At 39.1% G+C, this 144,179-nt stretch overlaps 1 pseudogene; it reads left to right on the top strand.

Annotated features, from left to right (window-relative positions):
- Window positions 1-128,099: 128,099 nt before the first annotated feature.
- LOC138848873 (small ribosomal subunit protein uS2B pseudogene) lies at window positions 128,100-128,596 on the top strand (annotated as a pseudogene).
- The last annotated feature ends 15,583 nt before the right edge of the window (window positions 128,597-144,179 follow it).

Below are 144,179 nucleotides of genomic sequence, written 5' to 3'. Positions count from 1 at the left end.
AAAGCATTTTGAAATCTACTCCATTATTAAATTTTCAGCAAATATTATTGAAATGTTTTAAGCTTTTGTCCCCATGCTATGCATTAAATTTCTGGACTTATTTATCCTAAAGACCTGCAGGGCTCTTCATCACCAACCCCCACCTTCACCACTCTGCTGGCAACACCACTGGGTAATCACTGTTCTTCTTTTTGTTTCTGTAAGTTCAACTTTTTTAGATTTAACATATAAGTGAGATCATGCAGTATGATTTTTTTCTGAGTGTGTCTTGTTTCACTTTGTGCAATGTCTTGTCTAGCTTCACCCATGTTGATGATAATGGCAGTAGCTCCTTCTTTTTAAAGTCAGAATAGCATTCCATTGTGCATATATACAACATGACTTCTTCATCCATTCATCCATTAATAGACACTTAGATTGTTTCTGTATCTTGGTGGTGGAAATAATACTACAGTGAACATGGGAGTGCAGACATCTTCATCAGGTACTGACTTCATTTGCATTAAGTAGAAGAGTTGATGGGTCATGTGGTAGTTCCATTTTTTTTTTTTTTTTTGACAGGCAGAGTGGGCAGTGAGAGAGAGACAGAGAGAAAGGTCTTCCTTTTGCCATTGGTTCACCCTCCAATGGCCGCCGCGACCAGTGCGCTGTGGCCGGCACACCGTGCTGATCCAATGGCAGGAGCCAGATGTTTCTCCTGGTCTCCCATGGGGTGCAGGACCCAAGTATTTGAGCCATCCTCCACTGCACTCCTGGGCCACAGCAGAGAGCTGGCCTGGAAGAGGGGCAACCGGGACAGAATCCGGCGTCCCGACTGGGACTAGAACCCGGTGTGCCGGCGCCGCATGGCGGAGGATTAGCCTATTGAGCCACGGCGCCGGCCGGTAGTTCCATTTTTATTTATTTATTTTTTTTTGAGTAACTTCCATACTGTTCTTGTTAATGAGTATACCAATTTACATTCCTGCTAACAATATACAAAGATAACCTTTTCTCTGGATCCTCACCAATATTTGCTGTTTCTTGATAATTTGGTATGAGCTTTCCTAACAGGGATGATGGTGATAGTTCATTGTCTTTTGATTTGCATTTTTTTGATGATTGAGCACCTTTTCATATACCTGTTGGCCACTTTCTGTCTTTTTTGGGAAAATATCTATTCAAGTACTTTGTCCATTTTCAAATTTTGTTTTTTGATTTTTTTGCTATTAAATTATAAGTTGGAAAAACAGGCTAACTGGTTGCTAAAAAAAATAGGAACTGAACCCTTATCTTCCATCATACACAAATCAGCTCAAAATGGATTAAAGACTAAAATCCAAGATCCAAAATTGTTAAAACTCCTAGAAGAAAACAAAGGGAGAAAGCTACTTGATATTGAACCTTGGCAATAACTTTTTGTATATCACTCCATAACTTAGGCAACAAAAGCAAAAAATGAAAAAGTGGACTATATTAAACTAAAAAATCAACATTTCTGTACAGCAAAGAAAATAATTAACAAAATGAAAAAAATAGCTTACAGATTTGGAGAAAACACTTGCAAGCCAAATATACGAAAGGGGGTTAATAGTGTATGTTTCTAAGGAAACAACTAAAAAGATCTTTTCATTAATTTTGTCTTATGTCAATTCATGAACACTTCATTGCTGGAGATGCTATGTACTATATGGTTCATGCTATGTTATTACTTTTCTAAAGTCCCCATTTTTTTAGCTAAAAGAATCATGGGCCTTTTTGGTAACTAGCATACCATTAATGCCATAAAACATTAAAACTGCTACATGTATATAGGAGAGAGAATTATGCTTTATGAGATGTTGGTATAGATGTGATGAAAGATATACAATTTGGGAAGAGGATGAATATAATTTTACAGGCAGAAATTATTAAGGAATTGTAGGATGAGGATTGCTAAGGTCTGAATATTTGTGTCTCTCCGAAATTCCTATGTTAGAACTTAACCCCCTTGTAAAAGTATTAAAAGTTGTGTCCTTTAAGAGGTGATATGTCACCTACTGGTATTGTGCCCTTAGAAGAAGAGGCCTGAAGGAATCTTTTTGCCTGTTTTGTCATGTGATGATGTGTAGAAAGTGCTATCTATGAGGGAAAGGCCCTTGCCAGCACTGAATCTGCTAATGCCATGAGGTTGAACTTTCCAGTCTCAGGCACTGTGGGGAATAAGTGCAAATAGATTTATTCCTGATGTTTATCCATTACTCACTCTAAGGTATTTTATTATAGCAACTGATCAAGGACAATTTTATAGACAGCATAAGGAGCATGAGTGAAGAAACAAGACTAGAAAACATTCTCGTTTATCCTAGAACTATTAGGAGCAACCTAACTCCAGAGTGTCCTAAAAGGATTGTAAGTGATCTCGCTTATAATGACACACATTGCTGTGGTTCATGTGATGCTGGTGTTTGTAGGCTGTGGGTGTTTGATAGCACCATGTTGCCCAGATTGACATTTACAATGCTGATGCCATGGCTATGATCCTAATGAGCAACTGCAATCAAATCACATCTGTATCTCATGGTCACATGCTATTTGTGACTGTTCGTGGTCATTAGTCTGATGTGTAATAGCCCCTTAGAAGTACTGAATTATGATTATACATATCCATGATTACATACATTTATAATAGAAAGACTACATACATTTTGGGGTCTAATTCAAATCTTTTATTTTAAATCATGTCATTTTGGAACTAAGGTTTCTATATGTAGAAGCATCATGATTTCAGAGCAAATTTGGATTAAGTAGTATTTTCCTGTAACGTAGCCCAGGCTAAGTTACAAAAGGAAACACATACCCACAAATCCAGAATATCATATTGTTTGGTTGGGTTAGAGGGGATTTTTTTGGGGAAACATAGTGGCTATGTGTGTATAAGGGTCGGATGAAATTTGCAATGAACAGTAAGTAAAATACTTAAAAGTTGATCTTCATGAAGGGACAGTCATAGAAGAAGTAAAAGCAAATAGCACATACTGTCTTTCAGTCATCTTTAATGCTAAGATGGAGAGTGAGAGAAGGGAGGGCCAAAGGATGGCTTGTCATGTCTAATGTGGAGCATTCCTTTTGGACACTTTCCTGTTCCTATTCACACATGCCTCTTTCTGACTCTCTGACTTTGGACAAATTTATTACATTTTTAAAATGATTTTTTTCATCTGTAAAATGGAGATAAAATGCCTATGTGATAAGGATATTTGATAACAAAATGTGGTAATGTAGGTAAAGTGCACACCTTAGTGTGTAGTACATATTATATCACATGTTCACAGTAGGCATTTTTTGCACATTCCCTATAAGCAAGGTACTTTGACTTAGGGGTGTTATGTACTCCTCACAACAATCTTGTGAATATTATTTTGATTTTCAATTTATAGATTAAAAACTTTTTGTAGTCCAATGCAGTAGTATTCACAAGGTTAAAAAGATTCAAGAATAATAGCCAAAATTTCAATTTTAGATATCACAACTCCAAGACTCCAACATATAATTTTATTTTGTTCAATAGGTTTCTCCCCCTCTCATCTCTTCTCTTTCCCCTTTCTTTCTCACTAGAACCATACCTCTGTCAATCTCTTTAAAGAATTTTCATTTTAAAGAGAGTCCTTAATGAGGACTCAACAAATCAGATGTAATGGAACACTTTTTTCATTTCAGTAAATGAAAATAAATGTGATGACATCATTATATTTCTGAACACTGTTAATTCCCTTCAAACATATCCCATGCTCTATTTTGGAAAAAGTTGCACTCAAGTAATATGTATTAAATATATAAACAATGAGAAATACTAATAAACATAAGTTGTTTGAACTCCCAATATTCAAAGACAATCACAGGTAATAGTTTAGTATGTATCCTCATACCTGATCATTTGCAATTTTCCCTCCTGTGACAATATCATATTATAATTTGATTTATAATGTGCTTTGACCAATTAATAGTCTTTCTTTTTTCTATTTAGTAAATATAAATTTCCAAAGTACAGTTTATGGATTACAATGCCCCCCCCCATAATTTCCTTCCCACTCGCACCCCTCCCATCTCCTACTCCCTCTCCCATTCTATTCACCTCAAGATTCATTTTCAATTATCTTTATATACAGAAGATCAATTTAGTATGTGTTAAGTAAAGATTTCATCAGTTTGCACTCGCACAGAAACACAAAGTGTAAAATACTGTTTGAGTACCAGTTATAGCATTACTTCACATTGGACAACACATTAAGGACAGATCGCACATGAGAAGTAAGTACACAGTGACTCCTGTTGTTGACTTAACAATTTGACACTCTTGTTTATGGCGTCAGTAATCTCCCTAGGCTCTAGTCATGAGTTGCCAAGGCTATGGAAGCCTTTTAAGTTTGCCGACTTCAATCTTATTCTGACAGGGTCATAGTCAAAGTGGAAGTTCTCTCCTCCCTTCAGAGAAAGGTACCTCCTTCTTTGATGGCCCCGTTCTTTCCACTGGGATCTCACTCGCAGAGATCTTTCATTTAGGTGTGGTGTTTTTTTTTTTTTTTTTTTTTTTTTTTTTTTTTTTTTTTTTGCCAGAGTGTCTTGGCTTTCCATGCCTAAAATACTTTCATGGGCTCTTCAGCCATATCCAAATGCCTTAAGGGCTGATTCTGAGGCCGGAGTGCTATTTAGGACAACTGCCATTCTATGAGTCTGCTGTGTATCCTGCTTCCCATGGCTTCCCATGTTGGATTGTTCTCTCCCTTTTTGATTCTATCAGTTAGTATTAGCAGACACTAGAAGAGAAATAATTAAAATCAGAGAAGAAATCAACAGGATTGAATCCAATTAATAGTCTTTCAAAAACATCTTTCCAAATTGGCAAATGTGCATCTACACTATCATTTCTGCTACAAAGCAGTCCATTATATAAAAGTACCTGATCAAAATAACATTACTAGAAACATTATTTTTTATTTTTCTTTTATAAACTATAGATTCTTACATATACCTCTTTGTTCCCTTGACAGATTACTTCCTTAGGATAATTCTGTAAAAGTGAAACTTTTGGTTTGGTGTTTATGTATGCCTCTGGCTCTTATATTGCCAAATTCTTTCTCCAGGGAAGGGACCAATTTACATTTCCTGTAGTAATGTATGAGCATGTCCCTTTCCACACTCCCACACTAATGATCATCATTCCTTTTAATCTTTGAGAACTCCATTAGACGAAAAGCATGATTTTTATTGCTTTCCTTTACATTCCTGGAACTATCTTATTTTATAAAATATTCACATTTCTAAGACCATTATTTAAACAAAATGTAAGCCCCCTTAGGTCAAAGACAAAGTCTCCAAATACTTAAATATTTATATTCGCCATCCTTTCAAAATAGAACAAATCCCTGAAGAGACATTTGGAACATCACTTTGCAGAAAACTATGACTAACAGTACATAACCTGATTAAGAAAATCCTTGAATTTTATTTTTAAATCTCAAGCTTCATTTTTCTCAGAACTCCTTTGCTAGGGTAACTTGGCAAACACTCCTGTTGGCAGAATCTGTTGGCAGAGGAGAGAAGGTTATAGAACTTAAGCCTAGCATCACCTGACTACCTCGTTCTTCCTTGGACCAAAAGAGGCCAGGCAGCACTGGGAAGATGATGCCTTCAGAGTTTGCTCTTTCCTTGAAGGATTATCCTCAATTTGGAAACTGAGCAAGTCTTTACTCTATATTATTTAAATCACTATGAATTTTCAAATTTCATATCCAAAATTAATTTACACTTGCATCAGTATCAATGCACATATTAAGAGGCATACACTGTTTTAAGAAAAATAGGAAATTTCATTTAACAGATGTAAGGAAATCAAGATAGTCAACTCAAATCCATGATTGTAGCCTGTGATCTCACATTAAGAGAGTTCCTTGACTAAGCCAGATGCATTTTAATGATTTGTCAGGCCAGATTCAAGAGAAATGTAATACTTTCTTGTTCAAAAGAATGCAATGATTGAGTTGTCATTGGGAGCATCACAGAATCCACAGTGAAGTTCTGTGCACTGATGGCAGGGTACTTGATCTAGGCATTCAGTGGTGTTTCACAGTATTTAAAAAGTTGAAACCAAAGTGAAATTCATTCAACAATCTTTGTCATTCAGTGCATATGAAATACATGAAACTTGTGTAACTTAAATGAAATTTTAAAAATCAAATAAAGAAATCATGTACCCATAAAAAATTAAAATACATGCTGTAAAAGAAAAATCTTTGTCACAGGAACCTGGAAATGAAATAGCTTACCTCATTGTAAACCACCTAAAAAAGAATCAGAATGTGAGTGAGATGATACATGTTGGTAGTTTTTTCGTTGTTTCAGTTTAATTTATTTTTTAAAAAAACTTAAAGAGGGAGGCCGGCGCCGTGCCTCAATAGGCTAATCCTCCGCCTGCGGCACTGGCACACTGGGTTCTAGTCCCGGTCAGGGCGCCGGATTCTGTCCCGGTTGCCCCTCTTCCAGGCCAGCTCTCTGCTGTGGCCAGGGAGTGCAGTGGAGGATGGCCCAAGCGCTTGGGCCCTGCACCCCATGGGAGACCAGGATAAGTACCTGGCTCCTGCCATCGGATCAGTGCGGTGCACCGGCCGCAGCGTGCCGGCCGCGGTAGCCATTGGAGGGTGAACCAAAGGCAATGGAAGACCTTTCTCTCTGTCTCTCTCTCTCACTGTCCACTCTGCCTGTCAAAAAAAAAAAAAAAAAGAAAAAAACAAACTTAAAGAGGGGACACTCCATTTATTGGTTCAGTCACACGTGCCTGCAATGGCAAGGGGCCTGGCTGAAGCCAGGAGCCAGGAACTAAATCTAGGCCCCCCATGTGAGTGGAAGGGACCCCATCACTTCATCCATCACTCATTACCTCCCAAGGTCTGCCCTGGAAGGAAGCCGGAATAAGGAGATGGAGCCAGAAATTGAACTTAGTACTCTTATGTAGAATGTGGGTGTCTTAAACATGACTGCTGTTGATTTTTATTCATTATGATTTAAAATTAATTTTTATTTTTTATTATTGTCAAACAGCTCTTCTTTCAGTTGTCCCCTAAGTGAATGTTCAAAATGAACTGGAGGAACTCTACAATATGTACACCATAGAAATCTGAAAGATTATAAAGCACTTAGGATTTATGAAGGAACGTGATACTATAATCAAGCAGGATGTCTTAGATCCACTGCAGAATGTGAGGAGGGAATGGAAGAAGCAATATGAGCTAACACCTGTGTAGCGCTTATTATCTGCTTTATATGTATTAAGTCCTTTAACCCTCCAACTAAGCTCACCAAGTGCATTTTTTTAATTTTACAGAAGAGAATGTGAAGGCACAGAGAGCTTAAACTGCTGACCAAAGCTCATACAGCCGCTAAGTGTCAGAGTTGTGGTTTGAATTTTTCTCTGTATTAGGACAGTTCATCTAGATGTTCAGGTGAAAGCAGCACAGCCAGGAAAGCCCCAAGGGAATCTACAACCTCCCCAGGGAGCTGTATTATTGGTTTCTGAGGAAGTAGAAAGTTTGCAAATGTCATCACAGAATTAAATTCATTCTTAAGAAGTAATGTGACAGCTTGGCATTTAGGGGAGAAACTGCGTGGGTTTCAGAAAACTGGATTCTAATATCTGAGTCTACCACTAATGTGGAATCTGAATTACAACATGCCATTTTCTGGGACTCAGTTTTCCTCTTTTGTTTTACAAAAGAAATAGATGGCTTGCTCTGAAAGAGATTCTACAATTCTTTTATGAGAGAAACATACATTGTGGACTGGTGGGCAAATATTTCTGTCTATAAAGTCTTATAAGGGGAATAGTGGTAGTGTAGTCATCCATTAAATGGATTCAATAGAAAAATACTTGATCGTAGTGAGATACTTTCCACATCTGCCCCATCTCAAAATTTCTCACCTGTAAGGCAGTCTAAAGCAGAAAGCCAAGTTGTGATTACAAGTTCAGGATATGGGGGGCAGAGTGGTGTTGAGCTGCAACAAAAGGGGAGTATTGACACCAGCAACAGACAACATATTCCAAATTGAAATTCAGATCAGATGATCTCACTCTTGAGAGGGTTGCCCAATAATAGCTTTTTTCAACAACAGGAATCTGCATACAGCCCAGGAGTAATTTCAGGCATCAAATTTTGCATATATTGCTGCTCCAATCTGTGATTTGCAAAGCCATTTTTCTATGAAGACTTCCTTTGCTGCCTATGTTGCCTTGTGCTCTGACACTTTATCAAAGCCCAGAGACAGGAGGTTGTTCTTAACCATATATAAAACAGAGCAGCCTCACAAATCATGCTTTGCAATCACACTGTGGAAACACCAAGGTTAAAAGGTAAATCTGCAGCATAACCATATTGATTAATTGATGTAAGAAAGGTCAGGCTAATCTTTATCTTGCTTTAAATACTGTAGTTCTAGATGGCAGGTATGTTGAAATGATTTCTGTGTGAAAAGATAAAAAGAAAATGTAGCCCTAACACAAAGAAAATGGTGAGAAAAATCTCTTTAAATGGTCACTCAGAAAAAGGTTAGAAAAAGGAGCACTAATGCAAAGAAATTGGGGAACTTGTCCAACAACCACTCACTAAGTAAAAGCACTACAATGGAGCTGGAAGGTAGATTTCCTGTTAGTTTTAGTAGGCTTCACTGGTAACACTCCAGGGAAACAACCCCAGGAGAAGTACCATGGCAAAGGCAGTGATTATAGCTGAAAGCCCTCTCCCAGCTCCAAGGAGACCAGAAAATAGAATTCTACACCTCTCTTCCCAACAAGACTAGAATTTGTTGAAGCAGAAGACCCGAGTTTCCTAAGCCTTAAGTCCTGCCCAGGTTAATAACAGAAACACTGCCTCTCACAAGATGGCTTCTGCATCACAAGAGCATAATGGGAAGAAAGAATCATCCCCACCATTCCTGGAGAGGCATTGACCTCCAGGAACAGCTTGCCCAACCCCATTTCTGGCCCAAGAAAGAATGCAGTTTGAGAGCTAAAATTTAGAATTCGAAGAAGACAGATCTAAATTCAGATGAAGCGCTTTGTATTATCCAAGTGTGGGAAAAGCAATCTGGGGACTGTATGGGCAGAATGCTGATCCTAAATTAAAACACTGTTGAAGGAAAACAAAAGACTGAACTAGGGTGGATGGGCAAAGAAATGGGAGTGTTGGAAAGTTTTATTCATTGCACTCATATCTGAAAGAACTGTATAATAAGTTTCCCAACCTGAATAGGCCAGGCTATGATGTTTGCACACACAAACCTCAGAGGCTTACTACAATAAAAGTTTATTTTTGGCTCACACAAAGTTTAATGCAGCTAAATAATAACTCTTTTCTAGTTCTGGCATAGCTCCTCACTGATGAAGAGATTCCTGGAGGGTTGCATTAGATGGTTTAGAGGACAAGTCTTGGAAGAGATCAATTTTCTTGCTTACCACTGGCCTGGGTGCATCACATGGCCTTCAACTGGCTAATTGCTGGGAAATACGCTATAAAAGGTGACTTGTATCGGTTTACCTTAGAGCACTAGGGATTTAGGTTTTCATAAACAAAAATGTCCAAAACTGCACTATTAAATTTTGGAATTTACCATGGGACGTTTGGAAGCTTCATTGATGTTCTGGCACTTGAGATGGGAGATATTCCTCCTTTTCATGTAAATTCTATTCTTAAAAAGAATTTGTGATTTATAAAGATTATGTATGTACATATGTATATATTTTTATTCAAAAGGCACAGATACAGAGATCTAATTCACCTGTTCACTTCCCAAATGCCAAAAAGAAGCAGGCCTGGAGCAGGCTAAGTTAGGAGCCCAGAATTCTCTGTGGGTCCCCCAGGTGCTCCCAGCTACTTGAGCTACCACCATTGCCTCCCAAGGAGTACATTAGCAGGAAGTTGGGATTGGAAATAGAGCCGGGACTGGAATGCAGGCACTGTGATATGGATTTTGAGCATCCCAAGCAGCATCTTAAATGCTGTGTCAAGTGCTTGCCCTAATTTTATGTTTTTATAATTGTATGGGCTTTTTATTTGTAGGGAAACCATGAAAAATAAGATGTTTGTTTTTTTATCGAACAGTTAATTATTCTTTTGCTCACTGACCATGGCTACTACTTACAAATAGGTAGGGAAATTTTTATGTCAATAAAGTAGGAAAAAGGGGTGTGTGTGTGAAAGATAGAATTAGAAATTAAATGTTTTTTATTCACAGATTTATCCATTTTTGTGGCCTAAGGCCAACAGAATTAATAATAAACACATAAAGAAATACATCATAATTTGGTTCTAATTCATATGTAAAATATAAGATCTAAAATTAATAATATAGTCACTGAAATTTTGATAGGTTTTATGAGACATGTTGTGCTTTTCTGTGTTATTTCCTTCAATATATGTTAATAGATGATAATTATATGCTTTTCATTTGGACAGCCCTTGTCCAAAAACGATTTAATATTCACATGTCTAACGGGCTGCCCATGGCTATTGATCACATGGATCAGAGTTCAATTTGAACTGCTGCTGGTTAGATTAGAAATTGTAATCATTGTAAAAGATGAATTGCAAAGTCTCTGCAGATCAGTTCTGTGTTCAGATTGGATGTGCTTTCAGACATGAAATACAAAGGAAGGAGGTTAGAGAAGAACTGAGGTGGTGTCATTGTGTGGGCTTTCTGAGAAAGACACCCAAGGCTCCCCTGTAACCCTTCCACCATTGTCACAGTACTGTGAAATTTACATGAAATGACATTTTATTGCAATGAAGATGGTGAAAAATACCCATAAATTATTTGTGAATCGTAACTTTCAGGACTAAAGAAAAAAGGGGGTTTGTGATTTCTAAATATAAATTTTGTTGTAGTAAATAAAATGCTGTTCTATTAAAATTAAATGATTTTTAATATACAGACTTTGTTTTGGATTAGAGGACATCAAATGATTAATTCCAATCAAATATACCTCTTGTTACCTCAATATTAAAAGGATTTTATCTTTACTTTTAAAAAGCTATATGTTAATCCAAATACAAAATAAATACATTCTTACAGCAGAAAACATGAAAAATTCAAAAAGCTCTAAGAAAACTGATAGTATTCCCCACCATTCAGGAGCCACTTGAAATTTCTCCTTCCATTTCAAATGTTTTACTGAAATATTTTAAATAAATGGAAATGGAGTTGTCTCTTGGTGTCCATGTGGGATTTGTTCCAGGACCTGCTTTAGATACTAAAGTCCACTGTTGCTCAAATCCCTTATGTGCAATATGTGCAATGGCATAGTATTTGCACATGACCTATGCACGTTCTCTCCATATACTGTAAAATCATTTCTAGATCACTCATAATACCTAATACAATTTAAATGTTATACAAATACTTATGCTGAATTGTTTGGGGCAATAATGACAAGACTGAAACTTTGACCATGAGTATTTTCAAATGCAGCTGGTTGAATGTATGGTTGCAGAACTCATAGGATATGTAGGGCCATGTGTACAGGAAATAATGTAACAAAACCCACACACACCCACTACCTAGATTTAAATGTTGACTTTTCAGGGCTGGTATTGTGGCATATCGGGTTGAGCCACTGCCTATGATGCCAGCAACCCATGTGGTTGCCAGTTCATGTCCTAATGCTCCACTTCCAATCCAGCTCCCTACTAATGGCCTGAGAAAAGCAAAAGTAGATGTTCCAAGGGTTTGGGCTCCTGCCACCCATGTAGGAGACTCAGAAGAAGTCCCTGGCTCCTGGCTTCAGCTTGGCTCAGCCCTGGCCATTGTGGCCATATGGGGAGTGAACCAGCAGGTAGAAGATCTCTCTCCATCTCTCTCCGTCTCCTCTCTCTCTGTAACTCTGACTTTCAAATAAATAAGGAAATGACTCTTTAAAAATATGTTAACATTTTGTTGTATTTAATTCTAACCTCCCTTAGGCAGAAATAAATATATTACAGATATAGATGCAGATACTCCACTTCTTTCTTTCCCCTTCTATTTCCAGAACTGGCCATTATTTAGGAATTTTATTCCTTAAAATTTATTATGTATTACCTATAAATAATACTTGCACCAGAGTGAAATCATACTAACTTTTTTAAAAAGAATTTATTTATTTATTTGAAAGGTAGAGTTACAGACAGTGAGAGAGAGACAGAAATGTCTTCCTTCCATTAGTTCACTCCCCAAATGGCTATGCCACTTTGAAGCCAGGAGCCTGGTGCTTCTCCCTGTCTCCCATGCAGGTGCAGGGGCCCAAGCAGTTGGGCCATCCTCCACTGCCATCCCGGGCCACAGCAGAGAGCTGAACTGGAAGAGGAGCAACCAGAACTAGAACTGGCATCCATTTGGGATGCCGGCGCCACAGGCGGAGGATTAACCTGCTGTGCCATGGCGCCGGCCCCTCATACTAACTTCTTATAACAGATTTGAACAGGATCTAGTTTGAAGTACTAGAAAGGATAAGAAATCAGCTTGAATACAGCCTCTGTCAAGGCAACACAAATTCCACTAAAACTGAAGCAAGAACAAATACCAAATATTGGAAAAACCTGGGTGGAGGAATGTTGAAATCATTAATCTCTTATGAAAAGTTTACAGGAACAATGCCCCCAAAGAAATCATCAGTTTACAAATGGATAACTCATTTAAGAAGGAATAAGACCATATTGAATATGAAGTCTGCAGTGGCAAACCATCCATATTTGCGAGGAAAGAGTTAATTTTGTTTGTACCCCAATTAAAGGTGGTTGATGATTAGCTGCAGAAATAATAGACACCTCAACTGGTTCCACTTAAATAATTCTGACTGAAAAATCAAAGCAGAACAAATTTTCAGTCTGATGGAGGCTAAAACTGTTGCACCCAGATCAGTGCCAGGAAAGAGTAGAAATTTTTAGAAATTTTAAACAAATAAGTTGAATATCTTGAAGCAGTTTTTTGAAGAATTGTAACAGAAGCTGAAGCATAGCTTTGTTAGCATTGTTCTGAATACAAAATATAATCATAGCAATGATTACTAAGAGGTAGAAGTGGTCCGGTCACAGCAAAAGCAGACCAGTCAAGAGCAAAGCTCATGACAAGGCATTTTGTTTGTTGATCAAAGAATGATTATATCTGCTTATTAGGAGAATGCTTTGAGTAAATTAACTAGAGTTGAAGGAGAAAAACCATCAAGGAAAACTTCACCAAAGAGTCCTCCATCACAATAATGGTTCTGCCCACCCCTCTCATCAAGCAAGAGCCATTTTGGGAGAATTCCAATGGAAGTCATTAAGCATCTACCCTACTATTCTTATTTGGCTCTTTCTGACTTTTTTTGGTTTCCTAATCTTGAAAAAATAGTGGACACCCATTTTCTTCAGTTAATAAAACAGACTGAGGGGTTCTTTACGGATTTACTGAATGGCTGGTATCATTACTTACAAAAAGGTTTTGAACTTGACAGAGCTTATGTTGAGAAGTAAACTTTATATTTGAATCTTTAAATGTCATTTTTCTACACTCTTTGAATTCTCTTCATGTTAGTCTCAGAAAATATGTGCTATTGCTATCCTCATTTTATAACCAAGACTGAATCACAGAGAAAAATTAATTTGTCCCTGGAGATATCACTTATTCTTTTCTTACTTCATTTTTTCATGCAATGCTATGTTTATACATGTTGACACACATGACTCAGTTCATTAAATGTAACTGCTGTATAGTATTTCATTATATGAATGTCATTTTTTATCTGCTCCTCTGCTGATAGATGGAACTTTGCATATCCTTTACTTGCATATGTTATGTGCAAACCTGTGGGAAGTTTTCTTCTTTTTTTAGGGTCATTAAATAGAAGAACTACTAGGTTATAAATAATGCACATTTTATATGCTTAGTGATTATGGAAAATTCTATTTATTGATCTTTTGGCCATTTCATTGCGTTGCTTGGCTTCCTTATTAATTTTCATTATCTGTGTTTTTTGTGTTAATAATTGTATATTTTCTGAGGCAGCTTAGTGACAGTTTAGTAACTTTTTTTTCCTTCAGCAGTAGTCTTTACATGTTTTGTTTCTTTTTTCTCTTATTGTATTGACAAAGATATCCAGTTTAGTATGTAGGAGGTATGATGATGGAGAACACTTGTTTATTTAATAATTATAATGAGAATGCTTTATGAATTATGGTTACTAAGTGTGCGTTTATACAGCTGTGCAGTGGATACTGCTTATCATACTTAAGAAAGTTGCCTTTATTCCTAGTTTGCTAAGAGGACTGTTGAACTTTATTGCATACTTTTCTGCATATTTAGTGAGAATTTTATGGTTTCTCTGTTTTAGTCTGCTAATGTGGAAAATTACTCTCATACAGTATCTTAAAATTTAATAGTCCATGTATTACCGGAGCAATACTTTTTTAGTCATGATATATTGCTTTCTATGACATTGTTGATACTGGTTTATAATATTCCACTCAGGGTTTTTTACATCTATATTCAAAAGTGAGGTTTTCTATAATTTTTCAATCTGAATTTTCTTATGCATTGTTGGTGTTTAACTTTATGAAATGGGCTGGGGACTTTATTTTTGCTATTTATTTGGAATGATTTGCTTAATATTAGAATTATTTGTTCCTTGAAGGTTTACCAGAACTTACCTATAAAATCACTGGGACCATGTTTAGGGGGGTAGTAATGGAGATTTTAATTACTGATGTTTTAAATTATTTAAGGATATTAAGTTTTTCTGTTCATTATTGACTCAGCAATAGTAAATTGCAGTTTCCTAGTTAAATTCCTAATTTGTTTGAGTTCCCAGATTTATTAAGAGAAAAATTTTCATAGTGGGCCACCATACTGGGAAAATACCAAACACACACACACACACACACAGAGAGAGACAGAGAGAGAGAGAGAGAGAGAGAGACAGAGACAGAGAGAAGCCAAGGGATTGTGGAGTGCCATGCCTGTGAAAGAAAAACCCATCTTGGATGTCCAACCAAGTCAAATTTTCATATGGCTCCAGTCCAAACCTTATCTGGATATAATGCCTGAGAGATACTAAGCCAAGACTACCCTGGGAGCCCATTCAAAGTAAAGAAATATGAGTGATAGTAATTATTTGTTCTTTTATTTATCCAATTTTGGGGGTTGTTTGTTATGCAGTCATAGATACCTAGATAAAGATACTGTGAATCCTTTACCACGCCTACTCCTAACCTTCATCCAAAGAAAACCCCTATCTTTAACAAGATGAATATTCACAAGATAAGCAGAGATAGACATGTCATTAAGAGATTATTGGATACCAGCTTTGAGATACCACTACTCCCTGAAGATCCTAGGGTACCACTGTGGTACCTTGCTCAGAGTTGGACCATATGGACACTGAATGATGAATAGTGTATTGACCCAAGTCTTCCTTGGGGCCCTGAATCAGAAATTATCCCATACACAGTTACTGAGTATTTTTTATCATAGCTCAGTGCATATTGCTTAGAAATGATTAATCAAGTAAAATATATAAGTATATTATATACTGGTACAAAAGTATATTTAAAGATAGGAAGGATGTAATAATATGATCAAAGAGGAAACAGGAGAGTTGCAGGCACCTAGAACGGTAAGACGTTTTTCATTTGAAATAGAGGATTAAGCTAGTGTCTGTCATTAGATTAAAAATAAAAAATAATACTTATATAGTGTTTACTAGGTGCATTGTTATAAGTCATTTACAAATATCAGCTAATTTAATATTCATAATAATCATTTTGTGTAGGTCTTAAAAATCAGGCTCATTTTACAGAAGAGGAAAATGAGTCTGAGACACTTTAAATAAGCCAGGGACACACAGAAAACAAATTGTTATAATGATAGTTATTACAAGAATCCAAAGCAAGACTACAGATCTCTCAGATAAATTCTTGGTTTCTGGTTAGCCCCATGCCATGCCATTCCTAGGCAAGACAGCTTCCTCTGAGCAATCTTGCAATTCAGTCTTACTCTCCTTTTCTGGTAATTTGAAGCCATATTTCAGATAGACTGCACACAGTATGCCTATTCCTTTTTTAGAGATGTTTTTGTATTTTCAGACTATTCCATGTTGTATGATGGTGATTTATTTCAGACTGGAATGAGTAGGGGTATTGATGTCTCTTTTGGGGGAGGAGATTGAGTAAGCAATTCCTTTGGTAAATGGGTCAGAAAATGTTGACATTAAGTGATGTTGAGTTTGTGACCACACCTTCATCACTGCTATTACCAGAGAAGGTGATTTTCCCTTTCCTCTTAGAGTTTTAAATGACTACTGATGTAATCAAGTAAACTCTTTGCTCTTCACCCTTGACATTAAAACAGTAAAGAAAAATATGCTCTGGTGCTAATTCTTGAGTTGATCTTTTAAATGTCTCTCTAATTAAAGGAAGAAGGATATTAACCCTGGGGAAAATGTCATGGACAATGAAAGATTCTTGGCTTTGCAGATCATAGGATGAGTTGGTACCAAATATAGCTTCCCTACATCCCCACAATAGTGTTTAGTGTAATGAGAGCCAAAACAGCCTACCAACTCAATGTGCTTTTTCAACATGTTAACTCAGCCAGCAGAATTAATTTCAAGTTCATTTCTGCATGGATCATTTACAGTGTTAATTTGTGAATTTGGATGATGGTTGCTTTTTCTTTCTTTTTTTTTGCATCACAGTTATTGTTCACAAAATGTGTTAATTAATTTTGTCACTTAATTACTATTATATGAGAGTCCTTCAAAAAGTTCATGGAAAAATGAAACTAAAAGATATATTTGGGAGTGAGTGTTTAAGACAACTGCATCCTGGATTGGAGTGCCGAGGTTCAACACCTGGTTCCAGCTTTCTGACTCCAGTTTCCTGCTAATGTAGGCCTTGGGGGCTCAAGTAATTGGATATGCAACATGGAACACCTGGACTGTGTTCTTGGAAGTCTTTGCATAGCCATTGCACATATTTGTTTAGTGAACTAGAGATCAGAAGCAATCTCTTTTCTTGTGTGTGTGTGTGTGTATGTGTGTGTCCCTCTCTGTGTATATCTCAAATTAATAAACATTTCTTTGCCAAAAAATATATTCATTTTGGTTTAAAAAATGTTGGGAGTAAACGCTGTGGCTCAGTAGGTTAAAGCCACAGCCTGCAGCACCAGCATCCCATATGGTGCCGATTTGAGTCCTAGGTGCTCTATTTCTGATCCAGGTCCTTGCTAATGCACCTGGGAAAGCAGCAGAGTATGACCTAAATGTTTGGGCCTCTACACCCATGTGGGAGACCTCAAAAGAGCCCCTGGCTCCTGGCTTCAGCCTGGCCCACCTGGCTGTTGCGGCCATTTGGAGTGAACCAGTGGATGGAAGAATTCTCTCTGTCTCCACTTCTCTCTGTATGTGTAACTCTGTCTTTTGTTTTCTTTTATGTTGTAGCTCATCATGAACTATCAAGGCAGGAAACACTCAGAAATCCAGGCTCCATTAGAACTGAAGAGGTGAAAGTGCTATTGGGCAACTTGGAGGGTCATTCACAATCAATGGCTTCAACTTCTATTTTTGCTGTACCTGCTATTTCTTTCTTTTTCCCAAAGAAACTATTTATTTAATGAGTGAAAATTTCATAAATTCAAATTAAGGAATATAGTGATTCTTTCCATCATACCTGCCCTCCCACCCCTCCACCCCACTTCCTCCTCCCTCTCCCATTCCCAGTCCCGTTCTCCATTAAGAACAAACAAACAAACAAACAAAAAACAAAACAAAACAAAACAACCTGTTCTTTGACAATCAAGACAAGGGATGTTCAAGTCATTGCTTCTCAAAGTGTCAATTCCACTGCTACAGATTTCCTTTTAGGTGCTCTGTAAGTTATCACAGATTAGGGAGAACATATGGTATTTGCCGCCTTGGGACTGGCTTTTTTCACTAAGTGTGTTTTCCAGATTCATCCATTTTGTTGCAAATGACCAGATTTCATTTTTTTTAACCACTGTGTGGTATTCCATAGAGTATATATCCCATAATTTCTGTATCCAGTCTTTAGTTGACAGGCATGTAGTTTGATTCCATATCTTAGCAATTGCAAATTGAGTTGCAATAAACATGGGGATGCAGATAACTCTTTTATTTGCTATTTTCAATTCCCTTGGGTAAATTCCCAATAGTGAGATGCTGGGTCACATGGTAGATCTATATTCATATTTCTGATGTATCACCAAACTGATTTCCATAATGGTTTTACCAGTCTACATATCCACTAACTGTGGATTAGGGTACGTTTGTCCGCACATCCTCTCCAGTATTTGTAGTTTGTTGATTTCTGTATGAAAGCCATTGTAACTGGGGTGAGGTGAAACCTCTTTGTGGTTTTGATTTGTATTTCCCTGCAAGCTAGTGATTCCGAGCATTTTTTCGTGTTTCTGTTTGCCATTTGGATTTCCTCTTTTGAAAAATATCTGTTTAAGTCCTTTGCCCATCTCTTAACTGGGTTGTTTGTTTTATTGTGGAGTTTCTTGATCTCTTTATATATTCTGGTTATTAATCCTTTATCATTTACATTGTTTGCAAATAATTTCTCCCATTCTGTCTATTGCCTCTTCACTTTCATGAGTGTTGTTTTAGCAGTACAGAAGCTTCTCAATTTGATGTTATCCCAGTTGTTAATTTTAGCTTTGATTTCCTGTGCCTATGGGGTCTTTTCCAAGAACTCTTTTTCTGTGCCAATGTCTTGCAGTGTTTCCCCAATGTTCTCTATTAATTTGATGGTTTCAGGTGGTATATTGAGGTCTTTAATCCATTTTGAATGGATTTTCATGTAAGGCATAATTTAGCGGTCCTGCTTCATACTTCTGCATATGGATATCCAATTTTCCCAGCACCACATTTGTTGGAAAGACTGTCCTTGCTCCAGGGATTGATTTTAGCTCCTTGGTCAAATATAAGTTGGGTGTAGATGCTTGGATTGTTTTATACCTTTTCTGTTCTGTTCCATTGGTCTATCCATCTGTTTTTCAGTACCAGGCTATTTTGATTATTACTGCCTTGAAATCTGGTATTGTGATGTCTCTGTCTTTGTTTTTGTTATATAAGATTGCTTTAGCTATTTGAGATGTCCTCTGTTTCCATATTAATTTCAGCATCTTTTTTTCTAGATCTAAGAAGAATGTCTTTGGTATTTTGATTGGTATCACATTGAATCTTTAAATTGCTTTTGGAAGAATTGACATTTTGATGATATTGATTATTTCATTCTATCAGCATGGAAGATTTTTCCATTTTTTGTGTCTTCCATTTCTTTCTTTAATGTTTTGTAATTCTCATCACAGAGATCTTTGAAATCTTTGGTTAAATTTATACCAATGTATTTGGTGTTTTTATAGCTAATGTGAATGGGATAAATCTTAGAAGTTCTTTTTCAGCTGTGGCATTATCTGTGTATACAAAGCCTGTTGACTTTTTGTGTATTTATTTTATATCCTGCTACTTACCAAGCTCTTCTCTGAGTTCCAATAGACTCATGGTAGAGGCTTTTGGATCCCCTATATATAGAATCATGTCATCTTCAAGTAGGGATTATTTGACTTCCTCATTATCAATTTGAATCCCTTTGATTACTTTTTCTTGTCTAATGGCTCAGGCTAAAGCTATATTGAATAGCAGCGGTGAGAGTGGGCATCCTTGTCTCATTCCAGATCTCAGTGGGAATTCTTCTAACTTTTCCACATTCAATAGGACGCTGGTTGTGGGTTTGTCAAAAATTGCCTTGTGTTGATTGTGCTGAAGAATGTTCCTTCTATACCCAGTTTTCTTAGAGTTTTTATCATGAAAAGGTATTGTATTTTATCAAATGCTTTCTCTGCATCTATTGAGATATTCATATAGGTTTTGTTCTTCAAATTGTTAATGTGAAGTATCACATTGATTGATTTGTGAATGTTGAACAATCTCTTCATAACAGCGATAAATCCCACATGGTCTGGGTGAATGATCTTTCTGATGTGTTGTTGGATTTGATTGGCCAGAATTTTGTTGAGGATTTTTGTATCTATGTTTATCAGGGAAATTGGTCTGTAGTTCTCTTTCTCTGTTGTATCTTTTTCATGTTTAGGAATTTGTGATGCTAGCTTCATAGGAAGAATTTGGAAGGATTCCCTCCTTTCCCATTGTTTTCAATAATTTGAGAAGAATTGGAATTATTTCTTCTTTAAATGTCTGGTAGAATTCAGCAGTGAAGCCATCTGGTCCTGGGCTTTTCTTCGTTGGGAGGATCTTTATTACTTATTCAATTTCAGTCTTGATAATGGTCTCTTTAGGTTTCCTATGTCTTCATGGCTCAATTTAAGTATGTAATATGTGTCCAGGAATCTATTTCTTCTAGGTTTCCCAGTTTGTTGGCATATAGCTCTTTGTAGTAATTCCTGATGAATCTTTTTATTTCTGTTGTGTCTGTTGTTAAATTTCATATTTTATTGATTTGGATCTTCTCTCTTCTTTTTTTGGTTAATTGGGCAATGATATGCCAATTTTATTTATTTTTTCAAAAAAACAACTCTTACAACTTCTTTATGTAGTTACAAATTGCTATAAACTTTCCTCTTAACACTGCTTTTTCTGTGTCTCATAAGTTTTGATATATTGTGTTGTCATGTTCATTAGTTTCCTTAAGTTTTTTGATTTCTCTTTTTTTTCTTCTATGACCAACTCTTCATTCAGGACCATGTTGTTCAGTCTCGATGTGTTTGCATATGTTCTAGAGATTCCTGAGTTGCTGATTTCCAGGTTCATTGCATTGTGGTCTGAAAAGATACATGGTATATTTTTTATTTTTTTTTTTTAATTTGCTGAGATTTACTTTATGGCCTAGCATATGGCTAATCATAGAGCAGGTTCCATGCACAGTCTCAAGAAGAATGTGTATTCTGCAACTGTGGGATGATAAGTTCTGTAGATTCCTTTTAGGTCCATTTGGTATATACTGTGGATTATTTGTATTGTTTACTTGCTGATTTTCTGTATGGTTGATCTGTCCATTGCTGAAAGTTGGGTATTGAAATCTCTTTTACTAATGTATTTTATTGTATGTCTGCCTTTAGATACTTTAACATTTCTTTTAAATTGCCAGGTGCCCTCTAATTAGCTTCATATATGTTTATAATAGTCACATCTTACTCATGAATTGATTCCTTAATCATTAAATAGTGTCTTTCTTTGTCTCTGTTTACAGTTTATGTGCTAAAGTCTACTTTGTCTGATATTAGGATGGCTACACCAGCTCTTTTTTGTTTCTGTTAGCATGGCATCTCTTTTTCCATCCTTCCACTTTCAGTCTACAAACATCTCTGTTAGTGAGATGTATTTCTTTTAGCCAGGAAATAGGTGGGTTTTGTTTTTTGATCCATTCAGCCAGTCTTTGTCTAACTGGAGAGTTGAGGCCATTTGCATTCAAGGTGACTATTGATAAGTAATGATTTTGCCCTGCCACTTTTCCATAAATATTGCTATTCTTTTACTTGCATTTTCCTTTGTACTTTTCCTAGGAGATTTTTCTTTCTTTACCTTTTTCGTAGTGGTGACTGTGTTTCTGTCTTTCTATGTGCAGCATATCCTTGAGCATCTTACAAGGCTGGATGGGTGGTGACAAATTCTTTCAATTTCTGTTTGTTATGGAAGGCCTTTATTTCACCTTCATTCATAAATGAGAGCTTTGCACGGTATAATATTCTGGGTTGACAGGTTTTTTTTTCTCTTAAGACTTGAATCATAACTTGCCTTTCTCTCCTAGCCTGTGGGGCTTTTTTTTTTTTTTTTCACAAGCAGTTAGACAGTGAGAGAGAGAGAGAGAGACAGAGAGAAAGGTCTTCCTTCCATTGGTTCACCCCCCAAATGGCCTCTATGGCCAGCGCACTGCACCAATCTGAAGTCAGGAGCCAGGTGCTTCCTTGTGGTCTCCCATGTGAGTGCAGGGCTGAAGCACTTGGGCCATTCTCCACTGCCTTCCAGGGCCACATCAGAGAGCTAGACTGGAAGAGGAGCAACCGGGACAGAATCCAGCACCCCAACCGGGACTAGAACCTGGGGTGCTGTTGCCGCAGGAGGAGGATTAGCCTAGTGAGCCGCGGCGCTGGCCACCTGTAGGGTTTCTGAAGAGAAGTTCACTGTGAGTCTAATTGGAGATCCTCTGATAATAATCTAGAATTTTCCTCATATGTATTTTAGAATCTTTTCTCTATGTTCTACTATGGAGAGTTTTATTACAATGTGTCGTGGTTAAGATATTTTCTGTTCCTGTCTATTAAGAGTTCAATGTGCTTCCTGTACTTGGATGCCTCTTTCTCCGAATTGGGGAAATTTTCTGTTATTATTTCACTTTAAAAGGCCTCTAATCTTTTCTCTCTTTCCAGGCCTTCAGGAACTTCTAGAACCTGTATCGTAGGTCATTTGATAGTATCCATAGATTCCCAACAGTGTTTTTTAGTTTTCTAATTACTTCTTCGTGTGTTTGGTCTGATTGTATAATTTTCTATGCTTTGTCTTCTATTTCAGATATTCTTTCTTCTGCTTCACTGATTCTGTTGTTAAGGATTTCCACTGCATTTTTTATTTGTTCTATTGAGTTCTTCCTTTCCAAAATTTCATTTTGATTTCTCTTTAAGATCTCAATTTTGTGGCAGAAATTTTCTTTCATGTCATGTATGGATTTCATTAGTTCTTATATTTTGCTTCTGATTACTTCTATGTAATTACTTCACTTTTTTGAATTCCATTTGTGGCATTTCTTCAATCTCATCATCATCACAATTTAGTATTGAGATGTTGTGTTCTTTTGGGGGTGTCATTTTGTTTTCCTTGTTCTTGTTTCTTGGATTGGTGCATTTCTTATTCGCATTTGTAGGGATACTCATCAGTTTCTTCTTTGATTTTTTGCTACAGCAGCTTTTATCTTTGGATTGTTTGATTGGATTAGTGGAGTGTCTGCTTTCAGGGAATAACTAGAGGTGTGTGGTGGATGTGGCCAGGGAGCTCTGTTCAGTGCTCTGGGTTGAAAGGCATGCCTGAGATACACACTGAGGTTTGACATGATAAATCTTTTTTTTTTTTTTAATCAGAGAGGAAGTTTATTCTTGTCTGTGTATAGACTAAGCTGAGCTCTTCTCCTTGAAGGAGACCAGTTCTGGTGCTAGTCTCATAAGTATATTTTCATCTCCTCTGCCACAAGGACCACACAAAGGATATTTGCAGTCCTCAGTATAAGCTCAGTTTTGCCAGCAATATCTCTCACCAGGTATTTTGTATGGAGCTTCCCACAGTGACTCTCCAATGTCCCAGCCACACCCTGAGTCCTCCCACATAGCCTCAGTGTTTTCACAGTCCTGAGCACTCATCCCCCAGTGTGTTCCCTGCACCACACTCAGGAGTCTCCGCTTGACTAGTTGCTGGGTGCCAACATGAGCTGGTGCAGCTGTTACATATGTCCAAAATGGTGCCTGCTCTGTCTGCTTGTTACAGGGCATCTTTGTGGGATGACCTGGGGACAAAAAAAAATGTGCCCTCTTTTGTTTTTTTTTTCTCCTCTAGTTTGGCAGGTACACTATCTTCCCCGCAGAACTCCAAGCCGAATTCCCTCTGGGCTCTTCCTGCACCTTTTTCACCAGTGTCTTGGGCTACTGCAGTCTAGTCTACCCATGCTCTCCAACCTGGTGCCAAATCTCTCGGCTGGTGGGATCCAAAGTTGTGTGTGTCTTTGTCCTCAACGTAGATCCACTGTGTCCTTCCAATTTACATAGAGTTTCCTCTGCTGTTTTCTCCCTTACTCTTCCCTGTGACTGCACTTTTTCTACTCTTTTTAAACTATCTTCTCCTAGACTTGAGCAGCAAGCTCCCTTCCTACTCTGCCTTCTTAATCCAATTCTGTACCTGCTATTAGTGATAAAGACAGTCCTCAAACTTAGGATCAAGTTCTTCAAAATTTTCAATTAGCTGCTGACATATATTCTAATCAACGATGAGGATTTCAAATCTCAAAAATCTAAGGAAAGAGAGATTTTTCTGGGGAATAGCCTGGGAAAAGAATATCATTAGTTATACGAGTAGCAGTAGATTGATTGGCTATATGAGATTGACTTTGTTTATGCTTCTCCCCAAACTCATTCTGTGGAGATGGCTTAGAATCCAGTGCATTTCCAGAATTCAGGTTTTCTGATCACACATTTTTTTGGAGGAGACTCAAACCTTTACCAGTTGGTATTGTGAAGCCCAGGGATGGTAGGAACTGATTTATGAAAAAGAAATGGACTATAGTGGTAGAAATCATGGTTTCCTTGTTTTATTCATGACAAAATTTATACCAAAAAAAGTGCATGTCTACCACAAAGCTGGCTGTTGAACTTCAGAATGATGAGAGAAGGTTCAGGCTGTTAGTGGATATCTGTGCAGAAAAGCAGCCACTGGTTTAATTTGTGCCAGGGTTATTCAGCATTTGTTTCCTTCACTTTTTCATTTCACATTAAATTAACTTGGTTCAGCAGTCAAATGGTCATGGCCACTAAGGGAGACTGACCCATTTCATGTCTCGAGGGGTGATTCCTGCTAAATCTAATACTGTCATGACAAGCCCATTCATCTTACCAGTGGTGCGACTAGTTTAGGAATGTGGCTTGCAATATAATTCTGTCCAATATGGATATGTTTTTTGGAGTTTGGGAGAAAGATTTTTTTATCTTTAAAGTAGACTCCAGAAAAATTTTCAACTACTAACCATGTCTGGTTAAAGTTGGGTGCTGCTAAGTTGCTGGACCTTCCAAACATATCCTGTAGTGAGTGGTAGGAGTTAGCCACAGGATCAGGGTACCATGTCAAAGATAGCTGAGTGGAAATGGACAGAATTGGATCACTTGGGAATCTCAGTGCAAAGAAAAAATAAGTAATGCTATAGTCACTCTATCTCCCAGCTTCTTGTTGCATCATATAATACATTTCCTGATTTTTTTCCAAAATTTTAAAAATAATTTTAATTAAGTTATACACATTTCATGTGTTTCATATATGTAGATTCAGAACATAGTGATACTTTCCACCCTACCATCATCCTTCCTGCTCATGCTCCCACCATTCTTCCTACTCCCTCTCCCATTCCCACTCTTAATTTTCACAAAGAGCTATTCTGAGTTTCCTTAATGATCATAGAGTTAACCCTACACTAAGCAAAAGAGTTCAACAAATAGTATGAAAAAAAAAAAAAAAAACACTGTTCCTTAATGGAAGAGACAAGGACTCTGAACAATCATTGAATCACAAAATGTTCATTTCCTCCAATACATTACATTTGTGGTACTCTATTAGTTACTTTGGATTACGGAAAATATGATATCTGTCTTTTTGGAACTGGCTTGTTTTACTAAGTAAAATTGTTTCCAGTTGTGTCATCTTGTTGCGAAAAGGTAGTATTTCTTTTCTTTTTTTTAACAGCTGAGTAGTACTCCCAAGTGTATATATATGCACATAATTTCTTTATCCACTCTTCAGTTGATGGACACCAGGGTTGATTCTATATCTAAGCTACTGTGAATTGTGCTACAATGAATATGGGGCTACAGATAACTCTTTCAGATGCTGATTTCTTTCTCTTTTTTTTGATAGTTAATATTTCTTTTTTTATTTTTTTTAATGAATATAAATTTACAAAGTACAGCTTATGGATTACAGTGGCTTCCCCCCCATAACGTCCCTCCCACCCGCAGCCCTCCCCTTTCCCACTCCCTCTCCCCTTCCATTCACATGAGGATTCATTTTCGATTCTCTTTATATGCAGAAGATCAGTTTAGCATACATTAAGTAAAGATTTCAACAGTTTGCTCCCACACAGAAACATAAAGTGAAAAATACTGTTTGAGTACTAGTTATAGCATTAAATTACCATGTACAGCACACTAAGGACAGAGATCCTACATGAGGAGTAAGTGCACAGTGACTCCTGTTGTTGACTTTACAAATTGACACTCCTGTTTATGGCATCAGTAATCTCCCTATGCTCCAGTCATGAGTTTCCAAGGCTATGGAAGCCCCTTGAGTTCTCTGACTCTTATCTTGTTTAGACAAGGTCATAGTCAAAGTGGAGGTTCTCTCCTCCCTTCAGAGAAAGGTACCTGCTTCTTTGAAGACCTGTTCTTTGGGAGTGGCTTATTTCACTCAGCATATAAACATTAATGTGCAGACAGCTTGCTTGTTTGCTAATTTAATTTCCTTTGGCTAAATTCCAAGGAGTGGGATGGCTGGGTTGAATGGTAGGGTTATATTCAGGTTTCTGAGGAATCTCCAGACTGACTTCCATAGTGGCTTAACCAGTTTGCATAATCCACCAGTGGGTTAGTGTCCCTTTTTCCCCACATCCTCTCCAGCATCTATTGTTGGTAGATTTCTGAATGTGAGCCATTCTAACTGGGGTGAGGTGAAACCTCATTGTGGTTTTGATTTGCATTTCCCTGATGGCTAGTGATCTTGAACATTTTTTCATGTGCCTGTTGGCCATTTGGATTTCCTCTTTTGAAAAATGTCTATTGAGGTCCTTGGCCCATCTCTTAAGTGGGTTGTTTTTTTTGATGTTGTGGAGTTTCTTTTTCTTGCCTAATAGCTCTGGCTAGAACCTCCAGAACTATATTGAATAGCAGTGGTGAGAGTGGGCATCCCTGTCTGGGATTAAAGAGACTATCATTGCTCCAGGGTTTGATTTCTGCCCCCTTGTGAAAGATAAGTTGGTTGTAGATGCGTGGATTATATTTTTGAGTTTTTTTATGTTCTACTGGTCTACATGTCTGTTTTCATGCCAGTACCAGGCTGTTTTCATTATAAATTTTAAGACATACTTTAAGATATATATATGTAGTATGTCTTAAAATCAGGTGTTGTGATGCCTCCATCTTTGTTTTTGTTGTATAAGGTTGATTTAGCTATTCAGTGTCTCTTATGTTTCCATATGAAATTATCCTTGATTTTCAAGATCTGTGAAGAATGCCATTGTTATTTTGATTGGGATCACATTGAATCTATAAATTGCTTTTGGTAGTATGGACATTTTGATGATGTTGATTCTTTCAATCTATGAACCTGGAAGATTTTTCCATTTTTTAATGCCTTCTTCTATTTCTATCATTAGTTTTTCTTAATTTTCATCATAGAGATCTTTGACATCCTTGTTAAAATTTATTCCAAATATTCATTCTTTTTGGAGCCATTATGAACAACACTGATCTTAAAAGTTCTTTCTCAGGGGCCAGCGGCACTGCACAGTAGGTTAATCCTCCGCCTGCAGCACCAGCAACCCATATGGGCACCAGGTCTAGTCCTGCCTGCTCCTGTTCCAATCCAGATCTCTGCTGTGGCCTGGAAAAGCAGTAGAAGATAGCCCAAGTCCTTGGGTCTGACAAACCTACATGGGAGATCGGGAAGAAGCTCCTGGCTCCTGGCTTTGGGTCAGTGCAGATCTGGCCATTGCAGCCATTTGAGGAGTGAACCAATGGACGGAAGACCTTTCTCTCTGTTTCTCCCTCTCACTATCTGTAACTCTACCTCTCAAATAAATAAATAAAATCTTCAGGTTTCTGAGGAATCTCCAGACTGACTTCCATAGTGGCTTAACCAGTTTGCATAACCCACCAGTGGGTTAGTGTCCCTTTTTCCCCACATCCTTGCCAGCATCTGTTGTTGGTAGATTTCTGCATGTCAGCCATTCTAACCGGGGTGAGGTGGAACCTCATTGTGGTTTTGATTTGCATTTCCCTGATTGCTAATGACCTTGAACATTTTTTCATGTGCCTGTTGGCCATTTGGATTTCCTCTTTTGAAAAATGTCTATTGAGGTCCTTGGCCCATCTCTTAATTGGGTTGTTGGTTTTGTTTTTGTGGAGTTTCTTGATCTCTTTGTAGATTCTGGTTATTAACCCTTTATCTGTTGCATAGTTTGCAAATATTTTTTCCCATTCTGTCGGTTGTCTCTTCACTCTCCTGACTGTTTCTTTTGCAGTCCAGAAACTTCTCAATTTGATGCAATCCCAATAGTTGATTTTGGCTTTGACTGCCTGTGCCTCCCGGGTCTTTTCCAGAAACTCTTTGCCTGTGCCAATATCTTGAAGGGTTTCTCCAATGTTCTCTAGTAACTTGATGGTGTCAGGTCGTAGATTTAGGTCTTTAATCCATGTTGAGTGGATTTTTGTGTAAGGTGTAAGGTAGGGGTCTTGCTTCATGATTCTGCACGTGGAAATCCAATTTTCCCAGCACCATTTATTGAATAGACTGTCCTTGCTCCAGGAATTAGTTTTAGATCCTTGATCAAATATAAGTTGGCTGTAGATGTTTGGATTGATTTCTGGTGTTTCAATTCTGTTCCATTGGTCTGTCCATCTGTTTCTGTACCAGTACCATGCTGTTTTAATTACAACTGCCCTGTAGTATGTCCTGAAATCTGGTATTGTGGAAGTCAGTCTGGAGATTCCTCAGAAACCTGAAGATAACCCTACCGTTCGACCCAGCCATCCCACTCCTTGGAATTTACCCAAAGGAATTTAAATTGGCAAACAAAAAAGAGGTCTGCACCCTAATGTTTATTGCAGCTCAATTCACAATAGCTAAGACCTGGAACCAACCTAAATGCCCATCAACGATAGACTGGATAAAGAAATTATGGGATATGTACTCTTTAGAATACTATACTGCAGTAAGAAACAACAAAATCCAGTCATTTGCAACAAAATGGAGGAATCTGGAACACATCATGCTGAGTGAAATAAGCCAGTCCCAAAGGGACAAATACCATATGTTCGCCCTGATCGGTGACGACTGACTGAACACCAAGAGGGAAACCTGTTGGAGTGAGGTGGACACTATGGGAAACGGTGGCTTGATCAGCATAGCCCTGACTGTTAATGAACAACTTAATACATTACCCCTCTTAGTAGTTTTTTAATCTGTTCTACTTAATATGACTGGTTTAGATCTGTAATTGATGCACAGTTATTCTTAAGTGTTGAAAATTAACTGAAATGTGATCCCTGTTGAACATGGTGGTGGGAATGGGAGAGGGAAGAGATGTATAATATGGGACATGCTCAGGCTGACTTGCCCCAAGTGGTGGAGTTGGAAGCATACCAGGGGATTCCAATTCAATCCCATCAAGGTGGCATGTACCAATGCCATCTCACTGTTCCAGGTGATCAGTTTCAGTTCACAGTTGGTCATGGTGAAGGGACTGGGAGTCAAAGGGAGCACATAGACAAGTCTAGTACCTGCTAATGCTAACTGATGGAGTAAATAAAGGGGAGAGTGATCCAACATGGGAAGTGAGATACTCAGCAGACTCATAGAATGGCAGATGTCCTAAATAGCACTCTGGCCTCAGAATCAGCCCTAAAAGCATTCGGAGCTGGCTGAAAAGCTCATGAGAGTATTTCAGGCATGGAAAGCCAAGACACTCTGGCAAAAGATCTCTGTGAGTGAGATCCCAGTGGAAAGAACAGGTCTTCAAAGAAGGAGGTACCTTTCTCTGAAGGGAGGAGAGAACCTCCACTTTGACCATGACCTTGTCTATAAGATAAGAGTTGGAGAACTCAGAGGGCTTCCATGGCCTTGGAAACTCATGACGAGCATAGGGAGATTACTGATGCCATAGACAGGAGTGTCAATTGGTAAAGTCAACAACAGGAGTCACTGTGCACTTACTCCTCATGTAGGATCTCTATCCTTAGTGTGCTGTACATTGAGATTTAATGCTATGACGAGTACTCAAACAATATATTTCACTTTGTGTTTCTATGGGGGTGCAAACTGTTGAAATCCTTACTTAATGCATACTAAACTGATCCTCTGTAAAAAAAAAAAAAAAAGAAAGAAAGAAAGAAATTATCAACTCCCAACTTGACTCTCACTGGGATTAAACATGACAATAGGTCTGCTCTGATTTCATCATCATTTAAAAAAATCATCTATTATTTTTCACTTTGTGTTTCTGTGTGGGAGCAAACTGTTGAAATCCATACTTAATGTATACTGAGCTGATCTTCTGTATATTAAGATAATCGAAAATGAATCTTGATGTGAATGGAAGGGGAGAGGGAGTGGGAGAGGGGAGGGTTGTGGGTGGGAGGGACGGTATGGGGGGGAAGCCATTGTAATCCATAAGTCGTACTTTGGAAATTTATATGCATTAAATAAAAGTTTAAAATAAATAAATAAATAAATAAAATCTTTAAAAAAAAGTTCTATTTTTTCAATAGAAAGCTCGTCATCTCACTTGTCTTTTGTATTTTTTATTTCAATTTTGTTTATTTCTTATTTAATGTTAATTATTTCTCACATCCTACTATTTGGGATTTGGTTTGTTGTTATTTTTCTATGTCCTTGAGATGCATTGATAGCTCATTCAGTTGGTACCTTTCCAATTTCTTCATGTAGGCATGAATTGCTGTAAACTTTCCTCTTAACACTGCTTTTGCTCTGTCCCATATGTTGTGATATGATATATTGTCATCTTCATTCATTTTTAGAAATTCTCTTTTTATTTATTCTATGACCCTCTTTTCATCCAGGAGCATGCTACTCAGTCTCCATGGGTTTACATATGATCTAGAGATTTTTGGGTTGTTGATATCCAGCTTCATTTTATTGTAGTTAGAGAAGATGTATGATTTCAGTTTTTTTGAATTTGCTGAGATTTGTGTTGCGGCCTAGAATACAGTCTATCCTAGGGAAAGTTTCATGCACTGATGAGAAGAATGTGTATTCCGCAACTGTAGGGTGAAAAGTTCTGATATCATTTATGTCTATTATTTCAATTAGCTTCTTTGTTAATTTTCTGTCTAGTTGATCTGTCCATTGATGAAAGTGGATGTTGAAGTCCCCTGTTACAATTGTATTGCAGTCTTTGTCTCCCCTTTAGATCCATTAGCATTTCTTTTAAATAGCCAGGTACCCTGTAATTGGGTGCGTAAATGTTTATTCTAGTCTTATCTTCCTACTGAATTGATTCCTGAATCATTAAATAGTGACCAAGGACCCCTGTGAGTGTAGAGCTCTAATTTTTCATTTGGATTTAAACAACCAGGAGAAAGGGCATATTCATGAGTTCATGTTGACCAGTCTTTTCTCATCATCAGCACTCAAATTTGTATAGGGAGCCAAATCACCACCTACAGCTTAATTATAAGGAGACAGATTCTCCTGGGCCTCTGGCTTTGGTTGTAAGCAACTTGGCTGAGAAGGTAGATGCTTAAAAGTTAGATGCTGATTCTTCAGGCAAAGTCATCATTGAATCCATAAGATATTTTGCTGTAATCACACATTTTCCACCTCCTACTTACTGATAGATTATATAAATTCTGTGAAAGTAGGAACAATATTGATTTCGTTCATTCCTCCTTCCCAAGTCCTTGGTTCATACAAAGGTGCAATAGTTATCTATTGAATGCATGCACAAATAAGTGAATATCTTTAAGCCAGTGGTGAATGGGTTAATTACCTGTAACAAAATAGATCAGTGATTACATATGGAGGTTCCTGATTAGACCCTAGGAACAGAGCACTTAATTTATCTCAGATGAAACTGTATCATTTTGGAATAAATGATGAAGAGAACCTAAGTAAAACTTAGTTTAAGAATCAGAAAATGACGGAGTTTCCCAAGATGGCAGATTTGGGAATGAAAAACTGTGCTAGCCTAGGGATAAATAGTTTTAAAAAAGTGTAGGAAGTGCATTCTCAGGCGAATTGAAGAAAAAATCACACGGGAAGTCTTATAAGAGGACGAAGAATGCCATGAACCTATGTGGAGGGTGTAGACATGCTGCACAAACACAGACACGACTCTTGACTGCAACAGCCAAGGGCTGGAGCCGGCAGCAGCTTGGAGACAGAGGTGAGACCAGACTGCAGCAACCTGTGGTGATACAGCCAGAGGGAAAACGTCATGTGAGTGGGAACTGGAGCCATGGGGGCTAGCAGTTGCTAGTGGTTGCCTGCAGAACCAGTGGAAATAGAGGGGGCATGTTTATCTCACCCCAGCTTCCTCACAACAGTGCCTGCTGCCTGGCTGAGAAAGGACAGACACCATCTGGGTTTGAGTAGGAGCTGAAGAACCCCTGTGCGTGTGTACAGCAACTGGCTGACAAAGGACCCTTTCTTCTTGGCAGTACTGGCGGCAGTGGAAGGAAGAGAGCAACATTTAGCCAGTGGCTCTTCTGTATACATGTAATCCACAGATTCCAGAGAAGGAAAAAATCCACAGTCCCCACTGAGTTTGAGCCTGACTAGGAGGTGGCTGGGCATTCACATAGGACTTTATTTTTTTTTATTTGGATTGCTTCATTGGTGGTAAAAAAAGTAAATACTAAGATTCATATAAATTAAATTTATATAAATACATAAATGCCATTGTCATGAAATGGAATTCCTGTCTGTCAAGCACAATAATATTTACTTCTAGTTAGTCCCAGTTAATATTTGATGGTGTCTCCCATTACCCATCCATTTTTTACTGAAATTTTCCCACTTAGGGTTTTGTCTCTTACATTCTGCATATATTTATTGAATCTTTGTTATGCCTCATGTGTGCAAAGAGTAAACTAGGGGACAGACATTAGAACCACCCACATTTCTGGCTCTTGGCTCCCTTCCTTCATCTTCAAGACTGGCAAAGGTGTATTGAATCATTCTCTTGATTCAAATCTGTCTTCCTGCATCTGACTCATCTCTGTAATCCAGCCCAGAAAACCTCTGTTTTTGAGAACTGATAGGTTTAGAATAGATTCACCTAGATGAAGCATATCTCAAGGTCTATACCCTTAACCATACCCAAAAGCCGCTTTGCTGCAGAAGGGAGCACCTCTACAGATTAGGGCATGGACATCTTTGGGGAAAGTGGCAAAGGCATCACTCCACCTCCTGGACCTACCTTTTCACATTAAGCAAAGCACATTAAGATCAGGCCTTTTTAATCTAGGGGTTCTTAATCTCTGTTTCATTTTCTATCCCCAGCATCCCCAACAGTTTGACAGCCAGGTCTTTGTTTCTAAGCAACAATCTTTATAGCTGATTCCTCTTTTTATGTGTGAACATCTCTTGCTCTATTTCAATTTTTCCTCTCCCCTTTTTTTCAAATCAGCGATTTTAGTACTTACCTAATCTCATACCTGTTGTATTTGGCTTTTCGCTTTTGTTCTTGCTTTCTATCAATTGGATTTGTTGCCATTCAAATTTTTTGTGTTTTTTCAATGTACTCATGCTAAATCATGAATTTGTTGATGGAATAATTATTTTAAAGCTATATAGAAATTGATTAAAAGCAAGACATAAAGTGCAATAACTTTAGATATTGCTTTCCAGCAATATACATTATTATTTATTTCAAGTCTCATTAGATTTTTTTTAGGTTTTCAATTACAAAGGTAATAGATACTCATTTTAACAATTAATGTAATGGCAAATGTATAATCATATATGTAATAACTACCCCTAAAACACAGATAATCTCATACCCAGTTAATGAAAGTTAACAGTTTGTATATCCTGTGTATCTTTGCAGCCCTTTTTATATGCCCATATGACTATATACAAATGCATACATTTTCATTAATTGTAGTAGTTGAATTGTATTCATCCATAATTCATATGTTGAAATCATTAACCAGTAGTATTTTAGAATGTGACTTTGTTTGTAAATAGAGTTTTATAAATATAATTAAAGTCATTTGGATAGGCCCTAAATCAATGTCTGATACTCTTTTAAAAAATTCTTTATTTGACAAGCAGAGTGACAGAGAGAGATAAGAAGAGAGAGAGAAAGAGAGAGAGTTTTCCCATTTGCTGATTCACTCCCCCAAAGGCCACAACAGCTGGGGCTGTTCCTGATCCGTGCAAGGAACCTAGAAATCCATCTGTATTTCCCATGTGATAGCTGGACCCAAGTATTGGGCTGTGTTTTCTGTTGTCATGGGTGCATTAGTAGGAAACAAAATCAGAAGTGGAGCAGCTGTGGCTTGAACTGGTGCTCTGAGTTACAAGCAATGGGATCCCTGAACCACAATTCCAGCCCTGATTGATGTTTTTATAAAAGGGGAAATCTGTATGCAAAGACACACCACATAGGGAGAATGTTATGTAAAGGTGAAAGCAGATATTAAGGTGATGCATTTGTCAACAAAGGAATGCCAAAGCTTGACAACAAACAATTGGAGGATAGGTAAAAGGCCTGGGACAGACTCGCCCTTGTATTCTTCAGGAGGAACCAACCATGGCAGCACCATGATCTTGGACTTCCAGTCTGCAGAGCTGTGAGAACCTAACTTTGTGTTGTTAAGCCTTTCAGCATGTGGTACTTTATTGTGGCAGCTCTAGTGAGCTAATGGCTTACAAATCGGGGATTGTATATTACAGATCGTCTTACAATGTGCTTTGTTCACATTACCCAACATAAACAACTGTTTAAGTGGTGTATCTTAAATATGAGTGTTGTCAAGGGAATGGAGATGGAGTAAGTGGAGCTGGGGCTCTGTCCTCAGTCAAGATTGGGTATAGGAAGCTGTGAAACTGAGTGTTTCTAGCTAAGACAAATGCACTGACATGAGTCCCTCCCTGCAGTCTACAGGGACTCAAGTTCTTTATAGCCTTACTCATGCAATCTCCTTATTCAGCCTCACACACGTGGTTTGACTCAAGGAGGAAAACATTTTCCCTCATACTCCGTATGCATATATGGGAGTAGTTTAAAAAGTTCATGGAAAAATGGAATGGAAAAAAGTTTATTTTGGTACAAAAATGTATGAAATCTAAGCATACAAGGAATCTTCAAAATATCCCTGCAAAATGCAAATCATGAAGGAACTATGCATGAATTTCAAATTTTTGCCCCAAAATAAACCTTTTTAATTCTATTTTCCACTAACATTTTAAAGATATCTTCTATGTTTAACATAGTCTGAATAGATATACCCTTTTTAGGTTTTGAGGAAAATCAAAATCAAGCAAAAATAACTTTGACACTCTAGGCATCCACTGACTTTCAGCTACTTCACATAAGACTGGCTCACCGTTGTGACAAGGCAGGTGTCTCTTTAGCTGAGGGATTTGTGAACTGGGGAAACGTAAATATGAAAAAAAGTGGCCAAGGAATTTACCCCCATGAAATGTCCAAGATGGATATGAATGTGCAGGGATTGTGTGAGTATGGTTGATACTCCCAGTGGACATGGCAATGCCTGATTACAGTTTGTACTAATCCTAATTTCCATGGTGTCTAAATAATGATTCAATTTCAAATGAGTTCTAGTCAACAGCAAATAGAACACTGCTCCCTGGGCATTTTTACATGCCCTCCAGTCCCAGCCTTCCAAAAGTTTAAAACGTTTGTATAGTAAGTTGCATGCCAGGAATTTTCCACATATTCATGCCATTCTAAATGTGATTTATCCATGAAATGAGGCAGCGAAGGAAAAACCAGGCAGATACTGCTTCCTTTTAAGGTCACTAGTCCAAAGCAGAGTATGTTATGTGTGGTGATTGAAATAGGAAGGTTTACCTAGGAAGAAAACACTGTGATTATTTTGCTGGTCCATCAGGTAATATTTTGTTTCACTCAAAAATGAGAGGAATTTTGTGTTTGTACCATCAGCAAAATATGAACCTAAGATAGTCTGACACTGAGCTGTATTTCTTTTCATTATTTTGACATTTATGCCAACTCTATTTACTTTTTGGCTTTAAATTTATCTTTCAGATTTTTAACTTTATCTTTGTGATGTTTTCAGTTCCCAAGTATAACTTTTAGTAACAATCATCACTTACGTAACAAAATGATCCCGTTGCTAGTCAATATTTTGTTTAAGATATAAATATGGCTTCTAAATAGTGGCATAAAACTCTTGTGATAATACACATTTGGCTACTTGAGCAGAATAAAACAAAATTAGGTTATTATACTTAATTAAATCAAGTTGTAGGCCAAAAGCAGAAGCATGTTTTTCCTCCCTTTTTATTTCCTCAGGATGTTGTGTGTGGAAAATAGTTCTTTAAATAGAACCTCATGACTTCTGAATGCTGAATTGGTTTTCCATGGAGGAAAGAGATGAGGATGATTATTCCATAAGCAGAATAGGACCAAGGTGCTAACAGAACATGGGGTGTGTTGAGGCCTTAGCCAAATGAAATCTTTTGCAACCTGATGGCTTGCAAGTGTCTGTTCTTATTTTAAGTTTCTTTCTTCTATCTTTGACCTATAATGATTGGAAAACAGAAAATAGGTTACAATTCATGTCATGTTATATTCATAATTATTTTGTCTCCCAAAGTTATACAAATGTAAATGTTTATTTCTTGCTTCACTTAGTGCATGGACACCTTGCTCATTTATTTCATTTTTGCCTCATTTATTTCATGGAAAGCACTAAAGAAACGGAGATGGCATTGTTTCCAGGAACCAATTTAACCATTTTGCTTGGTGCTTAGAATCCAGGAGTGACACCTAAGCCATAAATTCAACTTTGGGATAACGGAATATTTGCTATTATGGGGAAAACCCTGAAAGAAAAGAAAATTCCTTCCATGGCTACATTTAGATATGAAAGTAGGTGTATCAGTGAAATGGTTTCAAAGAAATTACCAAGCATTGGAATTCTATTTGCCTTAGAAGACAAGAATCCAATGCTATAAAACTCATTGTGAGAAAATTATAGATTGCCACATAATTCAAAGTTCCATTTTTACCAGAATATTTTGTTTTCTTCCTGTGATCTATAAAAATGGAATGAGGTTGGAAAAGGTGCAAGTACCGGAGAGGGAGATACTTAGATTTCATCACTTTAATGATTATAAACACCCTCTGCTTTTCTATGAGTATTTTACATTTAAATAATTTTAAAGGATTTATTTTTTATTTACTTGAAAGGCAGAATTACAGAGAGAGGAGAAGAAACAGAGAGAGAAAGAGAGAGAGAGAAACAGGATTTTTCATCCTCTGTTTCATTCCCTAAATGGCCAGGGCTGGTTCAGGCCAAAGCCAGGAACCCAGAGCTTTCTGTAGGTCACCTATGTGGTGCAGAGGTCCAAGCACTTGGGCCACCTTCCATTGCTTTCCCAGGAATATTAGCAAGAAGCTGGATTGGAAGTGGGATAAACAATGCTCAAACTATAGTCCATATTGGGTGCCTTTATCACAGCTGGAGGCTTAACCTTCTATACCATAATGCTGACCCAACATGAATACTTTTAAAAATCTGAAATTTGTTTACTTATTATTGAGATAACATTTTTAATTTACATTATAGTCACAAGCTTAATGATCCACTAAATAAAGAATTCAACAAATAAAAGGAAAAAGGCCATAGTTCAGCAGGAATATAGACAAGGGCTATAAACAGTAATCAAAATGAAACAAAAAGTCAATTTCACTCATATACAATAAATTTTAAAATAATCACAGGTGGTTAAAATGATAGTAATAGTAACCATTCTTAACAATTTGAGATAAATATAAACCAAAGTTTGACAAAACTATATTCACACAATACTTTAAAATAAGGGATTTCTTTTTGTTTTTTGTTTGTTTGTTTTAAATTTTTCTCACACCTACATGTAAGAGAGGACATCCAGTATTTGTCTTTCTGTGTTCTGCATGTTTCACTCAAGCATGATATCCTATAGTTGATGATACAAATGATAGAATTTCATTCTTTTTTATAGCTGAATAATATTCCATCGTGTGTGTGTGTGTGTGTGTGTGTGTGTGTGCTTGTGTCCAATGGTGGACACATTGGCTGATTCCATATTTTGGCTAATGTGAATACTTATTTTGAAAATATTGGGAGTGGGACTGGCTTGAGTCCCATTGGCTCTGCTTCATATCCAGCTCCCTGCTAATACATCTGGGAAAGCAATAGAAGATGACTCAAGTGCTTAGGCCCCTGCCATCTATGTGGGAGACCCAGATGGAGTTCCTGGCTTAAGCCCTGAGCTCAGCTCTGGGTGTTATAACCATTTGGGTAGTGAACCAGTGGATGTAAGATCTCTCTCGCTCTGTCAATATATATCTGACTCTCCCTTTCTCTCTGTCACTATGCCTTTTGAATAAATAAAAATAAATCTTTAAAACAAGAGAATATTAAGAGTGGTGGGTAGAGCAAGATGGTAGCAGAACAAGATGCCCTGGTGGATATCTCTTCACAGGGATGCCAATTGAATGTCTACTCTTGCATCAACCACCTTCGCAAGAGCCAAGGAAGGTAGACAGGAGACCCCAGTGCCTAATGAGAAAAAAAATGAATCAAAGAGAGGGGGAAAGCAAGAGCTGCTGCATCATCTCTCCCCCAGTTCCAAATAGTGCAGTGTGGAGAGATGCCTGCCACTTTGGAGAGGAAGAAGGAGTAATGTCCAGGCTATAAATTTGAACGTCAGAACCAAGTCAGCTACAGTGAAACCTAGAGGGAGACAGGATCTTATGGCCTTTGACTCAGGCCAGTACTTTCAGACTAAGCCTTTGTCATTTAATCAGGTGCCCAAATGACTGCTGTCACTATCTCTCTTTCAACCTCAGGCAGACAGCAGAAAAGAACTCCAGGCAATGGTTGAGTGGAGTAGAAATATGAACTTAGAAGTTTGCTTGGAAGCTCAGTATGAGACCTGCTGCAATGAGACCTAGCAACAAATAAAACCACTATCTCCAGGCCAGTGCTCAAACATGTGGCTTCTAAATCTTCTCCATCACCAGCTAGGAGCATGCACCCTGATGGCATGGACTTACTGTCTGTATTACCACCAGCATCATGCAGCTCTGGTGAAAGCCCTTAGACTAAGCAGAACCTTATGACTGTGAAACCATGTGTAACCTAGCTTATTGTCAACCTTGATGCCCAAGACTGCATTCACCACCTCTGCCTCAACTCAGGTAAGACTTCAGCTGCAAGGGTGTTGGACAGGAAAATGAACTCAGGACTTTGGGTTGATCCTTTATACCAGTTGCACTGCAGGAAGTCCAGCACCAGTTAGAGATCAGAATCCTCTATCCTTAGGCTAGTACTAGCATACAGAACCTCTAGGCCTTCTCTGACATTAGGTGGAGACTTGCACCCTGGAAAAACAGACAGAATTTCAGCCTTCATTATCTTCAGCCACTTGTTGGCTTGGTGTGCATCCACAAGACAGTACAGGGCAATGGAGCTACATAACCCAGGAACAACATAGCTTAGCATCAGCTTGGGAAGCCATAGGATTGCCTTCAAGAAGGAACATACAGAGAGGAGCAAGACTCCAGCCAGTGAGTTGTGGGGCAACAAAGTGAGCACAGGATTGTGTCTTGGATCTAACTATTACTATGAAGATACTAATGGTCCCTGTTCCCAGATCAATGCTTGCTGAAAGAGCCCTGGGATCTGCTCCAGTCTCAAGAAGTAAAGATCGTGGCCTCAATCAGTTGAAATCATACTCTAGCCAGCATCACATATAATTGGTCATTGTGGCTTCAGGCTCCATGTCTAACTCAGCAGCAGGCAGTCAGTAATGTGCTCCTTGACCATACCCTGTCATGTGCTGATTTTGGCAGACTATGGGTTCTGGATGTAGTCTAGCATCACAGCATAGGTGGTCAGACTGTTCACACTATCCCTGCCTTGTCCTCAGGGAACATAAAATAGAGAGAGTGTTATTGTATGCTTGGGGTAGGTGGATATAAAGACGTTGCATAGAAACCTGGGACTGGCAGCTTGGGAACTCTTGCACCCCTATTGATATTGGAATGGTGCTACTGTGACCTCAGTCATACCCCTGCCAATACAGGTAACTAAATGACCATACCAGGTTTCCAGGCTGGCACTCCCACAACCCAAAACACAGTTGATTGAGGCCAGGTGCCTACAAAACCCTTGGTATTGTTCCATGGTTTGCTACCAAGACCTACACACCCCTCAGGTACTGAGAGGGGTGTTTCACACCTTCACTGCTGCTTACATCAGTTGCTATGGTAGAAGAAGTAGGAAGATTATACTATAGCATCCAACTGGAAACAAAGCTAAAATAGCATACTAAACTGATATCTGAAGACATATCTGCAGGAAAAAAAAAACTTTCATCACAAAAGCTACTCTTTAAAAAGTGATGGAAATGACTATTCTTCCAGATGTGCAAATATCATTGTAGGGATGCAGGAAGTGTGAAAAAGCTAGGCAATATGATGCCCCCAATGGAACAAAATGATGCTTTAGCAACAGGCTCCACAGAAAAAGAAATTGATGAGACACCTGATAAAGAATTTGAAAGGAAGATTATAGGGATTCTCAAAGACATACATCAGAATACACACAGACAATTGAACAGAATCAAAAAGCAATGCATTATATGAGTGAGAAATTCAGCAAAGAGATAAAGATCCTGAGAATGAACCATACAGAAATCTTGGAAATGAAGAACGCAGTCAGTGAAAACATATAGACAAACAAACTAACAAATAGTTGAAAGCCTTGTTAGCAGAAAAGATCAATCAGCGGAATATCTGAACTTGATGGAAAGTATTTTGAAAAAGCCCAATTAGTATTCCCCCAAATAGTTGAAAAGATACAGAATGGTTCAAAACATCTCTGGGAACTTTGATACTACAATGGATGAACAAGTACTCAAGTTGTGGGGATTCTTAAGGGCAAAGAGAGGAATAGAGGCCTAGAAACCTATTCAGTCACATAATCGAAAGATATGGGCATACAAATACTCATCTGGGAGCCTAAATAGATATCACCAGAAGAGCTCCTCAATAATATACACTATATTCAGACTCTCAAAAGTAAAATATAAGGGTGGCACAGCAGGTTAAGCCACCACCTGGGATGTCTTCATCCCACATCAGAATGCTGGTTCAAGTTCTGACTCTGCTTCCAAATGAGTTTCTTCTAGTGTGCCTGGGAAGGCCATGGAAGACTGTATAAATATTTGAATTCCTCTCACCTACATGGTAGACACAGATGGTCTTCCTGGTGCTTGATCTGGACCTAACCAAGTGGCAACTGGAAAGTGAACCATCAGAGAGAAGTTCTCTCTTTCTCTGTCTCTTTCTCTCTCTCATTCATTCTTTCAAATAAATAAAAGAAAATCTTTTTTTCTTGTTTTTGACAGGCGGAGTGGACAGTGAGAGAGAGAGACAGAGAGAAAGGTCTTCCTTTTCTGTTGGTTCATCCCCCAGTGGCCACTGCGGCCAGCACGCTGCGGCCAGTGCACTGCGGATCCGAAGCCAGGAGCCAGGTGCTTCTCCTGGTCTCCCACACGGGTGCAGGGCCAAAGAACTTGGGCCATCCTCTACTGCTTTCCCGGGCCATGGCAGAGAACTGGCCTGGAAGAGGGGCAACCGGGAGAGAATCGGCGCCTCAACCGGGACTAGAACCTGGGCTGCCAGCGCCGCAGGCAAGGATTAGCCTATTGAGCGGCTGTGCTGGCCAAGAAAATCTTTTTTTTTTAAGCTTTTATTTAATGAATATAAATTTCCAAAGTACAGCTTATGGATTACAATGGCTTCCCCTCCATAACGTCCCTCCCACCCGCAACCCTCCCCTTTCCCACTCCCTCTCCCCTTCCATTCACATCATGATTCATTTTTGATTCTCTTTATATACAAAAGATCAGTTTAGCATATTAAGTAAACATTTCAACAGTTTGCTCCCACACAGAAACATAAAGTGAAAAATACTGTTTGAGTACTAGTTATAGCATTAAATCTCTGTCTGTTTCTCATAGTGTTCATTTCACTTTAACAGGTTTCCTTTTTGGTGCTCAGTTTGTTGTCACCTATCAGGGAGAACAAGTGGTATTTTTCCCTTTGGGATTGGCTTATTTTTTTTTTTCATTTTCGATTCTCTTTATATACAGAAGATCAGTTTAGCATACATTAAGTTAAGATTTCAACAGTTTGCTCCCACACAGAAACATAAAGTGAAAAATAATAGATGATTTTTTAAATGATGATGAAATCAGATCAGACCTATTGTCATGTTTAATCCCAGTGAGAGTCAAGTTGGGAATTGATAATTTCTTCTTTTTTTTCTTTTTTTTTTTTTTTTACAGAAGATCAGTTTAGCATACATTAAGTAAAGATTTCAACAGTTTGCACCCCCATAGAAACACAAAGTGAAATATACTGTTTGAGTACTCGTTATAGCATTAAGTCTCAATGTACAGCACATTAAGGACAGAGATCCTACATGAGGAGTAAGTGCACAGTGACTCCTGTTGTTGACTTTACCAATTGACACTCCTGTCTATGGCATCAGTAATCTCCCTATGCTCCAGTCATGAGTTTCCAAGGATGTGGAAGCCTTTTGAGTTCACCGACTCTTATCTTGTTTAGACAAGGTCATAGTCAAAGTGGAGGTTCTCTCCTCCCTTCAGAGAAAGGTACCTCCTTCTTTGAAGACCTGTTCTTTGGGATTGGCTTATTTCACTCAGCATAAAGTTTTCCAAATTCCTAACAGGGATCACTTTTCAGTTAAAATTTAAACACCTAAGAATAATTGTGTGTTAATTACAGAGTTCAACCAATAGCACTAGAACAAAAAAAAAATACTATAATGGATAAATATTACATTGTACATCAACCGTCAGGACAAGAGCTGATCAAGTCACTTTTTCTCACAGTGTCCATTTCACTTCAACAAGTAAAGATTTTCTTTGGTGCTCAGCAACAACTAACTGAGCACCAAAGAAAATCTTTTTTAAAAGTACAACACAGGGACTGGCATTGTGGTGTTCAAGTTAACTCCCTCCTATAATGCCAGAATCTTATATGGGTGCCAGTTTGAGTCCTGATGCTTCACTTCCAATCCAATTCCTTGCTAATGTGCCTGGAAAAGCAGCAGAAGATGGCCCAAGGAATTAGGCTCCTCCTTTGCTTTGGCCTGGCCCAGTCCTTGCCATTATTGCAACTTGGGGCGGGTTAACCAGCAGAGGGAAGATCGACTCTCTCTTTCTCTCTCTCTCTCACTCTCTCTTTAATCCTTCCTTTTATATAAGTAAACAAATAAATAAATCAATCGTTTTAAAAATTGCAACACAAAAGAGTGAATTCTGAAATTGACAAGAGAAAAGCCTTAACATGTAAGGGAACCCCCATTAGATTAATAGCATATTTTTCAACAGAAACCTTACAGGCCAAGAGGGAATAGATTTATGTATTCTAAGGTCTGAAATAATCTAACTCTAACCAAGAGTGCTTTACCCAGAAAACCTAACTTTCAGAAGTGAAGGGGGAACACTTTCTAAGACAAGCAAAAAGGGATTTCATTCCACCAGACCAGCCTTACAAAAGATGCTTTAAGGCATCTTAGATGCAGAAGTAATCAAAGGATAGCAATCATCATTAAAACTTGTGAAGCTTTAAAAAAAAAAAAAAAACACAGGAGACTCAAAATCAGGAGACGCTTTTTGTTCTCCAATGATAGCCCAAGTCATTATTTATCAACAATAACTTCGAATACAAATGAATTAAATTCCCTGATTAAAAGATACCAACTGGATGAATGTATTAAAAAGAAGACCCAATGATATGCTGCCTACAAGAAACTCACAGCCAAAAAGACACATACAGGTTAAAAATGGAGGTTGGAAAGAGTTATTCCATGCAAACAGATGGCACATGGAAGCAGGGGTATCTATATTTATATAATAAAATATATACTTCAAGACAAAAACTGTAAAAAGAGGCAAAGGAGGTCACTAGCTAATGATGAAAATTCAATTGAACAAGAAAAAATGACAGGGGCTGGCATGGGAAATGAGTAAAACCATGACTTACAATGCTGGCATCTAATATTGGTGTTGGTTTCTACACTTTGAATTCAGCTCCCTGCTAATGGCCTAGGAAAAACAACCAAAGATGGACCATGTATTTGCACTTCTGCCACCCATGTGAGACACCTGGATGAAGCTCCTAGCTCCTGGCTTCAACTTGGCCCAGCCTCAGACATTACAACTCTTTTTGGAGAGAATCAGAAGATGAAAGATCTCTCTCTTTCTCTCTATCTCTCCCTCTCTCTCTCTCTGTCACTCTTTCAACTACGTAAATAAATATTTTTAGAAATAGAATAAATAATAATTATAATTATAAATACATTTGCACCAAGTGTTTGTATAGCCATTTTTATAAAAAAGAGAATTAACAGAACTAAATGGAGAGATAAGCTCAAATACATTAATAGGGAAGGGGTTGCAACATCCTGCTTTCATTTATGGATTGATCACATGAAAAACAACAACAAAAATCAACAAATAACTGAGTGTTAACCTAAACTTATGCAACATTGACTTAACAGACATTTTTATTTATTTATTTATTTATTTTTTGGACAGGCAGAGTGGACAGTGAGAGAGAGAGAGACAGAGAGAAAGGTCTTCCTTTTTGCTGTTGGTTCACCCTCCAATGGCCACCACGGCCGGTGCGCTACAGCCGGTGCATCACGCACTGATCCGAAGCCAGGAGCCAGGTGCTTCTCCTGGTCTCCTATGTGGGTGCAGGGCCCAAGGACTTGGGCCATCCTCCACTGCACTCCCGGGCCACAGCAGAGAGCTGGCCTGGAAGAGGGGCAACTGGGAGAGAATCCGGCGCCCTGACCGGGACTAGAACTCGGTGTGCCGGCGCCGCAAGGCGGAGGATTAGCCTAGTGAGCCGCGGTGCCGGCCTGCATTGACTTAACAGACATTTACAGTGCACTTATTTCAATAATTCCAGAATACACATTCCTTCATTAGCACATTGAACATTCTGTAGGGAGAACCAATATTAGGACACAAAATAAACGTCAAATTCAATGGAATAAAACCAGAATTCAGCAACAAAAGAGACTCTTGAAATTGTAAAAATAAATAGAGACAGAAAAACATGCTCCTGAGTGAACAATAGATAACTGAAGAAATCAAAAGAAATTAAGAAAAATTAAACAGAGTAAAGCAGACATACAACATACCAAAACTTATGGGGTACAATAAAGTCAATACTTAGAAACAAAAACAGGATCTTATAGCAACAACTGTCTACATTAAAAAAATGGAAGGGTATTAAATAAATAACCTAACAGAGTATCTCAATGACTCAGAAAAACAAGAACAACCAACTCAGAGTTAGTTAAGGAAATAAATAAGATCAGAAGAGAAATAAATGTTATAAATACTAAAAAATGCAAATCAATAAATAACTAGTTTTTGAAAAGTTAAACAGTTGGCTAGCCTAAGGCAAAAAGACTCAGGTAATTAAAATAAAAATAAAAAATGAGATGTTGCAACTGACACTACAGAAATAAAAAGGATCATTATGTACTATTATGTACAACTATGTTTCCATAAATTGAAAACACATAAGTAATTGATAAATTTCTGGTTAAGTATAGCTTACCAAAATAGAACCAAGAAGTCGTAGAAAACCTGACCAAATGTCCCACAACCAAGAGAAGCCCAGGACCAGATAGCTTCACACTTATTTTTATGAATCTTTCAGGAAAGACCTAACATCAAAAAAAAATTAAAAGTGCAAAAAAATTAAAAGTGATGGAATCCTTCCAAATTTATTCTGCAAGGCCAGCATTACCTTAATTACAAAACCAGACAAGAACACAATAAAAAAAGAATGTATATGCAAAAATTCTCAACAAGATACTACCAAATTGAATTCAACAATTCATGAAAGAGATCATTCATCTTGATCAAATGGAATTTGTGCAAGGAATTCAGGGATGGTTTAAATATGTAAATCAACAGATGTCATATATCATTTCAACAAAATGAAGGACAAAAATCAGATGATCTTCTCAATAGATGCAGAAAAAGCATTTGATAAAACCTAGCACCCATCTTTGAAAAAAATCATTGAACAAATTAGGTATAAAAGAAATGGACCTCAACATAGCAAGGCTGCATTTGACAAACCCACAGTCAATATCATATTATTTAGGGAAAAGCTAAAAGCATTTTTTATAAGATCTGTGACTTGACAAAAATGTCCCATTATGGAGAACAGTAAGGAGGTTCCTTCACAAACAGCTATCTCACTTCTGGGTGTATTTCCAAATGAAATGTAATTAGTATATGGAAGAAATACCTACACTCCAAATATTGGAATAAATTTACCCAAGTGTGAAACAATGAAAACCACAAAGGATTAATGAAAGAAAATGAAGAAGACACAAAAATGGAAAGACTTCCCATGTTCATGGATTGGAAGAATAAATATTATCAAAACATCTATGATCCCCAAAGATACTTAGAGCTTCAATGCATCCTGCAGAAAAATGTCAGTGAGAGTCTTCACAGAGGTGGACGCACTATTCACAGTAGCCAAGATAAGGAATCAACCTAGATGTTTATTCATGGATGAATAGATATTGAAAATGCAGTATATATACATGATGGAATATTAGTCTGACATTTGTAGCAAAATGGATGGAATTGGAAATCATTTTGTTAAGTGCAATCAACAGACACAGAAAGGCAAATATAACCTCTTCTGTCTCATATTTGGAAGATTAAAAAAAGATACACTGTCTGAACTTCGAATAGTGAATACTGGATGTCAGAAAGGGTGAAGGGAGGAGGACAGACCGATGTTTGGTAACAGGTACTAAACGGTCAGAAGTAACAAGTTTTAGTGCTGCTTTGCACAGTGGGCCAAGTATATTTCATAACAATGCATTATATACGATAAAAGTACTGGAAAGGCTGGCCCCATGGCATAGAAGATTAAACCTCCATCTGGAGTGCTTACATCTCCTAAGGGCACCAGTTTGAATTTTGGCTGCACCACTTCTAATCCAGTTCTCTGTGCCTGGGAAAGCAGCAGAAGATGGCCCAAGTGCCTGGGTCCCTGCACCCACGTGGGAGACCTGGAAAAAGCTCCTGGCTCCTGGCTTTGGCCTTGCCCAGCCACGGGTATTGGGGCCATTTGGGGAGTGAACCAAAAGATGGAAGATATTCTCTCTCTCTCTCTCTCTCTCTATCTCTATCTCTATCTCTCTCACCACTCTTCCTCTGTGTATTTCTGCCTTTCATTTAAATAAACAAATCATTAAAAAAAAAGAACTGGAAAAAAAGAAGCTGGTATGATCCAAAGAGAATGAAAAATTACTCAGATGCACTTTGCATTAGTTCTGTGTAGTACAATGGCATAGAAAAGATATTGACTCAGCTTGTCTTCAAGTCAGCCTTTGTTATGTTTATAATTTGTAGTCATTGAATTATTTTGACTTTTCTTTATCCTCCAGGTTAAATTCTTTTCAGAGTATCTAGTGGATGAGTGTCATTCTCAAAGGATTAAATGTGGAAAGTGAGGGATATCTTTATTCAGAGTTGTGTTCTCTAAATTCTATCGTGGATAGCCTTTACTAGTACTTTTAAATAAATTAATTTTATTACATTACTTCCTGTAATTTGAGCTTCTTCTCTTACAAAACTACCTTGGAAGGTGAATAACTCAAACCTCAGTGACAGCCCAATACAGGTTCTGTCAGAACAAAGACTACATGGGAATGGGCTATTCACCCTGTTTCCCCAGGATAAGCTCAAAGGAATGTCACCAGGCTCAGTCTGTCCCAACATAACCTGTCATGACTGCTTGATGTAAGGTCTTCTCAAAATATGCCTCAGCATGAGAAGGGTTCCAAAGGCATTTTTTCTACAGCCTGTGAATCTGCTACATGATTTCACTATCATTACACGATGGCCATATTAGGATACTTAAATACACAAGTCTGGAATTTGATTGCTAGTTCAAGTATTTGTTGCCTTTTATTTTAGGAGGCATGCAGATATGAGAATGCCTTCTTATGCATCTTATGTAACTATATAATAGGGGAAAGAATGCCTTTTCTCATAGACTCTTCCTAAAAGTATCTTGAATGAAGAGCTTGGGATGGGGCTGGGGCAGCTGTAATATTGAGCTCAAAACTGATCATATCTCTCTCTTGGGTCCCAGCAGCCCAGGGGCAAAATTGGAATCCATGGGGATTACTTCACAATCTTCTCTCCAGGATAAAATTAGAATCTAAATTTATAATAATCCTATAAGAAGAAATATAATCTCAAGAGCTTTTGATCCTTCAGTGTATATAATTGGAACTACCATGAAATGAAAAAAACTGGAATATTAAGAATTCAGTGACCTCCCAACCTTGCTGATATTCATGGCTAACACTGAGTTCAAGCAAAATAAGCAAATCTTAGAAAAAGGAATGCTTCTGGACAAATGACCTCAGGATGGGACAGAGCCCCTCTTTCCCAGAAAAGAAGACAGGAATGATTTGAAAGGATAGCTTAACAATTAGCATTTCATCATGAGCTTTGTCTCCTTGACATATGGGAAATATCATTTATTAAAAGACACCCATGTGTTAGGAATGAGATAGCCTAACTATGGAACATGAAACATGATAAGACATTGTCTGGTATTAATTGGAACATTTTTGAATATCTCATCTCCAGAGAGATAATTTCTTTCTGTGAACTTCTAGAGTTGCAGCTCAATTTTATTACATTTATGAGTACACACACACACATGCATACATGAACACTATATTTAAGTGATGGAATAGGAAAATTCAGTACATCAGATATTTCAAAGACATTTCCAATGAAAAATTTAAATTCATAAAACAAGTCTAGTACCTGCTAACACTAACCGATAGAATAAATAAAGGGGAGAGTGATCCAACATGGGAAGTGAGATACTCAGCAGACTCATAGAATGGCAGATGTCCTAAATAGCACTCTGGCCTCAGAATCAGCCCTAAAGGCATTCGGATCTGACTGAAAAGCCCATGAGAGTATTTCAGGCATGGAAAGCCAAGACACTCTGGCAAAAGATCTCTGTGAGTGAGATCCCAGTGGAAAGAACAGGTCATCAAAGAAGGAGGTACCTTTCTCTGAAGGGAGGAGAGAACCTCCACTTTGACTATGACCTTGTCTAAACAAGATAAGAGTCGGAGAACTCAGAGGGCTTCCATAGCCTTGGAAACTCATGACTGGAGCATAGGGAGATTACTGATGCCATAGACAGGAGTGTCAATTGGTAAAGTCAACAACAGGAGTCACTGTGCACTTACTCCTCATGTAGGATCTCTGTCCTTAATGTGCTGTGCATTGAGATTTATTGCTATAATGAGTACTCAAACAATATATTTCACTTTGTGTTTCTATGGGGGTGCAAACTGTTGAAATCTTTACTTAATGTATACTAAACTGATCCTCTGTAAAAAAAAAAAAAAAAAAAAAGAAATTATCAACTCCCAACTTGACTCTCACTGGGATTAAACATGACAATAGGTCTGATCTGATTTCATCATCATTTAAAAAAAATCTATTATTTTTCACTTTATGTTTCTGTGTGGGAGCAAACTGTTGAAATCTTTACTTAATGTATGCTAAACTGATCTTATGTATATTAAGATAATCGAAAATGAATCTTGATGTGAATGGAAGGGGAGAGGGAGTGGGAAAGGGGAGGGTTGTGGGTGGGAGGGACGGTATGGGGGGGAAGCCATTGTAATCCATAAATCGTACTTTGGAAATTTATATTCATTATATAAAAGTTAAAAAAATTTAAATTCAAATTTCTTAGGTGCTTCTAAGGTATTTGGGGGAAAAACAATCACATAAATAGTTCTGTAGTATAATAATATGAAGATTGTGAAGATTGGCAACTTGTAACTATTTCTGTCAGAAATTAAATGATAAAACTTTTTCATTGGAATTTTTGTTACCATTAGTAGTTTTCCATTTTCAACTTATGAAGAACAACTCCTTCTGAAATCTAACATAAAATTCAGAATAAATTCCTTCTGAGAGCGAAAACACTAGCTTTTATTTGGTATCAGTACAGTTGCAGCTCTTCTTCAAACATAGAATTATAAAACTTATGTTTGAGCCTCTGAAGTTGTGGATTTTGCCCAAAATGGCCACCATCATCATCATTGTTGTCATCAACAACATCAATACATACAAAAGAAAAAATGGAGCAAGCAAATGGTGCATTATTTTTTTATTTTCTTAACTTTATCACAATTGACTTTTTTTTGGCTTCTTGGTTTCTCTTTTTTGAACATGTCTATTACATAGTTTTAAACTTGATTATAAAATTTTGTTAGATGATTTCGCAATTTTGTTTGCTATTACTATTCTTTTTTGTGAGAGATTTATTTTATTTATTTGCAAGACAGAGTTGCAGAGGGGAGCAGAGAAAGAGATTTCCCATCAATGGTTCACTCTCCAAATGGCCACAATGGTCAGGAGTTTGACTGGCCAAAGCCAGGAGCCAGGAACTCCTTCTTGGTCTCCCACACGAATACAGGGGATCCTGCACCTGGACCATCTTCCACTACTTTCCTTGGTTCATTAACAGGGAGCTGGATCAGAAGCAGAGCAACCAGGACTTGAACCAGTGCTCCAATATGGGAACCAGCATTGCAGTTGTGGCTTAACCCACTGAACCACAATACTGGCCCATTCCATCACGATTTTAACTAGACTAGTTTGTGCTCTCTATAAGTTTTTTAGAAAAATAATTCTAATATATTCTATGATATGTTTGTATATTATGTAATATGTACATGACTTTTTTGGGCTTAAAACCATAGTGTAAATTTCTTTTTTAAAAATTTTATTTAAGGTATATAAATTTCATGTATACAAATTTAGGAGCATAGTTATAATGTCCCACCCTACCATCCCACACGCCTGCATTCCCACACATCCTCATTCTTCTTCTCCTATTCCCTCTCTTAATTTTTTTGATAATCTACTTTCAGTTTACTTTATACTCATCAGGTTAACCCTACACTAAGTATAGAGTTTAACAAATAATAATAAGAAAAAAAAAAAAAAACACTGTCCCTCAACAGTAGATGGCTGCAAACAATCATCAAAACTCAAAATGTCAATTTTACCCTATACTTTACTTTTTTGGTACTATATTAGTTACCATAGATCAGGGAGAATGTATGGAATTTGTCTTTTTGGGACTGGATTATTTTGCTAAGTAAAGTGGTTTCCAGTTGCATGCATGCATTTTGTTTGAAAAGACAATATTTCGTTATTTTTATGGCTGAATAATATTTCATAGTGTAAATATATCATAATTTATCTAGTCATTAGTTGATGGACATCTGGGTTGATTCTTTATGTTGGTTATTGTGAATTGAGCTGCAACAAACATGGGGTTACAGATAACTCTTTTATATGCTGATTTGATTTCTCTTGGGTAAATTCCCTGGAGTGGAATTGCTGGGTCATATATTAGGCCTATTTTCAGCTTTTTGTGGTATCTCCATAATGTCTTCCACATGGCTGCACTAGTTCACATTATAAATTGCCTGATTGGGTTGAGGAATGTTCCTTCTATACCCAATTTGCTTATGGTTTTCATCATGGAATGGTGTTGCATTTTATCAAATGCTTTCTCTGCATCTATTGAGATAATCATATGGTTTTATTCTTCAATTTGTTAACATGATGTATCACATTCATTGATTTTTGAATGTTGAATCATCCCTGCATACTGGGGATAAATACCACTTAACTATAGTTGAGTGATGTTTCCGATGTGTTGTCTGCTTTGATTGGCTAATATTTTGTCGAGGATTTTTATCATCTATGGTCATCAGGGGATATTGGCCTATAGTTTTCTTTTTCTGTTGCATATTTTTCTGTTTTAGGAATTAAAGTGATGCTGGCCTCATAGAAGGAATCTGGTAGGATTCCCTCTCTTTCAATTTTTTGAATAGCTTGAGAAGATTTGGAATTAGTTCTTTAAAAGTCTGATAGAATTCAAGATTGAAGCCATCCAGTCCTGTGCTTTTCTTTGTTGGGAGGGTCTTTTTTGCTGATTCCATCTCTGTCTTGCTTTTCATCTGTTTAGGTTTTCTGTGTCTTCATGACTCAATTTTGGTGGGTTGTATGGGTTAAGAATCTATCCATTTCTTCTAGATTTTCCAATTTGTTGGCATATAGCTCTTTGTTGTAATTCTTGATAATTCTTTTTATTTCTGTGGTATCCATTTTTATATTTTCTTTTTCATCTTTGATTTTTATTAATTTGGGTCTTCTCTCTCACTCTCTTTTGGTTAATTGGACCAATGGTTATCAATTTTGTTTATTTTTCAAAAAACCATCTCTATTTCACTTATACTTTGTATTTTTGTTTTAATTTTAATTCTTATCTAATTTAAATAATTCTTTCCTGCTAATATTGTTTGATTTTATTTATATCTAATGGCTGCCATCTAGATTACTAAGTCATTTGAGTTACAAACTTTTATATGTAAGTTAAAAACATAATTCAAAATAATAGAGAATTTTCTCAAGTATTAAGGTTTCCAGCTTGCTGATTAATACCTGAAAATCCATTCAGAAAGTTGTTAGAGGCCCCTGAGTTGGAACAGGAAATCTATTGATAAGCCTTTGCGGACTGAGTATGAAAACCATACTTCCATTGGGAAGGAGCCTCAGACACTGTTTGCCTTCAGGTTCAGGTGTGATTGTCCATTTTCAGCCAGCCCCATGAGTGGGCTGTGCAGTGGAGAATGGCTTCAGAGCTGAAGACGTTGTTTTAAAGATGGGATCAAGGCTCTTATTAGTAGTTTAGTTTATAAGACTTATTACCTTTCGTAAGTCCTTTTATCTGTTTTTATTAACCATGGATGGTGATAGCCCACCAAATGAAAATGCATCAGAAATAGATGGAGAAAAGGTGGTAGGAGAGCCCTTTATCATGAAATCCTAAGCAGATACAATTCTTGGTTTTGAAATTCAGAATCAGCTTTCACTTGCCCTTTCTTCAGTTGCTATCTACTCACTGGGGAACACATTGATTTGCTTCTGAGTGTTAGATCCTCAACAGGGCTGTATTGTGGTAGTCACTTCCCACCTGGAGCGAATGGTCCTGTAGGAAATCTGACTTACAGGAAACCTGTTAGCAAATGGTGTAATCATGTCTAAGGATAAATGCCAGGATAGAAAAGTACTCATTTCTGGGAGAGAGTATGCTAGGGATTTAATGTGGATTGTGTTCTGGGAAAGCATGCTCGAGGAACTGACATCCCGTTTGATGTTGGATGATAAGGAAGAGCTGTGCAAGTGAAGAGCAAAGTGTCTTCCCAGCAGAAGAAACAGCAAGTGCTGTCACTCCTTAATGTAAAGCAAGTTTAGCGTGCTGGAGGAATTGAGTGACAGTTAGGCAGTGTGACTGGCATGAGAGAGCACAAGGCTGCAAAGGCTATCACAGGTGAGACTATATCAAAGATTAGAATTTTACTGCTAATTCAGTTGGTCACTGGTAGAGGGTGTGGAACTGGTGAGTGGTATGAACAGAGTAATGCTTCAAAGAATACATAGTCTAAGCTACATCATCCTCCATCCTATAATATCAAGTTTTTATAGCCTAATGACTGCGGTAAAAATAAAGAGACTCATCACAAACATTCAAACACTTTACGGAAGTCTACAAAAGGAGGTAACATTCTTTGTTCAAACCAACCCTCAGAGAAAATCACTCCTAATTTTTGGGTGAATTTTGTTTTAGAGTATGCACATATGTTTACAATTTTATATCTAAACCATCCAACTGTATTGTTTTTTTCCTTCACTGACCTGAGTGAAAACTCAAAATATTGTGGTAATTTTTGAATGAGGGCAGCAATATACATCAATAAGCTTGATGAATGCTTAATTTTGAATTACACTAATTGATGTAATGAATTTTCCACTGATGACTTTAAGCTGTTTATGATTTTTTTTTCCCTAACATACTTATGTGGTAGGGCTTCTTTATGTGTATTGTGCTTATATATGTCTTGTGTATGAGATTATCTCATTAAAACAAATGTCTACAAGGGAAACTACTGGATATAGAATTTTTGTGCATATTGATGTACATTTTTGTATTTACATTTGATATACATTTGTGTATTTGATATACATACTGATATGCATTTCTGTACATATTGACAGTCATTTGGTATTTACTTTAGGGAATCATGTGAAATAGAATCACAATACTTTAACCCCTAAACTAACAGCCAATTGCCTTCATCAGTGAAACAAAATAAGATGGAGTTTTCAAGCAACACAGATAGCAATTTTACTTTTTAAAAATAGAAGTCTTATTTCTCTCATTTTTCTTGTGTACATGTCAATTTCTCTCACAGCATTACAAATTCCTTTTAGTGATAGTGATATTTGTTTGGGGCCTATCCCAAACACCTTTCTCATATTGGCTACTTACTAGCTATAGGCCCAAATGCAATTGATTGTTACAATGGCTATAATTTATTTTATTTTTTTAACTTTTATTTAATGAATATAAATTTCCAAAGTACGGCTTATGGATTACAATGGCTTCCCCCCCCCATAACTTCCCTCCCACCCACAACCCTCCCCTTTCCCACTCCCTCTCCCCTTCCATTCACATCAAGATTCATTTTCAATTCTCTTTATATACAGAAGATCAGTTTAGCATACATTAAGTAAAGATTTCAACTGTTTGCTCCCACACAGAAACATAAAGTGAAAAATAATAGATGATTTTTCAAATGATGATGAAATCAGATCAGACCTATTGTCATGTTTAATCCCAGTGAGAGTCAAGTTGGGAATTGCTAATTTCTTCTCTTCTTCATCTTCTTCTTCTTCTTTTTTTTTTTTTTACAGAAGATCAGTTTAGTATACATTAAGTAAAGATTTCAACAGTTTGCACCCCCATAGAAACACAAAGTGAAATATACTGTTTGAGTACTCGTTATAGCATTAAATCTCAATGTACAGCACATTAAGGACAGAGATCCTACATGAGGAGTAAGTGACAGTGACTCCTGTTGTTGACTTTACCAATTGACACTCCTGTTTATGGCATCAGTAACCTCCCTAATTTATTTTTTTAAAAAAATATTTCATCTTTTAAATACTGCGGACATGTATAAGTGGCTGTAAATCAGTTTTAATCCATGTCTATTTAATATTGGAGGTATCTTTATCTAGAGTACACACCAGAAGGGTGCTTAGTTAGCATTTGAAAGACTCAAGTCAGGACATCTCTTTCTGAAGGCCTACATTAGAAACCTTGAAGTACTGCTATCTCAATCCATATTAGAAGGTTTTTTTTTCTTTAATTTTTTTGACAGAGTTAGACAGTGGGAGAGAGAGACAGAGAGTTATAGACAGTGAGAGAGAGACAGAGAGAAAGGTCTTCTTCCGTTAGTTCACTCCCCAAATGGCCACTACGGCTGGCACTGTGCCGATCCAAAGCCAGGAGCCAGGTGCCTCTTCCAGATCTCCCATGTGTGTTCAGGGCTCAAGCATTTGGGCCATCCTTCACTGCCCTCCCAGGCCACAGCAGAGAGCTGGACTTGAAGAGGAGCAACCGGGACTAGAACCTGGCATCCATATAGGATGCCAGCGCCACAGGTGGAGGATTAACCAAGTGAGCCAAGGTGCTAATCACCTCCTTTTTGCAAAGTTAGAGGCTCCTTGCCCCTAGTGATTCTTTTTTTTTTTTTTTTTTTTTTTGACAGGCAGAGTGGACAGTGAGAGAGAGAGAGAGACAGAGAGAAAGGTCTTCCTTTGCCATTGGTTCACCCTCCAATGGCCGCCGCGACTGGCACACTGTGGCCGGTGTACCACGTTGATCCTATGGCAGGAGCCAGGTACTTATCCCGGTCTCCCATGGGGGTTCAGGGCTCAAGGACTTGGGCCATCCTCCACCGCACCCCCCGGCCACAGCAGAGAGCTGGCCTGGAAGAGGGGCAACTGGGACAGAATCCGGCGCCCCGACCGGGACTAGAACCTGGTGTGCTGGCGCTGCAAGGTGGTGGATTAGCCTAGTGAGCCGCGGCGCCAGCCACCCCTGGTGATTCTTTTCTGTGCCTTCCACTGCTCAGCATTCCTGATCCAAACTTGAAGCATGGATCCCAACAGAAACTCCTTTGAATTTTGCTTCTGTGATCTTGCATCAACTTCTCTGAGTAGATTTTTCATACAAAGTACTCTTCGAGGAATTTGAGGGGACAGAGTCAATTTTCTACAACCAGGCTTTACTATGGTTTTTGTATACTTGCAGTAATTTTTTGGAAATACAAATGGTACCTCATTTATCATGGTTCAACCTGCCAATTTTTTGACTTTTTGATGATGGTGTGAACATGAAACACATTAAGTAGAACCTGTGTTCTGAATTTTGACTGTTAATCTTTTCCCCAGCTAGCTATATGCAGCATAATCCTCTTAGGATAGGCAGCTGCAGTGAGCACACTTCCCCATCATCCATGTGATTATGAGAGGGAACAACTGAATTCTATCTTGTGCTGTATTGCTAAGTTAGGATGTTTTGTTGGTTTGATGTATTATATATATATATATATATATATTCTTTTAAAAACAGATTTTTTTTTATTTGAAAGCTAGAGTAAAAGAGAGAGAAGGAGAGAGAGAGATCCTCTATCAGCTGGTTATCCCCAGATGTCCACAACAGTTGGGGCTTGGCCAGGCTGAATCCAAGAGCCTGGAACTTCATCCAGGTCTCCTACATGGGTGTCAGGGGCTCCAGTACTTGAAACATCTTCCTCTGCTGTCTCAGGCATGTTAGCAAGGAGCTGGATTGGAAACAGAGCAGCAAGGACTCTAACAAGCACTCTGATAGGAATTTCTATGTTGCAGATGGCAGCTTAGTCCACTGTGTCACAATGCCTATCTCCTGCATTTTCCACATACAATATATTCAACATTGAAAGAATGTATTGAGGTGTAGCCCCATTGTAAGTCCAGGAGTATCTGTATTACTGAATTTGGTCTGAGATTTGTTTTCTTTATATCTTAATCTGGCCCAAGAGACAAACCAGACAGAATCTATGAGCTGTGTAAGCCAATTCACAATGTTGGGGAATACCTTGATGAAAACATTCAGTCAGGGAACTTCCAACATCTCAACTGCTGGTCCCCTGATGGCCTCCATGCTGAACCGAAATTAGTCCCAGAACTCTTTCCATGTCCCTAGCCTTCTCAAAATAAAATTGCCTATACCAGAAATATTGACCCATACTGTGAATGTTACTACTGTTTTCAAAGGGAGATGAGAAGATTATCAAATGACAGGCAAAGCCTAAGCAAATTCTTCATTAAGCTTTGTTAGCTCTTGGATCTTTTACTCCACCTCTCTTGGGTTTTACATTTTTTGTTTCTTTTCTAATTTCCCATTTTTAGAAGGCCTCTAAAATCCCATTTATTTGTAGTCCACACTCATGCAGCAAGACAAAATTGTTGCTCACATATGCACCCTAGCACCACATGACTATTCTTATAAATGAACAAGGATAGAGTCATTCCATGTATTATCCCCAGGCAGGTGATTTCTAAAGGGTAGAGCATCCCTCATCCGGGACAGGTTTTCCCCAGAACCCTTCTTCATCACTCCTTGGCCCATGACAACATATCTTCATATTGTCATCCCATGTCCTAGGACAACTAGCATCTTTTAGAAGCATTAAAAACAAGGTGAGTTAAATATTTGCTGCAGGGGTGAGTTCCAGGGAGAGAAAATGTTTCACAGAACATATTTGAGTCTGCATTCCATTCCCTTCAGAGTGGTATCATCAAACAGTACTGAGTGTGAAATGGACATTTTGGAGCCTGTTTGCAGGGCCCTTAGTTGCACTTATACTTTAAATGTATGAGCTCAACTATAGCTAAGACTTTTGACTGGGGCATTCAGGCTATGCCACATTAGGCCTTCCCTAGTGGAGGTCACAGCAAACTAAAGGAAGTATGAACATTTTGCGCTCCACTCCTGTGGTGAGTTTTAACTGTTTATTTAGTTTTTAATATATTTATTTATTTGAAAGCAGAACAATAGAGAGGAATAAATCTTCCATCCACTGGTTCACTACCCAAATGGCCACAACAGTTAGGGCAGAGCCAGGCTGAAGCCAGGACCCAGAAATTACATCCTGGTCTCCCATAAGGGTGGCAGGAACAGGAGAACATGGAACATCCTCTAATGCCTTCTGAGGTGCATTAGCAGGATGTTATATTGGTAGCAGAGCATATGGACCAGAACCCACACTGATGTGGGATGCTGGCATCAAAGATGGGGGCTTAGCCCATCGTAGTACAATGCTGGCCCTAGTTTTAAAATTTCAATCCTCATGTTTCACTCACTCATTGTTCACAAGAAGTTCTTGCATATCTTACGAAATACACTATGATTTGCATTTTAATTATGATACTGCTTGTCTCTGCTTAGGTTAATTTTGGTCCTCCTACTCTGGCAAGGTGGAGATCATGTAATGTGGAGAGGTAGCATGGCTGCATGGAAAGAACTCTGAGTTTGCCACTCATCAGCACTGTACCTTTTGGTAATTACAAAACCCTCTGGATCTTAGATGTCTCATCTGTAAAATGAGTTTGATAACATCACATGGATGGGATGGTTGTGAAATACAGACAATCCCTGAACTAAGGATTTTTGGACTTTATGATGGTGTGAAAGTGTATTTGGTAGAAACTGCACTTTTGATTTGAATTGTGTTCTTTTCCCTGCTTGGTAATAGTTGGAAGAAGGTTGTCACAGTTCTTGGCAGTGAGAGGCAGGCAGGAACAGCTCCATAAGCCACATGATCCTCAGAAGAATCTGCTGGTGCTCTATGCATACTATGTTTCTGAGTTAGGATGCCTGATTGGTAGGTGCAGTAAATGCATTTTCAACCTAATGATATTTTAAGTTTATGACAGGAACACGTCGAGGACAATCTGTATAATTGAGATCATATACATAAAGTGTCTGGAAAGTACAACGATAAATATTAGTTATAAGCATCTTCATCATTTAACATTAGAAGTGGGGTCAGTTGGCTTCGAACTCATAGCTATATTTCTAGACTATGGGTGATTGTGTTTTATGACAAAGGTAACAGGTCATCAGATACAACATTTTGTGTTGAGCCCTCAAAAAACTTTCTGATACTATTCTGAGCATTTACTCATATTAACCTTTTTTATAGTCAAGATGACCCAAAGTGTGATAATCATTCTCATTTGGAATTGGAAAAACTGAGCCCTGGGAAGAGAAGAAAGGTGATTTGGTAGTGGAGATTCTGCTATTCTTTGGAGGTAGAAAATAGTAATCCAGTGAAGTGGCAGGAAGGATCATGCTGGTTTTCTTTGGAACTTCATGATTATTTAAGTGAGATCATTTCTTAAGAACCAAGATAATGCCAGTCCAAGGAGTCAGTTGGCCCTAGTATAACCATTAGTAACTATCAGAAAAAGCTTGAAATCATTTGCTCCTTGTGATGTCACATCAAATAATGCATTACCCATCAAGTGTTTCAAATAATATAATGTTGCTCCAAGACCTACATATGATGTTTTCTTTATATTAAATTAGTTTGCTTAAAGAAAGTCTCCAAAATAAGTAAAGTGAAAGGCATTACTCCCCAGAATCTAACCAACATAACCATTTAAAGCCTAGTAATAAAAGTATATTTGGCTAAGAAAGTGAATAGGATCTTGTTACTCTAGTGTGAAAGTTTAGTTTGAGTTTTATTTTATTTAGCCTCGTTTTTCTATGAATCGTAAATAAGAGATGCCAAGTAATAAATACACTATACAAGATGCATTTTAATAATCCTAAAGGGTTTCATTACTGTGGCTATAACTTGGAAATGTAAATTGTGGCTGTTACTGTAGCTTTAGAGGTTTGGGTTTTGCTGCTTTAAGTGGTTTAAGATTATGCTAACTATCTGCAGAATAATTTAACTAGGTGTAACTAAATGGAATTTCCTATTTAAAATACAAGATAATATCAAATATTCAAGGAGTATATCATGATATATGTTGTGGTTTTAAAATTTTTAATGAACATATTCCATTCTTCAAGGTAATAAATTGGAAAGTTACCCAAGAGAAACTCAACAGCTGTTTTCAATAATGCAGGTAAGTCTAGCCATGGGAAAAATCTCTATTACTGCCTGAGTTATTGGAAAGGTGTTGTACATTAAATAGGCCTTAGGACTAGCAGAAAAGTTCTTTATACAATCTGTAACTATTGTTCCCTTTTGTTTTGTTTTCTGTTCTCCATTTTTACTTTATATTCCAGTGAATTTGAAATTTCAGGATAGTTGGTACTTGAGAAAAAAATTGTATGCCACTATATTTTTAACTAATGTTTTGCTATTTATCTGGAATACATCTTTAAAACCAATATATAGCCATACCCTCCTTCAAATCCTAAGTCAGTCATCTCATTCATGAAGCTCTATGGTTGAAGTTTTTTATAAGTAATTTACATATGTTAACAAGGAATAGGCATTGTATAAGTTTTTTTTTTTTATTGTACCTGTTCACATTCCTGATTTTGAAACATACTGTAATTTCTGTGGGAACAGGGATTTTTTTCTTACACTTGCATTCATGTCCCAAACGACTTAACACAGTGCCTTATATGCATTGGGGATTCAATAAAAGCATTTTGAATGAATAAATGAGTGGGTTTCTCGTGAAATATTTTGGTTCAACAGATCATTTGTTCACAGCTGAATAGGTTGTGGCCTTGTTGCTGTAAATGCCTTAGGTTCCAACAGATTAGGCTAACTTCTCATAGAGTAAATAAATATGGCAAGTGAGTTGTTATGATTTCAAAATTATTTACTACAATATTCCTGCAACTGCTTAGTGATATTTATAACCTGTATTTTAAGTATATGCTTCACTTGTCCAAAATATTATTGTGTTGTTGGTTTTTTAAAAATGTAGGGCTGTTAAATTTTGTTATTCCTTATCCCCAACCCAAAAATCCTAGAGTCAAGTTTTTCATCTGCCCAATGGGGAAGAATGGAGATTTTTTTAATAAATATGCAGTTACATCCTTAGAACATGACACACAGTGTTCTCATTCTTCTCTCCTAGATCCCTGTCCATGCTCCATAAGATCCAAGGCCATCATTTTGTTTATGAACCAGCTCAATAGTTTCTTTTTTTTTTTAAATTTTTTGACAGGCAGAGTGGACAGTGAGAGAGAGAGAGACAGAGAGAAAGGTCTTCCTTTTGCCGTTGGTTCACTCTCCAATGGCCACCGCGGCCGGCACGCTGTGGCCAGCACACTGTGCTGATCCGAAGGCAGGAGCCAGGTACTTCCTCCTGGTCTCCCATGGGGTGCAGGGCCCAAGCACTTGGGCCATCCTCCACTGCACTTCTCTGGCCACAGCAGAGAGCTGGCCTGGAAGAGGGGCAACCGGGACAGAATCTGGCGCCCTGACTGGGACTAGAACCTGGTGTGCCAGCGCCACAAGGCGGAGGATTAGCCTAGTGAGCCACGGCGCCGGCCTCAATAGTTTATTCTACCTAAATGCCTTACCTGACAAATTCCTTTCCAGTGTGTTGACATATGTACTGAGAATTCCTTCAATGCTCATATATATAGTTTATATATAGCATACTCTTTTAGCATTTATAAACTTATTTATTCATTCAGTAAATATTTACTAAATTCAAGCAGTGTGTTAAGCAAGGTGAAATCAAGGATTCCTGAGACATTTCATGTCCTCAAGAAATGTACAGGTGTTTACACATACCTATATGCCCAGGTAACAGAGAATAATACCACAGAAGAGACATAAATAAAACATTACAGCAGCAAAGAAAAAGAAAAACTACTTAACACAGCATCTTCTTGGATTGGGATCTAATTGGAATGGGGACCTAATAGGTAGATGTAATTTGAACACTTGTTAACTATTGGTGTGTGATGTATTTCTTGTAGGCAAGATATCAAATCTATATGAATAAGAGAAAATCCTTTCAATCCCCCCAAAGTAATTCATTCCACTAAATATTTCTTTTTTTAAAGGTTTATTTATTTATTTGAAAGTCAGAGTTACACAGAGAGAAGGAGAGGCAGAGAGAGAGAGAAAGAAGTCCTCTGTCCGTTGGTTCACCTCAACAATTGTCCGCAGTGGCCGGAGCTGCGCCAATCCAAAGCCAGGAGCCAGGGGCTCCTGGGTTTCCCATGTGGGTGCAGGGGTCCAAGGACTTGGGCCATCTTTTACTGCCTTCCCAGCCACAGCAGAGAGCTGGACTGGAAATGGAACAGCCAAGTCTTGAACCAGTGCGATGCCAACACTGCAGGCTTACCCACCACGCCACAGCGCTGGTCCCTCCACTGAATATTTCTGAGCAATGAAGACTATGTCAACTGTCACACAAGGGAGAAGGAGGTGGCTTTTACATCACACATGCAGAGTAATTTAATCACATTGCCATTCCTCCACTTTTCTATTTCCTCTCTCTCTTCTGAGGCTGGAAGTGGCAGGCTGAGCCTCCCGTCTGACACTCTGGCCCTTGCTAGCTCTGGCCTCCACTTCTGAATCGTCCTTGCTGCTTTCTTCATTGTGTACCCTCTCATGAAGTGCTGTTGGCTGGTCTCCTTTGAAAGCTCTCACCCACTCCTTAATGCTACGTTTGCTACTGCACTCAACTGTTCTTAGGATCCACCCTCCTTAGAATTCAGTAAGAGGCTATAAATACTGTGATCATTATGGTCATTTTATACTTATGTGTGCATGTTTTGTCTCTAAATTGCATTCTAACTCTCACAGGGAGATAGTCCACGTTCTCATTCTTTGGATACTGTTGCTATAACAAAATTCTAGAGACTTGGGTATTTCAGAAGGAATCTTATGGTTCTAAAGATTCAAGATCATGGTACCAGCATGTGCTCTGCTGTGGAGGGGCCCTCATGGAAGAAAGAATCACAGTGGATGGAGTGTGTGTAGAAGAGACCACGTGGCAAGACAAGAAGCGAGAGAGAGAGAGAGGGAGAGAGAGAGAGAGAGAGGAATCCAAGGCAAAGATAACTGAAGTTTCCTTATTACATCCTGTTCTCACAAGAACTCTTGTACTCCTTGAGACTAGCATTGATCTTTTCAGAGGGTGGAGCCTTCTACTTTGTACTAGTCCCTGCCTCTTAGGGATATCACTACCTGAATACGGCTACCAAGGCTCCAGCATGTGATGCTTTGGAGTACAAACTCAAGCCTCAGACCTGGAATGTCACTTCCTACACAGGAGGCTATGGGGAAAGCCAAGCAAAATGCCTGTCACTGTGTGGGGCCAGGACTCTGCCGTAAGTAGCAGCTGCAAATAGGTGGTGTTTCTGTAATTGACATAGTAGCTGACATCTGTATGCAGGGAAAGGGGTTGCTTTTGTTGACTTAGGAGACTATCAGAAGCAGGAGCTTCGGGGCCGGTGGGTCAACGCCCTGGCCTGAAGCGCCAGTATTCCTTAAGGGCGCTGGTTCGAGACCTGGATGCTCCACTTCTGATCCAGCTCTCTGCTATGGCTTGGGAAAGCAGTAGAAGATGGCCCAAGTCCTTGGGCCTCTGCACCTATGTGGGAGACTCAGAAGAAGCTCCTGGTTCCAGGCTTTGGATGGGCACCTCTCCAGCCATTGTGGCCATCTGGGGAGTGAATCAGTGGAAGGAAAACCTCTCTCTCTCTACATGAGTAGCAGCGACTCAAGTACTTGTACTGTCATCTATTACCTTCCAGGATGTGCATCAGAAGGATGCTGGAATGAGAAGTAGAGCTGAGACTCAAACTTGGGCCCTACAATATGGTATGCAGACATCCAAAGTGGCATCTTAAATGCTGTGCCAAACACCTGTCCCCACAGCTAATGTTTACTATGGCAATTTTATCCTCTCAGATCCAGAAAGAGAGCATTGTGACAAATCTTATTCATTAACTCCAGTGGTGCATGCTGACACATGATGTGCAAATATTTCCACAATCATTGTCAGAATTTATTCCCATATGTGCATTTAATGGACATAATAAATGTGCATATGGTCTGTTTCCCTCTTTATGGTCTAATTGCTATAAATAGCCTAGAGCTCTTTTAACTGTATGATGTATTGAGCCATCATGTATTACAAGGTTGTTTATTCCTGTTTTCTGAAGAAACACATGGGACTTTAAAAATTCTGGAAATGAGAGTCCCAGTATTCAATGAAAAGAATACAGTAAACATATCCTTTGCATGACTTTAGCAACATATAAAAGCATATATCTTGGACTATAGCCACAAAAGGAAAAGAAAACATTTAGTACTTTATGTTCATTCCAGGATTTAAATTTATTGAATGCTAAAGGCAAAATTGAAACCATTTAGACTAGGTCTACCACCCAGAATCAGAGAAAACTACAGAAAATACTCTTTAAAAACTGTTTGTTTTAAAATCCACTCAACATGGATCAAAGAACTAGAGTTGCGCCACGACACCATGAAACTAATTGAGAGCATAGGGGAAACCCTCCAAGATATCGGAATAGGCGAAGAATTCCTGGAGAAGACCCCACAGGCACGGGTAATCAAAGATAAAATAAACAAATGGGATTACCTAAAATTGAAGAGTTTCTTAACAGCAAAGGAAACAGTCAGGAAAGCGAAGAGGCAACCAACAGAATGGGAGACGTTATTCGCAAACCACACAACAGATAAAGGATTAACAACTAGAATCTACACAATGATCAAAAAACACCACAGAATCAAAACAAACAACCCAATAAAAAAATGGGCCAAGGACCTTAACAGACATTTTTCAAAAGAGGAAATCCAAATGGCCAACAGACACATGAAAAAATGCTCAGGATCCCTAGCCATCAGGGAAATGCAGATCAAAACCACAATGAGATACCACCTCACTCCGGTTAGATTGGCTTACATACAGAAATCAACCAACAACAGATGCTGGCGAGGATGTGGAGAAAAGGGGACACTAATCCACTGTTGGTGGGAATGCAAGCTGGTAAAGCCACTATGGAAGACAGTCTGGAGAGTCCTCAGAAACCTGAACATAGCACTACCACAGGACCCAGCCATTCCACTTTTTGGAATATACCCAAATGGAATTAAAGGGGTGAAAAAAAGCCATTTGCACCTCAATATTTGTTGCAGCTCAATTCACAATAGCTAAGACATGGAATCAACCTAAATGTCCATCAACGGATGACTGGATAAAGAAACTATGGGATATGTACTCTATGGAACACTATACAGCAGTAAAAAACAATGAAATCCGGGCATTCACAACAAAATGGAGGAAGCTGGAAAACATCATGCTGAGTGAAATAAGCCAGTCCAAAAGGGATAAATATCACATGTTCTCCCTGATTGATGGCAACTAAACGAGCACCTAAAATGATACCCATTGAAGTGAAATGGACACTATGAGAGACAATGACATGAGCAGCCCTTGTCTAGACTGTTGAGGAACAACTTACTATTTTGTTCCTTTAGTATTTTTGTTGTTGTTGTTGTTGCTCGGTATGCTCTACACAAGACCACTGGTTGAACTCTGCAATCAATGCACAACCATTCTTAAGCGTTTAAAAATTAATAGGAAATTGATCTCTGTGGAACATGGGAGTGGGAATAAGAGAGGGAGGAGATATATAGGACGGCACATACTCAATCAGACCTACCTCCAATGGTGGAACTGGAAATGTGCCAGGGGATTTCAACTCATTCTTACCAAGGAGGCAGGCACCAATGCCAGCACACTTGGTAAAGAGACAAATATAAATACACAACTGATCCAAGAGATAGGGTAAGTGTCGAAGAGAGTACACAAATAAGACCAGTGTAAGCAAATAATGAAAGATAGAATCAAAAGGGTTGAGAATGATCCTGCGGGGGAAGCAGGTCACACAGCAGACTCATAGAATGGCAAATGCCCAAAACAGCACTCAACCCTTGGGACATTCGGATCTGACTAAAAGGTCCATGAGAGTCTCACAGGCATGGAAAGCCATGACACGGTGGCAAAAAAACAATCTAAATGAAGGATCCTGGCGAACAACACTCCAGCAGAAGGATCAGGCCATCAAGGAGAGAGGCGCCTTTCTCTGAAGGGAGGAAGGAACCTCCACTGTGATATGGCCTTGACTAAACAAATACAGAGTTGGTGAACTCAAGGGGCCTCCATAGCCTAGACAACTCATAGCAAGAGTCTCGGGTGATTGCTGACGTCATAAATAAGAGTGCCAATTGTTAAATCAACAACGGAGTCACTGGGTTCATGCTCCCCTGGCAGGATCTCTGTCCTTAATATGTTTATCTATGAAACTCAAAAACAACACTACTAGTCGAACAATACCCTATACCTGGTTCGGTTGTGTGAGTGCAACCTGTTGAAATCCCTGCTTAGTATAGACTAAATTGATCTTCGGTATATGAAGGTAACCGAAAATGAAACGTGATGAAGGGGGGAGAGGGGAGAGGAAGTGGGTGAGGGGAGGGCCATGGGAGGGAGGGAGGTCGGGGGGAAGCCACAACAATGCAAAAGATGCATTTTATATTCTACTTAAAACTATTGGTTGAGCTATGTAATTAATACACAATTACTCTTAGGTGTTTAATTAATGCTATAACTAGTACTCAAATAGTATTTTACACTTTATGTTTCTGTGTGGGAGCAAAATGTGGTAATCTTTACTTAACATACGCTAAATTGATCTTCTGTATATAAAGATAATTGAAAATTAATTGTGATGTGAAGGGGAAGGGAAGAGGGAGTGGGAGAGGGGAGCATTGTGGATGGGAGGGAAGACACGGGCGGGGGGGGGGAGGAGGCTATTGTGGTCCATAAGCTGTACTTTGGAAATTTATGCTCATTAAATAAATTTAAAAAAAAAAAACTGTTTGTTTTTACACTTATTTACAATGGAGACAAAGGAGGCAGCTCTAGGTGTTTTTTTTTTTTTTTTTTTTGCTCCTATAAACAAAAAGGAAACAACAAAAATATAAGCTTAAAATAAAAGGAAAAGTAAGAAAAATGATAGTGTTTGAGATTAGAATTACTTAGGAGGCTAAATTTTCAATAAACAAAAAAACCATGTCCCAGTTAGTTAAGAGTCTATGACTGAGCTTTGTGTCAGGCACTGTTAGACATACAAATAAAATTCACAGTGGAAGGGTTCGTGGTGGTTATTGAATGCCATCAAGCCACAGAGATCTGATGTGATTATTGAAGCTAATTACTGGCACAGCAAAGTCTAATGCTTGTACTCTATTAACCCATATTTTATTTTGAAGCTAATTACTGGCACAGCAAAGTCTAATGCTTGTATTCTATTAACTCATATTTTATTTTAAATGTATTTTATTTGAAAGGTAGAGTGACAGAAGGAGAGAGAGAGAGAGAGAGAGAGAGAGATCTTACATCTGCTTGTTCACTCCCCAGATGGCCACAATAGCCAGAGCTGTGCCAGACTGAAGCCAGGAGCCTTATCTGGGTCTCCCACGTGGGTGGCAAGGGCCCAGGGAGCTGGATCAGAAGTGGAACAGCTGGGAATGCAGAGTGCCCATTTGGGATGCCAGCTGCAGTGGCGTAACCTGTGACGACCATCCCTTCTATTAACTCCTATTAAGCCAATTCTGAGTTGATTCTTACTTGCCAACCTTAATTTTAGCATTTCTGGTGGTAGGAATCCATTTTTGAAATAGTGATTTTTAGAATAAAAGTTGTGATATTGTAGAATGTTTTGTCCCTTGGTGTGGGTATTTGGCCTAGTGGTTAGTGCATCTGAGTCCCATATCAGAGTATCTTAGTTCAATGCCCATCTCCATTTCCTGACTCCAGCTTCCAGCTAATTCTGACCCTGGGAGGCAGTGGTGGTGGATGACCAACTGGATTCTGGTCAACCACACATGGGGAATTTGAATTGAGTTCCCTGTTCCTGGCTTCAGCATAACCCAGTCTTGGCCATTGTGGACATCTGGGTGGTGAAACAATGAATGAGAACTCTCTATCTCTCTCACTTGCTTGTTCTCTCTTCTCCCACTTTTTGCCTCTCAAACAAAAATTTTGAGTAAACAGTTTTTTCTCACTCTCAAGATTTTGCTTTCCTATAACCAGTCAAATGTTTGCCTTCTATCTGCTGATGTATCATAGTCTGTTTTCTTCCTCTTTTACACAATTTTCATTTGGATTTTGTGTTGAAGGTAATAGCAGGATGAGGTGCCCTTAGATGGATTTTGGTCTGGGAATTCCAGAAACATCAATCCAGCCTCAGACCAATCATTTTTCCTCCTTGTAGAATGTGTCGAGATAAACACATAGGAAAAGAGAACAAATAACTGCTTTATTATGCTCTTAGCTTTTTTCCAAAACACTGTTGAAAAATCCTAATAATATGGTCCAAAGACATAAGGGGAACCCCAACTTCTCCTAAGCCTCGAATCTAAATCTTACAGCTAGTGAACAAAAGATGGAGGGGATGAGAATGGCAGAGCAGAAGCAAGGAAGGAGAATTGAGGCAGGGGTGCAGCGTAGAACAGTGCTAGAAAACTGGCAGAAAATACAGAGAAAGAGCCAGAGGCAATTTTCTTACATTCCATTCTGGGATACTTACAGCTTTGATAGCACAGAGGCATGAGGACTGGAAAGCCATGTACAAATAGCAGTGACTTTTAACATCACAGTGTTGCTGCCTCCCAGCAAATATGACTCAGGGCTGTATTCTCTCACGGATCCAGCTAGCATTCCCTCCTGTGGATGATGAGCACAGAGGGAGTTGCAGTGCAGAAATTGAGGACAACACCTACTTACATTTCTAGGGTGGCCATTATAGTGTTTGTGCATTCCCTTTTAAGTATCCACAGTCCCTTGATACGGTCTTCAGAGTTTCAGCATCTTGGTTATCCTATTCTGAATGTGCTACCTTAGTCAGTATTCCCCAGAATGGGGTGAGAATCTCCAGACATGATTTGACCTTGATTCTGAGAGTTTGTGAAGATCCAAATGAACCACATGTATTGATTTTCTTGATTTACTACTTAGTAACTTGATTGAAAAAGAAATGCAAATTATTTGTTTATTCATTCACTCATGTACTAATAGAGCCCAAGCTGGCTCTCCTGGCTTCCTCCTGGAGCCGTCATCATAGCTAGTGGTTCCACTACCAACCTCTTAGTCCCCAGGCTAAAAGCTGGGTATTCATCATAAATACACCTCTTTCCATGTTCTCTTGCAGCCAATCAGTTGCCAAATCATGGCCATTCTATCTCCCACCTGTCTGCCATTATAACTGTTACAATAGCAGCTTTGATTAATTCTTAACTGAATATCACAATGAATTCCAAGTGGTCCTCTACATGCAGTGATGCATTTAAACTGTAAGTCTGTTTCACTATCCTATTGAAAACTCCTCACTTGTTCCCCACTATGGACAGGACACACCCAAGTTCCTTTTTTTTTATTTAATGAGCATAAATTTCCAAAGTACAGCTTATGAATTACAATAGATTCCTCCCCCCCGTAACTTCCCTCCCACCCACAACACTCCCCTCTCCCACTCCCTCTCCCCTTCCCTTCACATCAAGATTTTCAATTATCTTTATATACAGAAGATAAATTTAGCGTGTATTAAGTAAAGATTTCCACATTTTGCTCCCACACAGAAACACAAAGTGTAAAATACTATTTAAGTACTAGTTATAGCATTAATTAAACAGCTAAGAGTAATTGTGTATTAATTACAGAGTTCAACTAATAGTTTTAAGTAGAATATAAAATGCAACTTTTGTATTGTTGTGGCTTCCCCCCCTCCAACCTCCCTCCCTCAAGTGACCCTCCCCTCTGCCACTCCCTCTCCCATCCTGCCCTTCATCATGTTTCATTTTCAATTACCTTCATATACTGAAGATCAACTTAGTATATACTAAGCAGGGATTTCAACAGGCTGCACTCACACAACCGAACCAGTTATAGGGTATTGTTTGACTAGTAGTGTTGTTTTTGAGTTTCATAGTTAAACACATTAAGGACAGAGATCCTACGTGGAGAGCATGAACCCAGTGACTCCCGTTGTTGATTTAACAATTGGCACTCTTGTTTATGATGTCAGCAATCACCCGAGACTCTTGCTATGAGCTGTCTAGGCTATGGAAGCCCCTTGAGTTCACCAACTCTGAATTTGTTTAGTCAAGGCTGTATCACAGTGGAGGTTCCTTCCTCCCTTCAGAGAAAGGCGTCTCTCTCCTTGATGGCCTGATCCTTCTGCTGGGGTCTTGTTCACCAGGATCTTTCATTTAGCTTGTTTTTTGCCACCGTGTCATGGTTTTCCATGCCTGTGAGACTCTCATGGACCTTTTAGTCAGATCCGAATGTCCCAAGGGTTGATTCTGAGGCAGGAGTGCTGCCATTCTATGAGTCTGCTGTGTGTCCTGCTTCCCCCGCAGGACCATTCTCTCCCTTTTGATTCTATCTTTCATTATTTGCTTACACTGGTCTTATTTGTGTAATCTCTTTGACACTTACCCTATCTTTTTGATCAGTTGTGTATTTATACTTATCACTTTACCAAGTGTGCTGGCATTGCTACCTGCCTCCTTGGTAAGGTTGAGTTGAAATCCCCTGTCACATTTCTAGTTCCACCATTGGAGGTAGGTCTGAGTATGTGCCATCCTATATATCTCCTCCCTCTCTTATTCCCACTCCTATGTTTCACAGAGATCAATTTTCTGTTAATTTTTAGATGCTTAAGAATGGTTGTGCATTGATTGCAGAGTTCAACCAGTGGTCTTGTGTAGAGCAAACCGAGCAACAACAACAACAACAACAAAAATACTAAAGGAACAAAATAGTAAGTTGTTCCTCAACAGTCTAGACAAGGGCTGCTCATGTCATTGTCTCCCATAGTGTCCATTTCACTTCAATGGGTATCATTTTAGGTGCTCGTTATTTGCCATCGATCAGAGAGAACATGTGATAATTGTCCCTTTTGGACTGGCTTATTTCACTCAGCATGATGTTTTCCAGCTTCCTCCATTTTGTTGTAAATGCCCGGATTTCATTGTTTTTTACTGCTGTATAGTGTTCCATAGAGTACATATCCCATAGTTTCTTTATCCAGTCATCCGTTGATGGACATTTAGGTTGATTCCATGTCTTAGCTATTGTGAATTGAGCTGCAACAAATATTGAGGTGCAAATGGCTTTTTTTCACCCCTTTAATTCCATTTGGGTATATTCCAAAAAGTGGAATGGCTGGGTCCTGTGGTAGTGCTATATTCAGGTTTCTGAGGATTCTCCAGACTGTCTTCCATAGTGGCTTTACCAGTTTGCATTCCCACCAACAGTGGATTAGTGTCCCTTTTTCTCCACATCCTCGCTAGTATCTGTTGTTGGTTGATTTCTGTATGTAAGCCAATCTAACTGGAGTGAGGTGGAATCTCATTGTGGTTTTGATCTGCATTTCCCTGATGGCTAGGGATCCTGAGCATTTTTTCATGTGTCTGTTGGCCATTTGGATTTCCTCTTTTGAAAAATGTCTGTTAAGGTCCTTGGCCCATTTTTTTATTGGGTTGTTTGTTTTGATTCTGTGGTGTTTTTTGATCATTGTGTAGATTCTAGTTGTTAATCCTTTATCTGTTGTGTGGTTTGCGAATAACGTCTCCCATTCTGTTGGTTGCCTCTTCGCTTTCCTGACTGTTTCCTTTGCTGTTAATCACTCTTCAATTTCAGGTAATCCCATTTGTTTATTTTATCTTTGATTACCCGTGCCTGTGGGGTCTTCTCCAGGAATTCTTTGCCTATTCTGATATCTTGAAGGGTTTTCCCTATGCTCTCAATTAGTTTCATGGTGTCGTGGCACATCTCTAATTCTTTGATACATGTTGAGTGGATTTTTGTATAAGGTGTAAGGTAGGGGTCTTGCTTCATACTGCGACATGTGGACATTCAGTTTTCCCAGCACCATTTGTTGAAGAGGCTGTCCTAACTCCAGGGATTGGTTTTGGATCCTTGATCAAATATAAGTTGGCTGTAGATGTTTGGATTGATTTCTGGTGTTTCTATTCTGTTCCATTGGTCTATCCATCTGTTTCTCTACCAGTCCCATGCTGTTTTGATAACAACTGCCCTGTAGTATGTCCTGAAATCTGGAATTGTGATGCCTCTGGCCTTGTTTTTATTGCTAAGGATTGCTTTAGCTATTCTGGGTCTCCTGTTTCTCCATATGAATTTCAGCATCGTTTTTTCTAGGTCTTTGAAGAATGACTTTGGTATTTTGATTGGTATTGCATTGAACTACCCAAGTTCCTTTTTCATATTCTTCTATGATGCCATCAGAACTTCTGTCTGATTCTGCCTTTTTGGGCTTTTCACATTCAGAACACTGATCAGTTTAATACTTTCTAAATGCTTTATTTGTCTAAACTCTTTATTTGTCCTCCACCCCCATGTCCTTATTAAAGGACTTGAAGAAGATATCATTCTGTATGTCGCTATGAGAATTAATGAAGGAATGTGGAGCACATGCAAAAAAATCTGGCACAATAATACATGCACAGGGGATGTTGGCACCGAGGAGTTTAACCCAGTGGTGATAGGGTAGGCTGCTTGTATTTAGAATGCTGTAAATCGCTTAATATCTCTTTGCCTTTATTTCCTCTTTTTTAAGAAGAAGACAATAAATGTGCCCATTTCATAGGTTGTCGAGATGCTTAAAAAATAATACATGGAAAGTGGTGACAGCAGTACTCAAGGGTAGCTGAGTTGTATTAGGTGCTCATCTTCACTGCTATATAGCATTCATTTCATTCATTCACTCAATAAATATTTATAGAATGCTTCCAGAAGCCATGCCTTCTGTCATATAGACAGACACAAAATAGACTACTTCAAGGAAACCCCAGGCTACTGGAGAAGGTGAATACATTGACATAATACAAGAAAATGGCAATACAATGGTAGAAAACGTGTCCAGAAATGTTAAGTAAATAAAGTGCACTAAAGTCCTTGTCAAAACTAAAAGTTGGAAGGCTTGCACAATGATCATGCATGTATCCTGTATATAGACAGAGTGAATCTAGTTTGAGAAACTTTCCACACTTAATTTTTTTTCTCTTCTTCAAAGACTATTTTTATATACTTATTTTAAAGAACCATTTGAAATAAGTTTCAGATATTCTAATACTTCATGCCCAAGCAATTCAGAATACATGTCCAAGAATGCATTTTCCTATGTAACAATATAATTAATATAAAAATTCATTTAAGTATGTATTTAGCATGAACTTAATAGTAAGTCCTTTATTAACACAGCAGTGACCTTTCCTCTCAACTACTGTGTTTCCTGGAAAAAGGTGCACCCTTCTATTGACAGTTAAAACCCTGGTCCTCTGACTCTTTTGGAGAAGTAATATCCATTTGATTCTTGATGCCATGATCTATCCCTATTTTTTTAAAAAAAGCTTAATTAAGGGGCTAGCACTGTAGTGCAGCAGGTTAAAGTCCCAGCCTGCAGCACTAGCATCCCATGTGGGCATCAGTTCGAGTTCCAGTTGCTCCAATTCCGATCCAGCTCCCTGTTAGTGCACCTGAGAAAGCAGTAGAAGATGACCCAAATCTTTGAGCCCCTGCACCCCTGTGGCAGACCTGAAAGAAGCTCCTGGCTTTGGATCAGCTCAGCTTTGGCCATTATGGCTATTTGGGAAGTGAGCCAGCGGATGGAAGACCTTTCTCTGTCTGATTCTACCTCTTTCTGTAGCTCTGTCTTTCAAATAAATAAAAATAAATCTTAAAAAAATTTTAAATTATTTTTAAAAGTCTAGTTAATATAAGTGCAATAATACATTTCTTCATTGCGGCTTCTTCAAGGCTCACCTTATTGTACAGATTTATGGGCAGTGGGTCTTATGTGCATTATTCTGGAATCTTGTTCCTACGCTTTCCTCTCAAGAGTCACCAGAGATCATTTTTATTTTTGCGACAAACCTTCTTTTTTCTTCTCCAGAAAGACGTGTTTTAATAATTTTATCTGAATTTTTCCCACTATTTTTTTCAAATTTCATTGTAAAGAGTTTTTGAACAGATTTATTAAAAATTATTCTCTTATTTCCATACTGGGTTTTTCTTTGCTCAAATACCAACATCTTAAGGAAAGAAGTAAAACTTAGATGAATGTTTCAAAGGATGCTTATGAAGAGAAAACTGTAGACAAATTTCACTTTCAATACTGGTTTGATTGAGAATGGTTAAAAAGTTCAAAATCGCTGTTAAAAATATTCAATGTTCAGGTGGAAGTGCACTCATAAATAAGAAAATTTTAAAAGAGGAAAATTGATTCATTGCTTGCCACAGCCCTAGTACTGGATCAGTACCTAAATGATATGTTCCCAAGAACTATGGTAATTGTGTGTGTCAACTGATGCTTGAAAAGCAGAGTCATCAATGAGATTATGGAAGAATAATGATACTATCAGATGAGACATTGCCCATTTGAGTTCTGTTCCCTGTTGACCATGTTTTGAGAGCTAAAAGAAAAATAATTAGAGCTGGTTATTGTTAGGCAATGCTTATGAACACACTAGCACTAGAGCTGACACATTGTAAGCACTCCACACAAAGTTTCAAATTTCACTAAAAAATCTCTTTATGTGGTTTTGCTAGTTTAGTTATAATTAGTTTTCATAATGAAGACTGAGGAGCTTCCTGATTCTGACTCATCCAAAATTTTAAGTTATATTTTGCTATTATGTGTGCTAGATTGTAATTTCTGAAAATTAGAAATACTTGTTTATGAAGGATCTCTGTGAATGAGACCCAAGTGGAAAAAAGGGGCCATCAAAGAAGGACATACTTTTCTCTGAAGGGAGGAGACAGCTTCCACTTTGCTTATAGCCTTGTCTAAATATTGACAGAGTTTGTGGTCCCAAAAGTCTTCCATTGCCTTGGCAGCTCATGGCAAGAGCCTCAGGTAATCATTGACGTCTTAAGAGTGTTAATTGTTAAATTAACAACAGAAGTCACTGTACACTTACTGCTCATGTAAAACCTTTGTCCTTAATCAGTTGTACTAAGAGAATTAACTGCAAAACTTGTTCTCAAACAGTAATTTTTACATTGTGTGTGTGTGTGAGTGTACACCCACACATGCAAACTGTTGAAATCTTTACTTAGCATAGAGTTGGTCTTATGTATATAAAGGTAACTAAAAATGAATCTTGGCCAGCGCCGCAGCTCAATAGACTAATCCTCTGCCTGTGGCGCCGGCACCCTCAGTTCTAGTCCCAGCTGGGGCACCGGATTCTATCCCGGTTGCTCCTCTTCCAGTCCAGCTTTCTGCTGTGGCCTGGGAGTGCAGTAGAGGATAGCCCAAGTACTTGGGCCCTGCACCCACATGGGTGGCCAGGAGGAAGCACCTGGCTCCTGGCTTCAGATCGGCGCTTGTTCCGCCCACAGCAGGCCGGCTGCAGCGGTCATTGGGGAGTGAACCAAAGGATAAAGGAAGACCTTTTTCTCTGTTTCTCTGTCTCATTGTCCATTCTGCCTGTCAAAAAAAAAAAAAAAAAAAAGCAGCAAAATGAATCTTAATGAAGAATAGGATGGGAGAGGGAGGGAGTAGGTAGTGAGATAGGAATGGGGGGGAGGGTGGATGTGAGGGGAAAACCACCATATTCCTAAAGTTGTACCTATGAAAATTGTATTCATTAAATAAAAGCAGAAGAGCAAACCAGTGGGTGGAGGATCTGCCTCTACCGTTTACATAAAATAGAAACAAATGCGTTATGGTAAAAAAAAAAAAAATACTTCCTTAGGGAGTTTTCTAACTGTTTATGGGCTTCAATATTTGATTCACAAAAGCATGCTTTTACCTTTCCTATATACTGAAATCATCAAAATCTTCATCATCATCTTCACTGTTAGGATATTTTACATTTTTCAGAGCCCAGTCTTGGATAAATATTTGATTTGATTCTCATATTTTGTATTCTCATTACATTTTTGAGGTAAATATATGAGGCAAATTCTGTTAAACTTAGCTTTCTTTATTGTAACATGAAGATATTCATACTTAACTGGATGTTAGAGTAATCTGCATGTGGCACCTGCTGAAACATTTGTGACCAGTTCTTGCTATATTGATTACATTAGTTTCCCATGGCTACTATAACAAATTATCACAGACTAAATGGTTTAAAATAGTAGATATTCATTCTGTTACAGTTTGGGAGGCTGAAAATCTGAAATTAGTGTTTGGGCAGGGTTGTGTTCCATCCAGAGGCTCCAAGGGAGATTTCATTATTTGCCTCACCCAGCTGCTCAGCCTGTTGGCGTCGCTTTACTTGGTGCTGAATCACCCCAGTCTTTTCCTCCCTGGCCACATGACTCTGCCTCTTGTCCATGGGTCTCTGTTCCGTGTGCCTCTTTTAAGGGCATTTGTGCTGGGATTTACAGCACATCCAAATAACCTAGAACGTTTTCCTCATCTTGAGATCCTTAAATATACTTACAACTTCCCAGTTGTGCATTAGCAGAAAGCTAGAATGGGGGAACCAAACCAGTACTTGAACCAAGGCATTCTGATATGGGATCAGGGCATCCCAAGTGACATATTAACCATTAAGCCAAACATCCATCTCTGGTCTTTGAAAGTAAAGCTTTCTAGTAGCCATGGATGGCCTACTTGCTGATACCCAGGTCCTTGACTTTTTCAAGAAGAAATTCAGGAACAAGTAGGAGAAGGGTGACTAGAGAGCATTCAATGTTTTGTTAAGGAGGCAAAGATACACACTCCACAGACAGAGTGGGGCCTACTCAGAGGAGAGTGGCCCTGTCTTTGGACTGTGTTTAACATTATATGTGTTGTTTAATGAAAGTAGAGCTACATTTTGAAATAGAAGAGGAATATTAATGGTTTTTCTGAGAAGTAAGTGGCGATTTCCCAGAATTTTGCCACCACCCCTTTTCATTCCTTTATTAGTCCAATTTTTCCTGCCATGGAGGCTGAAATTTGTGTCATTTAGTATGTTAAAATATTGCAATGAGTATATAATGAACTGTACTTCAGTCTGCCTCAACCCTGGCCTCCTAACCTACTAGGAGTCTGATTTAGCCAGGGTGTCTCTTTAACCTCCAAAAAAAAAAAACACCAAAAAAAAAAAAAAAACCAAAAAAAACAAAACCATATCCCAAGGTCTTGCAATAACAGGAACTATTATCTGCCCATGGCTCTATTGCTTCCTCTGCCTCCATGTCTCACTATGACTTTGTGAGGAACGTACAAGGTAGAGTTTTAGGAGCTGATCATTCAGTTCAAGACAATCCAAGAAAGTCAAGCAGCAAAGCTAGTGGATGCTTAGAAAGAATTCTGGGAACAAGAATGGCACTGTTTCTTTAAAGAGCTTAGCAACTGAGGTGCTTTTTCCCTACTAAATAATATACTGTCAAATCATGCAACTGGCTGCCTGCCCTGATCAAGGATTTTGAAGGGAAAGTCAGCAGGTTGTTAAATAAAACTATTCAGAAATGCTTTATTTTTCTCTCACATGCTCACTATGTGGCTTATTGTATAACAGCAGTCAGAAGTGATCGCCCTTCTTTTGATTCACTGTAAAAATCAAACCAAAATGTTAGTTGAATTGACAGGGACAAATACCTGTTACCCAAATGGTGCTAACAAGAAAGGAGTAGGAACACTGCAGAAGTTAAAGGATCTAAATCATTCAGCCAACTTAGGAGGTCTGAGGGAAGGATAATTCAGGATTTCCTTGCTAAGGGACCTTGTATGACAGGAACTACTTCATTGGCTGCCATTGTATTCATTTGGGGCTGGTTAGTAGAGCAACAGGACTTCCCTGGGGTGCAGTGGAGGTCCAGAAGGCTCTGTGTCGTCTTAGGAAAGGTGTGCACTCCAGGCTCTTGGCTGGCTTATGTAACTTGTCTACAGCCCACACACAGGGCAAGTCCACACACCATTCTCTTCTGAAAACCAAAAATGCTTTGAAAACAGGAAGCTTTTTTCCCCATAACTTTTCAGGTCATGTTCTGAACTGACCTGAAGCTATTTATCATCTTTATTTTAAGTGTGTATTAGTTTGTCATAACAGAGCATCACTGCCTGAGGGTCTAAGACAAGAGAAATTATTTTCCCACAGTTCTGGAGGCTAAGAAGTCTGAGATGAAGGTGTTGGCAGTGTAGGTTTCTTTGGAGGTCTCTCTCTTCGGCTTGTCTTCATCCCTTCATCATACAATCTCCCCTCTTGCTTGTTGGGTCTGATTTCCTCTTCTTATGGGGACACTAGTCACATTTAATTAGGGCCCATCTGAATTATCTCATTTTAATTTAATTACCCCTTTAAAGACTATCATTAAATATAAGCACATTCTGAGGTACTGAGGGTTAGGGCTTGGACATGTGAATTTTGAAGGGATCAATTCAGCCTATAACACCAGGAATATCGATGCCTTTCTTGCAGAGACTGTGTAGAAGTATGGTGTGCTGCCCAGCCCCCACTCTTTTATGTTTATATATGTGGGTGTCTATGTACGTGTGTTTCTGATTACCTTTCTAACGTGCCCCTATTCTGAACTTCAGAAAAATCCTTGCTACAAGGGTTTCAGAAGAGGGTTTGCAGACCTATCATGGTTAAACCTGACATTCTAATTGAGGATGGGTCCTGGTTCTTACAGGGCTAGACCATATGATGAGGGGATGAAGTAAGTAGTCCCCAAGATCCTCTTAACCATTAAAATTTTGTTGGCTCTATAACAAAGAACAGAGATGATTTTTAAGTAAATTCATATCTCCTGCTGGCATACTTCAACATTGATTATGCCATTAAGAGCATCTGGTTGCTGATTCTGCATCACATTACCATAGAAAAAAGCTCTGGCTACCTGGGCAGGAGATTCTGGAGTCTGGAGTACACAGAACATAATCTAGTGGGTTGCTACAAGGAGGCCCTGAATTCTCCTTTACTTTGTGAAGAGGGACAGGCTGGGGGTAGGCTAGAATACAGCCTTCTGGAACACAAGCCACAGGTAGCATTGTCTAACAGCACATGGGATTTCATTTAAAGAACTGCATGAAGGGGCTGACGCTGTGGCACAGCGGGTTAACGCCCTGGCCTGAAGCACTGGCATCTCATATGGGTGCCGGTTCTAGTCCCGGCTGCTCTACTTCCAATCCAACTCTCTGCTATGGCCTGGGAAAGCAGTGGAGGATGGCCCAAGTGCTTGGGCCCCTGCACCTGTGTGGGAGACCCAGAAGAAGCTCCTAGCTCCTGGCTTTGGAACGGCGCAGCTCCAGCCATTGCGGCCTACTGCTTTCCCAGGCCATAGCGGAGAGCTGGATTGGAAGAGGAGCAGCTGGGACTAGAACTGGAGCCCATATGGGATGCCAGTGCTTTGGCATCATCAGCGCAGCTCCGGCCATTGTGGCCATCTGGGGAGTGAACTTTCATATAGAAGACCTCTCTCTACCTCTTCTCTCTCTGTGTAACTCTGACTTTCAAATAAATAAATAAATCTTAAAAAAAAAAAAGAACTGCATGAAGCATATGGATCCAAAGAAATCCCACTGGAGAACAAATAAGTTGAATTTTAAAGCACTGGTGTGTGGGGTAGGTGCTGGTTTTCCCTTTTTGTTCTTGATTATGGAGAACTCCTTGCCCTTGGGAAACAAGCCTTAAGAAACCCAAGAGGTGAAAAAATTCTCTGCTGTTTCCAAGTCAACATGGAATTCAAAATAAAACATAAAAAGCTCTCAAGATTTATTTTAGTAAACTTTGAAGAACTGGTTAATGCCATGTGAGTTCTGAAGTCTTTAGGCTTTTGAGGGAAAAAGCTTTGCCTTTTAAAATAGTAATTGCTGTTCTGGGGCATTAGACTTTGAAAGTATGTTTTGATACCAAATGTTTCATTAAAAATAAAATCTAAGAAGGAATACCTAAGAGAATGGTGCTTACTTGTGTTTGATGTCTTTTAGCAAACGGAGATAAAAGAAATGTTTCCCCTAGTTTTGAAAAGATTTCTGTTTTACAAGAGTTCTAGTGATTTCATTCTGTTAGGGACATTTAAGGACTCTCCAAACATGTGGTCAGAGATCTTTCAGGAGGGTTGCATGTGGAAGACTCCTGATCTTAGAATAAAATTTTGTGCCATTTAAACTTATGTCTGTTCTCTGTACTTGAGTTGACTGGTCAGTGGATAGTACCTCGTGACTGGAAACACAACTACAAATTCCCAGGATCAAGGCTAAAGACCATGAAGGTTCAGAATAGGTGAGCTGACCTGGTTGTCAGTGTGGTCATATTACCTTTAGCTAGGTGAGATTCACAAGTCCAGTTTCCGAACTGTTGTGTGGGATGACCACAACATGATTTGGGTTAATTTTGCTTGTATTTACTATGGAACCAATACACAGTGATGCATAATGGGGATGTGTGAATGAGAATGTTAGTGTGCAGTTGGGAAGACATGCTGAGGATGAAGACATGGTCAGTGCAGAAGAAACTGTCATGTGAGAAAAGACTTGAACCATGAGTTTACTTAAGCTGATGTCATGTCGAGAATTTCCCATTTCAATAATTTGCCCTCTTTTCAAAATTTTTCTACTTTTCTCAGAGTCATCAGGCCAGCATCACCACACCTCTGGGAACTCAGGGCAGTATGCTGCAGTTGTGGCTAAGCCAACTCCCCATGATTCTCTTTGTCACAGCACCACCATGATAGTGAGGCTGAGACAGAGCACACTTTTGGTAAGTGGTCATCTTAAAAGTAACTTGCCTCTATTTCTGCCTTCAGATAGCCCTTCAGAGAACACCTGCCCTTCTAAGTCTTGTCTTGTTCAGAGCTGCTTTCAATGTATTCCTCAAGGACGACCAACTTCAAACTTTTACAGAAGAGTAGTGACTTTGTAACTTCTGCTCCACTGTCTTTGGGTTTGAAGTTGGATCAATTTGTCCATAAACCTAGGAGAGGGCTTTCAGTTCTATTCAGAGGCTTGAAAGGTAGTATTCAACATGTATATAATTGGGACTAAAGTCTGTGGTATTGACAACCACAAAGCAATCAGGCAGTCAAGAAAGACATATAAAAGTTAACATGATGGCACCCTGTGTATGGAGGTATGGAGCTTGTGAGTTTCAGATAATAGGTGATACAAAGGTTTCTGAAGGGAGGAGAAGATTCAGAGTTGGAGTTATTGAGGGAGGCGCTTTGGAAATGCTGAGGTCTGAATGGGACTTTGAAAGAGGATGGGAGGGCAGCCTGAGAAGAGGAAGCTGTCTGCCCCCCGCCAAAAAAACTTTGTATTTAAGGAATACAAATTTTATGCATTTCAAAGTATAACTTTAAGAATATAGTGATTCTTTCCATTCTACCAACCACTCCTCTACCTTTCTTCCTCCTCCCTCTCTCATTCCCAATCCTATTTTCCACTAAGATCCATTTTTGATTAACTTTTTTTTTTTTTTTTGGACAGGCAGAGTGGACAGTGAGAGAAAGACAGAGAGAAAAGTCTTCCTTTTTCCTTTTTCACCCCCCCACCAATGGCTGCTGTGGCCAGCGCACCGTGCTGATCTGAAGCCAGGAGCCAGGTGCTTCTCCTGGTCTCCCATGCGGGTGCAGGGCCCAAGCGCTTGGGCCATCCTCCACTGCACTCCTGGGCCACAGCAGAAAGCTGTACTGGAAGAGGAGCAACCGGGACAGAATCCGGTGCCCTGACAGGGACTAGAACCCGGTGTGCCAGCGTTGCAGGCGGAGGATTAGCCTATTGAGCCATGGCGCTGGCCCCATTTTTGATTAACTTTATACACAGAAGACCAACTATATATTATGTAAAGAATACAACAATTTGCACCAAAAAAATAAACGAAACAAAACAAAAAAAAAACTGTTCCTCAGCAGTTGGGGATGCAAAGTTATTGCAGCTTGAACATCTTGAAGTTAATTTCACTTCTTCTTTTTTTTTAGAAGCTTAATGAATTTTAAAGAAACACCCAAGAATGATACAACATTTTGGAGCCCTTAGACATAATTATAATATAACTCTTTGAGGACAGAGGTCCTACATTGGAAGTTAATGCACAGTGACTCCTGTTGTTAATTTAACAAATAACACTCTTTTATATGATGTCAGTGATCACCTAAGGTTCTTGACATGAGCTACATAGTCTAATGAAGCCTTTTGACTCCACAAACTCTGTCAGTATTTAGACAAGGCTATAAGCAAAGTGGAAGTTCTCTCCTCCCTTTAGCGAAAAGTACCTCTTTCCTTGATGACCACTTCCACTGGAGTCTTACCCACTGAGGTGCTTCATGTAGAACATTTTTCGCCATAATGTCTTGGCTTCCCATGCCTGAAATGCTCTCATGGGCTTTTCAGCCAAACCAGAATGCCTTAAGGGCTGATTCAGAGATCAGAGTGCTATATAAAGTGATTGCTATTCTATGAGTCTACTGTGTGGACTTCTTCCCATGTTAGAGCATTCACATCTTTTTAATTCTATCTATTATTATTCTTACCAGACACTTAATCCTATACATATGATCAATTTAACACTTAAGATGGTATTTTTGCCACCCAGCTTAAAGGGATTTAGGGTCCCATGGCAAGTTTTTAAACTATATCCGTAGAAGTCAGTCTGTAGGAATGTATGCAGAACAATTCAGCTTTACAGTTGCAAACTTCATACACTTCATAATTACAACTTTAGGAACATGATGATTCTTCCCACATTGCCTTCCCACTCACCCATACTCCCACCCCTCTTCCTACTCCCTCTCTTATTCCCACTCTTATTTTTACTGAGATCTATTTTCAATTGACTTTATACACATATGTTTAACTCTGTGTTAAGAGTTCAACAAATAGTATATATTAACAAAAAGCTGTTCCTCAAAAGTCAAGACAAAAGCTGTTCAATTCATTGATTCTAAAAGTGTCAATTTCACTTTTACAGATTGCCTTTTAGGTGTTCTACTAGTTATCACAGGTCAGGGAGAACATATGGTATTTTTCCCTTTGGGACTGGCTTATTTCAGTAAGTATGATATTTCCCAGATTCATCCATTTGTTTTGCAAATGATGAGATTTTATTTTTAATTGCTATGTAGTATTCCATAGTGTACATATCCCATAATTACTTTTCTTTTTTAAAAAATTTATGTTACTTAAATTACAGATTTATAGATATAGGTAGAGAGCCAGAGAAAGAGAGAGAGAAAGAGAGGGAGAGAGAGAGAGAGAGAGACAGAGGTCTTTGATCCACTAGTTTACTTCCCAGATGACCACAACTGCCAGAGTTGAGATGATCCGAAGCCTGGAGCAAGGAGCTGGGAGCCAGGAGCTTCTTCTGGGTCTCCCACACCGGTGCAGGGACCCAAGGACTTGGATAATCTTCTACTGCTTTCCTAGACTATAGCAGAGAGCAGGATCGGAAGTGGAGCAGCCAGGACTCAAACCAGCACCCATGTGGGATGCCTGCACTGCACGCAGCAGCTTTACCTGCTATGCCATAGCACCGGCCCCTCCAATTTCTTAATGTAGGCACAAATTGCTATAAACTTTTTTCTTAACACTGCTTTTGCTATATCCCATAAGTTTTGATATGTTTTATTGTCATCCTCATTTGTTTCCAGAAATTTTTGATTTCTCTTTTGATTTCTTCATTGATCCTGGGTGTGTGGTACCTCTCAGTGACTGCCCAAAGCCTTAGCCACACCCTGAGCCTTCTCACACAGCCTCAGTGTTTTCAAAGTCCCCCAGTCTCAGTGTTCTCACAGTCCTGGCACACAAGCCTCTCACAATCATGTGCACCCCACCTTCTGTCAGTTTTCCCTGCCATACTCAGGAATTCCACTCGATTTGTTGCTGGGTATGGACACGGGCTGACATTCCTCTTACATAAGTACAAAACAGTGCCTATTCTCTTTTGGCTTGTTACAGGATATTGTTGCAGGGTGACTGGGAAGAGAGAAATGTACCCCCTCTCCCTTTCTCCTCTAGTTTGGCAGGTACACTGTTCCTCACAGGGCTCCAAGCTGGATTCCCTCCAGGATCTCCTGCAGCTTTATCACCTGTAGCTTGGGCTGCTGCAGTCTTGTCTCACCTGACTTGCCAAAGCTGGTACGGAGCCTCTCAATTGCTGGAGTCTTGGGTTGTGCATGTCCACACCCTCCATGTAGGTCTGCTGTTTCCCTGTAATTTGTATGAATTTTCCTCTGCCATTTTCTCCATAACTCTCCCTGAGACTGTTCTCTCTATACTTTTTTAAAACTATCTTCTCTTTGACTAGAGCAGTAAGCTCCCTCCCTACTCTGCCATCTGAATTCTGATGCCTGTTTTTGATGAACAGACTAGCATGGACAAAGTCAGAGGCTGGAATGAATATTGCTTACTGGAGACTGGCTATTTGAACTTAGACTTGAAAGTACCATGAGATGCTGTTGGTTTATCTTTTGATATATTTAAAGACATTTTCTTTCTCCAAAATGCTTATAATCATAAAGCTTCCATCAACTGGTTCTGGCCATAACTATGCACTCTGGCCTCAGTATGAGTCAACACTGGTGCCTGCAAAGCAGGAGAGGGGACCCCACTGACTGCTGTGTGTGCACAATTTTTGATCTAGCCTCTCATCCATGCCATGTTCTGTGGGCTGTCTTTGAAGACATCCTCTTGCCCATGACAGAGAGCCTTGCCAAAGGCTATTTCCATATGGTAGGGGAAGAGAAGGAGGGGGAGGAGGGAGGGGGAGAGAAGGAGGGGGAGGAGAGAGGGGGAGAGAAGGAGGGGGAGGAGAGAGGGGGAGAGAATCCTGGGCTAATTTCATCCTTTCATACAACATTCTTTACATGCAATAACTTTTTCTACAAAATAGGTTATCTGCCCTAAAAAGCCCATTTCTTTGGTTATCTAAGTGGTAATTGGATTTCTTTGAAGGTTTTGCAGTTCACAGCAATAACTGCAATCCTATGTTATCTGATCCCCAATGTCTAATTGTGTGGGGGCAGTCAGAACTGCTTACAACTTTGTAGTTTCCCTTGGGAAGAAATGCCTCCCTAAATGGGTTAATTCACTAAGCTACATTATCTTTTGAAACTTAGAGTAATTAACTGGCTTCTGTGTCCTAAAAGCTTCTTTCTAGTCCACCATGCATCAAAATAGCCTCCTCCTGGATTTATTGTTTATTCAGCCGAAAAACTCAAAATATTATTGGCAACAGAATGAATTCACAGCATATATTTATTTATTGACAGAAGATTCATCTAACTGGAATTTGTGTCGACAGTCATACTTAAAGGATATTGTAGAAAGTACTTCAAATCACATGTACAAAGAGTACACCATGAATTTCCTGTAGGGTCAGAAACCCTTCTCACATGTGTATCCATGCACTGATTCCCAGGGTCCTGGGGAGCTGTGCCTCTTAAGGAACAGCCTGAGCTATCTGATTGAGATGAAAACCAATGTTTGGTGAGGAAGTTCTTGCCTAGGTTACTCAGTCATCCACGGAAGTGTATCCCCTTGAGCTGTCTTGGAAGGAATTGAGGAAGATCTCTCTGGGTTAGTTTGGATGATAAAAGCTGATCTACCTCATAAAGAATGAGAACTTTATTCTTTGCCTGAAACCTGTATTTCTAAGAAGGATTAAATGCAGAGCCTTGACCTTGTGTGTACACCTATGTCTCCTGTTCCCATTATTCAGGAACAATGTCTGGCCTTGAGATCGTGTACTGGGCTTCACTTACCTCCTTCAACAGAGGGACCCCAATGCAGAGAATGTCATCAATAGTCTGGCTGTCTCTTTGGGTCTTCCTAGCACTTTGACCTTCTGTCATTCCCACGAGCTACAAAGGATATTGGGAAACAGGAGCCCACATCATCTCACAGCTCTGCCGTGTCACTTCTTGTTTTATCCCTTTTGTTTAGAGGCTGCTGACAATTGACAGAGTAACTTAGAAAGCAAATCCCAGAGCTTTAAAGAAAAATGTGTGTGAAAAACATTGTCTGCAACAGGGTCTTCCATACCATGCAGCAGATCTTGCTGTTGCTTGTATTTTCTTCTGAGTGCTGATTCTGACTCTAGCGCTATCTCAGGCCTACTCTACCGTGACGAGAGACGGAGTCTTTTCCTCTTCTTTCTCAGTAGCTTCACCTGTTTTTTTTTTTTTTTTTTTTTTTATTTGACAGAGTTAGACCGTGAGAGAGAGAGAGACAGAGATAAAGGTCTTCCTTTTTCCACTGGTTCACCCCTGAAATGGCTGCTACAGCCAGCGCACTGCACCAATCCGATGTCAGGAGCCAGGTGCTTCCTCCTGGTCTCCCATGGGGTGCAGGGCCCAAGCACCTGGGCCATCCTCCACTGCACTCCCTGGCCACAGCAGAGAGCTGGACTGGAAGAGGAGCAACCGAGACAGAATCCGGCGCCCCAACCGGGACTAGAACCCAGGGTGCCGGCGCCGCAGGCAGAGGATTAACCAAGTGAGCCGCGGGGCTGGCTGCTTCACTTGTTTTCTACTCTTATCTTCTTATCCCAGGGAGACAAGCATCCATCTACTTCTGCACTATTACACTCAATCTTTTTCTATCTGCTTCCCACAGGATATCACCCCAATGGTTATTCTCTGTAGATTTTACTTCAGTACAACCTCCAGAGCTACTGGACTCTTCCCTCCACCTGACAAATGTGTTCAAGTTCCCATTAACTAAAAAAAAAAAATGGAAAGGAAACAAAGTTAAAGAAACAAGCCTTCCTGGACCTCTTGCCTCTGATGCCACCTTTCTTTTACTTTACTGACAATGACAGTCTCCTTAATCTGCACCTGCTGCACTCATATCCTTAACCCTCACACTCTCCTTGGATCTGACCCCCAAATATGAAATTTCCCACTGTTCCTTTGTCTTACTCATCAAGGTCTCCCAGTGTGTAACACTCCAATGATACTGTTCTGGTTCTCAACAGCCTCTCCGCCTTCAGGATGAAGCACATTGGTCACACGCACCTTAAAATATAAGGTGCCCGGTGAACTTTGTGCTGTTGTGTACTACTTGTCCTCCACTGACTCATCTATCCACTGTTGAGAGTTGCCTTTGGTCTTCTTTCTTCTCCCTAGATGGAAAAAAAAACAAAAACAAAAACAACAACAACAAAAAACTCCTTCCTCTTTTCTTAACCCTCTTTGTTCCTACCTATAATCTTTCTTAAGATACTACCTCTACTCACATGAATTAGCTCTCCAGTTCTCTGAACAAGCTTGTCAATTCTGTATTACAACAATAGCCTTAGTCCTGCATTTCCAATTATTCTCTGCATCTGCATTTCTTCACTGGAAAGATGACCTGCTGACTCAAAATCAAACTCAACATGTTGTAAACAATAATCCCTTTTCTCCTCCCTATTACAACTTTAGTTTAAGCCTTTATCACCACTTTTTAAGAATACAGCAATACCTATTTAACTAGGTCCTCTAGCCTCAGATTGCCTCTTCTGCTCATAGTTCACACACATGTAGATATATTTACCAGTGGCAGATTATCCTTCAAAATTTAACTGTGTTTAAAAATTTTCAGTAGTAGCTATTGTCTACCATATTAAATCCGGTTGGAGCCTGGCTTTTAAGGCTTCTCTACAATGTGGATCCATTCTTTTCAGGGTTATTCTTCTACAACACTATAAGATGAAATTTGCAACCTATGGTCCATGAATTGTCTTTCCATACCTCCATTTCAATAAACTGATATGCAAACGTGACAAATAATAGCTTGTGTTGATTCATCCTTAGAAGTTGACTTCATAGACCCAGAAATGATAAATAACTCTAAACTATCTTTCAATATAGGAAAAGGAAGTGTTGACTGTGGAGGTATATCTCTATTATAAGTTGCATGTCCTTGATCTCAACTGGATATTTTTCTGTATATGTCTTCTTTCTCACTAAAAGACTGTGAATTCTTTGGGGGCGTCATATGAGCTGCTTCTTATTTCTTCCAAAAAATGAAGAACATACAATAAATATTATACATGCATCTGTCAAAATGATACATAAATAGTTAAAAATGGACAATGTGCATGCTATCCATTGAGACAAAAATTGATCATTTATCACAGAAGGCCAATTTCCCATATCCAGATGAAAGTTTGAGGTAAATACCTCAAAACTTAGACAAATGGAAGTTAAGGCTGCTCCCAAATATATTTAGAGATTACACTGCACTTTGTGATGCATTTCCCCTTTTATCTTCCAGCTTAATTTTCATCTGGATAGCAATATCCCATGAATGGCTGTAGCAAGTTGCCAATGCCAGCTGGGAGAATTTTGCCATTTATAGCATGAGCCATTAAGCTTTTTCTCAAAATTTATAGGATTTTCTGAGGCTGGTGATAATTGCAAGGCTAATGCATGTTTTTTATGCCAAAAAATGTGAATTAATGAGGTAAAGGAAATGTTTATCTCTTGCAAATGACTGAAGAACTCTTGCCAAATCCCTTCAGGTTGTCTCTTTGTTCTTGGCGTTTTCTTGGAAAGAATGCATCCTGATAATGAGGGTCACATGTGATTAAAGAGACCTGTTTGAACTGAGGGGACCTTACATGGCCACAGTTACTGGTTTCTGGGATATTGTAAGTAGACATAGTCTTTGAGACACATCAAGGACAGATATTAAAATGTGATAAATAAAAAAAAATGTACAATTTCGAAACCAGGTCTTCAAATGAATGCCAAATCTGTGTGTTTGCATATGTGTGCATCTGACAATCTGAATATGCATGTTTGTTTCTGTGACTTTACCTAATTAAATGCTGAAAATAAGGAAACATTCTAAAGAAAAGCTTATTTTCATGAAAACTGATAATAGATGGTATCTTTAAAGTAAAATTCTTTGGTGATGAGGATGTGGATAATCACTCTGGATAAATCTTAGAGTACGAAATAATAAAATGTTAGGGGTTCATGCTTTCCACTCTAGATAATTTCTAACTACCTAATTAAATAATAGATTGTCTACTTGTGATCCACATAAAGATTTCCTAATACTTATTTTTCAATTTTTAACACATTCATGACAAAATAGAAGCAGTTTTCCTCTTATTTCCCAGGCCATTACTTGGCATCCAGGGGGTATTAGTTCCAGGACCTGCCACAGATACCGAAATCTGCACGTGTTCAAGCTCCTATATAAAATGGTGTAGTATTTGCACATAACCTAATGTACCACTCTGTGTTTTTGTCTCTGTCTGGTATAAGTGTAATAATGTGCTAAATGATCAATTGGCATCCTGGTGGGGTGAATTCACTTCTCTAAGTGCCTCATGAACACATTAGGAGTGGCTTAGGTATTGGAAAGAATAAAATCCAATAATACATGTCAGTGTTGATCCACTTGAAAATTCACATTCTGAAAAATTTCAATGGAAAAATCTAATTCTGAGTCCACAAGAGCATTTGATTTACATTCAGAGAGGGATACTATTCTGGTCTGGCTGCGCAGGGAGTGAGTGAAGAGCTCAAGAAACTTTAAGTCCTTAATTTTTGTTCATTTCTCATTACCAGTGATTGCTGCCTAAGTTCACTGCACTGCCTTAAAGGACAGCTCAGTTAAGAACAAAACTGCTCTGGTTGGTGTTTCTGAGATCTTTATAGCCCAGCATTACTGAAAGTATCCCTTACCTGGACCCCTGCTAAGGAATTCCTTCAAAGAGCCTGTATCATGATCTCTAACCTATGTGCACAAAAGAGAAAAGCTGGCTTACTGCCATGCATTAGTAACCCCAGGTCCCAGTATAAGGTGCAACTGCTACCCACAAATGATTTTACAATTTAAGTTGAAGAAGTGTATATGCACATTTAAAAACAATTGGCAAATCTCATCTTCTACAGCAAAGTTCAAGGAATAAACAACAGAAGTAGTAGGGAAGGAACAGGATGGGCTGCAATCTTCAGGTGGATGTCTTCCGTGGGTGGTAAGATGTAAGCTTCCTCTTGAAATAGTAAAGGTTTCAAGGAGCTAGTGTGATGTAATGAAAAAAGATGGGACTGCCACATCAGATTGGCCTGATTTCAATTTTGGTTGGCTATGTACTGGCTGTGTCACATGAGATCCATTGGTAAACCTCTCTGTGTCTCATTTTTCTCTTGAGAAGACGGCTGGGATTATGTTGTGTGACAAGTGCTGGTTAATGAGATGCAAAATTTGAAGAGTAGGCAACCGAAAGAGCTGAGACAAGGTGCAGTGCACAATGGAGCAGAGTCTGTGGGGTTGAAAATCAGGCTACTAATTGACTGGTGCCAAAGATAACCTGGATTGAAGTGTGAAATAATGTTATATTATGGCAGGAAATATAAAATGTATAGTCAGATGTTCTTGAGAAAACTCCGTTCACTGGAGCGCTCAATTCTTTGGTGCTAGGGAAATTATTATAAAAGTTAGCATCCTCCTGATTCTGTTTTTAATGTCTCAGGATTTATGTATGTATGTATGCATGTATTTGTGTATTTATATATTTATTTCCTTATTTTTAAGATTTATTTATTCATTTTAAAGTCAGAGTTACACAAAGAGAGGAGAGGCAGAGACAGAGAGACAGAGAGGTCTTCCATCTGCTGGTTCACTCCCCAGTTGGCTGCAGTGGCCAGAGCTGAGCCGATTCGAAGCCAGGAGCTAGGAGCTTCTTCCAGGTCTCCCAGTGGGTGCAGGGGCCCAAGGACTTGGGCCATCCTCTACTGCTTTCCCAGGCCATAGCAGAGACCTGGATCGGAAGTAGAGCAGCCGGGACTAGACCCGGCGCCCATATGGGATGCCGGCACTTCAGGCCAGGACGTTAACCTGCTGAACCACAGCACTGGCCCCTATTTATTTTATTTTAAAGGCAGAGAATCAGAGGGAGAGAGAGAGGTCTTTTATCTGCTGGTTCATTTTCCAAATGCTGGCAACAGCCAGGGATGGGCCAGGAGCCTAGAACTCAATCTGGATCTCCCATATGGGTGGCAGAGATCTATGTACTTACATTGCAACCATATTAAGTTGGGAGTTGGGAGCAGAGGTAGGACTTGAATCTTGGCATTCTGATAGGGGATATAGATTCCCAAGTTATGTCTTAATCACTATGCCAAAAGCCCACCTCCCAAGTCTCAATTGTGATATTGCCTTCTGGAGAAGCTGTCCTTCATCTTCCAAGTATAGGCCATGATGGGGCTCAGAAAATAATGGTCTGAAGACTGATGCTTTGATGTGCTGAAAGCTCTTGGAAGCTGTGTCAGAGTTGAGGTTCCACTGACCTTCCCTTCCTTTGTCTCCCTTCCCACTCCCTCCTGTGTTGAGGGATGTTTTTTGCCAAGTTCCCTTGTATACCTGGTTCTGCCAAGAGAGGAATACAGTAGCCTTCAACCTTCTTGTTGACATTTTAATAACCGGGGAGATTAAACTCACGTTGCAAGAAGGAAGATGGAGAGCCCAGAGGAACTCTGTGCCAGGCCTTTGTTTATTTCTCTGGGCCCATTCCTCTGCCCTGAAAATAATTTGCTATCCCTTCTTATCACATAGCTCTCTCCCTTTCCCCTGAAGAGAGGGTATTTAAGCTTCAACTACCTGAGCTTTCCTTTGAATCATGTCCTTTGTGCTCCTGTGCTAACAGATTTGTATTTTTCCTGTTAATTTGGTTATTGTCAGTTAATTTCTGAGACTAAAATTTTCAAAACTTCAGAGAAAGGGGAAATTTGAAACTTCTCTACAGTTATAGTGTGTTCCTGTTATGTTGCAGTCAGTTGCCTTTTCCCATGACTGCTTCCAACTCTGGATGTTTATGTTTCTCTTTTATATAGCATTTGTTTATTTATATGAAAGATAGAGAGAGGGTGGGGGGTCTTCAACCCAGTGGTTAACTCCCCAGATGACTGCAATAGCTAAGTTGGGCAGGCCAAAGCCAGGAGCCAGAAATTCCATGTTGATTTTCCACATGGTGGCAAGAACTCAAGCACCTGAACAATCATCCACTGCCCTCCCAGGCACACTGGCATGAAGCTGACTGGGAAGCAGAGCACTCAAGATTTAAACCAGCACTTTGATATAGATCCTGGTTTCCCAAGGTAGGAATTACAGGGTGTGGGGCAACACTCTGAGGTATGTTTCTTAAGGGTGGCTCATATGGTGCCTATTATTTTGCATTTAACACATGATCAGTCACAGAATAGGTAGTTAATAAATATTCATGGAAGGTAAGAAGAAAGGAAAGAAGAAGAAAAGCAGTGACAGGTTGGGGGGAAATGAAGGTTGAGACAGTCATAAGGTGGAGGTGAGGAGATTGTGATTTGATGAAGATAATTCTGGGAAAGCTGATTGGTGAGCACAGAGTGAGAGCTGACTGTGCAAATTCCAGACTTTGGGTACTGTGTAGAACAGGCAAAGAATTATTTTTTTTTGACAGGCAGAGTGGATAGTGAGAGAGAGAGACAGAGAGAAAGGTCTTTCTTTTGTTGCCGTTGGTTCACCCTCCAATGGCTGCCACAGCTGGCGTGCTGCGGCTGGCGCACCACGCTGATCCGAAGGCAGGAGCCAGGTGCTTCTCCTGGTCTCCCATGGGGTGCAGGGCCCAAGCACTTGAGCCATCCTCCACTGCACTCCCCGGTCACAGCAGAGAGCTGGCCTGGAAGAGGGGCAACCGGGACAGAATCCGGTGCCCCGAACAGGACTAGAACCTGGTCTGCTGGCGCTGGTAGGTGGAGGATTAGCCTATTGAGCCACGGCGCCGGCTGCAAAGAATTTAATTTTCAAAAACCTATTTGAATCAAAGGCACACTGCAGCTGGTAGACAGGAGTGTATTTCATTCAAACTCTTTTCTGCAGCTGTTTACAATGACTTAAGTGCAACTGAAAAAAAAAAAAAAAAGCAGGGAAGGTAACCATTCAAATAGTCATTTCCTGAAAAAGGGCAAGAAGCCAGTGAGGACCACTTTCAGAAATAATTGTTTTTGCTAAATCCCCTCCCCTCATTTATACCATTAATCACTCATTCTAAGATATATCCATTTTTTTTCATATATTAACATCTCTGCAATTAGGATGTATTTTATTATCAGTGGCAATTATAAATGGCTGTACTTTTTCCTTCCTGATGGTAAATACAAAAGTTGTGTATCTTTTAATCGGTTCTCTCTTGTATAAGATGAGGAAACTGAAGAGATAGTTGGTATGGAGATTCACTACGGGTTTCCCTATAATCTGCAGTGCGGTTTGTTTGGTAGTGAGAACCCTGATTTCCTTACACTAAGGCATAGATCTCTGCTCCCGATTTTGCTGCATTCTGTCTCTCAATCACCACACACATCAAAACTGCATATAATTCACGGTACTATTGCCTTTCTTTCTAAGCTACAATGAGCCCACTCCATTCCCAGATCAGGAAAAGATTACATGGAAAACTTGAAGAGTCAGGGTCTGTATGATCAGTGTGGAATATGGGGTGAATTCACTGTAAGTCTGTGAAAAATGAGCAGAAGATATTGGTCATCAAATTGGTTCAAAGAGACTCAGTTCCTACGCTGTGAAACCAGGTGATGCAGCAGGGGTGCCCTGGCAACTCACGTGCCTCTCATTGTTCTGTCTCTTCTCAGCCCTCCAGGTCTGTATAATGAGACCTTGACTCCCCTGGACTGGATCGAATTGTTACTCATTAGATTGTTTAATGACTATTTGGATTTCAATGCCATCATACCCTGGATGGCCTCACTTGACAATCTGAAAGCCTGAGGGAAGCAAGTCTCTTTGTATTATGCATGATTTGAGGGTCCCAGAGTCACTGAGCCTCTACTCCCAGTAATGGATGGGCGGATGCCAATCTCTGCAGGCAGAGTAGATATGGAACCTGGGGTTTTGGTCAGGCTGTTCACAATGAGCATCTTGCTGCAGAACATCCATTTAGTTCCTTAACCAGTTCCCATATTAGTGCTTTGTCCTGGCCTCACAAAGGATAGTTTGCCATTTTAAAAGTTGCTATATTCAAAGAACATTTGACTATTGTGTGCTTCTTTCGGGTTTCTCTCTGTGCCTCATTGTGGAATTTATGGTAATATATTGGAGATGATGAGGTCAAAGACCAACTCGTAGAATTTGCCTGGAGTTTGCCATTAAGTTGTTGAGACATTTTCATGGAATTATTATAAAACTCTTTGTTTATGTAGCCTTGAAAATATCATAATAACTATTTCTCTATGTTACCCCACAATAGTAATCTGTGACTCATGCTTCCTGTGTCTACACTGCTGGAACTCTCTTACTTCTCTGAAGAATTTAGTAATTCTTCCAGGATTAGACTCTATTTTTGTGGTTCTACACGAGAATCAAATTATCCATTAAGCAACCAACTGGCTTTAAAAGGAAACCAAAAAGCAAATTGAGTTAGGGACATTTCTTCCCCAAATAAAATGTTGAAATAAAAGTCAAACATACAAAAATTCCATTAAGTTATACAGACTGTTATCACTTTCATACATTTTCTAAGTAGCTGCTTCTCATAAATAATACTAATAGGTGATATTTAAGTACTTTTAAAAAAGATTTATTTATTTGAAAGTCAGTGTTATATATAGAGAGGGAGATACAGATCTTCTGTCTGCTGGTTCACTCCCCAGATGACCAGGCTGAAGCCAGGAGCCAGGAGCTTTATCTGTGTCTTCCACACAGGTGGCAGGAACTCGAACACTTGGGCCATTTTCCACTGCTTTTTTCCCAGGCCATCAGCAAGGAGCTGGATCAGAAGTGGAGCATCTGGAACAGGAACCAGTGTCTATATGGACACTGTACCTGCTCTGCCACAATGCCATCCTCAATTTAAGTACTTTCATGTGCAACATATAAGTTTCTGGGACGTTAGCCCGTGAATAGTTACACTGAGTATCCTAGTCTATGAACATAGGTATGATACTAGATTCCCATTAGTCTTTTTCTCTAGGTCTGATTTTTTTATGGGAAATTCCTCTCATCAACCCTTTCTTTATTAGCATGGAAGTAACCAAAATTGCCCAAAATCCCATTTCTCTGGTCACAGTCTACAGATTATCAGAAGATTCAAATTGCATGTACAGGGTTCTTTCTATGGGAAATTTTGAATCTGAATCAAGAAATTCAGTCTACTTTCATGTGGCTAACCTGTGTAGGAGAGCAAAATATCCCAAACCAAGTATATTTCTTTGCCATGCAAGGAGTTGGCGTTCAGGGAAACTGTAAACATAGGGATGGTTCTGAAAAGCCAGCATTTGTAAAACAAACTTGCTCATTTATAAGACAAACTTGCATCTACTTCAAAGTAAAATTGGATGCAGGCATAGGCCTTTCAACTAATATCTACCCCTCACACAGTAGGATCCTTCCATAGGAAAAAGAACTTGGAGGTCCCCATACCTGACGCCCACAGAGATGGCCACTGGCTAACGTTGGCTGGGAGACATCATCTCTACAACAAGACACTTTTGCTCCTGGGAACCTCTTACCCCAACCTCCCACAGTGGGCAATGCCTTCCTTCCTCCAGAAAACCAAGACCCTATTCTTTTAGGCTTTGCCTAAATGTCAGCCTTCTTGCCCCTCTTTCTGAATTTTGTATTCCTGTGCCTTAGCCATGTAATAAAACCTGAACGCTCTTTTTCTTGTTATTTGTGTATTGTCAGCTTATTTCATATACTAAAATTATCAAATCTTAAAGGGAAAAGAGTATATTGAAGACTTCCCTACATCTGCAACACATAAACTAAATATATGTTGGCAACCTTATTTTTCTCTCATGTGGTTTTCTGCAGGAGAGAGAGAGTTGGAGATGAAAAAATGTCAGTGTGCAAAGGGAGAAAGCTATGAGATGTGGGGGCCTTCTTGACTTGTCCTTGTAGCCTGTTGGTAGTTTCCAATTTGTTTTTTTCCCCCTATTTAATTGTGAGTTTCTTTCTGTTATTTGTAACCAAACAGTTCAAAGTGAAATAGGAACAGATATGTGGTGTGCATTGATGTCATAGAGACTATATGATGAAATAACCCAAGTCCAAATTTGATTTTGAATTCTTCTCTAATTTAGTTGAGAGAAACTTTGTGGAACAGGTGGGCTTGCTCAACTATATGAAGATAAAAGGACTTCAAAACATATTTTCTAATTTTTATTTGTTGGATTGTCCATTCAATAAGCTTTACTGAGCACCCACTATCTGAAAACCAATGCAAAGTTCAGTAAAACAAAGATAGTGTTATTGAATGAAGTAGCTCTGCTGCCTGATGTGCACAGAAACCATATAGTGACACTGGTCTTTTAAGACGAGAAAGGCTTAATTACTGGCCAGCAAGGAGGCAGATGGCTAAATCTCAAATTCAAATCTGCCTTCTCCACTGGAGTCCTAGGGAAAGTTATGGTCTAAGTAGGAGAGAGCAGGTATGTGAACATGGTGGCAAGAAAAGTTTGGGTTGTAGGGACCTGGAATCAGGCCAACAATGTAAGAAGGAACAGCTCTCCTGAGAAAGCAGGAACTTAAAAAATATAACTAGTCTCATTGTTAAAATGGAAGATGGGAAAGTTTCAGGAAAGGTAGGTGGAAATATAACAAGAGGATTTTGAGTTTGGGGTGCCAGAGAAAACCTGGGAAGGGGCAGTCCAACCTGATAAAGGGGGCAGTCTGTTACCAGTAATGCATTCTCATCCATTGCCTGTCTTTGAGGATTTTATAATCTACTTGAGAGAAAATATATAGTCATCCCCCTTTTCTGAAGTTTTACTTTCTGTGCTTTTAGATACTCATGGTCAGCCTCTATCAACCATGGTTCCAAAATATTACATGGAAAATTCCAGAAATAAGCAATTCAGAAGTTTTATATTGCATGCCATTCTGAGTAGTATGATGAAATCTTACACCATCCTTTTTGGGATGTGAATCATTCTTTTGGCTGGTGTAGCCATAATGCATATGCTACCCACCTGTTGGTAACTTAGTGGCCATCTATGTTATCAGATTGATTGTTGGATATCACACTGCCTGTGTTCAAGTAACCCTTATTTTGCTGTGTAATAGCCCCAGGCAGGAAAGTAATGAGGATGGCAATTGGGCTAAGGTGAAAGTTTTCCTAGAAAGAAAAAAAAATCATATGCTGAGGTTCCCAAGAGCTACATAACAATAAAATATTTTGAGCAGAGAGACCACATTCACTAATTTTTACTACCATGTATCACAAATGTTGTATTTTATTTATTTTTATTTCATTGCTGTTCATCTCTTCTTGTGCCTAATCTATAATCTGAAGTCTATCATAGGTATATACTCATATGTTTAGAAAGGAACATAGAATGTTTAGGGATCAGTACTATTTGTGGTTTCAGTCATACATTTGAGGTCTTAGAATGTATTGCCACAGATAAGCAGAGATTGCTCTGAAGAGGAAACGTTCTTAAGTTATACTACCAAAAAGACATCTGAATAAATATAAATTAAACAGAGCAAAGTAGTTGCATAAATGCTAGGGGTGCCAAAGTAATGAGCATGTTCAAGGAAATGATCCCGAAGCTCTGTTTCAGCTGCAAAATGCCATGAGGTTGCATATCAATGTAATTGGATAAGACAGTACTCAGCAATAACCATCAGCCTTAGGGAACTTGAAGAAATTATCCCAAAGACAAGCAAAGATTTGAATGAAAGTTGGATGTTGGGAATGTATGCTTCTTTGGGCTTTAGGAGATCCTTTGGTAAATGACTGAAGCAAGGCACCATTTGGACTCTGCCTCAAAATAGGAAAATCACCAAGTACTCTTCCAGGACAGCCACTCCCGCCAGAATGACATTATAACTGCTTACTAGGTTTGCCAAGACAGGCATATTTGCTGGCCTTCTAGATTATTTTAATTTCAGGTTCAAGTCAGCAAGTGTACATATTTTATTTTACTTTTTTTCATTTTTTTAACTTTTATTTAATGAATATAAATTTCCAAAGTACAGCTTATGGATTACAATGGCATCCCCCCCATAACTTCCCTCCCACCAGCAACCCTCCCATTTCCCACTCCCTCTTCCCTTCCATTCACATCAAGATTCATTTCCAATTACCTTTATATACAAAAGATCACTTCAGCATATATTAAGTAAAGAATTCAACAGTTTGCAGCCACATAGAAACACAAAGTGAAAAATACTGTTTGAGTACTAGTTATAGCATTAAATCTCAATGTACAGCACACTAAGGACAAAGATCCTACATGAGGAGTAAGTGCACAGTGACTCCTGTTGTTGACTTAACAAATTGACACTCTTGTTTATGGCCTCAGTAATCACCCTAGGCTCTTGTCATGAGCTGCCAAAGCTATGGAAGCCCCCTGAGTTCACCGACTCTGATCATATTTAGACAAGGCAATGGTCAAAGTGGAAGTTCTCTCCTCCCTTCAGAGAAAGGTACCTCCTTCTTTGATGACCTGTTCTTTCTAGTGGATATCTTTTTTTAAAAACTTTTATTTAATGAATATAAATTTCCAAAGTACAGCTTATGGATTACAATGGCTTCTTCCCCCCATAACTTCCCTCCCACCTGCAACCCTCCCCTTTCCCACTCCCTCTCCCCTTCCATTCACATCAAGATTCATTTCCAATTACCTTTATATACAGAAGATCAGTTTAGCATACATTAAGTAAAGATTTCAATAGTTTGCTCCCACACAGAAACATAAAGTGAAAAATACTGTTTGAGTACTAGTTATAGCATTAAATCTCAATGTATAGCACACTAAGGACAAAGATCCTACATGAGGAGTAAGTGCACAGTGACTCCTGTTGTTGACTTAACAAATTGACACTCTTGTTTATGGCCTCAGTAATCACCCTAGGCTCTTGTCATGAGCTGCCAAGGCTATGGAAGCCCTCTGAGTTCACCAACTCTGATCATATTTAGATAAGGCCATGGTCAAAGTGGAAGTTCTCTCTTCCCTTCAGAGAAAGGTACCTCCTTCTTTGATGACCTGTTCTTTCCACTGGGATCTCACTCGCGGAGATCTTTCATGTAAATCTTTTTTTTTTTTTTCCCCCAGAGTGTCTTGGCTTTCCATGCCTGAAATACTCTCATGGGCTTTTCAGCCCAATCCGAATGCCTTAAGGGCTGATTCTGAGGCCAGAGTGCTGTTTAGGACATCTGCCATTCTATGGGTCTGCTGTGTATCTCACTTCCCATGTTGGATCATTTTCTCCCTTTTTTATTCTATCAGTTAGTATTTGCAGACACTATTCTTGTTTATGTGATCTCTTTGGTTCTTAGTCCTGATCAAGTCACCATTTCTCATAGTGTTCATTTCATTTTAACAGGTTTCCTTTTTGGTGTTCAGTTAGTTGTCACCTATCAAGGAGAACAAGCGGTATTTGTCCCTTTGGGATTGGCTTATTTCACTCAGGATAATGTTTTCCAAATTCCTAACAGGGATCACTTTTCAGTTAAAATTTAAACACCTAAGAATAATTGTGTGTTAATTACAGAGTTTAACCAATTGTACTAGAACAAAAAAAAATACTAAAATGGATAAAGTATTACATTGTACATCAACTGTCAGGACAAGAACTGATCAAGTCACTGTTTCTCACAGTGTCAATTTCACTTCAACAGCTTTCCCCTTTGGTGCTTAGTTAGTTGTCGCCGATCAGGGAGAACATATGATATTTGTCCCTTTGGGACTGGCTTAATTCACTCAGCATGATGTTTTCCAGATTCCTCCATTTTGTTCCACATGCAGAAGCATGAAGCAAGACCCCTACCTTTCACCTTACACAAAAATTCACTCAACATGGATTAAAGACTTAAATCTACGACCTGACACCATCAAATTATTAGAGAGCATTGGAAAAACCCTGCAAGATATAGGTACCGGCAATGACTTTTTGGAAAACATCCCAGAAGCACAGGCAGTCAAAGCCAAAATTAACTTTTGGGATTGCATCAAATTGAGAAGTTTCTGTACTGCAAAAGAAACAGTCAGGAAAGTGAAGAGACAACCGACAGAATGGGAAAATATATTTGCAAACTATGCAACAGATAAAGGGTTGATAACCAGAATCTACAAAGAAATCAAGAAACTCCACAAGATCAAAACAAACAACCCACTTAAGAGATGGGCCAAGGACCTCAATAGACATTTTTCAAAAGAGGAAATCCAAATGGTCAACAGACACATGCAAAAATGTTCAAGATCACTGGCAATCAGGGAAATGCAAATCAAAACCACAATGAGGTTTCACCTAACCCCGGTTAGAATGGCTCACATTCTACCAACAGTAGATGCTGGAGAGGATGTGGGGAAAAAGGGACACTAACCCACTGTTGGTGGGAATGCAAACTGGTGAAGCCACTATGGAAGTCAGTCTGGAGATTCCTCAGAAACCTGAATATAACCCTACCGTTCGACCCAGCCATCCCACTCCTTGGAATTTAGCCAAAGGAAATGAAATTGGCAAACAAACAAGCTGTCTGCACATTCATGTTTATTGCAGCTCAATTCACAATAGCTAAGACCTGGAATCAACCTAAATGCCCATCAACAGTAGACTGGATAAAGAAATTATGGTACATGTACTCTATAGAATACTATACAGCAGTCATCTTGCAACAAGATGGAGGAATTTGGAAAACATCCTGCTGAGTGAATTAAGCCAGTCCCAAAGGGACAAATACCATATGTTCTCCCTGATTGGCGACAACTAACTGAGCACCAAAGGGGAAACTTGTTGAAATGAAATGGACACAATGAGAAACAGTGACTTGATCAGCTCTTGTCCTGATGGTTGATGTGTACATATTTTAATTATCTTATTTCTTTCCATCTATGAAGAACCCTGTTTTAAATAAATTCTATAGAAGGAGAGTCCCTGGACCCATGGTTAAGAGATTTTTTAAAAAGATGTATTAGTTTATTTGAAAGTCAGAGATATCAAGAGAGAGGGAGACACACTCTCAGAGATATTTTCCGTCTGCTGGTTCACTCCCCAGGTGGCCACAATGGACAGGGCTAAGCCAGGCAGAAGCCAGGAGCTAGGAGTTTCTCCTTGTGTGTGTATGTGTATGTGTATGCGTGCGTGTGTGTGTGTGTGTTTTGTTTTTGTTTTTAATTAACTTTAGTATTTTTAAAATTTTATTTAAGGTGTACAAATTTTATGTCTTTCATGTGTACAGATTCAGGAACATAGTGATACTTTCCACCCTACTCTCCCTCCCACCCATGTTCCCACCCTTCCTACTCCTCCCTCTTCAATTCCCATTCTTATTTTTTACAAAGATCTATTTTCAGTTAGCTTTATACTTTCTACTAAGTAAAGATTTCAACAAATAATATGAAGAAGGTTATCCCACGTGGGTGGCAGGGGCCCAAGAATTGGGGCATCTTCTGTTGCTTTCCTAGGCCATTAGCAGGGAGCTGGATCAGAAGTACTGGGTACTTGTGTGGGATGGCCTGCTTCATAGGCTGCTGCTTTACCTGCTAGGCAACAATGCCTGCCGTGGATTAAGAGATTTTGATCTGAGCTGCTGGTGTTAATAGCTGTATCTGTAGAATTTACAACTCAATTTTAATGAGATGCTTGTTTACTGTTTTGCTTCCAAAACTCTAAGTTCCTTCATCTCAAGGAATACAGTAATTTAAGGGAAAAAAACCTTCTTCTGCCTTGTTCTTAGCACAGTTTCTTTTTCTTTTTTTTTTTTTTTTGACAGGCAGAGTGGACAGTGAGAGAGAGAGACAGAGAGAAAGGTCTTCCTTTGCCGTTGGTTCACCCTCCAATGGCCGCCGCGGCCGGCGCGTTGCAGCCAGCACACTGCGCTGATCCGATGGCAGGAGCCAGGTACTTATCCTGGTCTCTCATGGGGTGCAGGGCCCAAGCACTTGGGCCATCCTCCACTGCACTCCCTGGCCACAGCAGAGAGCTGGCCTGGAAGAGGGGCAACCAGGACAGAATCCGGCGCCCCGACCAGGACTAGAACCCGGTGTGCTGGCGCCGCAAGGCTGAGGATTAGCCTAGTGAGCCGCGGCGCTGGCCAGCACAGTTTCTGATACCTAATTAGCACACAGTGGAGGTATAGTTGAGTTAAGAGTTTGGGTTGTTAAGTCAGAGATTTGGTTTCAAGTTCTGACACGAAAATTGAATGTGGAGCCTTGCTCAGGTGAACAAGACTTTTAGTCTTCTTATCCATAAGATGAAATCATAATGGTATGCACCTTATTTGACTGTTGTGAGGAATAAATGTCATAAGGTAAAGCCCCCTAGCACAGAACCAGGTACACAGTAAGGTTTCAATAAAGGGCAGCAATTTATGTATGTTTATTGAAATGTCTGTTTATTGAAAAAAAACAAGTGAATAGATGAATGGATTGATAGTATTATATGAGGAGTGGTTCCAATAAATACTTTGAACAAGAAAAAATATTGAAATAATCAAAAATTTGTTTTGAAAACTCACTCTAAAAGCTGTAAATTTCATATTATTTTTGTCTCACAGAGCAGTACACTTTCATTGGAACAGGGCTTCATATTTTTAATTCACTTAGAATTGTATGTAGTTGGGAACATTGACATGCCTATAGGCATATGTGTTGCAATGTGGGGATGGATTTTATTGCTCCTGGAAGCATCCCTGAAGTCTAGATATTTTCCACCCTCTCCTCTGGATGTTGTCTGTGACAAGCAGATCTGTAGATGCAATATGGTATCTGCAGAACTGTCAACCAAATAACAAATCTTTTGTCACTTACACTCTCATTTACTTGGTGGGTGGGAGAGGGAGGATTGCCATTTGTGATAAAGCTATAATGCCATGGATTGCCTGAGCTAGAGCTTCCCTGGGTCTTGTCAGTGGACTTCCTTAGGTCTTATGGCCCAAAGTAAGGACTTCCTTTAATAGTGGCATGCTTTTCTTATAGCTTCATTTGCAGCAGCAGTTAAGATTAAATTCCATCTTTGAAGAAAAGAGAACATGATTTGCCAAAAGAGAAAATCTGAATAGCCATTCAGCTGCAGCTAGTCAAACTCAAAATAGTAATGTGGGGAGGGATAGAGAGGAAATCTGAAGTAGGGTTAGTTAATATATTGATTTCCTGGGGTTGTAATAATAAAGTAACACAAATTGGATGGGCGCTTAAAACAATAGACAAGGAAGTCCAAAGACCAAAATCAAGATAACAGCAGGGCCACGCTCCTCTGGAAGGAGTTCTTTGTTGCCTCCTCTCAACTTCTGGAGGCCTGCCTGCGATCTTGGCTATTCCTTGGCTTGTAGAGGCATTGCTCCCAACCTCCGTTTCCCCAGGATGCTCTACTTGTATGTCTTCACTGCGTCATTCCTCTGTGTGTGCTTGTCATTGTGAGCAAATTTCCCCTTTTACTGAAGTCACCAGTCATATTAGGTTAGGACTCACCCTAATGAGCTGTAGTAACTTAGCTACCTCCATAAACACCTGATTTCCAAATGAAGACGCATTCAAAGGGTCTAGGGGTTAGGACTTCAATATATCTTTATTTTCTGAGGAGCATATTGAGGAGGGGACATACTCACTATATTAAGCAGTGTTTAAGTTTAAGGATGTCTCCTTTCAATTAAAGGCTGAGCAATGACCAACTACAAAAACAGTCCTTTGAACTGTGAGACACTCAGATGTGAAGGAAGGAAACAACTCTTGCAGGGTCCTCAGCAAAGGAGCACAAATATTTGACTTAGCAGCAAGGATGGCTCCAGTGAGTGAGCTTCTCTTCTGGTCCTCCAGCGCCTTGCCTGGGGGGCATCTGGATGCAGTAACAGCTGTGGTGACCACCCAGCCTGCACTACAGAGACTTGCTGCCTCGAGCTACTGAATTTCCCTATGGGGATGGCTGCATCCACCTAGGGGACTTCCCACAGCTTCATATTCCAGTCTATTTCACAGGAATGTTGGAATAGGGTGTTAGGGGGCTGCTCTGAGAATTATACTACATGAAAATATGTTTATCTTGTATGATGAGTGTGAGAATTTTATGAGTTATGAAGAAAGTTTGTGTAAAATGGAATTAAAAGACAAGTTTATTTTATGTTTCTAACTCTACCATTTGGGGCAAGTCAGCTTGAGCATGTCCCAAATTGCACATCTCTTCCCTCTCTTATTCCCACTCTTATATTTAACAGCGATCACTTTTCAGTTAAGTTTCAACACTTAAGAATAACTGTGTATGGTTACAGTATTCAACCAAAAGTATTAAGTAGAAAAAACAAACAAAAATACTAAGAGGGATAACGTATTAAGTTGTTCATCAACAGTCAGGTCAAGGGCTGATCAAGTCACCATTTCTCATAGTGTTCATTTCACTTTAACAGGTTTCCTTTTTGATGCTCGGTTAGTTGTCAGTAATCAGGGAGAACATATGATATTTGTCCCTTTGGGACCAGCTTATTTCACTCAGAATAATGTTTTCCAAATTCCTAACAGGGATCACTTTTCAGTTAAAATTTAAACACCTAAGAATAATTGTGTGTTAATTACAGAGTTCAACCAATGGTACTAGAACAAAAAACATACTAAAATGGATAAAGTATTACATTGTACATCAACAGTCAGGACAAGAGCTGATCAAGTCATTGTTTTGGGAATAAGAGAGGGAAGAGATGTGCAATTTGGGACATGCTCAAGCTGACTTGCCCCAAACGGAAGAATTAGAAACATACCAGGGGATTCCAATTCAATCCCATCAAGGTGGCATGTACCAATGCCATCTCACTAGTCCAGGTGATCAATTTCTGCTCAAAATTTATCATAATGATAGGAGTAAGAGCCAAAGGGATCACATAAACAAGACTAGTGTCTGCAAATACTAACTGATAGAATTAAAAAGGGAGAGAACGATCCAACATGGGAAGTGGGATACATAGCAGACTCATAGAATGGCAGATGTCCTAAACAGCACTCTGGCCTCAGAATCAGCCCTTAAGGCATTCGGATCTGGCTGAAAAGCCCATGAGAGTATTTCAGGCATGGAAAGCCAAGACACTCTGGCAAAAGAAAAAAAAAAAAAAGACCGAAATGAAAGATCTCCGTGAGTAAGATCCCAGTGGAAAGAACAGGTCATCAAAGAAGGAGGTACATTTCTCTGACGGGAAGAGAGAACTTCCACTCTGACTATGACCTTGTCTAAATATGATCAGAGTTGGTGAACTCAAAAAGCTTCCATAGCCTTGGCAACTCATGACAAGAGCCTAGGGTGATTACTGAGGCCATAAACAAGAGTGTCAATTTGTTAAGTCAACAACAGGAGTCACTGTGCACTTACTCCTCATGTAGGATCTTTGTCCTTAGTGTGCTGTACATTGAGATTTAATGCTATAACTAGTACTCAAACAGTATTTTTCACTTTGTGTTTCTATGTGGGTGCAAACTATTGAAATCTTTACTTAATATATGCTAAGCTGATCTTCTGTATATAAAGAGAGTTGAAAATGAATCTTGATGTGAATGGAAGGGGAGAGGGAGCGGGAAAGGGGAGGGTTGCGGGTGGGAGGGAAGTTATGGGGGGGAGAAGCCATTGTAATCCATAAGCTATACTTTGCAAATTTATATTCATTAAATAAAAGTTAAAAAAAGATAAGTTTATTTTAGTGGAAACAATTTTGAAATCCATGCATGATTTTTTAATAATATTTCCCAAAGATCTTTGAAGATTCTTCATATGCATAGAATTTAAAATTGTTTTATCCAAAATGTACTTTTTAATTACATTTTCCATGAACTTTTTAAAGTACTCATTTATTGTGCATACAGCATCTGCCAAATAGAAATATGCAACAAATTTTCAATGTGATTTTTTAAAAAGATTTATTTTATTTATTTGAAAGACAGAGTTACAGAGAGAGGAAGAGACAGGGAGAGAGGTCTTCCATCTGCTGGTTCACTCCCCAGATGGCCACTATAGCCAGAGCTGCACCGATCTGAAGCCAGGGGCCAGGAGCTTCTTCTGGGTCTCCCATACAGGTGCAGGGGTCCAAGCACTTGGCCATCTGCTTTTGCTGTCCCAAACCATAGCAGAGAGCTGGATCAGAAGAGGTGCCTGCAGGACAAGAACTGGTGCCCATGTGGGATGCCAGCGCTTCAGGCCAGGGATTTAACCTGCTGCACTACAGTGCTGGCCCCCAGATGTGATTTTTAATATAGTTAACTATGAAAATAATTAAACTGAATTTTTAAAATCATATAATTTGGGGCAGGCATTTTGGCAAAGTAGATTAAGCTTCTATAGCTATGGGATATTTGCATCTCATATCAGAGTGCTGGTTTATGTCCTGGCTACACTGCGCTTCAGATTCAGATCCTTTTAAATTTACCTGAGAAGTAGCAAATGATAGCTTAAGTAACTGAGGTGCTTGACACTCATGTAGGGTGACCCAGATAGAGAGTGTGTCTCTTGGCCTTAGCTTGGCCCAGACTCAGTGGTAGTGGCTATTTCGGGAGTGAACCAGTCAATGGAAGATCTCTCTCTGTCTCTCTCTTTTGCTGTCTCTCTCTCTTCCCCTCTCTCTCTCTCTCATTCTGTCTCTATCTACCTTTCAAACAATAAGAAAATAAATAAATCTTTAAAAAGATGTTTATTTAAAGAAATGGATAGTCTATTCGACAAATGGTGCTGGGAAAACTAGATTTGCACATGCAGAAGCGTGAAGCAAGACCCCTACCTTTCACCTTACACAAAAATTCACTCAACATGGATTAAAGATATAAATCTACAACCCGACACCACCAAATTATTAGAGAACATCAGAGAAACCCTGCAAGATATAGGTACCGGCAAAGACTTCTTGGAAAAGACTCCGGAAGCACAGGCAGTCAAAGCCAAAATTAACAATTGGGATTACATCAAATTCTGAGGTTTCTATACTGCAAAAGACACAGTCAGGAAAGTAAAGAGGCAACCAAAAGAATGGGAAAAAATATTTGCAAATTATGCAACCAATAAAGGTTTAACAACCAGAATCTACAAAGAGACCAAGAAACTCCTCAACAACAAAAGAAACAACCAACTTAAGAGATGGGCCAAGGACCATTTCAAAAGAGGAAATCCAAATGGCCAACAGATACATGAAAAAATGTTCAGGATCACTAGCCATCAGGGAAATGCAAATCAAAACCACAATGAGGTTTCACCTCACCCCGGTTAGAATGGCTCACATACAGAAATCAACTAACAACAGATGCTGGCGAGGATGTGGGGAAAAAGGGACACTAATCCACTGTTGGTGGGAATGCAAACTGGTAAAGGCACTATAGGAGTCAGTTGGGAGATTGCTCAGAAACCTGAATATAGCCCTACCACATGACCCAGCCATCCCACTCCTTGGAATTTACTCAAAGGAAATTAAATTGGCAAATAAAAGAGTTGTCTGCACATTAATATTTATTTCAGCTCAATTCACAATAGCTAATACATGGAATCAACCTAAATACCCATCAACAGAAAACTGGATAAATAAATTATGGGATATGTACTCTATAGAGTACCATATAGCAGTAAAAATAAATGAAATCTGTTAATCTGGAAAACATCATGCTGAGTGAAATAAGCCAGTCTCAAAGGGACAAATATCATATATTCTCCCTGATCTATGACAACTAACCCAGCACCTAAAAGGAAAACTGTTGAAGTGAAATGGACACTATGAGAAACAATGCCTTGAAGAGCCCTTGTCCTGACTGTCGAGGAACAACTTACTATTTTATTCCTTTTAGCATTTTTTTGTTCTACTTAATTCCATTGGTTGAACTCTTTGATTAATGCACAATTATTCTTAGGTGTTTAAAATTAACTGAGGGGTGATCCCTGTTAAATATAAGAGTGAGAAAGAGGGAGGGAGGAGATGCACAGTTCAGCACATGCTCACTTGGACTTACCCCTGATGGTAGAGCTGGAAACGTGCCAGGGGATTCCAATTCAATCCCATCAAGGTGGCATGTACCAATGCCATCTTACTTGTTAAAATGATTATTTTAAGTTCATAGTTGATCAAAAAGATAGGATTAAGTGTCAAAGGGATTGCATAAATAAGACTAGTGTCTGCAAATAATAATTGATAAAATTTAAAATGAGAGAATGATACTACATGGCAGGCAGGATACACAGCAGACTCATAGAATGGCAAATGCCCTGAGCAGCACTCTGGCCTCAGAATCAGCCCTTGGGGCATTCAGATCTGGCTAGAAAGCCCATGAGAGTGTGGAGGATTTTCAGAAAAAAAATAGCTAAAATATCAATGACTTATTCTTATCCACAATATTGAACTTTGTAAGCATACTATGCTCTCTGTAGTTCAGTTAATTAAGGCTTTTTAAACTACAAGTTTTTTCCCTCCAAGTTGAAATGGTTGAATCTATATCACTATGTAGAAAAGGATACAACCTTTCGATATTTAAACTAGCTCATATACATACAGATATGTGTCTATATATGCATATATATACAGATATGTGTCTATATATGTGTATATATAGACACACATATATAAAACATTGATTTAACTCCATATGGAATGATTATTTTAAAATGTCAGTAAGATACAGGAAATGAGAAATGAAGACAGAAAAATGAGACGGAGAAAGGTAAATATGTAGAGTGGGCCTGGGGGAAATTCTCTCATTTTAAATGCTCTACAATTTCCTGGCCCCAGGGAATGTGCTTTTATCTCTGCAGTTCTGTGTTTTCTGTAATTTGACTTAACATTTGTTCAGCAGATTATAAAGCATTATTTCCTTTGGTCTACAGCATGGAGGCTGGTGCCTCTCCCCCAACCCTAGGAATTCTGCCCATAAATCAGTACTTACTGTCATGTTCTGAGACCAAGTCCAACTTCATGTCTGTATTTGTCTGATCTTTCTATCAGATGATGGAAACTTTACAGTAACATTTTCTCCTGCTATACAAATGAAGTTGAGATGAAATTTTGACTTTTCAGGCAATAACTAAACAAAAGTTTCCCTTTTTTCTCTAATTTAAATACTGCTTGTCAACAGGTATGTTTTTGGTAATGGTAAGACAGTTTTTAGGTTGGTGTGGTTGCTGGAAGGCAATGTTAATAGGGGAACTCTTGTCCCTAAAGCCAAGCATAGCATCTGTGCCTTGCTCTGTCTTGTGCAATCCCCAATCTAACCACATTTCCATTGATTCTTCCACCTGCTGTACTTGAAATTCATTCCATGTAGAAGATTCACAATTCTTTCATGCCTTGGTTTATGGTGTTGATTATTAAATCAAAAGCCCCTGCTACTGTAGTCTCCACATAATGCAACTTGCCTGTTTGTGGTATCTCTCTCAGTGGATTTCTTAAGCTGAAGCAGTGGTGAGTACAGCAGACTGTATGTTGGGAAGTAGCTTGAGGTTACTGAACCAGTTACATAATTTTACCTTTTGCTCTTCATTATCTCTATTTTTTTTTCTTCCTGAGACAACCCTGTCCCTCGGTTAAAATGCAGGCAATTTTTTGACTTTTCTGATCACTCTTTGGTGTTACAATGTCTTATGGCAAAGACATAAAACATAGCCTTTTATAAGTAGGTGTAACTCCCAGTCCCATATAATTCTTTAAACTCTCTACTGTTGGTTGAGGACTCTCCTGTTTCTCCAGCTTGTGCAGATGGAAGGTCTATGCTTGGGTACTTTCTAAGCTAGTGATCCTTAAGCTCTCCCCATCTCCTCCATGTCTCAGTGTAGTTTGAAATTTGGAGAAGGTGATAAAGAATAGAAGGATGCATTTACAAGGGCATATATCTGTGAAGGGTGTCGGTGTGTTTTGGTCTTGGCAGATTTTTAAAGTAGACTTTGATTCTTAGGGTCCCTTTTGAAGGCTGTTTAAAAATGTGTTCCTCTCTCAGGCATTTGGTAGTAGCTCCAAGATGTTTTTGTGATATTTTTAGCTTTGCATTCCTTCATACCTTTCTTCTTTTTATTTACATATTATATAAATGGAATTAGAAAAATAATTACTCAATATAAACTATAGGAAAATAAGTCAGCTCTTGGGCACAATCCAGAAAGTTTCTCAGTACATTTATTTGTCTTGAGTTCTCATGAAAACAGATGGTGTCATTGCCCTAAAGACTCTGGACTGAAATATGTGGAGAGTAACACAGCATCAAAAGTAACTGCTGGAGCACTTTTGAAACTTAGTGTGGATTACAGCACAGGAGCCTCATCAGTTTTGTCATTTAATCCAGTTGAAATCTTTAATAAAAGAAAAATAAGCCCATGTTCATTTGAAAACAGTCATAGATCATCTCTCTCTCTCTCTCTCTCTCTCTCTCTCTTTCTCTCTCTCTTTTAACATTTCCCCTTCTTTTATTTTGAAAAGTGACAATAATTGTGAGTTAGGTGTCTTAATTCCCTTTGGTAAATAATGAAGTTGAGGCTCAGAGAAATTAATGAGTTGGGTGTAGTCAATGAACAATATTGAGAAAAAGATTCAGGACTCTCACCAGAATCATTCTGACACCAGATCTGTATAATTAATACTACACTTGGCAATGTTCTAGAATGCACCAAAAATAGTAGGAACTTTTAAGAAAATAAAATGGGATAATAAATAAACACACAGCGACAAGGAAGCTAAGAAAATACCTTTGGGTATATTGTGACCGCTTGAAGGTCAACAGTGTGGTCCATTTCACAGAATAGGCCAGAGGCAGTCTTTTTTTTTTTTTTTTTAATTTTTTTGCCAGGCAGAGTTAGACAGTGAGAGAGAGAGAGAGAGAGAGAGACAGAGAGAAAGGTCTTCCTTTTCCGTTGGTTCACCCCCCAAATGGCCGCTTTGGCCAGCGCGCTGCGCCGATCCGAAGCCAGGAGCCAGATACTTCCTCCTGGTCTCCCACACGAGTGCAGGGCCCAAGGACTTGGGCCATCCTCCACTGCCCTCCCGGGCCACAGCAGAGAGCTGGACTGGAAGAGGAGCAACCGGGACAGAATCTGGCGCCCCGACTGGCACTAGAACCCGGGGTGCCGGCGCCGCCGCAGGAGAAGGATTAGCCTAGTGAGCCTTGGCGCTGGCCCGGAGGCAGTCTTTTCCTTTCATATTCGTATGTCTTTCCTAGGTAAAGAGGTCTATTCTTTGGTGGAAGGTCTGAGATTCCTGCTCAATTCTCCATTTAAACTTTCAGTAAATTTCTGTAGGAGAATCTAGGGAACAGAGCATTTAATGTGACATTGTCATGGGAAATATACAAGAGAACAATTTCATTAGTGTTTTGGATGTATAATGAAGAAAGTGCAGCAAGTAAAGACTTCCTTCTGGATACTTCTCAAGATAAAAGAAGAAAAAATGTTCAAAATGTGGTTGGCCTCATAACAACTTTTTTTCTAATTTGAATTCTATGTTTTCTAAGACCCAAAAGGCACAGGAGAAGCAGAAGAGAGGTTTTCCAATGAAAGAAAATTGTGATGTGACTTTGTCATAGCACAGAGAATAGTGAGTGCAGGTTTCAGAGCTGGTCATGAAACAGAAACAATATTTTCTTTGAGTAAAGGATAAAAAGAAGAGAAATGATGAGAGAAATAATGTAGGAAGAAGTTGAAACATTTAAGAAATTTCTGTATAATTAGAGTGTCCATAATTTTTACCATCACTTTGAAAGTGAAATGGATACCTTCTGGAGAGGATGAAGGGTGACAAGTAGAAACCAAGGTTAGTGGTGATGTATAGACACTTGCACTAACATCAGCCTCACCAAAGTTAGATTACAGACATCTCCACTTCTCTTTGTTCTTCAGATATACTCTACTCTATGACACATATCTAAGGCCTATATGGTATTTACTCTATTTATTTGCTCTGTACCCCAGCAGGTTGCTGGCTCATGCTTGAAGGTGTTGGCATGGACATTCTTTTTGTATTTTAAGGATTTATTGGGACTGGCATTGTGGTACAGTAGGTAAAGCCACTGCCTGCAATGTCTATATCCCACATGAGTGCCAGTTTGAGTCCTGATTGCTCCACTTCCTTTTCAGCTCCCAGCTAATGTGTTGAGAAAGCACTGAAAATGGCCTCAATACTTGAGTCCTTGCCACTAATGTGAGAGACCTGGGTAGTATTCTTGGCTCCTGGCTTCCACTCAGCCTAGCCCAAGCTGTTGAGAACATCTGGAGAGTGAAGCAGCAAATGGAAGATTTCTCTGTCTCTCCATATCCTGCCCCTATCTCTCTCTACCTATCTCTCTTCCACTCTGCCTTTCAAATAAATACATAAATCTTTAAAAGAAGAACGAGGGAGAGACACACACAGAAATGAGTTTGGCTAAAGTTCTGGTTCTCAGGGTCTTCTTGGCATCTAGCAGGTGAAGATAACTTCAGATCAAGATATGTGTCTACTTCATCACCCCAGACATCACCAACATATTTCATGTGTAAGACAGAGCTTACAGTGAGAAACCAAAGGTGTAGATTACAAAGGTATAGACTGGAGAGACCATAAAACTTGTACTTATTTGATCACTGTAAAACATGTAAGAAAGGAAACCAAATATACAAACATATAAGCATACTTACATATATATATTCACTTCAAATTAGGAAGCTTTCAGTTCCACTATAATTTTCATGAGTTTTTTCTACATAATTCATTTAAAGGGCAAAAACAACTTATTTTTGCTGTACTGTGCATTTTAATGAAATGCCCTGTGTGGGGAGCAATCTGGACTAGACTGAGTTACTGGAATTAAGACTTATTCTATGCATCTGCTCTCCCACAATATGGCGCTGGGAGAGAAGTAAACAGCTTCCGCACAGCTGCCTCCAGTTCAACCAATAAACTGTAGGACCTGCTCCTGATTGGAGAGCAGCGTACTCGGCGTGTGGGCAGCCGAGTTGGGATTGGCGGAGGAGGACTATAAAGGAGGAGAGAGACGGCATGCACCAGGAACATCTATGGGGAACATCTAAGGGGAACACCTGTGCAGCCCCCAGAGAGCCGGCCGGCGGTGTGCCGCTCCCCTGCGGAAGTGGGGAATGTGGCCAGGGGGAACTGCCCTTCCACGGAGGTGGAAGGGATAGTAGCCAACCCGGGAAGAACCAGCAGCAAACCCGGGGAGGGCCGAGCAGACGAAAGAACAGCGCAGGGTCCTGTGTCGTTCCTCCACGAAGAGGGGGAGCGACAAAGTGGTGCCGTGACTCGGATAGGAAACCTAGCTCGGATAGGAAACGTGACTCGGATAGGAAACATGACTCGGATTAGGAAACCTAGGACGGATAGGAAACTTAGGAGGGAAGAAACGGGAAGAAGCAGGAAAATACCGGAGAGAGAGACTAGCAAAGAGCCTAGGTGCCGGAAGAAGCTATTGAAAGCCTAGGCATAGACTCGGATATGGACTGTGGGAAAGAAGTTAGGATTGAAAGCGAAAGTGAAAGCTTTCATAGACTCGGATGCGGACTATGGTGGGGAAGCTAGGAGATTGAAAGCGAAAGTGAAACCTGGAGGAGGCTTGGACTCGGATACGGACTGTGGGGAGTAGCCAGGAGAAATGAGAGGAATATTGTTGGAAGAAAACTTAAGGAAACATACCGGGTAGAGAGAAATGTTAGGGAGGATGAAGCCGCGAGTGCAGGCCAAGCCATCTTGGAATTCTTCAAGTCACCCCGGGGAGCAAGAGGCGAAGATCTGGAACCAGAGGCAGAGACGTGGGCCGCCAGGATTCGCCAGGTTAGTCCGGGGAACTTGGACTGAATGCTGGTGGTGGCGGAAACATTCGCGGAAGCCGCCGCGTGCAGAGAGAGCACAGGGCGTTGGCGCGAGGCCGTGGTGCGGGCGCGAAGTGCGTGGAGACCGCGGAGCGTGCGCGCAGAGCCGGGAACCCGCCGGCGGGGCGAGGCGCCGGGAAGCCTCGCAGAGCCGTGAAGCTGCCGCGGGGCGAGGTGCCGAGAAGCAGCCTCGGGGCGAGCGCCGCCGGGAAGCCGCAGGGATAAGAGAAACAGAAGTTTAGAAGTAAAAGTGAGAGAAATAGGAATGCTGGAAGATAGAAGTAAAATGGGAGAAATAGGAATGCCCGGAGATAGAGAAATAGAGAAATAGAAAGGCCTCCCTACAACACTGCACTGTGAGAGCTTGGATTCGGTCTGCCTGATTAAGTGAGGCGATGAGCACGATGAGCACCTGCGGCGGCTAGCAGCTTATGCGCCGCAGGTCACCGAAGACAGGCACGAATTAACATCAGTAAGGCTTCCCCACAATACAATACAATTAGGAGGCTTGGATTCGGTCTGCCTGATTAGGGCGGTAAGCACCGACAGGCAGCTCGACCAGAGTATGAGCTGCAGGTCACCGAAGATAGGCACGAACCAACACTAATAAGTCTCCCCCACAATACGGCAATGAGAAGGCTTGGATTCGGTTTGCCTGATTGTTAGGTTTTGTAAGCCCCTGCAGGCAGAGCAGAGCATGCGCTGCAGGGCACCGAATACAGGCACGCATCAGCGCCTAAAAACCTCCTCACAACATGGCGAAGAGAGGACCCGGATTCGGTTTGCCTGATTGATAGGACTTGTAAGAGCCTGTGGCAACTCTAGCAAGTAGAGCAGAGTGTGTGCCGCGGGACACCGAAGACAGGCGCGTATCAACGCCAAAAAATAAAAAGAAAGGGGGATCTGTGGGGAGCAATCCGGACTAGACTGAGTTACTGGAATTAAGACTTATTCTATGCATCTGCTCTCCCACTGTGGGGAGCAAACCGGACTAGACTGAGTTACTGGAATTAAGACTTATTCTATGCATCTGCTCTCCCACAATATGGCGCTGGGAGAGAAGTAAACAGCTTCCGCACAGCTGCCTCCAGTTCAACCAATAAACTGTAGGACTTGCTACTGATTGGAGGAGAGCAGCGTACTCGGCGTGTGGGCAGCCGAGTTGGGATTGGCGGAGGAGGACTATAAAGGAGGAGAGAGATGGCATTCACCAGGAACATCTAAGGGGAACATCTGAAGGAACACCTGTGCAGCCCCCGAGAGAGCCGGCCGGCGGTGTGCCGCTCCCCTGCGGAAGTGGGGAATGCGGCCAGGGGGAACCGCCCTTCCACGGAGGTGGAAGGGATAGTAGCCAACCCGGGAAGAGCCAGCAGCAAACCCGGGGAGGGCCGAGCAGACGAAAGAACAGCGCAGGGTCCTGTGTCGTTCCTCCACGAAGAGGGGGAGCGACACCCTGGAAACATCAGCCTGCCTTGGAAAGAGCAATACATAATGAGCCTACTTATGTTGAATTGAGTAATTAATATGCAACTTGTTTAGTCAGTATGAATCAGTATTTTGATGTCTTGTGAGGATAGGATTATAACTGGCAGGATTTCTGCCTTGTGGGTGGTAATTCTGGATTCCGAAGGAACAAATATATTAAATAGTACTATTAACTTGTCTTATAAAACATACAGCCTTATAAGGGACAAATAAAGCTTATGGAGACAAATTAATAAAAATGAATTAGAAATGCACTAGCTTTGAAATATTCAAGTCATTAGAAATTTGTGGCAACTCCTGAATTATTCAGAACAATCTCTTCTGTGATACATTATCTTTAATAATAGTGGATTTTTCAAAGCTTGCCTTCTATCTTGTTACTGATATCTTCATAGTTAGTTATAATTAAAATTGCTGGTTGACTTTTTCAGTTACCTTATTTGCTAGGACTTCTGTGGTATTCTTAGAGAAAGCCTATTCAGTGAAGTCTAGTTTGGAATCTGTGTTTCTTCCACTAATGTAGATTGTTTTCATCCTTTGAGTCAGTGCATGGTGCTCCAGTCTAATATGTCTTCTTTTTATAACTCCATCAAGTTATTTACCTCGCTCTTTCAAAAGTCTGCTCCAACTCCATAAAGCACTTTCCTGTTTAATACCTCACACCCCTAATCTTTACTGGAAGAGACGGAGAAAATGCATTGCTTTTGAAGGCAACTCATCTGATATGCTCTGGGTAGAGGGATTTCATGAACAAAACGCTTGGGTAAATGTAGCTTTTATTAAACTCTTCTGGGCAACTCCTAGTATGTATTAAAAGCTCTTCTATTAGAAGCTTATTTTGATTAACTTACCTGAATACACAGTTACATGCCTAGGAACCATTGTTTTGTGGAATGTACTGTAGGAACTGTGATCTACAACTGTGATAACTTAATATTAGGATTGAGTTGGCTTATATAATTTTCAGAATATTTAGTTGTTTGTTTCCAATATTTTGTAAAATGTTTCAGTTTTGCCCCATCTCCCCAAAGACACACATGAACTATGTTCAAAAGCAGGATTTTAATTCACATGGATCAAATAAGAATATGGAAGGTTATTGAGATAGACCTGAAAGTTGCCATCCTATCTGATTTGAAGAGATTTCTTGTATTTTTATAAATAAGATCTAGCAACTATATCTTATACTGACCCTTCCTGTCTCTTAATCTAATTTTCTAGTCACCACCTTAGTTAAAAATGCTGCTAAACACATTCAACTTCAAAGCCTTGTCATGAGCCTTTGATTTTAGTTCCTTTTGCTGAAGCATGGCCTTTCCCGGGTGTACAAGTCACAGCTGGTAATGATGGGGACCAGATGATGCCCTAGCAGCACATGAAAGGTTTTACCAGGATGTGGTTTGATGGTTTTGCTTGGGTATTTTGCTGTTGTTATTCTTTCCTTTGGAATGTGTGTTGTGGCCAAGAATTATTTCCCTGATTGCATTTTTGCTGTTCTTCTGCATTTGGAGAGTTGGAAAACATACAGAAATATAAGGAACATGCTTGTAAACTGCTTTTCAAGCTAATAGGTTCTTCTTGTAGGGTGATTTTTAGCAAGCAACCTTTCGTTTGTTCAATAAACATACTTCTGTTATGTCCAAAGTACTGTGCTGACATCTTAATGTTATCACTTTTATCAAGGTGCCATTATTCTGAATTTTTTTTTAAAAATCTTTAATATTTGTAAACATTGTTCTTTGAATATTGTAGAGGAATGCTTTCCTTTATATTGTGAGTTAACAGTGTAATGGGATTGCATTTGCATAGTTGAAATGCAATGTGTGCAATATACTGGCTATTACTATTTAAAATATTTATTGTGTTTTTCTCATTATGAAATTGTCACATGTTCATTATAGGAAATTTGAAGAATATAAGAATGGGCAAAGGAAGAAATTAAAAGTCATCTATAATCTTACCACCTGAAAGGAACCGTATATATCTATTCCATGGTTGGGGGAAAACAATGGAAATAGTAGCGCTGACCCTCCAGCCATTAGTTTCAGCATCACGACTAAATATTCTGCCTATTAGAAATATGTACCATACTGAAAGCCTGTGAAAATTTTGTATGTATTAGCTCTAAATATTGGAGTTACCCAGTCCTAAAACACTCTTTCCTTATATTCATCTTTACCACTCCTTAGCCATAAAAATACTTACCTCTGCCCAATGTGTAGCTCTATTCCTGGCTGTTCCCTGGAATCTTTTGTTTAAAATATCTGTTTATTTATTTAGAAACTCAGAGTTACAGAGAGAGGGGGGGGGGGGGAGAGGGAATCTTCCATCTGCTGATTCACTACCCAGGGCTACAATGGCCAGGGCTGGGCCAGGCCAAAGCCAAGAACCAAGAGCTTCTTCCAGGTCTCCCATATGGGTAGCAGAGGCTCAAACACTTGAGGGAACTTCTGCTTTTTTTCCCCCAGGCCTTTAGCAGGGCGCTGGATCAGAAATGGAGCCATTGAGACACAAACCGGCATCCACACTGGATGCTGGCATTGCAGCCTGTGGTTTTACCCACCATGCCACAGTGCTGGTCCTTGCTCCCAGGAATCTTAATTCATTTATGCAACTGCCATCTTGACATCTTCATTAAGATGTCCATGAAATATCTCAACAAGGCCAGAGCTGAACCCCAAACATTCCTCTCTCCAGACCCCACTTGCCGTGCAGCCAAGCTTACATTCACATCTTAGTAAGGAGCATCCCATCCATGGAGGCACTCAGGCCCAAATCTTCACCTCAACTAGCTTCTGTGACTGGAGAGAAAGATCTGGGGAAGTGCCAGATTGCTCCGGGCAAAGCCGTTATTATGTAATATAATTTGTGAGGTCAGTTCTCTCCATGCTAGAAGCAAATGGATTCCTGTCACCTCCCATGCTGGAGGTAGGCATGTTTTGGCAGGACAAATGTTTCTCATATTGGAAAAAAGGAAGAACCCTTGTGGATGACACAGCAATAAGTAGCAGACAAAAACAACTGCTGGTTTTGGCAGCAAAAGTCAACCCTAAGGGCTGACATTTTTAAGCAGTGTCCTTCTGATAACTGCTAGTAGAGTATTCAGCAAGCTGGGTGAAGACTGGAGAAGCCAACAAACCAGGAAACCAGGAGAACCAGAGACAGAAAAGGTCAGGGTCCAGAACACCGGACTGTCTTTTGGGGGTGATCTATTCATCAGTTTCCTCTCTTTTCCCACAAGGCACCTACTGGAATGAGCTTTTGTTGGGGGGCATTGAGAGATGAGTGGAAAGAAAGGGAGAACAGACCCGAGTGCCTTGCTGTGAGAGGGACAATTTATGTTTCTGCAAACTGCTCCCTACAATGTAGGACCTTTCAACTTCTCTGGTCCTGTGTGCGTCAGTCATAGTGAAAACCAAATGTACTTTACATATTTCTAGGATATAAAGAAGTCTAAACTTTTCTAGAGTTTCTCTCTATTAGGAAGAAAAGAACTGTTAAGAAAGATTTGACAGAAAGTAGGGGGAAGCAAAGTGTTCCTTTACATCCTGGGGTGACCTGACTTAGGGAGACATAGATACTCATTGGGTCAAGGGCAAGCCTTCTTCGCAATTCTCAAGGATCCCTCTGACAGAGCTGTGTGCACTTTCTGGGTTCTATGGGGAAATCCTCTATCCTGAACTGACAGGGAAGTCTGAGCCTCAGCCAAGATGAGATCCATGCATTAACAACCTGATTGGGGTACGATTCTGTTACAAATGCTTAAATAGCCAAAAGGTTTGACACACAGGAGCATTTGTGATGTTGTTTTCTCTGATACATTCCACCAGCCTGAGTAATACTACCTAAAAACATATGTTTTAGCTTCCTGCAGCCTGTACTTAGAGACAGGAATAGTGTGTTGATCTCATCCATATAGAAAGACAAGTACAAAATATACTCTAGACTCAGATTAGACTCAGATTTGCCAAGTGCATTTAATCTTTTATCTTAAGATTTATTTATTTATTGAAAGGCAGGAGAGAGAGAGAGAGAGAGAGAGGAAGAGAGAGAGAATCTTCCATCTGCTGAATCACTCCCCAGATGGCTGCAACAGCTGGACTGCGCCGATCCAAAGCCAAGAGCCAGGAGCTTCTTCCAGGTCTCCCACTCAGGTGCAGAGGCCCAAGGACTTGAACCATTTTCTAATGTTTTCCCAGGCCATAGCAGAGACCTGGATCAGAAGTAGAGCAGGCAGGACTTGAACCGGCACCCATATGGGATGCCAGCACTGCAGGCTGCAGCTTTAACCACTATGCTACAGTGCCGGCCACAAGTGCATTTAATCTTACAAATATGTCAATATGCAGCTTATTTTGAGCTTATTTATTTAACTTCATGAACCTCAATTTTCCTATCTGTAAGAGAGGGATAATGGCACTGATTTTACAATGTTGTAGTAAGGACTGGATAAAATAGTTATGTAAATTGTCTGATACACATTTCATGGTTCAATAAATGTTAATTCCCCAACTAGTCAAAGAGCCTAGATAATTACCTGGAGTAAGGAAACTACTTTGACTAAATCACTATATATATTTCTACAAAGTTCTGTCTTTCTCAGATACTCCTCCAAACTTCAATCATTGACTTTCTAATGATTTTCTGTAGCTGGCATTAGACAACTTAGAAGAAGGAATGTTTTCTGTTCCAGGTGGATTACACATGACACTGGCATTAAGACTGGAACATCAAGCATTTGGGTTGTGATAATTTGGGGATGTAATTTTTATAAAGCCAAAGGAAGGATACAGCATACATGTCAGTCTGAGCATCCATGACATCCATGACAGTGTTCTTCAACAGATCAATGGAGATGAAGAAGGAAAACAAAATACACTTGGAACTGATCTGTGCTGCAGGCAGCACCAGCACTGAAACTCTTCCTTGCATGACTAAGCATTTTCTCGCTGTCATGAAGCGTACACCTTGCTGCCAAATGCTTTTAAATATTGGCAAAACATCTCAAATAATTGGAGGTATGCAGATGTTCCAGAAGTCAGGGATGTCAGTAACAATAGAAACACTAAGACCTTTTTTTTTTTAATTTTAATTTTATTTTATTTTATTTTATTTTTGACAGGCAGAGTGGACAGTGAGAGAGAGAGAGAGACAGAGAGAAAGGTTTTCCTTTGCCGTTGGTTCATCCCCCAGTGGCAGCTGCGGCCGGCGCGCTGCGGCCAGCACACCGCGCTGATCCGAAGCCAAGAGCCAGGTGCTTCTCCTGGTCTCCCACGCGGGTGCAGGGCCCAAGGACTTGGGCCATCCTCCATTGCACTCCCTGGCCACAGCAGAGAGCTGGCCTGGAAGAGGAGCAACCAGGACAGAAATGGTGCCCTGACAGGGACTAGAACACGGTGTGCTGGTGCCACAGGTGGAGGATTAGCATAGTGAGCCACGGCACCGACAAGAAACATTAAGATCTTAAAAATGACACTGGGATACATGTTTTCAGCCATCAGAAAGGAACAGTCTCAGTCGTGGCTCCTTTAGCTGTTATCTGTTAGGTTTCTGTAAGATCCATCCTTTCTCAGACATTTCCTCTCTTTCCCTCTTGCTGCCATCTTTTCTTTTTCTTTTTCATTTCTCAGTAACATGGTCCCTAAACCTCCCTCTTCTTCTGCAAATACCCCTTGACTGCCATTACTATCTTAGATATCTTTTATTATAAAATGGGTTTGAGGAGGTGTCTTTGTACATTTATGTAGAACATAAAGCTAAACAAAATAATTACAGGAATTGCTGAAGCAAAAAATGTAGGAAAGTCTCAATGTTCTCATTTACTAATTAGCCCATACAATGGCACATTTTCCAACACTGCTTTCGTTTTATCTAAGAGTGGCAAAATTAATGAACTATCCAACCAATTTACCTTTACTGAAGTCTCAAAAATAGGGTACCTAGTTCTTACAAGAAATATTCACATTTTTTTACTAGAAGTAGGAAACCTGGGAAATGAGCCAGTGACTTCTGCTTCTTTCCCAATATCTTCTGTCTCAGTCCCGAGGTTAAATATTCTCATCACAGAGACAAGCATAGACATAGGTGAACTCATACGGACTGGAAAAGAAATTATATAAAGCAAGAGAGGCAAAAAAAATAAGCAGTGTGTCATTGCTAAGATTTGTGTCTTACTTGAGCAAAGTAATAATAGCCGAGGATTAATTGGACATTTACTATATATACTTCAGCCTCCTGCTAAGCGCATTACAGTCAATATTTCTCTGTTCCTTTAAAAGAAAGGTAATGATAACAAAAAAATAGCAAAGTCACATTTATTGTTAGGTATGTTAGTGTTAGGTATGGTTCCAGCACTTTGTAAATATTAATGCACTTCATGGTTACAAAACTCATGTGAGACAAACACATGTGTGATATGTGAGGAAACTGAGGCACAGACAGTCTTAATAACTTGCCTAAGATTACAGTTAAGAAATGTGGAGTTGAATTCTTTGGGGAATTCGTACCAGTCTAGTAACCACTAAGCTATAGGGTTTGAGCCTACTTTCTCCTGAGATAAAATGTTGATTGTTAGTTTAGTCCCAAAGTGTTTTTGGTCTTGGTTGCCAAGATTAGAATTGCAGATAGCAGGGGAAAGATCAGGGTAACCCCAAAAAGAAAGAGGGAGTAGGGTATGGGATGTGCAGAATGTGTATGAGGATGAGCTCTATAGGGGAAAAAAAAAACATGGAAGGTGAAAGAGAACTAGTAACATGCATCTAGACTGAGGTTCCACTCTGGGAGATGTACATGGGACACACATCTCACGTCTTTACAAAATCCACAGCCACAGATGCCAGGGATTCATTCCTTGTTCTCTGGTTGCCATAGCTGTTCGCATAGGCATTGTCTTTTATGAAGACTAGATTTCCAACTGCCACTTTTCCCCTTCGATCAATGCTTCTCCACCCTACAGCCAAGAGGGAGCTTTTTAAAATATAAATCAGATTATGAACCTTATCCCTGTAACTGCTGGAAGCCATCCAATTTTCTATCCTCCTAAGAATTGGATGCAGACTTCTCACCTGGTATTGAGGGCCTTGTGTGTCTGCCTTTGCCTTGCCAGGTGCTGAACTGTGTTTTTAGTTTTTAAAAGAACATTCCCCAAGGGTTGTATGTTTCTTGGTTTATAAGGTTTTCTTTAAGATGTTATTCTGAACTATTGAACATGATGGAAAAGTTTATGCTCGAGAGTTTTCAAAGACAACAACTAAAAAATTACTGTATTTTCTCAAATAATTACTTAATTCTATGTTAACTACTTAATTATATGTATACTCCCCACCATCTGTATAGCTTATAGCTGTGGCATCATAACCTGTTTCTTGTTTTCTAAGCCAAAGAAGCATATCAAATCCTCCCTTGAAAATCAATGATGTCCACCATATCTGAATATCATCTAGAGTAGTTCTGGAGAAAATGATAATATGACGACCAACACAATCTGCAACCCTAAATTTGTCCCCCTGGCAAAAGGATTAATTTCAGTTGAAGGCAATTGAAAAATCAACAGATATAAGTAAATTCTCTTCCCTTCCCTTCCCTGTCTTAAAGCAGGGGATAGATTTTCTGTCGAGAAAGGAGCCTTTCTCTCTTCTCCTCAGGAGAGAAGAGTGACTCTTACTGTTACAGATGTGGAGTCAACAGCAAGACGAGTTTGCACAGACAGTCTTCACTAAAATAGGCCTTATATTCAGTTAACTTCCCATATATTTCCTAGTCCCTTCCCTACAACTCAGGACTTATCATCCCATTAAGCCTAAATTGCCTTTCATTTAATAAAAAGATATATAAATCCGTGAGTCTAACCACTCCTTTGAATTTCAGTTCTTTTCTGTGAACTCCCATGCACATTAAATTAATAAAAGTAATGTGCCTTTTTCTCTGTTAATTTATCTTTTGTTAGTTTAAATCACAGACCCCCATCCACAGAATTTTAGAGGGAAAAGAAAACATGTTTCCTCTCCTATGAAAGTGCTTGAGGTACATAAGTACCTCTTTTTTCACCCCTATTTGAGAGAGACTTAAAGATGTCAAATAAAAGGGTGAGTATTGTGACACAGAGGGTTAAACCACTGCTAATGGTGCTGGCATACTATATAGGCACCAGTTCAATTCCTGGCTGCTCCACTTCCTGCTAATGCTTCTGGGAAAGCAGCAGAAGATGGTCCAACTACTTTCTTCCCTGTCACCAACGTGGGAGACTCAGATGAAGCTCTTGGCTCCTGGATTCTGGCTTAGGCCTATCCCAGCCCTGGCTGTTGAGGCAATCTTGAGAGTAAACTAGCAGAAAGTCTCTCTCTCTCTCGCTCTCCTCCTCCTTCTCTACCTCCTCCCTCCATTTTCTGTCCTTCCCTCTTTCTCTGTAACTCTGCCTTTCAACTAGACAAATAAATCTTTTAAAAAAAAAGATATCAAATAAAAATAATTCAGCTTTATGTAAGGTAAGACTTTATCTGGAAATTATTGTAATGGGATGAAATTCTGACTTCAGGATCTACAAAGGTCTCCAAATTAAATGAAAAAAGGACTTAGAAAAAAGTAGAGAGGATAATAAGACTAAAAGGAGCTCTTTGGGGCCTCTGCCAGGCAGTGGGATGAGCAGACAGCATGATCACGGAAGTTTAACTCGAAATTTTCATTTCTCCATGTGGTTAGCTGATTCTCAAAAGGAACCATTAAAGGGGATATTTTGCACATCCATAGTTTAGTGCTTGCTCAAAATTGGAACCAAGAAAGAGTCTGGAGTCCTTTATGGGAAGAGAAACCTGAATAAAGTTTGGGAAAACCTTACTAAAGTTTAATGGTCAACTGTACACATTCAAAATGGGTATTGTGAGAGACTACTGCATTGTTAGGAAGACAAAGTGGACAACACTCTACTTTGTATTTAACAATCATGTAAAGTGAGAGGCTGGCTATGGCATCAAAGAATGGCTACTGTTTAGAAAATAACTAAACTAATAGGGTTTATTGGGGGTAGAGGATGTATGGGTTATTCCCCTAGTCTTCTTGTGAAAGAGGTCCTGAATAAGGGGACCATATGGAAGAATGAATGGATTGTGGCAAAGGGAAGCAGGTGGTATTGCTGAATTCGTAGAGGCTGTAATGATTGTAGACGTGTATTTGTCTCCAGCAAAGGTGTATCGCAAAGGTGCGAGATCATCAGATGACAGGACCTGTGGAGAATCCGTAAACCAGCTTCACAACAGAAAGAATTTTCAACATCTACCAAGTCGGAGCAGCTCCAGTGGAACATCAACACAACAGTACCAATCACACATCGCCTCTCCTGTGCCTCTTTGATTTTCTTCTGTTCCCCTGCTCTTTCCCTAGATATCATAAACAAGTTAACAAAATGTATAAGGAGAAGAAAACTGTCTACTAACACTTTTAAAATTAAAGGGAATATTGACTCTTCAGGACAAAAGAAGGAAGGCAAAGCCCAGAGTAAGGAATGCATGCATATCACACTTTGGGAATATTGAACTCACAAAGTAGAATTATCCAACTCTACAAATGTGAATTATCTAAAAGTGTCTTCTCCTGGGTCAGTTTAGGGGAATCTGCCCCACCCTTTGCCAAGGGGCTGCTAGGAACAGTGTGAAGTTCTGGGAGGAATTTCAGGAACCCCAGCATCCAGAAAACCCTTCACCCAGCAATATCCAAGAGGAGGCAGAGTGTTTGTAAATAGAGGGAAACAGAGGGGGCTTATAGCTCATTTCCATAACAACTCCAGTCTGAATGCAGACTAGTCTCAGTTCTTTACTGAGATGCCCACCCAGCTGGTCAGGTGCAATCTCTTCATTAAACTTGACTAGCATACTCACTGCTAAAAAAGCACTATCAATATAAAAAATAAGGTGACAGTTTTTGAGAAGTATTTTTATTTATCTAATGTCATTGTCAAAAATATTAATTATCCTGAGCTGCCACTTGTTTATTCCTCTACACTCAATGGAAACTGCCTTCTTTTTTGTTTGAAGAGTATTTTTAACATTTGGTTAATAAATAGTTATAATAATGTAGAGAAGAATGGAAGCCAAAGCAGTCAATTGGCTGAGTCATCCATTAGGATCCTCAAATATTTTTGAATTATTTGACATTCAGAGATGCTGACCAATTACATCAATTCTCTTTCTGCTACATCAAGTACTCCTAGGATTGCATTTCATGGAAGCTTCCTGTATCTCTTCTTTACAACATTTTGAAGTCTCAATATCAATTTCTTTCTGAGGGTCTCCCTTGAGATATCATGCTAACCTCATCTAGATACATCCAGTTCACTCCAGGACAATTGATAATCTATTCTGGTCCTGATCAAATTGCTTGGTGTTTCTGTGATTATGCATCTTTCCCAGGCTGGAAGCAATCAGGCAGAGAATTATAAGGACATTGACAGATTAGCCTCATCAGTTACCTGCTGTGACCACCAGCTTTCTGTATATTAATAAGAAAAAAGTAGCCTGCTGATTGTCATTTAAATTACATGAGGATATATTTGTATTTTGGAACTCCAGGACATTTAAATGTGATATAAGATCAAAATTCATTTAAAGGGGTGAGGAGATGTTCCAGAAAATACTTCCCAAGAAGCTGAAGTATGAAGCTTGCACAGTAGAGAAGCACATTTTGTGATTAATCATTTTCAATATGGACCACAATTTAAACCAACAAATATTTATTGAGCACTTACTATGGGCAAAACAGTACTATGTTAGGTTCTGTAGAAAAAAAAAAATAGAAACAGAGACCCCTGATGTTGTGTCAGTCATCAAAACCAACACATAAATAAAAATAATCCAAGATAGACTACAAAGTATAATGCAAAAAAAATCATGAAACTTGCTACCTGAAAAAGACCATGTTATAGGACAATTAGGAAAGCCTTTGCAGAATGGTAGAATGTCTGAGTTGACTTTTTTTAAGATTTATTTTAAAGGCAGAGTTAGAGAGAGAAAGAAAGATCTTCCATCCACTGGCTTGCTCTTCAAATAGCTGCAGTGGCTGGGGCTGAGCCTGGCCAAATCCAAGAGCCAGAAGCTTTTTCCAGGTCTCCTATGTGGATGCAGGGGCCTAAGTACTTGGGCCAGCTTCCACTGCTTTCCCAGGTACATTAGTAGGGAGCTGGATTAGAAGTGGTGCAGTCAGGACTCGAACAAGTGCTCATACAGGCTACTGGTGTTTCAGGCAGCAGCCTATCCTTTTGTGAAAATGTGAGCCCCGTGAGTAGGCTTTTTAAGAAATCAAAGGGGAAAGAGAAAAGTGCAATAGCAAAGCTACGAAAATGGTTCAGTAGGAGATACTGAAAGGGCCCCTACCATATTCTCTGTACACCACTTTTCTAATATATACAAATGGTGTCTTATGGCAATCCCTGTTACCCTGCCTTCGAGCTTTCTTTGATCATATGGTAAGCTCAACGGGCACGTGCAGAAAAACTGTAGAGAATAGCGAGTTGATGCTCTTGAGTGCAGCTCCAGGTAGTGATAAGTAGAAGCCTCTTCAACCCTCAGGCAGGACAGCTCCATGATGTGTTCTATGTCATCTCCTCGAAATAACCCAGGAGGACTGGGCCTCAGTCACCAACACTGCTACCTGTACCTAATTGTAGCTCACACCACACATAAAACTTTCTAGGGGAAGCAGTCCCTGACTCCCTAACCTAAATCCCCTATTATGCTTACAAATAACCAATGCATCTCCATTTTATGGCTAGATAGGTAAGTTTGTATTTCCCTATTTATTTATATGACTACTTAACACTGTTTGCTCCTGGACTCTAAGCACCAAGATGAAAAAAAATGCATGTATTTTTCTCCCCACTGTATGTTCAGCATTTAGCTCGGTGCCTAGTAAAGAATAGTCACTGTAGAGAGATCTGTTAGATGAATAGGTGGTAAAATAAATCAGTTGGTGAGTGAATAATAAGCAATTTGCTTACACGGATTTGAATCAAATCTAATACGTACTTTTTCATTGTTATTACATTTGAGGAGTTAGTAGCTTGTTTTATTTACAATTTTCATGTGTCTCTCTTTAGTCAGTTGACTTATTTTTAGAACTCCTATTCATGGGTTGAGAAACCAATTTTATATCTCCCTTCTAATCATTTATTCCTCTGGGTCTAGGTTATTTTAAAAACAATGGGAGAAAGGTAAATACTCCAATTTTGTGGTTCAGTTCACATTTCAGTTTTTATCATTGCTTTTTCATTCTGAATTTGTAAATGGTTTGAAAACCCAAACTTCTGTATTTATATGGCTCTTTTTGGCAACACATATCTAAGAGATTTGAAAACATTTACTTAAGGTAACATTATAACCTACGAAATATATACACATCATATATTAAAGCTCCTTCAAGACACAATTGCTCCAATAGGGTCACAGTATGGCACAATAATTTTAAATATAAATTGGAGTTTCTGATTAAGTCATCTAAATTGACTAATGGTCTATTTAAATTCCTGTATTATAAACCCAATAATAGCAGTGTCTCTTCAAAATATACGTGGAGGGCAGGTGTTTGGTACAGCAGTTAAGATGATGTTTGGGACTCCCACATCCCATACTGGAATGCCTACTTTTCAGTTCCGGCTCTGCTCCATATTCCAGCATCCTGCTAATGCTCACTCTGGGAGGTACAGATGATGGGTCAGGTGATTAGAACCCTGTCACCCATGTGGGAGACCAGGTTGAGTTCTGGACTCTTAGCTTCATCCTAGCCTAGCCCCAACTCTTGCTGGCATTTGAAGAGTGAATCAGTGAAGAGATCATCTCCCTCTTCTACCTTTCTGGGTATCTGTGTGACTTCTAAATGTGTAGCTCTGCCTTTCACATTTTACACACACACACACACACACACACAGGTTTCAAAAACTGTACATTTGAAAATTGAAGCATTTAAAATACTTTCTAATAGAAAAGACTAGGATAGCTTCCTGCGCCATTCAGTGAGGGGTCCATACGGCATTGCTTTTGGTTCTTGGTATAACTTAAATGGAAGCTGTCACCGTGGAGCCCTTGATTCCTGCAAATGGAGGAGGATATTCTCAAATTTCTTGCAGCAGAAACCCACCTATGTAGTACCAACCTTGACTTCCAAATGGAACGCACATATACAAAAGGAAAAATGATGGCATCTGTACCATAAATCTGAAGCGGACCCAGAATAATCTTCTGTTGGTGTCTCATGCCATTGTCGGCATCAAAATCCTGCTGATGTCAATGTGATATCCTTCAGGAACACTGGGCATAAGGCTGTGCTAACATTTGTTGCTGCCACTGGAACTACTCCTATTGGTGGTTACTTCATGTCTGAAAACTTCACTAACCAGATCCAGGCAGCCTCCTGGGAGCCCTGTCTTCTGGTGGTGATTGATCCCAAGGCCGTATGCCAGACTCTCACAGAGGCATCTTATGTGAATCTGCCTACCATTGCTCTGTGCAACACAAATTCTCCTCTGTATTATGTGGACTGCCATCCCATGCAACAACGGAGCTCGCTGTGAGGGTCAGATTTAGTGGATGCTGGCACCTGCCCCTCACTATACTTTCTTAACACCATCACATTTGGTAGGGCACTTCTTTACTAAGGAAGGAAGGAGTTAGAAGTACAAGATCTCTCCCCATGCCCTCTACTGACATTGCAACTGGGAATGGCTTCCTATTAGTAGGTGGGAATGAAAGTCCCTGATCACTCCTTGGCCTTCTCAGGCACCGTTCTGGTAGAAATTGGGTTGGGGCTAACTGGCTATAGCTGTGTGAGGGTGAAAGTCTATGCTCCTCCCTTAGTCTGTGTTTGTGGGGGTGGGAGTTGAGATTCCAGTTTTCCTGTGATGTTTGCTTTGTGTAGGGCAATTATTGTCTGAAAATGTTTTGTATTCCTAGACTGCTCGTGTCCTGGTAATCTGACCAGAAAGAAAAGGTTTTTCAAGAAATTTGTTTGTCTGTTACCATTTTGTTCTAGATTGCTTCTCTAGGTTGTTTATTTTTTATCCCCCCTAAATAATTTATTAATCTAGATATCAAATGTTTAGAACATAGATTAAAAAATTAACAATAAAAAGTGTTATGCCAATGCCATTTAAGGAAAGAGAACATGAACATTTTCAGAGTTGTAAACTATCTAATTTATCTCAAAACTGAAATTTAACTAATGACCAAATACATCTATTGTATCTTTTGAGGGCTATGATCTTTTTTATTAACTTCATTAGTTATTAGGATCCTTTTAAGCAAAATATTTGCTTAACATTTTCGATCATTTAAATATCACTTCCTATCATCTAAATATATAAGACTATATAAAATGTAAATAATTTTCCTTAATATATATTAGAAATAATGAAGGAAATAAAATAATCTAATAATACAAGCTTTCCTGAAGGTTAGGGTGGGAGTTTTGTCCAGTGGTTAAGTTACTGGAGAAGATGTCTGCTTCCAACACCACAGTAATTGTGTTTAATATCTGGCTGCTGCTCCTGGTCTGGCTTCCTACTGAGGCAGGCCACAGAAGGCAGTGCTGATTGCTTGAGTGATTGAATTCCTGCCACCCGTATGGGAAACCTGGATGGTGTTCTCGGTTCCTGTCTTTGATAGCTTAGCCATTGTGGGCATCAGGGGAGTGGATCAGTGAATGGCAGTGTGTGCTCTCTCCTCTGCCCCTCAAATAAATAAAATTTTAAAAAATTAATGAAGTAATTTTCTTCTTAACTTTAATATTTACAATAGGACTCCATTATTTTATTTTATTTTATTTTATTTTATTTTATTTTATTTTATTTTATTTTTTGACAGGCAGAGTGGACAGTGAGAGAGAGAGAGAGAGAGAAAAGTCTTCCTTTGCCGTTCGTTCACCCTCCAATGGCCGCCGCGGCCGGCGCGCTGCGGCTGGCGCACTGCGCTGATCTGATGGCAGAAGCCAGGTGCTTTTCCTGGTCTCCCATGGGGTACAGGGCCCAAGGACTTGGGCCATCCTCCACTGCACTCCCTGGCCACAGCAGAGAGCTGGCCTGGAAGAGGAGCAACCGGGACACAATCCGGCGCCCCGAACGGGACTAGAACCTGGGGTGCCGGTGCCGCAAGGTGGAGGATTAGCCTAGTGAGCCGCGGCAGCGGCCTGGACTCCATTATTTTATGAACACAAACCTTTGTTTGTGTTCTGTTGTCATTCATAAAATAATGCAACTTTCACAATAATCCTTTTGGCAAAATATACTCAATAGGAATTGCATGTTTTTAAGTTGTTTGCACTTGATTTTCAAGCAGCTAAGTTTCTGGAATAAGATACCTTATTTTAGCATTTTGTAAATTATTAAGCCATTCAGGCTTTGTTCAAACATGAAGCGTCTCAAACTTTGAAGCAGGAAAAAGGCAACAGATGCCAGATTCTGGCTTCTAAAGCCTCGCATTTTACAGAAGATCCTCCTAGAGTTATCCCCATGTTAAGTTGTAGTTGGGTGAAAAGCGAATCACCTTACATTGTTAAATTTTTGTGGATCAGTGATGAGGGGTGTCTGCTTTGTAGTCAGACAGTTTGTCTTGATTCTGGCCTTGCCACTTACTAGATGCCTGACTTCAACAATTGTCAGGCCGGCGCCGCGGCTCACTAGGCTAATCCTCCGCTTAGCGGCGCCGGCACACTGGGTTCTAGTCCCGGTCGGGGCGCCGGATTCTGTCCCGGTTGCCCCTCTTCCAGGCCAGCCCTCTGCTGTGGCCAGGGAGTGCAGTGGAGGATGGCCCAGGTGCTTGGGCCCTGCACCCCATGGGAGACCAGGAAAAGCACCTGGCTCCTGGCTCCTGCCATCGGATCAGCGCGGTGCGCTGGCTGCAACGCGCCGGCCGCGGCGGCCATTGGAGGGTGAACCAACGGCAAAGGAAGACCTTTCTCTCTGTCTCTCTCTCTCACTGAAAATTGTCATTCAAAAACCTATTTCTTCAATAAAAAGAGGCTTATCATATGTAATTCGATGTCATTATAATTAAATTGAACATGAAAACATTGCACTTAGCAAACTATGTGATCTATACATTTTATCTTTCATTCATGGTTATAAAGACAGAAAGAATAACAAATATCTTACCTAGAATGTGTATTTTGGGGGACATCCAAAATATCAGATAAAAGAAAAATGGCCTCTGCAGAGTGGTTTCTAGGGAATTTTACAGACCTTGAACCACCTTCCTGGGAAACTCACCTGCTAATACAAAGCCTGGTATTTTGAATTGGGGTAGGTCATGATTCTCCAAAGACAGACAACTGAAGACTAAGGCAGGGCATATAGATATCCTTCAACTCAAGTCAAAGCTTTTTCTACTTGAAAGATGGCAATGCAGTATAGTGTGGTGATTAAGAATTTGGAGACTAGGAAGCAATTAGGTTTGAATCTTTCTACCAACTTTTAGCCGTATAGCAGCAAGTACATTATTTCAGCTTTCTTTGTATCCCAGTTTGTACATACTTAAAATGGTACTAGAAATAGAATCTATTTCTTAAAATTGCTGTGCATATTAGAAAAAAAGATATAAAATGTGTAGAACATTGATTGGCCTATATTAAATATTCAGGTAATATTAGTTATTATTTAATTCTGATCATGCAGAACAGTATGCTACAGCAATTCCTAGGCTATTCTATTCATACCAGATTTTTTAAGCTTTAACTAGCAGAAGGATTAAAGAACAAAATTTTCTTCAATATTCATATTTTCGAGAAACTAGTATATAATATCTGATTATCGCTTAGTCATGTCTGGAGTAACAAGTTAAGGACAGGTTGCCTGATAAACTGTCTCTGGGGGTTCTTCTCTTTCATATTCTTGGTTCTAAAAGAAGTATTTATTCACTGGGAGCTTGGCAAGGCTAAAGAAATACACATATAGCAACATCTCCTTGGCTTCCCACAATCACTATTCTATTCTCGCATATCTCTCCTTTTTCTATTGGTGTGTGAATAGATTCTATGACAAATTAAAGTTTAAAGCTTGCTTTTTTTTTTCTAGTTTAATGTGTTACATTAAAAATCCCATGTGGGAGTAGGTGTTGTGGTTTAACAGATAAAGCTGCCAACTGCAGTGCTGGCTTCTAATATGGACGCTGGTTCCACTTCTGATCCAGCTCCCTACTGATGGACTGTGAACCACAGCAGAAGTTGTCCCAAGTGTTTGGGCCTCTGCACCCATGTGGAAGACCCTGAAGAAGTTCCTGGCTCCTGACTCCAGCCTGGCCCAGCCCCAGTCATTGGGGCCATCCTTGGGAGGAATCAACAGATAGATCTCTCTCTTTCTCTCAGTCCCTCTGTCTCTGTAACTCTGCCTTTCAAATAAATAAATAAATAATTTATTTTAAAAAATCCCATATGGCTGGTATTCACTGTATCAGCTAAGATGGTGGTCAAGATACCCACATCATATTGGAGTACATAGTTTGCAGACCTTAGGAGGCAGCAGGTGATGTCTCAAATAATTGAGTTCATACCACTCATGTGAGAGACCTGGACTGAGTTCCCAGTTCTTGGCTTTGGCCTTGTTCAGTTCCAACCATTGTGGGCATGTGTAAGGTGTTCCCTATTATTAAGATCTATCCATGTCATCGCATATGTCAGTGTTTTTCTCTCTCTCTCTGTCTCTCTCTCCATAAATAGATAAATGAATAGGTGGATAGATAGATAGATAATGTTTCCAGTATGGGGATGTTGTAAGTATGAACCGTCATCTACATATCCTTTCACTATTGCTCTTTTTCCTCCCTACATTTATATAATCTTATGTTTGCATTAAATACTTCCTAGAAATGTAAGAGAAGACATGCATGATATTGTTAATTGATTTAAGAAGATATGACTCTCAAAAGTCATACAGATCTTTAAACTCTGAAGTCTTAGGTTAAGGAGTGAGATTTCATCTAATTATGGAATTTGAGCAACGGGCCTGATGGGAGGTTTTTGGATCACTGGGGGCTTTTCCTCTGAAGGGATTCTCATAAGAGGGCTTGTTATGTTTTTGGCCTAGCTTCTCTCTCTGTTTCCTAGCTTGCCATACACTCATTGCTCCAACACCCACTCCATCATTGCCAAACTCTGCCAGATGCCAGAGTATTAGGGCTGCCTGATTTTGGATTGGAAACCTTCAACTGTAAGCTGAAATAAATATTTGGCTTCCCAAGAAGCTCTCTTAGGTCTTTTAGTAGAGATAACAGAAAACTGACTAATACAGACACAGTCACAGCTTTTGTTATTTTAATTTTTTTGTTTTTGTTTCTGTAGATGATGTGATTCAGGTATCTGGAATGTGTAATGTGTTTGAAAGTCACTGTGTTGTCAGTTACTCAGCATACAGGGGAGTGACTAAGGGTTTTTGGTGGTTGTTTCCACTCCTTTTTTATACTGCTGTCTCTCCTCTGGACGATTGTGGTAATGCCATGCCAGAGACAGTGTGGGAATGAGGAATGTGTTCATTTGTCTTGGAAGACAAGATTTTAATATTTTTATTAGAGGAGTATCTCTTTGTCCTCTAGTCTATATTCAGATTTAGTCCCTTTTCCAAGTTTTTGTTCTCTGATGCTTGCTGTTTCCTCTGCCATCAGTCTTGGTGCTGAGACCACTGGGAGAAGAGCCAACAAGAACTAGCTGTAACAGGAGAGTCGCACATTTCAAAAATTTCCTGCTTTTACCCTAACCCATGAAATATGTGATATCAGCCTGTAGTCTGCATAAAAAATGGCTTCATTCCAAGAAAGTGGTTTTTTTTTGTTTTGTTCTTCAGATTATGGTGAATTTCCAACCTTTTCTTGAACTTCAGTTTTGCTTCATTTTGTTCCTTTATGCTGTTACAATCACTTCAGTTCTTTTATTTAGGTTCTGGCTATCATGATTTCACCCTAAAATGCCTTCATACTTAGTAATCTAATCCTCAAGTGATGTTTTTGGAATCTACCCAAACCTTCAATAATACAAACCCTAAAAATCAAAGATAAGTAGATAGAGCAACATCCAGACCTTCAGCTCTGCTTGTTCTGAAAGATTCAGAGCATTCAAAGAAGTGTAACCCAGAAAGGTAATAATTAATGCGCTCAGTGGCCTATTGTTAGGATATTAAATTAAAGCCTAATAAGATACTTAACCAAACCGACCCTTAAAAAGAGTGACTCATAGCTTAATTGATGTGAGAATCAAATAAATATTATGGAACTCCTTTAGGGGGAAGGAGTTCCTTTCAATTTAAGTTCCATTTTAATGGAATTCATTGAACCTCTTTAAATTTTTCCATAAATTGTCCAATAAAAAGCACGAAGTCTTGGAAGAGTTTAAATCATCTTTTAAAAAGCAGTGGTGAAACTCTTTCACTTCCCTCCCACCACATGAGAGTAGGAATGTAGGGCTGTAAATTCCCCTGTAATAATTTTAACTAAGGGGAGCTGGGTTTGGAGGAAGATGACAAGTTAAAGAGTTCAAGCTGGCATCAGGCAGCCCAAAGCACGCAAGGAGCTGTGCTTTCAAGAATTCTCACCAGGGTTCAGTTGGGTGTAGGGCTTTACTATGACGCATTCAACAAATCAGTCCCAGAGTAGATGTCTGTTCAGCCAGCCTGTGGTTTTGTTTTAATGTCAGAGTTTTGGTTTCATAGTTTCTTTTTGCTAATCATGTTCCAGGTTTTAATTTACTTGTAGATTTCAATTATACATTGCTTAGTTATCCAAAGGTAATTCGGAAGTAGTTATACTTAAATATTAAGCAACCCTGATGATTTTTGCCACTACCACTGGGTTCCTTACAGTTGTGTGGAGAAGGGTCCCTGGAGGCTGATAACAAGGTAGCATGAACAGAGCATTTGGCATCACAGAAGTGAATTTGAATTCCTTCTCTGCTACACACTACAGCTGTGCTTTTGATAAAATTGTTAGTAGTTTCATTTTATGCTATCCCATTTTTAATAAGGGAATAAAACTGCTTCATTTAGAGGAATGCTGTGTGAGTACATGAAATAATGAATGAGGATTAAGGTAGATCGTAGGTTCACAAAAACCTTTACTTCTACCACTCTATTTTTAGAAGACTGTCTTGGAGCATTCTCCTCTTTAAAAGTTGCTGATTTCAGATTGAATGTGACCGTAAGTACCTGCCAGTAGCAAATTCTTACGACTACATATTATCATATGTAATCTACAACCCTCAACTAAAACCAAGTCACATGTGTTGATATGGTAAAAGGATGCAAAATTTTAAAAAATCAGATAATAGGAAGAGATCCAGTTAGCCTTGAAACAATGGAGAAATCATACATAACAATTAAAATAACTACCATTAATGTATTTGATGAGACAAAAGGCCACTTTGGAAGTTATGGGAGAGCCCTCCACTTCTAAAAATTCCAAAAGAAGTTATAAAATTGGGAGTAAAATATCTGAAATTAAGAATTCAATGAGGTTATCAGTGGGGTTTTATTGGGGGGTTAAAGGTACATTAGATACAGCTGAAGCAAGAAAATATTAACCAGAAGACAGGCCTGAATGAAATATTTAGAATGGGACACAGAAAAGGAAAAGAATGTGAAAAACACTAGAAAAATTGAGAGAGTACATAGTAAGAGAGTCTCATATGCATGTAATTGGAATCCTAGATAAAGAGAACAGAATAGGAGCAATATTTGAAGAATCAATGTCTGAGAATTTTCTAAAACGTATTTAAAAAGATATCAGACCTTAATTTTCCATGTTATATTCCCAGAAATTTCATAGCTTCCTGAATGTCATTAAGAGGCCAAACAATGCAATTCAGTAGTGCTGGACAATTAGCTCTTCATAGGTAGAACCTAGGAAAATAAGAGATGGGAGTATCTGTGAAGGTAAATCATTTCTCTGTGTTCTCTCGTCCATGGAAAATCCCAGGTATGTATCCTTGTAACCCTTATAAAGAAGTGACTTTTGCTAGAAGCAAACTGTTGCCGAGTGACCTTCCATTTCTCTTGGCAACTTGATGAAATAGCCAACATGGTAACATATTTCATTGCATTCCATACATATTTCCTTGCTTCATTTCTCCTTTTCCATATGCAGACCACCTTGTTTTCGCACTTCTCAAATAGCACTTTAATTCATGCCTCAAGTGTCTGCTTTAAGTCTAGGCTGAGGAATTCCATGAAACATAAGCAGCATAAATGAAAAAATACACTTCAGTACATCATAGTGTGACTTCTGGATACCAGGCGAAAATCTTAAAGAATACACAGATTACCTCAAAAAGATGTTCACTTAGAATAACCTTCTTAACAGAAACAGTAGAAACCAAAATGCAGTGGAATATCTTTACATTGCTTCAAGAAAATACATGATGACCTAAATTCTTAGGCCACAAAAGATATCTTTTATGGATAAATGTGAAATAAAAATATTTAAGTTGAATATCAGTAAGAGAATTCATCAATAATAACCTAACTGTAAATAAAAATAGTAGAGCTTATCTTTTAGGTAGGAGAAACCTGTTCCCAGATGGAAGTCTGGAAATAGTAGAAGCAGTAAAGATCGTGTAATTGAGTAAATACGTGCCAAATCTAAATGGCTATTATCTATATAAAAAAAACTATCTGACTGTTGATGATAATGTCTTCGTGATTTTTTTTTAGATTTATTTACTTATTTGAAAGGTAGAGTTACAGAGAGAGAAGGAGACACACACACACACACACACACACAGAGAGAGAGAGAGAGAGAGAGAGAGAGAGAAAGATCTTCCATCTGCTCATTCATTCCCTAAATGGCTGCTGTGACTGGGCAAGGCCAGACAGGAGCCAGGAGCTTCTTCTGGGTTTACCATGTGGCTACAGGGGCCCAAGGACTTGGACTGCCTTCTGCTGTTTTCCTAGGTGCATTAACAGGGAGCAGGATCAGAACTGGAGCAGCTGGGACTCGAACCAGTGCCCATATGGGATGCCAGTGGTGCAGGCCATCACTTTATCTGCTGTGTCACAGTGCCCACTGCTGTCTTAGTGATTTAGAATAGGTATTAAATTAAAATATCTTATGGGAAATGGATAAGTGGTAATAAATCTTCAATTGACTTTGCATTGTCCAGAAATAGGGCCAAAATAGCAGATAATATAAATTTAAAACTTACTTATATATTTGAAAGGCAGAGAGATAGAGATAGGGACATACAGACAGACAGATAGCGATCTCCCATCCGTTGATTTTCTTCCCAAATGATCATAACAGCTGAGTATGGGCCAGGTCAATATCAGCAACAGTGGATTCAGTCTGGATCTCCCATGTAGGTAGAAGGGATCCAAATACTTCAGCCATCACCTGCTGCCTCCCACAAGGCACAATTGCAGGAAGCTGGAATGGAGCGTGGAGTCAATACTCAAAACCAGGAACTCTGCTATGGGTTGCAAGCATACCAAGCGGGTTTACCCACTGCACCAAACACCTTCCCCGCCAGGAAATATACTATACTATATAACAGATGTATATTAATCTCTTTGATATATATGACATATGATATATATGATATATGATAATAAACTAAACCATTGTAGGGTAAAGGGATAGTTTTTTATATATCATTTGAGATGAAGAAAGGAGAAGAAAAGATTCCAAAATCTGGTGGGAAAAATAGAAAGCATAGTAAACTATAACAGGTTTAACCTCTATTATGTCTCATGTAAATGGTCTCAATGCTTCAGTTAAAATACAAAAATTATTAGGTAAAACAAAAGCTATCCCATGTATATACTGTTTGTAAGAAATATATCAATAAAAGAATACCAAAATGAAAATCTAACTTTTGAAAAATTAATACAAAAATTACCAAAGAAAATAGGTATCATTTCATCATCACTAAGAATGCACATTAAAGCATTTCCAGAGAGAAAGAATGTCATATGGTTAAAACTGTCATAGTTTATATTTAAAAGTGCAAATTTTATATAGCTTGAATTTTAAAAATACAGCTTCAAGTATACTTTAAAGTTGACAAGAATTTAAATGAGGGTACATCTAAAAGCTCATAAAAATGAGTTTAAATGATTTTTATTTTGGTGCAAAACATCTTTGAAATCTAGGCATAGTTTTTTCACAATACATTTTCCATGAACTTTTAGAAGAGCCTTTGTATAATTATAGTGGTATATTTGAAGACATTGCCTTCAATAATTAACAAATAATACAGATAAAAATTAGGTTACTTAAATAATCCATGAATTAGTGAAATATTTCAAGTGGAAATTCTGTTTCTTTAATTAAGTTGTAATAAAATAACTCACTTAATATACAGTTACATATAAAGCACATTGAAGAAGAAATTATATCCTTAAGTGGATATATTTTAAAAGAAAAGAAAGAAAAACAACAACCTGATCATCTATTACTAGAAGTTAGAAAATATCAAATTAAGCCTAAAGAAATTTCAAGGATGAAAAATAGCACAGAACAAAAATTAGTAACCAGATGCCAACACATACCAAAGACAGTTTACAAAGATAAAGGTTAGTTTTTAATAAGTTTAATAAAATTTACAATACTTACAAAAATGATGTATTTTAACATTGAGGGAAAAAGGGTGAAGGCACAAAAACTTCAGAAAAAATAGCAGGTACAAATACCAGTAGCAGGAATAAAAAAACAACATTAATTCATATGTTGCATACATGTAAAATATAAGGTACTATTAAGAAAAAGACTTAAAAAAAGGAAAAGACTTCAATGCACTTGGAAATATAAATAAAGCGTAGATTTTTCTAGAAAAATCACAATTTACCAAAACTGGTATATAAAAAGAAAATATTTTAAATCCTATAACTATTAAATGCATTGAGTCTAATTAAAAATCTTTCCACACATAAAATGCCAGGCAAAGACGTCTTCATTATTTATTTCTGCCTAGTATTCAGAATAATAAATTTAAAAACTTACAGAAATATCTCAAATAATAATGAAAAAGAAACATCTCACATGTTTTACAAAGACAGCTTAATGTTGACACCATAATCTGGCAATGATACAAGGAAGAAAAATTATAGATCAATCTCACTTAAGAATGTAGATGAAAAAATCCTAAAGAAAACATTAGCAAGTAATATCTAGTGACTATGAAAACAAAGAGACCATCAAATGGAGTTCAGTTCTTCACCTTTTGAAAACAGCCACCAATTAACAGAGCAGAGAAGATAAGTAATGTCACCAAAAAAGTCTGCAGAACAGTTTCCAACAGAATATAATTCATGATAAAAAGAAATCTAGCAGGTTGGGATCAGAAGAGCTCATCTTTATTTTGGTAAATGATCCCTACAGAAGACTTATTTAAAATATAATACTTGATGATATTTAAAACCTTTTCCTCTGTTATCAGGAATTTGACAGAGATAATCAATATCAGTCTTGCTATTTAGTAATTATGTGAGATCCTAGTTAATGAATAAATGAAAAAAGTAACAAAATATGTAGACATCAAAAAATTAGAAGCAAGGCTTTCATTGTGAGATGACAAGATTTGTATGCATAAAAATATGAAAAATATACAAATAAGTTATTAGAATTAATAAGTAAGCTTAGTTACTTGATGAAGGAAAATTAAATAAAAAATTAGGAAATAAATTTTAGCAAAGATAATAGTTGATAAAATGAAAAAATACAGTTTGGGAATGAAAGTTAAAATGTGCAAAGCTGCTATTAAAACCACTGAGAGCATTACTTATTTGAAGAACACCAAAATAAATCTACTGATATATACTATTGAAAGATTAATATCTCCTCAAAATGATTTAGTTTCTACATATTTCCATGAAATAATTGAAAACGTTATGTAAATGTGTGTGTGTGTGACATACCTGCTGATTCTAAAATATAATTGAAAACACATAGAACTCAGATTGGTTGAAATATTTATAAAGAAGAATAAAATGAGGAGACTTTCCTGCAAGATATCAATAATTTATTTTAAGTGTATGTGTTATCAATAAAAGTATGAATTAAACACATCAGTATAACAAGCTAGAGAGCTCAGTAGTGGTCTAAAACACAGATGGGTATTAATGCTATATTTATATTTCCTAGAGCAGAAAATGTCTTTCTACAAATGGCACTAAACACATTGAATATTGTTTTAGAAAAGTGAAATTTGACCTGAGCAATATGCTGATACATAAATGTTTATTCTTTTTTAATAAAGATTTATTCATTTATTTGAAAGACATAGTTACAGAGAAAGGAAGGGGCAGAGAGAGAGAGATCCTCTATCCACTGATTCACTCCATAGATAACCACAATGGCTGGTGCTAGGCCAGGCCAAAGCCAGGAGTTTCAAACTCCATCCAGGTCTCCCACATAGGTGCAGGGATTCGAATGCTTGGGCCATCTGCCACTGACTTTCCAGACAATTCACGGAACTGGATCAGAAGTGGATCAACAGGGACACGACTGGCATGGCAGATGGTGGCTTAACCTGCTGCACCACCACGCCAGCCACAGAAATGTCTATTTTTATTTTATTTTATTTTTTAGGCAACCTGTTTCATTTATTTTTTTCGTTCCATTATTTTGAAGATCTGAAAAATAGCTATTATAATCATTCACTTGGATTATGGGTAATCTGTGATTTTTTTTTGTTCCCCCAAACAAACCTTTCATTTAAGGAATATAAACATCATGAATTTCATAAACACAACTTCAGGAATATAATGATTCATGCCACCATACCTGCCCTTCTCCCACCTACACACCTACCCCTCCTCCGCCTCCTTCTCCTATTCCCAAACTTACTTTTTTTTACTAAAATATATTTTAATTAACATTATACATAGAAAAATAACTCTCTACTTAAGTAAAGAGTTCAAGAAATTGCATGAAGAAAAGAAAAACTCTTCAACAATCATGACGAGGACTGTTCAGTTATTGCATCTCAAAGTTGATTTCACTTCTTTTTTAAAACTTTTTTTTGAGAAGCTTCATTAATTTTAAAGAAGAACCCAAGAATGACACTTTAGTGAGCACTTAAACATGACTATAACTTACGAGACCTAAGAATATACTCCATTTAATACAATAAAATGAATAAATATTTGATAACAAGTTTTACTATTAACTCTCATAATAAAACTCTTTGAGGACAGAGGTCCTGCTTGGGAAGTTAGCATACAGTGATACCTGTTGTTAATTTAACAGTTAACACTCTTATGTATGAGATCAGTGATCAATTGTGCTCTTGACATGAGTTACCTAGTCTATAGAAGCCTTTATTTTTTTAAAGATTTATTTATTTATTTGAGAGTTAGAATTATAAAAAGAGAGAAGGAGGGGCAGAGAGAGAGGTCTTCCATCTGCTGGTTCACTCCCAGATGACCTTGACATGACCTTAACAGCCAAAGCTGCTTTGATCTGAAGGGAGGAGCCAGGAGCTTCTTCTGGGTCTCCCACATGGGTGCAGGTGCCCAAGGACTTGGGCCATCTTCTACAGCTTTCCCAGGCTGTTAGAGGGAACTGGATCAGAAGTGGAGCAGTCAGGACTTGAACCAGCAACCATATGGGATACTGGCACTGCAAGCAGTGGCTTTACTGGCTATGCCACAGGGCCAGGCCCTATAGAAGACTTTTGAATCCACACACTCCCTCAGTATTTAGAAAAGGCCATAAGCATAGCAGAAGCTCTCTCCTTGCTTCAGAGAAAAGTACATCCTTCTTTGATGATCATTTCCTTCCACTGGGGTCTCACCTATATAGGTCCTTCAGGTAAGACACTTTTTGCCACAGTGTCTTGAATTTCCATGCCTGAAATGCTCTCAAGGGCTTTTCAGCCACACCAGAATGCCAAAAGGGCTGATTCTGAAGTCAGAATCAGTCTGTTGTATGGACTGCTTCCTGTGTTGGACCATTGGCCCCCTTTTAATTCTATCTATTATTCTTACCAAACAGTTAATTCTATTTATCACTTTAATGCTTAAAATGCTATTTTTACTACCCAGCTTATAGGAATTTGGGGTCCCATGGCAAGTTTTTAAACTGTACCCTTAGAATTAAGCCCACAGTAATATATGCAGAACTATAGAGTTTTATAGTTACAAACTGCATACATTTCATAGTTACAACTTTAGGAACATGGTGATCCTTCCCACCATGCCAGCCCTCTTGCCCACATTCCCACCTCCCTTCCTCCTCCCTCTCTTATTTTCACTTTTATTTTTTACTAAGACCTATATTCAATTAACTTTATACACATATGATTAACTCTATGTTAAGTAAAGAGTTCAAACAAATAGCATGAAAAAAAAAAACAAAGGTGTTCTTCAACAGTAAAGACAAGGGCTGTTCAAAGTAATTTCTTCTCAAACTGTCAGTTTCACTTTACAGATTGCCTTTTAGGTGCTCTTTTAGTTATCACAGATCAGAGAAAACATATGGTATTTGTCCCTTTGGGATTGGCTTATTTCACTAAGTATGTTGTTTTCCAGTTTCATCCTTTTTTTTTGCAAATGACTGGGATTTTGTTATTTTTTTACCATGTGTAGTATTCCATAGAGTTAATATCTCATAATTTCTTTATCCAGTCTTCAGCTGATGGGCATTTGGGTTGATTCCATGTCTTAGCTATTGTGAATTGAGCTGCAATAAACGTGGGGTACAGATAACTATTTCATATACTGATTTCATTTCCTATGGGTAAATTCCCAGGAGTGGGATGGCTGGATCATATGGTAGATATATCTTCAGATTTCTGAGATATCTCCATACTGTCTGTCATAGTGACTGTACCAGTTTACATTCCTACCAACAATGGATTAGGCTACCTTTTCCCCACATCCTCACCAGCATTTGTCATTTGTTGATTTCCGTATAAAAGTGATTATAACTGGGGTGAGGTGAAACCTCATTGTGGTTTTGATTTGAATTTCCTTGACACTAGTGATCCTGAGCATTTTTTCATGTGTCTATGAGCCATTTGGGTTTCATCTTTGGAAAAATATTTGTTTAAGTCCTTGGACCATTTTTTACTGGGTTGTTTGTTTTGTTTTTGTTAATTTTCTTGAGCTCTTTACATATTCTGATTAATAATCCTTTATCAGTTGTATAGTTTGCAAATAATTTCTTGCATTCTGTAGTTGCTTCTTCACTTTGCTGAGTTTTCTTTTGCAGTGCAGAAGCTTCTTAATTTGATGTAATCCCATGTGTCAATTTTGACTTTGATTGCTTGTGCCTCTGGGGTCATTTCCAAGAACTCTTTGCCTGTTCCCAGGTCTTACAGGGTTTCCCCCAATGTTCTCTAGTAATTTGATGCTATCAGGTTGTAGATTTAGATCTTTAATCCATTTTGAGTGGATTTTTGTGTTAGGTATAAGGTAAGAGTCTTGCTTCCTACTACTGCATGTGAAGATTCAGTTTTCCCAGCACCATTTGTGAAAAGATTGTCTTTGCTCCAGGGATTGATTTTTAGCTCCTTTGTCAAATATAAGTTGGTTGTAGATGCTTTGATTGATTTATGATTTTTTTAAAATTTTATTTAATAAATATAAATTTCCAAAGTACAGCTTTTGGATTACAGCGGTTTTTTTCCCCCATAACTTTCATCCCACCCACAACCCTCCCAATTCCCGCTCCCGCTCCCTCTCCCATTCCATTCACATCAAGATTCATTTTTAATTATCTTTATATACAGGAATTCAATTTAGTATATATTAAGTAAAGATTTCAACAGTTTGCACCCATATAGAAACACAAAGTGTAAAGTACTGTTTGAGTACTAGTTATAGTATTAATTCACATTGTACAACACATTAAGGACAGAGATTCTACATGGGGAGTAAGTTCACAGTGACTCTTGTTGTTGACTTAACAATTAACACTCTTGTTTATGGCATTAGTAATCACCCTTGGATCTTGTCATGAGTTGTCAAGGCTATGGAAGCCTTTTGAGTTCACCAACTCTGATCTTATTTAGACAAGGTCTTAGTCAAAGTGGAAGTTCTCTCCTTCCTTCAGAGAAAGGTACCTCCTTCGTTGATGGCCCGTTCTTTCCACTGGGATCTCACTCACACTCACTCACAGAGATCTTTCATTTAGGTTTTTTTTTGCCAGTATTTTTAGGCTTTCCATGCCTAAAATACTCTCATGTGCTCTTCAGCCA

Source organism: Oryctolagus cuniculus, chromosome 3 (genome assembly GCF_051225735.1).
Source record: "Oryctolagus cuniculus isolate XC-2025 breed Fujian yellow rabbit chromosome 3, ASM5122573v1, whole genome shotgun sequence".
NCBI lineage: Eukaryota > Metazoa > Chordata > Mammalia > Lagomorpha > Leporidae > Oryctolagus > Oryctolagus cuniculus.
Note: the sequence above shows the minus strand (reverse complement) of the source record. Positions and strands in the feature narration are given on the sequence as shown.